Source organism: Elgaria multicarinata, chromosome 18 (assembly GCF_023053635.1).
Source record: "Elgaria multicarinata webbii isolate HBS135686 ecotype San Diego chromosome 18, rElgMul1.1.pri, whole genome shotgun sequence".
NCBI classification, from domain to species: Eukaryota; Metazoa; Chordata; class Lepidosauria; order Squamata; family Anguidae; genus Elgaria; species Elgaria multicarinata.
The window spans coordinates 17,892,155-18,014,050 of NC_086188.1; the positions used below are offsets into that span (position 1 = coordinate 17,892,155).

Genomic DNA, 121,896 nt, shown 5'->3' on the forward strand with positions numbered 1-121,896 from the left:
GTCAGAAAAGGGGAGCAAATGTGGTAGTTATTTGATTTACTACTGCTGGATTTTTAGTGCCAAGAAGCAGGATTTGCCTACTTTGTGGATTTTATTTTTTCCCCTCAGGTGCTAAAATAACTTGGTTGAACTTATCAGGCCTGTTGTCAGGGTTGGGCGGGGTTGCTTTCTTCCCTCAGGTGGGGATGACTGAGGCAAATGCCAGCCTGTTGCTCTCTTCAGAACAAAAGAGCAGCTTTGCATTTAGGCGGGAAAGAGAGGGATTCTATTAACCTGAGGAGAAATGCTCTGAGGGAAACTCAGACCAAAGGAGGAAGCCTCGAGGCGACCTTTCATGACTCTGTGGTCCCCCCTAATTCCGCCCTTGCACCCCCTTTTCCCACCTTATCCTCCTGCGGCCCCACAGAGTGTCCTCCTTCCCCTCAGCCCTCGCCTCAGCCTTTCCTCCTCTTCCAGCATTTTCATGAGGAAAATCACTGGGGAAAATCCACATATTTTATATGTCCAGATACATATTTGGCAACAAAGACTCCCCTTTAAATAGTAATATAATCCAGCTCACTATAGAGGGCAAGACTGTGACCAGGCGGCCTGCTGCTCAGTCTGTCCTTCAAGTGCTGCTAGCTGTTGATGGGCAACTTCAAATAAATAAATAAATAACTTCCAAGCCCCTTGGGCTGCCTTTTTAGGATTTCTTATTTTTCTGTCAGATATGAACCAGACAACCTTTCAAATACAGGACTCCTCCAGGAGAGAGGACTGTGCCCTGACAATAGTTCAAAGAGAGGACTGTCCTCTGTAAACTAAGACACATGGCCACCCTAAGGGGCCACCAAATGAAGATCTGGATTTGGAGCTCTAGTCTTTCTCCCTCTTATTTGTGAGCTTCCTTGTCCAGCAGTTCATTTCATTTGTGTATTGTGTTCGTAGACCTATTAAAATTGTAACTGATTGTATATTTTAATAGAAATTAAGATGGATGGCTGGGATCACACATATGAGTACATCTCCCAAGTCAGGACATCATCTGGAATCACTTTCCAGATGGTTACCTCAGTAGAGAAGGGAAATATCAATATCACATAATAAATAAAATATGATTGTACACCAGGATGGTTTATTTATTGGGAAAATGTAGTTAATTGGAAGTGTGAATTGCATTCTGTCCTCCCTTCTAAGGCTATACATAGGGTGACCATATGAAAAGGAGGACAGGGCTCCTGTATCTTTAACAGTTGTATTGAAAAAGGAATTTCTGCAGGTGTCATTTGTATATATGGAGAACCTGGTGAAATTCCCTCTTCATCACAACAGTTAAAGCTGCAGGAGCTAGACTAGAGTAGGGCAGGGCACCTGCAGCTTTAACTGTTGTGATGAAGAGGACATTTCACCAGGTTCCCCATATATACAAATGACACCTGCTGAAATTCCCTTTTCTAAGCAACTGTTAAATATACAGCCCTATCCTCCTGTTCATATGGTCACCCTATCTAAGGCTATACATGTAATTCCTTTGCACTTCTGTATTTGATTTGATTATTTTCTTCTTTTCTTCCCACCACTAAGATTGCTGAAAAGTTATGTGAGTATACAAATAAGCTTGCAATTTTCTAATTTTCTGAGATTACATAGAAAATGTGATAAAGGTTTATCCTGCATACAGTGAAAAAATCCTCACTAGAAAAACGCTTTTCAGTTTTCACTCCAATGTCCAGAGTTTCCATTGGAAAATAATTCTCCCCTAATTATTATTTTTTTAGCTTTTTCTGATTTTACACACATATACACTTTTCATTTCAGGCTCTTTCCCAGTTTAAGATTGACTGCCCTTTAAAAGTTGTCAACCTCGTGATATCAACAACCTGCTATTTAGGTTTGTTCTCTCCTACTGAACTTTCCTCCATATCGGTCGCAGCAGGAAGGTTTCAGTCTGTTATTTTTCCTTTGAACTGCTTAGGTAGACTTTTGTGCACTCGTCTAGCTCGAATTCTTATAAGTTGAAACCATCAAATTTGGTATTGAGCTTTTATTTGGGCGTTATTATTATTATTTTTAAAAAGTGGGATCAGTAAACTGAGTCCATGGCTAAGCAGTCCTTCAACCATCCGGGAGTGCCTTTTGCCAGGATAGGAACAGAGATCTTTTGTCAAGAACAGCCCCGGATTGGAAATCCATACCTGGAAGACGCTTTTCTTCAGGGCTACCTGAAATCACATCTGCCTGCTAAGGTCTGTCTTCTGTATATTAAACTGGAATAATGGTATCTACTTGGATTTGTGAAATATCAGAGGGCATGTAATGATAGTTTGGATATTGTTATGACCCATAAGAGGTTGTTTGAATTTACTGTGTTGCCTTTTGGGGTCAAGAATGGGCCTGCCACGCTCATGAGGCTAATGGATGGACTTTTGGATGAGTTAGGGGACTTTGCTTGTGCTTATCTGGGTCCAGTTGTGAGAGAGGGGACGAAGCCCTCTCTAAGAAGCGAGGGTCGTCAAGAGCCAGGCTGAGTTAGGGGTTGGTTCAGCGAGGTCATGGGACCCTACATCCAAAAGGGGATAAAAAGGGTATCTTGCTTGGGAGGAGTGTCTTCTGTTCTGGTTTTGGAGGAAGAACATCAAAAGCAGCCTAGGATGGTTGCTTGGAGTAAGCTAGGGCCTTTGTTTATTTTAAATGTCTGGTTTTCCTGAGACAAGGCTAGCCGCTTTTATGGCTAGGGGTGGGTTGCGTGTTTGCAGGTTTTAGATCAGTGGTTTCCAAAGTGGGCGGTATTGCCCCCATGGGGGCGGTGGGATTGCATAGGGGGGTGTTAAGAGGCAAAGGGAAGGCAGGGGGGCGCTAACAGGCAAAGGGGCGGCAGGGGGGCGCTCGAGGTGGTCTCTCTAGAAGGTCCTAAAACCTAGGGACCGAGCAGGAAAGAGCGGCAAATTCAGCCGCTCTCCCCACACCGCTCCTGCTCAGGAAGGACTGTCTCACCCCCGCAGCCGCTCTCTCCTCCACAGCGGCCCCACCAGAAGTAGGGGGTGGGGGAAGCGCCCACAGGAGGCAGCAGAGCAGGAAACAGCGGCGAATTCAGCTGCTCTGCCCACTCTTCTCCTGCCTAGGAGGGCCCAGGGCTTCTTTGCTGCTGGAGCCACCACCGCCTGCTCGCTTGCTCGCTCCCTCGGCCAGAGATGCTCCCTCCTACAAGCTGCCCCAGCAGACCTCTCGTGATAGTTGCTGCACAAGGTGGGAGCAGCAGCCATGTGGCTCCTCTGAACACGCTCCAGCTTGTCTGCATCCTTCTTGAACTGTGGAGCCCAGAACTGGACACAATACTCTAGATGAGGCCTAACCAGGGCCAAATAGAGAGGAACCAGTACCTCACGTGATTTGGAAGCTATACTTCTATTAATGCAGCCCAAAATAGCATTTGCCTTTCTTGCAGCCATATCGCACTGTTGGCTCATATTCAGCTTGTGATCTACAACAATTCCAAGATCTTTCTCGTTTGTAGTATTGCTGAGCCAAGTGTCCCCCATCTTGTAACTGTGCATTTGGTTTCTATTCCCTAAATGTAGAACTTGGCATTTATCCCTATTAAATTTCATTCTGTTGTTTTCAGCCCAGCACTCCAGCCTATCAAGATCACTTTGAAGTTTGTTTCTGTCTTCCAGGGTATTAGCTATCCCACCCAATTTTGTGTCATCTGCAAATTTGATCAGCGTTCCCTGCACCTCCTCGTCCAAATCATTAATAAAAATGTTGAAGAGCACTGGGCCCAGGACTGAGCCCTGCGGCACCCCACTCGTTGCCTCTCCCCAGTTTGAGAAGGTTCCATTGATAAGTACTCTTTGAGTCCGATTCTGTAGCCAACTGTGAATCCACCTAATAGTTGTTCCATCTAGCCCACTTTTAGCTAGTTTGTTCATCAGAATGTCATGTGGTACTTTGTCAAAAGTCAAGATATATGATGTCCACAGCATTCCCACAGTCCACAAGGGAGGTCCTGGGTTTCCTTGAGGCTTCTCTTCTTCCCCTTTCCTTGGTCTCCTCTTCCCCTACACTCCCCCTGTCAAACTCCTGTTTGCTCTTCCTAATTCACTTGGGAGAAGTGAATTATTTGCTGGAGGATCCTGGGACCCAGCGACAACCGAAGGTGTTCCATGTAAATATGTTAAAGCTTTATGTTAATAGACAAGATTTTGTTTTTGGATTACAGCTGGGGAGGGGGGAGCCCACGGACATGTTGGGAGAATGTCAACAGGCTGAAGGGGTGGAGTGCGTAGTATTGCCTCTTTCTCTTTCTCAGCTACAGCAGGCAGAGTTACGGCGGGTGTTAGAGGAATTTAACCCTATCTTTTCCAATCGCCCAGGAAGGACTTCCTTGGCTAAGCATTCAATTCATACAGGAGAGCATCGGCCTATCCGCTCCTTGCCCTATCGGGCTATGGGCCAGCATGCCCTGGGTATTGAGTGGGAGTTGCAAGAGATGCTAGCCTTGGGGGTGATTAGGCCCTCTCAAAGCCCTTGGTCTTCCCCAGTAGTCCTGGTTCCGAAACCTCAGGGGGGTTGTTTCTGCGTGGATTACACACGGATCAACTCCTTGACCCAATTGGATCTGTACCCCATGCCTCGTTCTGATGTCCTAATTGAGCAATTAGGGGGTGCTCGATTTATTACCACCTTGGACCTGACAAAAGGGTATTGGCAAGTGCCTTTGGATCAAGAGGCTGCAGAGAAATCTGCGTTTGTGACCCATAACGGGTTGTTTCAATTTACTGTGTTGCCTTTTGGGGTCAAGAATGACAGATTTATGGCCAGTTATCAGCAGGAGATTTATGGCCATTCCTTGAAAGTCAGCATTGGTCAGCCGGCAAAGCCTGACAGAGAAACAGTGACAAGTTGGAACAGCGGTGTGGGATTCTGTTTTGCTTGGGATAGATTTTCCCTGGGGTCAGTGAAGGAACGAAGCCCTCCGTACTTTTTGTTCCTGTCCACCTTTCCCCGCTTCCTCCTTTTTGTACAGACAAGCAGAACCTGGATATCTGTAGAAACTCAAGAGTTGGGATATCTTCATTTTTACATAACACAGATGGTGCTACTGTGCTAGACTCTACAATTCTCTGCTCTCCACTGATTTACAAGTCTAAAGAGTTTTTAAAATTTTATTTATAACATTTATAGACTGCTCCACATCTAAATAGATTTCAGAGCAGTGAACAATAAACGTTAAAAAGAAACAAAAATCATTTGTTTTTTAAAAAAAGAGTACCAATAAAAACCATGGCTGGTCAATGAAGGGAAGTTCCTTGAAATAAAGATGTTTTCAGGAGGCACTGAAAACAGCATGATGTTGGCACCTGCCTGACCTCCAAAGGCAGTGAGTTTTATTATATATATATATATATATATATATATATATATATATATATATATCTTCTTAGTTCCTGTGACGAACTGCTGCATCTGTAACTCCAACCCTCCAAAATAGGACAGGCTGCAAAATACCCCTTTGCCAGGCGCTTACATTGCACTCCTTACAGCACCAGGTGAAGGCCTTTTTATTTCCCCAGCATTTTAGCATCCTAGTCTTTTAACTCTGCTGTTTGAATCTGTATTTTAAACCTCTGCATTGCTGCTAGGTTTTATTCTGGTTGTTCTTTTATATTGTGGTTTTTAACCTTCCATGTTTTATATGTTATGCTGTAACTTATGGCTTTAATTTCTCGAACTAGCACCAGAGGGTAGCGAGATCACACATTTATAACTTTATTAAAAACAGGTTATGAATATGGCAAGAGAAACCAATTTCGGACCCATGCACCTTCTGAAAGCAGGAAAGGTCTTCAAATCCTAACAAGAACTAGGACTAAGCAGATGTGTGCCTGTTTGCATTCTCCTTCCCTCTTTATTGTTTACTACAACTTATTAGATTGTAAGCCTATGCGGCAGGGTCTTGCTATTTACTGTGTTATCTGTACAGCACCATGTACATTGATAGTGCTATATAAATAAATAATAATAATAATAATAATAATAGCAGACAAGGGAGAATTCCATAGCCCCGTGAACATAGCTCTCTTTGTCACTGCCAAATAAGAGTTCCTGGTTCCTGCCTCTGCTTCTTATCCCTACATTGGACATAAAGCTGATTAGCAGGAGATTGAGGACAAATAAGTACATCATTAAACTACAGAATTTGCTCCCACAGTATATGGTGACAGTCACCAATTTCTATGGCTTTAGAAAGAGATTAGTCAAATACTACAGGTAGCTGGTTGGCCACTGTGTGATCAGAATGCTGGACTAGATGGACTCTTGTTCTGATCCAGCAGGGCTCTTCTCACGTTCTTAACATTTGTTCTCCTTCATTGTAGGTGTTTGCTGAGGTGAGTGTGGATCTTGAGAGGTTTGGAGCTCGTGTGAAGGGTGAAATTGACTTCTTGGGGCGTGAGTGTGAGTTAAACCCTCCCAAGCTACAACAGTTTGATGGTTGGGGATGGCGTGTGGACCAAATCATCACCTGCCCAGCCTGGAAGAGGATGAAGGAAATCTCAGCTGAAGAGGGGATGGTTGCTGAGGCTTATGAGCGGAGATACTCCAGCTGGAGGTAAATACATTAATTCTGATGTTATCTGCAGCCTCCCATTTAGCCAGACATCAGAGCAAGTAACCCTGGACTTGTCCTTATATCTGCAATACAATTCAAAATCAGATGTCCCTCCAGTGACTTTGCCATTTTTCGCGCTGTATTCTTGCTGACGTCTCTCTTCAGCAAAGATCTTATTCTTTGGTATGATTAAATTTAGCAAGGCATTGTGCATTTCTCCTCCCACAGCCGTGTTCACCAGTTTGCCAAACTGTACCTGTATGCACCCTCCTCTGGTATGTTCACATGTCCTTTGGCCATGACTGACGGAGCAGCAAAAGTCATTGAGGTGAGACTCCATTACTCCCTAGGTAGGCTGCTGCACTGCAGCACTCGTGAATTAAAATCTCCTAGTCTGAGACAAAGGCTCAGTTAGGAACATAGGAAGCTCCATTGTACTGAGTCAGGCCCTTGGTCCAACTAGCCCAGTATTGTCAAGACTGCCTAGCAGCGGCTCCCTAAAGCATTGGCGGAAGTCTTGATTTGCGTTTTCTTAAAGAACCATGCTAGAGACAATTCTTTAATCATAGAGAACAAAAAAATATGAATTTGTTTATTCTTAGAACCAATAATGAAACATTAATAGATAGACTAGGAGTGGAGAGATAAACTAATGTTATCAAGACTTCTTGGAGACGTCTTACTAACTGTCCTTAGAAAACATAACTGTCACACAGAGAGCAATTAGAACCAGGAAGGAAGCCTGAGAATTGCATGATGAGACTCACATAGAATCTTCAGTTAAAGAGATACTAACTAGTCAAAATAAACAACATAGTCCAAACATGTCTATAATTGATTAACTCTCTGATTCTCTGCTGCACTCCTCCATTATGACAGGCTGAGTTTCTTGCACACTCTGTGTTGATCACATCTAACACAAAGAACATAAGAAGAGCCATGCTGGATCAGAGCAAAGGTCCATGTACTCCAGCACTCTGATCACACGGTGGCCAACCAGCTGCTGATCAGTGACCCACAAGCAGGACACAAATGCAATAGCACACTCCCACCTGTGTACCCCAGCAACTGGTGTACATAGGCTTACTGCCTCTGATACTGGAGGTAGCACACAGCTATCAGGACTAGTAGCCGTTGACAGCCTTCTCCAGGGATTTATCTAAACCCCTTTTAAAGCCATCCAAATTGGTGGCCATCACTACATCTTGTGGTAGCGAATTCCAGTTTCAGGCTGGGGTCATTCCTAGTCGCATCTGGAGATGCAGGGGATTGAACCTGGGACCTTCTGTACGACCCCAGTTTTGAATGGACAAAAAGGTATTCTTAATGTTTCCTTATAAGGTATTCTCAAAAAGGCACTTGTGAAAATCATGAATCATTTCAATCATCTCTATCCAGCTCACTGCCTTTACCATCTTCTAACTGAAGAATTTGCGGGCCATTTGAGCCTTCTCTTCATTGCAAACCTAGATCTGTTTTATGCCAGTTTAACTGCCATAGCTTCCCCCTTCCAAAGAAACCTGGGAATTGTAGTTTGATGAGGTGGTGAGAATTCCTCCACAGATCAACAATAGCTTCCCTGGAGAAAGGAAACTGTTATGAAACCTGTTTGTAGTGTGGATATGCCCTCAACGCTGTTCTTTGAACAACCAGTTGATCAGCCTTGTGTCAGGATCTGCTGGTGCCTGGATCCTGAATCCCATGAGACCTCCACTGAAGAAGAAAAAGTCCCTACTGTGCCATTTCATCCAGGCAGGGGCCACAGAGACTCTCTGATGGACAGCTGGAGTTTGCCACCTCCTGGATGATCACGTGCTCAAGGAGGCTGCAATGTCAAAGGGTTCACTGCCCTCTCTTGGTACTCTACCACAACTTGTGGGCCACCTCTTGCCTCTCATAGAACCTCAGGAGCTGTGATGGTGATAGGCCTGCACCAAAGGCCAGAACTGGCAATGCAGCCCAAGGCCTTCCCTCAATAAGCCCTGATCCGGAAAAGGCAAACACAGTTGCATGCTCTGTATCAGGGTTCTGCTGACATCCTACAAGGGGCAGAGCAGCCAACTCTCCTATGAAACCCTTCAGTGCCTACTTGAGAGTTGCTAGTGCAATAATTGTGGGAAAACTCCCTTGTCCTTCCAGCCCAAGTACCTGTACCAAGACTCTGCTGGATAGCTCCCCTGTTGGTCCAAGTTTCCTGGTCAAGACCCTTCTCTTGCTGCCCAAATTCTGCCCACCATTTCCCAGGCTGATCTTGGTCTCCATGCTGGATCAGATGGAAAAAGCCAAGCTGAATCAGATGAAGGGTCCATCCAGTCCAGCATTCTGTTCATGCAGTGGCCAACCAGCTGCCTGTGAGAAGACCATACGGAGGACATGAGTGCAACAGCACCCTCCCACCCTTCCCCTGATGGTGTTCATAGGCATACTGCCTCTGACACTGGAGGTAGCACATAGCCATCAGGACTAGTATCCGTTGAGATAGCCTCCTCTTCCATGAATTGGTCTAAGCCCGCTTTAGAGCCATCCAAATTGGTGGCCATTGCTACATCTTGTGTGGTAGCGAAATCCATATTTTAACTACGTGCCGAGTGAAGAAGTCCTTCCTTTGACCTGTCCAGACTTTCTGCTACTTGTGTCATCCCACATCACCCAGCCCTCGGGAGGAGCCATCCCATTTTGTGTTTTCAAGTTGTTGGGTTTTTTTTGGATATTTTCTACTTCTAAGAAAACCTCTTTTTTTCCCTTCTTCTTCTCCTGTCACTTTCCTGCAACTTCCATAGTCCCTGGGTTTCCCCAAGCCTTTGGAGGAAGCCTATGCTCACTTGATATCACGTGACCCCAGAACGTTCTGGACCTCTGGCCAGTGGATGACTGAACGCAAAGGGGGCTCTGATGTTGGTAAGTTGAAAGAGTGGACCTCTTCTCTCCGCTCTTCCCAAAATACAAAGTCTCTCAACAAGAAAGCCAGTGTGGAGTAGTGGTTAGAGTGTTGGGCCGGGAGTCAGGGGATCTGGGTACTAGTCCCCACTCGGCCACGGAAACCTGCCAAAGGAAGTGAGGCAGGTGGCTACTAGGAGGAGGGCCTTCTCCGCTGTGGCACCCGGCTGTGGAATGAGCTCCCCAGAGAGGTCCGCCTGGCGCCTACACTGTATTCCTTCCGTCGCCAGCTGAAGACCTTTTTAACTTAAATTTAATTTTTTACTGTTCTAACTCTGTATTTTAATCTTATATCAAATTTTGCTGCATGGTTTTATCCTGGTTGTGCTTTTTATACTGTATTTTGTATTTGTGTTTTTAAACTGTTGGTTGTTATATTATGGTTTTAATTTTTGTGAACCATCCAGAGAGCTTCACCTATTGGGCAGTATAAAAATGTGATAAATAAATAAATAAACCCACTGTGGGTGACTTTGGGCCAGTCACAAGGCTCTAAGCCCAACCTTCCTCACAGGGTTGTTGTTATGAGGCTAAAATGGAGGGAAAAGAAGGCAGGTTATAGATGTAATAACTAACTAACTAACGAGTTGGGTGGGTCATTATTTATTCTACCATCTGCCTTCATAGATTGTAACATTGTCTTTTATGTGGCTTTTTCCATACTTCATTTCTTCATTTCTACTTTTGGCTGTTTTTCTATTTGTATATGGATCTTTGTATATACATTTATCAATGAATAAGAAATGCATAAATAAATTATTTTTATTTATTGCTTTTTCTAGACCATTCCATAGCCAAAGCTTTCTGGGCGGTTTACAGAGATTAAAAATATTAAAAAACGATGTACAAAGTTTTAAAACCATGTGCCTAAAACCCACAAACAAACACTATACATAGAAACAACATATATCTAAAAACAACTTTGAGCAGTCAACCATAAACTGTTGTTTAAAATGGATACTGTTTTATACTGTTGTTTTTATGTTTTTGATGGTTTTAAATTTCGTATGCTTTTTAATGTTCACTGTTTTTCACTTTTGTAAACTGCCCAGAGAGCTTCAGCTATGGGGCAGTATATAAATTTAATAAATAAATAAATAAGACAGATCCAAATAGAAGAAGTGGTGAGGGAGACAGGAGCAGGCAAAGGGAACATTGCAGCCTGCTCCACTTGGACTACACTGGAGACATGAGTGCACTCTTCAAATGCTTGAAAGGTTGTCACACAGAGGAGGGACAGGATCTCTTCTCCATCATCCCAGATTGCAGGCCATGGAATAACGGGCTCAAGTTACAGTAAGGCAGATTCCGGCTGGACATCAGAAAAACTTCCTGACTGTTAGAGCAGTATGACAATGGAACTAGTTACCTAGGGAGGTTGTGGGCTCTCCCACACTAGAGGCCTTCAAGAGGCAGCTGGACAGCCATCAGTCAGAGATGCTTTAAGGTGGATTCCTGCATTCAGCAGAGGGTTGGGACGTGATGGACTTCTAGGCCTCTTTCAACTCTACTATTCTATGATTCTACAAACACACACCCTAGCCTGCCACATCGACTGCCCTGCAGGAAAGGAAGATCAGATCCTGGCTCCAAGTTTCTGTTCAATGGACCAGACAGCCTCTGGCTCCTCTGCAGCCATCATGGCAACATAAATGCTGGTGTGGATGCAGCCAGTCTTTTGGATTGCACACATTCTAGCTGCTACATTTTCTCCATGTTTTGTACACTGGCACCACCCTGGTTTCTCCCCATAGCTAGCATTGCTTCTTCAGTTTGGAGCCAGTTCTGCTCCCTTATGAAGGAAGACCATGTTCTTCCCTTGCAGCTAGTGGCACAGAGACAGTGGCTCAGGAGCAACCTGATGGCACCTACCGTCTCCATGGATTGAAATGGTTCACGTCAGCCACTGATTCGGATGTATCTCTGACACTGGCGAGGATCGTGGCCGCTGACGGGCAGACAGAACAGGTCAGTTTCCCAGCAGAGCCAACGGGAGAGGAAGGAGCCGGGTGTAAGCATCCTCCTTGCGGTGGTGATTAGCAGCCAGTGTTTCTTATGCGAGCATCCTTTTGGCTGCAGGCCTCCAAAGGCCTGTCTCTGTTCTACCTGGAAGTGCGGGATCAAGAAGGGAAGCTGAATGGGATTGAGATACAGCGGCTGAAGGAGAAGCTGGGCACAAGGCAGCTGCCAACTTCTGAGCTGCTCCTAGCAGGAGCCAGGGCACACCGGGTAAGTGAAATGAAAAGCATTGAGCAAGAGCCAAGGGGGCTTACTGGCAAGACTGTTGGCTGGGACTGGGGAGAACCAAGTTCTAGTCCCCACTCAGCTATCAGAACATCAGAAGAGCCCTGCTGGATCAGATCGAGTGTCCATCTAGTCCAGCTGTCAACCAGGGACCAACAAAGCAGGACATGAGTGCAACAGCAACCTCCTGCCCATGTTCCCCAGCAACTGGAGCACACAGGCTTCCTGCTTCTGATGCTGGAAGTAGCACATAGCTATCAGGGCTAGTCGCCATTGACAGCCTTCAACTCCAGGAACTTATCCAACCCTCTTTTAAAGCCATCCAAATTGTGGCCATCACTGCATTTTGTGGTAGTGAATCCCATAATTTAACTCTGCACTGTGTGAAGAAGTCCTTCCTTTCCTCTGTCCTGAATCTCCCACCAATCACTTTCAAGGGATGACCCCACTGGGTTCTAGTATTATGAGAGAGGCTATGAAGCTCCATGGGTGACTTTGGGCCAGCTATGGAGCAGGCCTCTTGGGTGTGTTGTGATGATGGGCTGTGGCTTCAGCATCCCTCACAGCTGCTTAGAGTTTACCCCATGGCTTGTGGTCAGTAGGCCCTGAAGTATCTTCCATCCACTCTTCAATCTTCATATCCTTCCTGCTTCTGATACACATCTGCTAAAGTTCCCCCCACCTTCAACAGTTTATTGTATTTCATAATAATTCATCACTATCAGATTTATCATACGTAATCCTTAGCAGCAATTGTATAGTCCCATCTTCCAGCTTTACAAGCCACGAGTCCAATGGCAATAGCCAATGCTGGTAATGGGCCGGCTCAAAATACGTTGCACTCCCCGGAAACTAGCGCTTGCTAGCACAACTCAGGAAACTAGCAAAAAGTACCACTTCTGGAATGGGAAAAGTCAGCGGCGCACCCCATTCTAGTGCAGCACACAGCAGATGTTTTGGACTACATGTCCCAGCATTCCTTATCCTTGGCCATGCAGGCTGGGACTAATGGGAATTGAAGACCTAAACATCTGGTTGGTGAAAGGTGCCCCTGAGAGGAGACTTAATTACATTTTCAGTCCGTCCAATAGCAAATGTTCTCTGGGAAGATTACAGGATACAATACAATCCGCATTCGAGTTTTCAGATTTCTCCATCGCTTCTCAACACTTCTAGATCTCTCCCGTGGGCCGGGGCGTGGCTTCCATTGCCAACATGTTGACCATCACTAGGATCCACAATGTCATTGCATCAGTTGCGGACATGAGAAGGTGATTCCCAACCCCCTTTCATGAGACATACTGGGCAGGATCCAAGGGGGCGCTTGAGCATTATAGTCATTTCAGTAATGTTGTTATGTGAGGGAGTTTTAAGCAAAATGAAGTTAGCTTTGAAGAGGGGATTATTACAGGGCAGCTCCTCTGGCTTCAAAGCAATGAAGTTACACAACTGCTTGTTTAAAATGAAGGTGCGAGGATGTTTCTAGTACATCAAGTACGTGAGCGGAGTGATCCCTCTGTCATAGGACATTGGAGGTCAACTCCTAGGACAGTCAGCCAAGAGCGTGATTTATGTGTGACTAAAGCACAACACGGGAGCACAGAAAGCATGTTCTGGCGCACTGAGCAGCTCAAAACACTAACCCTTGTGGACCGATTTGGCTTCCATTCCCAGAGTGATCAGCCTGGCACGGGATTATGCGACCAAGAGGGAGGCCTTTGGCAAAACTCTTAAGGACCACCCATTGCATATGCAGACTTTGGCACGGATGGAGGTGAGTATGGTCAAGCCTAGCCCTGGCAAAGAAGGGGGAGTTGTCTGGCGAAGATCCCAGCACTTCTCCCAGTGTTGTTAGGAATCAGAACTCTGTGGTGTATTTCTTATTTATTTGCATTGTACCTTGCCTTTCTACCAAGAAAACGGCACTCAAGGCAGCCAGAAAGGCAAGTCAGAGTATAGTCAAAATGGAGTATGCTTGGGGAATCAAACTAGCCTGTTTGGTAGGGACCAACTATCACATGGCAAGGTCCATCTTCAACAGTGGATGAGCTACTTTGCAGATGAAACCAAGACAACTGAGAGCCTCGTGGTGCCTTAAAGACGAGCCCGTTTACAATGGCATAAGCTTGCGTGGAGAAGAGCCCCCTTCATCAGTGAAATGAGAGAAATTAAACCAGCCCCTTTTGTGAGTCTTCTGCTTATGAGGAACAGCCCATGATCCACATTTCCTTTGGTTCCTATGGAGCTCCGGCAGTAGGAAGCGCCGTGTAAATAGCTGTCGGAAAGTTGGACTCAGCAAGCCAGTGCAGCTTTTCACACTGTTGTTTTCCCCCAGCTGCCTTGGTGTGAAAGAGTATCCATGTGGAACTGGAGTACAAACCTACGTACACTTCGGTTCCAAATGTTCATCTTCCACAAGGTAGTAGTAAAAAGTCACCTCCCTGTAGGAGAGCCTCCTGGGACTTCCGCCTTTTGGAATACAGCCAAAGTGCCTCCTATGAAACGGATCACAGCCATTTGGTTGGTAGCGGGTGGTAGCGAAGACTGTGAGATCTGTGATCTCCCATGAACACACAAAAGGGCTGTCTCTCTCAGCCTCAAACTTCCTGACTGTCAGCCTCAAACTTCCTGACTGTTAGAGCAGTGCGACAGTGGAACCAGTGACCTTGGGAGGTTGTGAGCTCTCCCACACTAGAGGCATTCCGGAGACAGCTGGCCAGCCATCTGTCAGGGATGCTTTAAGGTGAATTTCCTGCCTTGAGCAGGGGGTTGGACTTCATGGCCTTATAGGCCCCTTCCAACTCTACTATTCTATGATTCTATCATGTGTGCCCCTGCCCTCCACAAAACAGCTCTCTCATACTGGCGTAATCTACAGGGCTGTTGCAAGAAGCATGAAGCACTCTGAACACTCAGAACCTTTTATGTAAATAACATGGTGTACAGCAAGGGTGGGGGAGCATGACGAGGACTGGATTCCATTTCATCTGGATTCCAGTGAAGCCAAGAGCTGAGAGATGAGCCAAAAATACCAAAAATAAAGAAAAATGCCAGTGTATATTGAAAGAACGTATTCTCCCTTATGAGCCTGCCCGTGCTTTAAGATCTTCTGGAGAAGCCCTTCTTTCAGTCCCACCATCTTCACAGGCGCGCTTGGTGGGAACATGGAAGAGGGCCTTCTCGGTGGCTGCTCCAGTGCTCTGGAACTCTCCTCCCGGGGAAGCTAGCCTGGCTCCCTCCTTGATGGGCTTTCGGAAGCAGGCTAAAACTTGTTTGTTCCAGCAGGCCTTTGGAAAATAATCTGGCCCTCCATCTATGTTAATATCTTATAATTTTGTTGTGTATTTTAAACATTTATGGTTTTGTTCCCCCCCCCCCAATGTATGTTTTAAACTTTGTAAGGCCGCCTTGAGGCCCAGCATTGGGCAAAAGGCGGGATACAAATAAATATAATAATAATAATAATAATAATAATAATAATAATAATAATAATAATAATAGCTTAGTGCTCTTCCTGCCAGTAACAAATCCCTTGGAGTGGAACTTCAACCTTTCAGAATGAGGGAGAAACTGCACAAACCCATAAAACGATCCATTCTTGGAGGAAGAGGGCGGGGCCATCTGGGGAATCCCCGAGGGCCTTATTGGCCCCTGGGCCTGAGGCTCCCTACATCTGGTTTACAGGACTTTTGAGTGTGGCCGGTAGCCACACTGAAAAACAGAACAATTCAGAATGATCGAGAGAAAAAGTTGGGCTCTCTTTTGAAGAAATGCAATGGACAAATCATACTTGTAGTTTCTCTCCTTCGCTAGTTTGACCACCCCTCACACTCAGAAAGGCATTTCTGAGAGCTAAGTTTAATGTTTTAGCATCTGCATTGCTGGAAGGTAGATCCAAAAAGATCCCTTATAGAGAACAGATCTGCCCCTGCGTGGTGAGAGAAGTAGAGACTGTGGGAGATGCCCTACTTTACTGCCCCTTTTATCAAGACCTGAGCTCCTCTCTTAAAACCCTGCTTATACAAAAAATCCCAGGTAGGCCGGATGAATGCTCCCTAGAGTATCTTTTGTTGGGTTTCAATTCTGATAAATCGACATCGTTGAAGGTTCTAGAGCTGGGTCTTCCTTTTCTTTTATTGGCGCTCGTATAGTCCCACTTTTAATCTCTCATTTTAAACTGTATGTTATTGTTTTAATATGCTGGCTATTTACCGTAATAAACGGACTGACTGAGCTTTGGGATTGCTTCGATGGGAGCTGTCGTAATTCTTCTTCGTGGTCTCTGTGCATCACACATATGGGGCTCTGCGCCTGCGCAGGGCCAGCTCCGGAAACTTCACTAGCTGAAAACATTTTTAGGTGGGAACCCCTGCCCCACCGTCCACTGAGCATGCTCAGGAGTTCCCGCCCTATCTCCTCAGTTGTCTTCAACCGCCTGTGGGTCAACAGCTTTCTTGGAGACTTCTAGGTTAGGTTTTTACCTTTTCACTGAAAACTGTTGTTTTTTCTTCCTTTTTCTTCTTCTCCAGTTTTTCTAACTTTTCTATATATAAATTTTTCTTAAAAAATCCCCCCTCATATTTCTTTATTAGTAGTTAGGTGCCTATGGCACAAACAGGACTCTTCAAAAAGTGTTCATCCTGTGGACAAAAGATCTCCCAGACAGATGGACATTCGTTGTGTTTATTGTGCTTGGGGGAAGCACACGTAGTTGAATCCTGCGTGTTTGCTTAAAATTCTCGAGGCAAGCGAGAAAAAACCGCTCAGACCGCCTTCGGGCAATTCTCTGGGAAAGGGCCTTGGTGGCAGTAGATAAACCGAGACCGGCTCGAGTTTCTACTTCTCCTAACAAAATGTAGTCAATGCCCCAACCTCCTACTCGGAGTGAAGCCCTTTTGGTTCCCCCTACCTCCTCTCATTCCGCTTCTAAAAAAGTAGCGAAGAAAATCTCTAAGAGAGCGAGAGAGCACAATGGGGCAGAAGAACCCCAAAAGAAAAAGAGCAAGCTGAAGGCTAAATATGCAAAGACAAAATTAGCCAATCCAGCTTCGTCGATACCGAAGAGTCTCCTACAGTACCGAGGAGCTCGATACCGAGATCATCACTACAAAGGTCCCCTCCGATACCGAGGAGCCCGATACCGAGGCTTTCGCTACCGAAGTCCTATTCGATACCGAGATGGGCAACACCGTTGTCACCGCCGGTATTGACCTCGCCAACACCGCAAGCTGAGGAAGCTCTGGACTCCCCAGTACCATCACCCTTCCAAATAGTTACAGTACCGGTGGAGGACCCCGCCTTAACGGCATCTGTTTCAGAGGGTGAAATAAGAGACTCCTCTTTGGACTATGCAATGGCAAACTGGGCCCCCGCTTCCCTTCGATACCGAGAGGAGCCGCCTCCGCCAGTCGGTACCGACAGACATCGGTACCGATCGATGTCTCCATACCGACATGCCCGGGATCGCTCACCAATGTCTTAATTTATTATTGCTATTTCACCCTCCAGCGATCTGGGATCGCATCAGGGAGGGCTTGCATGGCTGTTAAGGCCTTTTTTGCTGAAGATGTGTCAGCAAGCTTCCCCAACAGACAGATATTCTCTCGATTTGTTTGGGAGAGGCTCGCATCATCGAGACCTGTCGCTTAAGCCTTCTGAGGGCTAAACGCATAATGGCGATTCTGAGGAAAAATGCTCTAGAAGCCACGGATTCTCCAAAGCGATCAATGCAGCCACTCATTGCGGAGACTCCTCAACCTATGTCCCCTCAGCGTCCTCGGACCCTGACTCTAACCATGGGTCATTCCGATCTTCAAATACTGGACGCTCTCTAGCTGTATCAGCAGCAAAAGAGATATCTAGGAAGGCCAGGTCACTTAAGCCTTTGGGACATACAACAACAACAACAACAAAAGCCTCATTCCAAGGCTGTATGGAAGCCAGATCTAACCACTACTGTTAGAGTCCCCATGGATGGCCTCCTCGGTAGCAATAATATAACTAGTTTCTTCAGTACACTGAAACTCTCGATACCGAGACTGGCAACAACATAACTGGCTTCTTCAGTATCGAGCCTGGAACTCTGGGTACTGACACTGCTCTCAATACCGAGACTGGCAACAATATAACTAGCTTCTTCGGTACCGAGTGAATCTCTCAATACCGAGACTGGCAACAATATATCTAGCTTCTTCGGTACACAGACTGCCAAGAGTGGCAATAACATAACTAGCATCTTCAGTAGAGACGCTGGAATTCTCAATACTGAGATTGGCAATAACATAATTGGCTTCTTCGGTACCAAGACTGGAATTTTTGGTACTGAGAATGACAATAACATAACTGGTTTCTTTGGTACCAAGACTGGAATTTTTGGTACTGAGAATGACAATAACATAACTGGTTATTGTCATTCTCACACATAACTCTCATAACATAACTCTCCCACATTAGAGGCCTTCAAGAGGCAGCTGGACAAGCATCTGTTGGGGATGCTTTAGGGTGGATTCCTGCATTGAGCAGGGGGTTGGACTCGATGGCCTTGTCTATGATTCTATGGTTTCTTCGGTACCAAGGCTGGAACCCTTGATACCGAGATTGGCAATAACATTAATAGCTTCTTTGGTACAAACGCTGAGACTCTTGATACCAAGAGGGGCATCTCGCATGCAGCTTCAATGTCAGAGGGTGAGATGTGATCTCTGTCCCCTCCAAAGCCAATGGACATCTGTCCACCACATCAGGCAGTATATCCCTTGCAGGCTAACCACCAATTTCAGGGTCTCCCTCCAGATTCTCTACGCTCTGAGTGCTTTGCTTTCAATGGAGAGTGTTTTATTACTATGATGTCATCATTTTTGCCCCCCCCCCTTGTGAGAGGAGGGGACACAATGTCAAATAGGCCACGTCTCCTGAGAATACCATACAAGCATGGATACTGGCATCAGTACCGTGAAGGGGACACGTACAACTGAGATCACTGTCATTGTGACTGGTATACACAGGGCTCAGCTGTTACAGCCACAATGCGTCAGTACAATTACTTAGCTCTTCCCCATTCCACACCCATTCTGTGGGGCATCAGGAGATCAACTTGGGGAAGAGGAGTTGGAGCATAAGAATAGACCTGATTCCCCTCAATCCTTTGAGGACTATCACTCGTCTCAACATTGCTCTCGTCTGCATCACCTCATGATGTAGTGCCTACACAGGGCAGAACCTCCTTCGGAGGACTTATACCACTTCCCGATCATTGAGGATGACTTGGAATTGAGACACATAACTCTGTAAATAAATCTCACACTGAGAGGCCAACTCCAATGTCAATATTTTTTCCTTCCAACACCGCTTCTGACAGTTAAAAATTCCTGGAAGGCCCCTTCTTTGATGGCTCTGACATTGGAAAGGGCAAAATCTTTACATAAGGTCCAGTAATGGACACTGGGGTTTTTCTTTACGCACCCATGTTCCAATTCTATATTAGTTCAGTTATTCCCAAGGGGAGTTTTCGGAACATATAGGTTGGACCTACCAGGCCACAGAACATATTCATCTGTTTTGGGCCCCAGAGTTATACAATATCTAGTTATAATGTCCAGATAACAACTTCTCCGCTCGTCAGCAACTTAACATGACCTGTTGCCTCACCAACTGTGAGTTGAGAGCAGTGGTGCGCGCTCTGGCATTTCTCATGCATACCTATGATTAGCAGGTCTCACTCTGTAAACTGGATTGAGGACCTGCCATTCGACGGTGAAGGGTTGTTCAATCTCATCGCTCATCTTATTTCCTGCGTCAGAACCAGCAAATTACAGATGACACACTGTCCTTAATGCTGCTCCTCAGAAGGGAGCATGTTTTGCTCCCACACACTTAAAAGTATGCATACTTCCATATTGCCATTCAGAACACTCACCAGAGGTACCTTGGGTTTATCATAGATACCGATATGTTCCAGTTTGGGTGCTTCCATTGGACCTAAGCACAGCCCACCGAATGTTTGCAAAATATATGGCAGTTCATTTGCCTACGCAGGGTGAAAGTCTACCTATATTTAGACAACTGGCTTCTAGTAGCATCTTAGAAGAGGATGCTATCGAAGGCAGTGGGACTAATCCTCAATTTATTGAGCTCCCTGGACCTCATAGTAGAAACCACAATGTTAGACTGTCAATCCTTACCCCTGATATATGGGACATAATCCTAGCAGCTAGGAAACCAGCGACAAGAAAGTCATATGCTACCAAATGGGAAGCTTTCTCCTCCTTTGCACTAAGCAGGAATGAGAACCCCCTTTCAGCGCCTATTTCCACCATCCTCACTTTCCTTTTTTCCTTGTTTAAAAGAGGCCTTAAGTTTTCCCCACTTAGAGTTTATCTGGCAGCCATTTCTGCCTCAGATTTATGGATTCAGGGCTGTTCGGTCTTCACTCATCCACTGGTTAAGCGCTTTATGAAAGGGATGAAAGATACAGTTCCACCCCTTCGTTCCTTTGTTCCGCAATGGAGCCTTCTGTAGTGCTCAAGGCATTGTCTGGCAAGCCTTTTTCAACTGTTGGGAACTACGGACCTTCGTTTACTAACTTTCAAGGTTGTTTTTTCTAGTTGCCATTACGTCTGCTAGACGTTCATCAGAGCTAGCAGCACTCCGCATAGACCCACCTTATACAGTTTTCCACGCTGACAAGGTGGTCCTTAGACCTGACCCAGCCTTCCTCCCAAAGGTTGCATCATCGTTTCATGTTGGTCAGAATATCATTTTGCCAAGTTTTTTTTCCTGCGCTGACGCCGCCACTTGAGTCAACCCTTCACACATTGGACATTAGAAGAGCCCTTGCTTTCTATCAGTCCAGAACTGCTATTTTCTGGAGATCTCAAAGATTTTTCGTTTGTTACGGGGGCAAACAGAAAGGACTTCAAGTATCTTCGCAGAGAATATCTGCTTGGGTCGTACAGACCATTAAATTAGTCTATGAACTTGCTGGCCTCCCGTTGGAGGGTAGAGTGCGTTCTCACTCCACGAGAGGAGTTGCCACCTCTACGGCATTCGAAAGAGGAATTGCTTTATCAGACCTCTGTAAAGTGGCCACCTGGTCAACACCTCTGACTTTCGCCAGTCACTATCGCCTGGACATCAGAGCACGTAGGGACTGTGCTTTGGGCGTGCCGTCTTATCGGCAATACTTTGAGTTACTTTTACCACCTGACACCACCCGCCTCCGGGAAGTCAGCTTGTTATTCGCCCATATGTGTGATGCACAGAGACCACGAAGAAGAAAGACAGGTTGCTTACCTGTAACTGTAGTTCTTCAAGTGGTCATCTGTGCAGTCACACAACCCTCCCACCGTCCCCACTATGAGGTCATTATAGATTACCTGGTGGTTCACCTCAGTGAGACTGTTTAGGCGGTTTCAAGAACTGAGGGGATTAGGCGGGAACCCCTGAGCATGCTCAGTGGACGGTGGGGGAGGGGTTCCCGCCTAAAAATGTTTTCAGCTAGTGAAGTTTCCAGAGCTGGCCCTGCACAGGTGCAGAGCCCCATATGTGTGACTGCACAGATGACCACTCGAAGAACTACAGTTACAGGTAAGCAACCTGTCTTTATTGTAAAACACACACACACACACCTATCACAGGCTGTCATGTTTGCACAGGTGCACACTCGAGGAGCATTCCTGCTGATGATGGAGATGGGGAGGCTGCTTGGACTGGAGGAAACCAAGATGGCCACCGAGCAGGACCAGCACATGCTGAGGCTGCTGACCCCTGTTGTGAAACTGTACACTGGGAAACAGGTAGTGTTCCAAGGCCTAGGATGGCCTTCTCCACCTGGGCCCTCCAGGTACGTTGGGCCCATCATTACGAGCCAGCAGTCCAACACATCTAGAATTTGGTTTCATACCATGGGTTACTTACTCAGTGCAGAAGGTAGATCTCCACGTTTGGGACTTCACAAGAACATAAGAAGAGCCCTGCTGGATCAGCCCAACAGTCCATCTAGTCCAGCACTCTGTTCACACAGGGGCCAACCAGCTCTCAACCAGGGACTTACAACAGGACACAGGTGCAACAGCAGCTTTCCACCCATGTTCCCCAGCAACTGGTGTATACAGGCTTACTGCCTCTGGTATTGGAGCTAGCGTATCGCCATCAGGGCTAGTAGCCATGCACAGCCTTCTCCTGGAATTTATCCAACTCCCCTTTAAAGCCATCTAAATTGCTGGCTGTCATTCGATCTTGTGGTAGCAAATTCCAGAGTTTAACTATGCATTGTGTGAAGAAGTCTTTCCTTTTATCTGAATCTCTCACCAATCAGATCCATGGGATGACCCCATTGGGTTCAAGTATTATGGGAGAGGGAGAAAAATATCTCCCTGTCTACATTCTCCAACTGCAAGAGCTATATGAGAGTGACCAGATACAAAAGAGGGCAGGGCCCCTGCATTTTTAACTGTTGTGATGAAGAGGGAATTTCACCAGGTGCTGCATTCATAATGACACCTGCTGAAATTCTCTTTTTGACACAACTGTTCAAGATACAGAAACCCTATCCTCCCTTCTACATGGTCACCCTATGTGTGTGTGTGAACCAGGCTTAGAGCAGAGAGAGAAGCGGGCAGGGATTTGAGCTATTAAGCCTGTGTCCGCCAGTTGCTGGGGAACACGGGTGGGAGGGTGCTGTTGCACCATGTCCTGCTTTGTTGGTCCCTAGTTGACAGCTGGTTGGCCACTGTGTGAACAGAGTGCTGAATCAATGGACCCTTGGTTTGATCCAGCAAGGTTCTCTTAATGTTCTCAGAGATGAGCACGATGGGTGGATATTCACAGTTCATGGCAGTGTACACACAACATAGTTGTCTGTTGCAGGCAGTTGCTGTTGCCTCAGAAGGGTTGGAGTGTTTCGGAGGGCAGGGCTACATGGAGGACACAGGTCTGGGATACCTCCTACGGGATGTCCAGGTAAGGAAGCACCAAAGCAATCCTGCCTTTCTGTTGTGCCCATTGCCTTTCACCAGCCTATAACAATGCTATGCTACTGGGTCTGCATTGGTGTTCCATAATTCTCACTCTTTCTTGCTACCATTACTTTGAATCCTGTTTCCCAGAGTGCTAAAACTGCAGTGCAAGGAGACCAGCTCTCGGAATCTGCTGTCTTTAATAGATTCCAGAAGGCTAATTGTGTCGGGGCGCGATCCTATGCAAGTTTAAATGGAGAAAAAGTCAGACAGCTCCCAGCATAACCGAGCCATCCATGCTGGGGCCTGTCGGACATGCTTAATAGACTTTGAGGACTAAGACTTACAATAAATAACATTGGCGTTGCAGGGTTGTACCGGACTCATGCCTAACACCTGGAGTAAAACAGTTCCAGATATTTTGAGAGTGAATCCAGTTACAAGAAACAATTTGGCCCTGCCGTTTTTAAGGAGTCCTATGCTGACAGCAGTTACATGGTTAATTCTGGTGAGGGAAAGAGAAGATCTATACAATTCATCCATCCCTATCTCTGACCAGTGTCTGTGGAGGAGTATTTGGATTGCAGAGCTTTTATCAGGCAAAAGGCTGACGTTACAAAGAGCGATATCTGGGGGTAATTGCGTGTGCATGGTACACATCTGTTCACAAATCAGGTAGAAACCACACGAGGAGCAGACGGCAGGTTGTACTTGACTTGAATTTATCTGGCTCTGTACCTCTTTCCCAACCAGGTGCTACCAATCTGGGAAGGGACAACGAATATCCTGGCCTTGGATGTTCTGCGCTCCCTTGTCAAGAGCCAAGGCAAAGTGCTGGAAGCATTTTTCTCCACTGCCCAGGTGAGCTCCCTACAAGCACATATTGCTCCTTGGTTTGTTTCCTTTGGGAGGTCCAGGGGCCATTCTTATGCCCTGGACAACCCTCCTCGTCCACTGAGGGGTGGAAGGGGGAGGTGTTTGCCTCAAAATGCAGTGTCAAACCACTCCGTAGCACTGAAAGGCTTAGCTTATTCTCAAGTTAAATGTAACCCTTTCGCCCTCCGAAATGCTAAAACATGTCATTTCAAAAATGAATGTTTGGACACAGAGTATTGGACCAACGAGAGTTTTGATCTGATACAGCAGAGACAGGAAGATGATCAGAACTTCTCTGTAGTCAGAGCCACAATTTACCTGGCTACATGATGTATGGTATACTCAAGGCAAAAGTCTGAGCTTGTTTTGGTAGGCATATATATTGCTTTTAAGAAGATTATATTAGCACGCTGTGAGGATGGAGGCTCCTTTGGTTTTTATCTTGGCAAATAGACGGCCCCAGTTTAAAGATGTTTTGGTATTGAGACTGCACTTGCTGTGCCTGTAATTGTTTTCCTGAATTGCACTGCCAGGTACATAGAATAGCACCAATCCAAGCTCCCCTGGGGATTAATATGTGTCTTTTGCAAGGGTAGCAGAGCTTACGAAAGACCCAATGCATTTGACAGCAGTAGCAGCGCTGGAGATTTGAAAGACTATTCTAGGCTCCAATCCTACAGCTGGTCACAGGCGAGTCGAAGAAGCTTGGGGGAACCTAATTCTTAGGAAGTGCTGCTGTGCCAGCGGAAAGGTAGGTAGGTGGGTGAGACGACACCTACGCTAGCGCTGCCGCTCCACCAGTGTCGGTGGCATTCCACGAGCGGTGGGTGGGAGCAAAACAGGACCCAAAGCGCCTCTTCCCATGCACAAAAGTGAGTGAGTGGGAGAAAAAGGAAATGGGATATTCTGTCCCCTCCTGACTCTCTGTTTGCTCTACGGCGGGCTTTCTTGCAGGCCAAGTTGGAGGCGGCTCTCAGCTTCTCTGAATTGGGGCCTTCTGCGCAAAGGGTTCACGATGCTCTCCGCAAGCTCAGGCACTTCACTGACGAAATGGGCTTAAAGGGGGAAGCCGGGATGCAGCTGGCTGCAAGAGACTTTGCCTACAGTCTAGCACGGATCTACGGAGGTAACAGAAACGCTGTTCAGGAAGAATCCCTTTGCCACGTGGTTATTACAAAAATCGATTATTGATTGCAGTAAGACGCCTAGAAACTGATCCGCTCTGAGTGTGGAACGATGATCTCCTGATCCAACCCTGCACTAGGGAGTCTGATGATTAAAAGGTGGCCAATTTTTGACTCAACACACAGCCACGTTGCAAGGTGTAGAAATGCCCCCGGGGCAAAAGAAGCAAAGAATGGAGTTTGCGGTGGAGAGTGTGGGGAGAAAAGAACGCCTACACCTAGAAATGGATATTTCCAATGCATACTGCTTAGGTCAAAAGAAGTCAATAGGCACAAAAGGTTTCCAATGCAAATGCAGCCTTTCTCAGAGGCTGTGACTGCACCGATTTATGTACAACATTTATACACTGCTCCGCATATAGACAGATTCCAGAGCAGCGACAAAGGCATGAGCATGGAGCAGGGCTGCCCCATCCCTGAGGTCAAATTGGCCAGATGCCTGCAGGTTATGCTGCTTCGCATGTCCAGCTGTTCGTACGAAGGCTTCCCTGCGACCTGGAGCCCTTGACCGAGCAGGGCTCCAGATCACATGGAAAACGTCACACATACAATTATATACACGCAAAGCCCACCTCCCTGGTGTATACATTTACGCTGCTCCGTAAGTGATATAAATATACTTTAGATAAATTAAACTTTTCAGGCATGCTCCTGGAATTGAGTTTGGAAGAGACAAAAGAGCAAGTCGGAGACCCGTCCTGTAAGGGAACGAGTACCAGGGTTTTGGAGTGTTGCTACTTCAGTGCACGGATGGGATGAACATTCACAAACTAGTCCCTGCATCCCAAAAGCCCCCATGTGCCAGCACAATTGAAGTGCAACTGGCAGATCATTCCACCGGAATAACACGAGGATAAATCAGAAATGTTCATGACTTATGTATTTGCTTTATGCAGGAGTTCTCCTACTAGAACACGCTGTCAGGCGCAATGCATCACCCACAGACATCTCTGCTGCTCAGAGGTATTTAACAAGCCAAGTCCTGTGCCCCCAACGCAAGGAAGAGATGCAGAGAAGTCACTGGATATTCTAACACTTCCGCTGCTTGGAGGGACAGCCCTAGAGTATTGGAAGTGTAGCTGCTGTAAAGGGTGGCGAAAAGCAGTGGGGTTGTAACAAACACAATTCTCTCACAAGGTCTACAAACTGCAGGGGAGAAAGGAGACCAAAGACAGGAAAATAGCAACTGGCCGCCACCTAGCAAGAGGACAGGGCTGCATGTCACTGCTGGGCAGGAGGTGCACTGAGCAGAAGACAGCTGAATCTCACCCAGCAGTTAGAAATAATCAGACGAATCTTGGGTAATTGGTCATCCTGTAGTACCCGGTTTCCTAGAGAGACCACGCAGAATTGTGTCGTTAGGCTCCAAAGCAGACGTTAATTATGGCAGAGGATGGCTTTGGTCATCAAGTTGCACTAGTTCATAAGAAATATTCCTTTAAATCAGGGGGTGGGGGACCTTTTGGGGGGCCTGGGGGACACATTGGCCCCAGGCAAGCATGTTGGAGGTCCCGCGTGAACAATGGGCAGTCACCACCTGATGCGTTTGCCTGGAGACACACACATGCATACAACCGCTAAATGCTTTAAATGCCGACGGCTTTAAGTATTGCCTGCAGTGAGAGAAAAAATGGAAGGGTGTGATGTTTAAGTAGGATTTCCGGTTTTAGTTTAAAATTACGTGCATAAAAGAAGCCTTTGTTGCATCTCCTGCAGGTGGTGTCACCAAGACCTCTGCCCCATAGCCAGAGAAGAACAAGCTGACTCTTACAGTAACGGAGCAGTTTCCCTGGATTCTTCTTTGGTTTATGATGGACATCCAGTTCTGGGAGGAAAACTGTAACAAGCAACCAAGAAAGCAAAAGAGGTGCTATTCACTATGCCGGAATAACTAAGTCAGTGAAGCAGAAGCAATGCTTAGTGTACTGTATAATAACGGTCCTGCTTAACGTGAAAGGAAGTAATAAAGTTTCTTCCGCACTTCAAACCCGATCGTATCCCTCTCTTGCCATTGTCTGGATTGGAATATGTTGGAAAGTAGCCGCCTTCAGTGACATTTTAGTGTAAAAGGAGGATATACATTCAATTAATAATAATTTAAAACGTCTGCTGTGGTGAGCGGGCTAGTTCTCTAGCTGACATGGGCCTGAAATTCTCTTTTCCAAGCAAGTGGTGGTTCTTGACAACACCAGTCACACAAAAAGTTGCCTACTTTCTGAGACAACCCACAAATCAAACTCTGAAGGTACAGCATGCTCCGCACCACACCTTGAATGTTCAAGTTACAAGTATAGAAGATCTGGCAATGAATCAGTAAATATTGTACTGCAACGAGCACTGTGATTCATATCATTGGAGAGAAACTTGGTTTTGTAATGATGGAGTATCTGAGAATACAAAGGACTCCACTGGCTTAGGGCAGTGGCAAACACAGTAAACCTTCTCCTGGCCTTCCACGCCCAACCCACACCCAATTTTTAGGAGCACCAACTCACAAATGAATTATGACGTGGAACCGCTCTCGTCACAAGTTGGGAGCTGTGATAAGCCAAGAGTACTTGAAGAAGAGCCCAATCTGTAGTAAGAGCATGCTAGTGATGCTGTTCCCAGTATGAAAATGGTGGTTTTGAAAACAATCCAGTTCCCAGCTTCAAGTTCCCACATAGCAAATGTTTGCCAATGGAAATCCCATAAGGCCAAAATTGCATCAGCCCTTTGTGCCTTCCTCGTCCAAGAGTTGAGACACCTCTCTTGGCTTTTATAGGAGATTGCACTATCCTAGTATGGTGATTGCACAACATTACGATGAACCCTAGAAGGCCAAAAGACAATCCCAACTTCTCTTGTGCAGCCAGAAATCATCCAAAGAGCATGGCGATATGCAAACAAAAATTCACATCTCAGCAGGGCCATGGTCCACGCAACAGTTCCTGGTGGACCACCTAGTGTTAGCTTGTTGCTGAGACTCTTGCAGAAGATGTAGCAAAGCACAACTTATGAAAAGTGTAAATTGGAAGCAGGTCTCGAACTCAAGGGCTTCCTTCCCTGGGACCATCACCACGAGTAGAAGTGAATGACTAGAAGGGGATTACATAGATAAAATTCATGGAAGATAAAGCTTTCAGTGGCTGTTAGTCATGATGGTTATATGCCTCCTCCAAATTCAGAGGTATTAAGTCGCTAAGTATCAGCTGCTGGGGAGCAAAAACAGACGCGTACTATTGCCTTCATGCTGTGTTTATGGGCTTCTCAAAAGAATCTGGATGCTCAGTACTGGAAATAGGATACTGTACTACATTGACCACTGGTCTGAACCAACAGACAGGGCAGAAGTAGAATCCTGAGGTATTTTTGAGGAAGGACATTGTCTCAGCAGGCTAAAGTATGCATTGAATTACAAAGCACAGTGTGTCAGTACAAGCATGCAAGAATGCATCCCAACTTGTTCATTCTGAAGGCTGAGCCTTTGCCTACACCCCTGCTGCAAAGAGAAGGAGCAATTACAACTTTTGTAACGTTACTGATTTGCAAGCCCTGGGTTTCAACTACCAAAGCCAGAGCCTGTAGATGTTCTTACAGACATCTACAATGACTCACTATGTGAAAAGCGAGCTCAGATGGGGTTGAAAAGGCATAGGAAGGTCCAAAGCAAACAAAATATGGGCATTAAAAAAAAAAAAACAGGAAGAAAAGGGATTAAACCAAAAGAGAGTAGAGGGGTAGAAATCAGTAAAAGCTTTACATTTACCTCTCCATCGTGCCTGTGTTTAGATACACCTGACCCCCCTCTCTTCTGCTACCAGCTGTCACTGCTGAGACCACCAGAGGGAGAGCTTCCCTTCCACTGCTTCCAGGACCTGATGAACCTTGAAAGTAAGAATCCAGTGCCCCAATTTACATTTTCCTCCTCCCTCCCAACCCTCTTTCCTTTTGTGCTGTGCCTTTTAGATTGCAAGCCTGCGAACTGGGGAGCAGCCTTAGAGAACCACCACCAAGGCAAAAAAGGCTGCCATGCAACCCCTGTCCCCTGCTTTTCCTGGGCAGTGGGAAGACTTAACCCATTTGTTGGATGCCTCCTCACGAAGAGCTGGGAATGGACTTGCTTCCATAGGGCTGTTTGGGAGGACAAACACATTCAGACCAGCTTTCAAATGCAGCAATCACTAAATAAAGGGAATTCTGAAGATCTGAAAGGTGGTGTGATCGTTCTTTCCCAGTAGCAAAGAAAAGCATCAACAGTAGGACTTCTCATGCCAATAAAACTATAAGAGGCTGTTTTACTTTTTAAAGCCTGCAAGGCCCTGTGCAACCAACCCCCTCCCCGCAAGACCAGGGATCAGAAAGCGGGGTGGGGTGGGGGTGGAGCAGGACTACGTTTCGTCACGAAAGGCCTGGTGGTTTTCCTGGACCGACCATCTGTAAAGGATGGGGGCAGATAAAAAGGAGGAAGTAGATGAGAATGGCTCCCATGCAAAACTCTAAACTTTATTTCGCTTTTATTTATATATTGAACCATTTCTAAAGTATTTACGTCTCGCTTTGACAAAAGAAAAAAGAAAAAGGAAATGAAAAATATAAAAGGAGCAACTTTGCCCCTCTTTAGGAAGAGAAGGGTTATTTATACACGGCTATGTGGAGAGAGTTTCCTGCTTTACATACAAAGAAAAAATAATATTAATAAAAAAGTGCTTCATTGATCAAAAAAGACTCAGAGCTGCAAGCGTTTATTCACACTGTACATCACAGACCCCCCGAAACCCGTATCAGTTCCCATTGGCACCTGTCGTTACAAACTGCAGAATATTAGACCTTGTTTTCACCATCTATTTGTACCATAAAACCACACTGGCACCGTGCGTAACTCAAGACCTTTTTCCTTCCAAAACCACGTCTCTACTCACCCGCTTTAATGGAAAAGCACAGATCCGCTCTGTATGTGTGCTTCCATTTCTGCTCTACTATACCTGGAACTGTAACCTCTATGGAAGTACTATTTATTCATCTTTGCTGCCTACTCCCCACAAAACCATTTCATTTCATATTAAAAAGAATGAGTTTGTGGGGTTTTTTTTTTGCATTGCTTCTCCCTGTTGGTAGAAAATGAGGAGTGCCAAGAAATCATACCCCTGGCTGCTTTAAAGGTTCGAAGGGTCTTCCTACATACACCTCTTGGATCCTGGGTTTTCATTCTCAAATGCTTTCTTTGTATTGTTGTATTTGAAGCAATACATGCACCTTTCACAAAGAACACGGAAAAATCAGACATGAAGAATTAAATATGCTGATGCGTCTTTCCTCTATGGCTCTATCAGGTATTCCGAGACACTCAAAGCTTTATAAACTTTGCTTCAGAAGGCATTGCCTTTATATACCCTATCTGAGAATGGGTTCATTGCAACGTTGCAGTTTCTTTTTAAAAGACTGGTTCACTTATTTCGCTGTTGCTGCTCGACACCATCTCAGCGTAATGCCTCTACCTCCACGCTGCTCCGATTAACGTGTAGCTTCACTCTCTGTGTGGCTAGGAGAATTCTCATGCTGGTGCTGCACATTCATGGCCATCTCTGGCTCTACTGTGGAAGCTACCCACGCAATGCATGAGAACAGCATGGAGGGCGGCACTGCGTACTAACTGGAGAAGACATCATCTGGTGGCAATTTCAAGTGGTGGTGGGTGATGGTAGTCTAAGAAAGGAAACATCTTCTCCAGGAGAAGATGGAGACCCATCACTACTAGAGGGAATCCTAGACAATGACATTGTGTAAAAAAAAAAGGGGGGTATTATAACTCCTTCCCCCTCCAACTTTAAGCAGAACATGTTTTAAAAGGGGAGGAGAGAGAATAAAAGCTAAAAAAAAAAACAAAATTAGGACTCACACCTGTACAGGCCGACATTTAAAAAACGATTTTAATATAAGGGAAACATTTTGAGTTTGTCGTGACTGAGTCATATTCTTACAGAAGAGATTTCTGTCTAAGGGAGGGGAGTTGCCCCTGCTTTTGAGCATCAGCAAACTAACCCTCACTGACGAGCGGACTCCCCTTCTTTGCAGGAAAAAGAAATCTACCCATCAAAACATCCCCACACTTGCTTTGGGTCTTTCTCGTGAAAGGGAGACCCTGGCCAAAAGCATCCTGGTCATCTGACTTTGCACACAGCCTGCCAAATGCATTGAAGCAGCTCTGCCTTCTGGGTAAACTATTCTTTAAAATGGGACAACACTAGACATTTTAAAAGAGCTACTAACAAGCTCAGATACCAGTTCCTTTATGACAAGCTGCACATATTAAAATCTTACATTGAGGTGCCAGTTTAAAAACAACCCTGAACGGGCAGCCTGTCTAACCCCTTCCCCGCTCACGTCCCTCGAACAAACAAGCATATACTTTCTTGAGCCCAACTGGTCCAGGCCGTTCCCACTCCAAGCCACAAAAGTTGGCCAACACTGGCAGAGAACTGCCCAGTGTGGAGATCTGCAACCAATCCGCCCCATTCGTGCAGCAAGAAAAACTAAGCCCACTCTAAGAACAGAGAGGGAGAGAGAAAAAGAGAGAGAGTTCTTTTGAGAAGGCAGCTTCCATTTCTTCTAGCAGCAACAACTTCCTGAGCAGCCATTTGCTGTCAGGAAGTATCAGGAGTGACTGAAAGCACTAGCACTGATGCTACAGGTATTCGCAGTGTCCCTGGACCAATGACTCCTGTGCCGCCTGTCCTCCCAGCAAGGTAGAATCCTGTGTTTGCAGCACAGTTTGACAGCAGGGCAGCTAAAACGCCTGTAGGAAAAGAGATCCCGCCCCACCCACCCACCCACCCCCACTTTTCACAGTCTTCCAGCAAAATCCACACAAAATTTACACAAGGATGAAAAAGGAAACGGGAAGCAACAGCTGGGAAGAAAAGGGTTTCCGCCTCCACCGGCACAAGCCCGGCATCCCGTCCCGCTGAGCGGCCGCCCGTGCTCTCCACTCCAAAGACTCCAAAGGCAGCGGCTTCTCCTGCCCTACCAGCTGCAGCCCGCCGAGAATGTGCGTGTCTGCTTAAGGGAGAGATGCAGCCTGGTCTCTTCTCCGCTTTCCTTCCAGGCTGGAGCCTCAGTTTGAAGTGGCAGCAATGGGTTTGTCCAGTTCAAGGTCGAGGCTGGAGCTACTGGGATGCAAGCTGCTATAGCAGGATTTGCAGACTCGGCTGGGTTCGAAGAGCTGCTGGCTGGGGACCGGGACCTTCTGGTTACAGCAGCTGGAGCAAAACACATTCCCACAATTCCTTCAGTCAGGAACAGGAAGAGAAGAAAGTAAAGTAAGTTTGCAGAATACAGTTCCCACCACGAGAGTACACAACGTCATTTAGTGGTCGCAGAAAGAGGTAACCCTTCGGGCTGGTTGCGTAGTGAGGGTGACGTTGCTGTGAGGCCCATCCAAACCAGGAACGGCAACCGTGGAGGGGTGAAGAAAGGGCTCTATTCCTTAAATCTCTTTGAGCCACAAATTCCTTTTGTTCCAGGAGTTGGGACCACAGAGCACTTTTGCTATGCCTCTGACGTATCCTGGCAATGGCTTCTCAATGGTTAAGCAGGAGAGGTACGCAACAAATCAAACCTGAAAGACTGGCGCGCCAATCTCCCCTCAAATAAATAAATAAATTTTTAAAAATGACAGAAGCCAGGCATAGCCCAGTGGGGCTACAGTGGCACTCTCCTTCAGCCAAAGAATATGTGCGTCAAAAGGGACCATGCAAAGCCACACCGTGAGCCAGCCAGAGAAGATGCAGCCCACATGCTGCGAGTGATTCAGCAGCCGACACGTTTGTCAGGTGTCAGTCAGCAGGGGCGTATTAGCGCATGCACCTTGGGCAAAGAGAGAGAGAGAGCTGTGTGTGTGTGTGCGCGCACGCGCGCATCACGAGGAACCACACGCCCATACTTTTGCTCTCACACTTGCTTTCCCAAATTGAGCTCCGATCAGCTTAAGCTGACAAGGTGCCCAGCTCATAATCCTGGTCCTCCAAAACTAGGCAGACATTTTAGTACTTTTTCAGCTTGCTTCAGGCATACTGAGCTCTGGAAATGTTTTGCCTGGTGAAACCTGGCTTAGGAGATGCAAGGCAGCGAGCCAGACAGAAAAATCTCATGGGACATGTCACAGCCTTGCTGTAAAGATTCAATGCCAGGATGTAGTTTTTCTTTACGATTATCAATGCAATCGCAAGCAGAGGAAACCCTCATTTTTCAACTTATAGACTTGGTTTTTCCAGCTTGGCAAAGCAACCTCTACATATCAAGCTCTAACCTTTGCACTAGGAAACTCACTCAGGCTAGACTTGGGTAGAGATTTGGAAGGCTTCTTAGGGACTCCAATAGAAACTGCTATCAGAAAAAAACAGCCAAAGTGAAAAGTTTAATGCAGTGAGGAAAGAAAGCTCTACGGAAACGCCGTTCAAATGCCCGCCGTGGCTCTGGTTGTGGAAGACCTTGCTGCCAACACAAGACTAATATTTCTTTCTGAGAGCACCACCTCCGTATTTTGAAAAGTAGAGGCTACTTGTGGGATTTTCAGCCCGGGTACAACTCTTCAAATCTCACGCAAATGAATCGCTTTGTCCCCAAACGGGCTCTTTCATCTATCTTGGGGTGTTGCTGTTGTTTGCCAGAATCCTGGCGCTTCCTATCAAAGCCATACTCCTTCCCATGGTTCCACCTGGCTAGCAGAGATCTTACGGCCCATTTCACCTTGCTCCAAGTTCACTGTTTTTTTCTTTCACGCATGCTTTGTGCCTTGAATGAAAGCTTGCTTTGCCCATTTACCTTTTCCCGAGGTTGCTGGTCAGATTCCCTTGGCACACAGCTCAAGAACTCCCTGCCTCCATCTGCACTCCCTCATTTCAATTTAAAAACAGAAAAACGGCTAAAATAATTTGAAGAGTACTAATACAAAGTAAAGGACTGTTATTACAACTGCAACACTCCTCAGGTAAGCTGCTGATGGCTTAACCAATGTAGCGGTATGGAACATGAAGCCAAAAAGGATGGGTTCTAAATGCTGCATTAGAAGAGATGCCCACCGATTTTAACATCCTCTAGGATTTTGTCATTCACCTCAGGCTTAACCATCTCTGAGCCAGGAGAGCACAGGGAAAGGAGTCAAAAGTTAGTTTGGAGAGGTTATCGGAGAAATGCAGACAACAGAGGCTGTTGCAAATGCTCACCAAGTCTGATCAACACGTTCAGGGTCCCTGCAAGGAGGGGAGAGAAAGCTCAGAGGACAGACTAAATCAGAGAAGCTTAAGAAAATGACAAGATGGGACGAATGGCTTTCCCCTCTAGCCAAAAAGAGGGTAAGGTACAGCTACAGCTCAGCCATTTCCAAACTGTGTGTCACAGGAAAACGGTTAGGGTGTCACGGGAAAATACATTAAAAGGCTCATGTGAGCCTTCATTACCCATCCACAATGGAGGCTGCCTGTTGCCTCTCTGCAGGATTGACCGCTCTGGGCTCACCCTCTTTCCAGGCAGGAGTTATGCCAAGAACAGTGACTGGCACAGGAACATGGGCTCCACTGAGAATGGTTGATTCTTATTCTATTCCTATACACTCTAGGAAGGAAATTGTTTTGGGGAAATAAGAGACAGGTATGCCTCCAGTTTTCATATAAGGAAAATGTGCCTCAGGTATCAAAGACTGGAAAATGCTACTTCAGTACTCAGTGATATTAGCCTCAGGTAGGGATGTCGGAGACATTCATTTGGGGGTGGAGTTTGACAGGTTTTCCTAGGTTCAGCTCCCTAGACTTTGCTCCAGTTTCTGCTGCAGACCCTGACTTGGTCTGTAGCGAGTCAGGCTAGCTTGTGGATTTTCCAGGCATTTTGCACATTTTTGCAGGTTCTGCAATTTGTGCAAATTTCTGAGCAATTTGCCCTAATTAAACCAAATTTCCACAAAATTCTGAGCAATTTGCAGAAATTTGGCTGTAATACCTAAAGTACTAATTTGCGCAAATTCGGTTATAATTTACACAAATTGCAGAACCTGTGGGGAAAAAATGAGCAGAAAAAGTTCCTGGAGTTTGGGGAAAAGCCCACAGCTCGGCTTACAAAAATACATGCCGCAGAACTCTGTTGTGCGGAAAAAAACCCACCAGGTTTTCCAGTGACAAACATCCCCATTCATGCCAACAGAGCCTTGCATAGGAGAACTTCCCAGTGGGTTGTGCTCCACATTAATTGGAGAGGCAATGCTGTTTGGATTTTCTGCCTCGGGCAACCACAGGCCTGGAGCTGAGAGGATGACAGGAAAGGGGCCGTGTCACTCTCCCGAGGTCACCTTGTTGGCACCAGGTTCCAACTGGAACTAAGCCTTTGTGGCAGGGTAGGATTCACACTCACGACCTGATGTAAAGCCACCAGAAAGCCTGGAACAGACAACAGATGGTGGGACCGCTAGATGCAAAAGGTTTGGCCAAAGGCTACCCAAACAAATGGGGAGCTCGATCCATCGTCTAGGACAGCCTTCCTCAACCTGGGGCGCTCCAGATGTGTTGGACTACAACTCCCAGAATGCCCCAGCCAGCTGGGGCATTCTGGGAGATGCAGTCCAACACATCTGGAGCGCCCCAGGTTGAGGAAGGCTGGTCTAGGAGTTTAAAAAGACAGATGGAGGACCCGTAGCTCAGTGACGGAGCACCTGATTTGCATGCAGACGGTCCCAGCATCTCCAGGTAGGATAGGAAAGAATCCTGCTTGAAATCCTGGAGAGATGCGGCCAGACACTGTTGGCAATATTGGGCTAGATGGACCAATGCTCTGATTCGGTATATGTCAGCTTCCTATGCTCCTACTTTAAAAAGTGGGCCAAAAGAGAAGTGATGTAATGTAGAGGCTTCGTCCTATAGATGTATACTCAGAAGTATCTGTCCCCCTATGTTCAATCGAACTTATTCTTAGGTGTGCACTCTGGCAGCCTTCCCCAATCTGGTGCCCTCCAGACATTTGGGATTACAACTCCCAGAATTCCTGACCACTAACCATGCCGACTGGGGCTGATGGGAGTTGAAGTCCAAACCATCTGGTGGGCACCACAGCCTCCAAGAACCCTCCAGTTCAAATCTTGCCTTTGGGATGAACTCACTAGACGGCCTCAGGCAAGTCACTCTCAACCTCTGCCCCACACATGCAAGATAGGAATCGGAATACAGACTTACAGAACCTCAGGGCTCGTGAAAAGATGACTTGATATCATCTCTATGGAGTACTTTGAAGCCTTGCAAGTATGCTCTCTAAATTGAAGGTTTTAGAGGGTGGATATTGTTTCATTTGCGTGTTGGAAGTGCTGAAAAGAAGACTAGGCTGTCGGGAGACGTTTAAACTTGCGGCAGGCAAGCTTTTTAGGACCTGGGCGCACTTGGCAATTCGAGAAGCCATCTTAGCCCCCCCCCCCTGCAAAGTGGCTGCCATGGAATGCATTTCACAAAGGACATGCCACCTGCCCCAAAGACTGAGTACAAGGGCAGAAGTGAGGTCTGAGCCCCAAAGCACGGAACAACTCCTTTGAACCCACAGTTGTCAGCACCAATAGAAGCTTATCTGGTAGCAATCCCAACTGCCGGAAAGAAAATGCGTTAATTTTTTCCTTTTGTTTTTAAGTGGGAGGTGGGTAGGGCTCTTTAGCGGGCACCAAGAAAAGTGTCCAGGAGCACATTGGTAAACTTACTCCTGGTTTAAACCCTCTGGCAAGACCTAAGCCCCTCTGTCACAGCCCAGGAAGAGGCGGACTTTGCATGAAAAGAGAGATGGAGCAGATGTGAAGAATGTAAAAAGAAGATGTTAAATATGGACGTTCCAGCTGCTCTGCTTTTCCCACGTGATGTTTACAGCAACATCACTAACATCTAAGTTCCTCCTCCGGGTGCCTACTCCGAGGGAAGCTCGGAGAGGGCCTTTTCAGTGGTGCCCTCCCCCCCATTATGGAAAATGCAATTATCTCCCCGACAAGGCTCACCTGGCACCAACATTGTTTTTTTCTGGCACCAGGTCAAGACTTTTCTCCCAGGCATTTAACAGCAAATGTTGAGTTTCTAACTGACCCAGAATAGTTATTTTAAATGGACATTGTAGCTAAACTGTTTTTACGCTTTAAAATTTTGTATATCGTTTTTTAACATTCAGTGTTTTAATCTTTGTAAACCGAGATCTTCAGCTATAGGGCGATATATAAATGATGATGAGGAGGAGGAGGAGGAGGAGGATGGAACGCTCTTCCAGAACATTTGAGAACTACAAGTTCAATTGCAGCTTTTAAAGCTCAGCTAAAAACTTTTCTTTTTTCTAAAGCTTTTAAAACTTGATTTTGCTCTGACTTTTATACTGTTAGTTTTACTCTCCCCTGTGCCTGTTTGGTGCATTCTCTTCCCCTTCTTATTGTTTTATTATGATTTTATTAGAATGTAAGCCTATGCGGCAGGGTTTTGCTATTTTATTGTTTTACTCTGTACAGCACCATGTACACTGATGGTGCTATATTAATAATAATAATAATAATAATAATAATAATAATAATAATAATAATAATAATAATAGACTTGCTGGAGCACCAGAGTCTGTGGCTGAATGTCTTGGCTGGAGGGCGGCTCAACCAGGGGAAAATGCTAGCCGAAGGGCCAGGAGCCGCTCCCAGACATGACTACAGCAGAGCACATCTGCAGCCCTTCCCATTTCTCTGCCCAGGACGTACGTTACCTGCAGTGGTGTTTCCTGCTAACAAGCCAAAACACACTGTCACAGCCATAACAATGTGCAGCCAGATGATCTGGAAGCCACCGGGTCACCTAAGAACCAAGGAAGACAAAAGAGAGCTTTAAAACACACTATTGCCAAAAGGCTTTGCAAAAAGGCTGGGAGGGGACGGGGAGAAGTAAATAGCAACAGAGGAAGAAGAGACGCCTCGTGATTTATAGCCAGCATTAAGTCCGGTTCCCCCCCCCCCCCGGCCCCCCAACGATGCCAAAGAACAGAGATGCTTCTTGCAGAGTAATCTAAAAGCCAAGTTTTCACAGCCTCAGAGAAAACCACAGCAAAGTTTGGCAACTTCTTTGTACACTTATAGAGCCAAATACGTTGAAACCGCTTGCGTTAGTTTAGGAAGTGCTTTCGTTGTGTCTTAGCGAGTCCGCAGACAGACAACTGATGGCAGGGGGCTCTTTGGCACAAGCAGAGGTATTTAAAGTGTTAGAGACAAACAGGGATAAGAGGGAAGGTAGCCTATGCGGCAGGGTCTTGTTATTTACTGTGTTATCTGTACAGCACCATGTACATTGATGGTGCTATATAAATAAATAATAATAATAATAATAATAATAATAGTGTTAGAACCAGAGGGGTATATAGCAGAGCTGTATTATTAGTATCACGTGCTGATGTCAGGAAAGGGAGAGGAAGGCCACGGAGATGGATGTTGCCTGTACCTCTGTGTCCTGTTTATCCACCTGCTCCCAGCTGGCTTCAGAGAAAATCTCTGTACTGCAGCGAGACAAACAGTTCTGATCCAGATTGCTTTCCAAGTCAGGTATTGAAGTCTGTTGGCAAACAAACACAGCTGAAGAGAACCTACTCCCAATTCCACCGAACATGGGTTAGACAGCTGAGAACAAGGGATCCTGTGGATCTCCTGCTCAAAGAGATCAGATTATAGGTTTGGGGCGGGGGGGGGGGGGTGTCAGGGCAGAGAGGCTGGTTCTATGATTTCTCACAAGTTCTGCAAAACGAAAAACCCAAATGCAACGCTAAAATTAAAATTTGCAGGTAAGTATGGCAACTGTGGCCACAAGAGTCCTTGGTGAAAATATTTTCCAGGCCTGTATGTTTTGGCAATGATTGGGAGCGATGAGGCTAAGAGGCACCTGTGATATCTACATGTAACGGGCTCAAGTTAAAGGAAGCCAGATTCCAGCTGGACATCAGGAAAAACTTCCTGACTGTTAGAGCAGTACGACAGTGGAATCAGTTGCCTGGTGAGGTTGTGGCCTCTCCCACACTAGAGGCCTTCAAGAGGCAGATGGACAACCATCTGTCAGGGATGCTTTCGGGTGGATTCCTGCATTGAGCAGGGGGTTGGACTCGATGGCCTTGTAGGCCCCTTCCAACTCTGGTATTCTATGATTCTATGTACAGAGAGGGGTGCATGGTGCAATAGGACAGAGCGAAGCGGCAAACGGGACTTCAAAAACTCCAGCAGTAAACACTGGAACCCCCAAAAGGGACCCCCTGCTTTCCATTTCCTTCAACAAACTGCAAACCATTAACAGCGCCAAAGAGTCTCCCAACTATCAACTTTATTCCCTTGTAGTGGATTGATTTATTTAAAGCCCTGCCGCAGTAGTAACGGGACGAAGGGAAATGGCACAAGGACGAAGAATCTTGATAAGTCTTTACGGAACTCGGGGAAGGCAACAGTGGTTCGATGGTGGTCACAGTGAACAGCAGCTATCCCTTTTGGGTGAAAAATGTGAAGACAGCCGTGGAGGACAGTGTCAGAGCGCCTTGTTTGCAGGTCACGTCCTCCGTTTGAGCCAGCTTCCTCAGTTGCTGCTGCTTCCAGTTTTTCCACTAGAACTGGTTATTTCACGGTTGGACTACTGCAACCTTCTTCTCTCTGGCCTTCCTTCTTCTCACATCAGTCCGTTGGTTTCTGTTCACCACTCTGCCGCAAAGATCATCTTCTTGGCTCGCCGCTCTGACCATGTTACTCCGCTTCTGAAATCTCTTCATTGGCTTCCAATTCACTTCAGAATCCAATATAAACTTCTCCTGTTAACCTTCAAAGCTTTTCACGGTCTAGCTCCTTCCTATCTCTCCTCTCTCATCTCACACTATTGCCCCGCTCGTGCTCTTCGCTCCTCTGATGCCATGTTTCTCGCCTGCCCAAGGGCCTCTCCTTCCCTTGCTCGGCTTCGTCCATTTTCTTCTGCTGCCCCTTACGCCTGGAACGCTCTTCCAGAACATTTGAGAACTACAAGTTCAATCGCAGCTTTTAAAGCTCAACTAAAAACTTTTCTTTTTCCTAAAGCTTTTAAAACTTGATGTTGTGCGGACTTTATACTGTTAGTTTTACCCTACCCTGTGCCTGCTTACCCTACCCTGTGCCTGTTGGCATTCTCTTCCCCTCCTTATTGTTTTACTATGATTTTATTAGATTGTAAGCCTATGCGGCAGGGTCTTGCTATTTACTGTTTTACTCTGTACAGCACCATGTACATTGATGGTGCTATATAAATAAATAAATAAATAAATAAATAAATAAATAATAATAATAGAGGCAGCTGCAGCCTTTTTCCTGGAGCAACCGCACTGTCCTCTATGGCAGCTGCTCTGCCGGAGACATGCACAGAAAACAACGTCTTGTGTCTCTTCAGTGTCTGTAGCTCTAGGCCAACATCTCTGCCACGTGCCTCATCATATGTTTCTAGGTGGAAGAAGCAGGAAGGTGTCCACCTACCTGGTAAGCTACTGGTGTCTTGTTTTATGGCATAACCTTAAAAACAAATGTAGCACTTTTGAACTTCACTATTCTCCTAACGGTTCCCATCAAGCTGGTTTCCCCGAACTCGTGTCTCGAGGTCATTAACTTGACCCAGTAAGCATGCCCTGCAACTCCCTTAAGCCGGTTACATCCAGGACTAGTGGAAGAAATTTAACACTTTCAGTCCTTGGACTGAGAATTCTTTTTCCCAAAAAACTTAAAATGGCACCTGGCACAGACTTGTTTAAACTGACGTTTAGCCAGAAGGCCACAATATGCGCTGGTTCCCAGCTGTGGCTAAATCTGATAAGACGTCACCCCTACTGAGCCCAGCAAGAGAAATAAATAGGAAATCTTTTCATGGAAACACAAGCCGACACATTTCCAAGTGAAACCCAAACATTTACCAAGAAGGTCAGCAGCACCTGCATATGGGAAGCTAGGATCAGGGATACAGCAGGTGCGGTGTTGCTGGCAGGCCGCTACTTTCACCAGCACACTGGTCCGGAGGACCAACAACCTCTTGTCCTGTCCCAAACTCACCTGCCATCAAGCCCAGGCTGAAGCTGACGGGGCAGGAAGAGCAGCAGAGGCGATGTTCACCTCCCCATACCCTGTCTGCGGTGATTTTCGCTAGACAGCCTTTTCAGCCTGTCTAGTGAGGGCACTTTGGAGCAGAAGGCTCAGGGTATCTCGTATCCTGGCATCTCTAGTCTCCTCCTCTCCCCACCCACCAGAACGCCCCTTCTTCCCCCTCTGAGGTCATTTTTCCTTCTTAGTGAGGCAGCCGGCACGGTTCTCTCTGTGCCATCTGTGAGGGAGGGGAGGTCTGGGGTCGGATCTTTAACTCCCCCTTCTGAGGTCAGAGCACAGCCTCCGATCTGGGTTTTCTGAGCCATCCTAGGGTCGTCTGGGAGGCTCGCTCGGGGACCACAGGATTGCTCTCTTATTCTCCCACCCAGGCAGCACTGGGAAGAAAAGGGAACCTGTGCCTGGCTGGCTGTTCACCTCCTCAACCGCCCACTCCCCTTAGACTAGGCAGCACACCATCACGGACCTGGCTTGGGACTCTTCAGCAACCAGTGTCAATTGCCCAGCAGTAACGAGCAGAACAGGACCGAGGTTTGGCCCAAGGGCTGCCAGTTGCTGGCCACCCTTAGAGAATCTCTGTCACCATGCAGTCATCTCTGTGTGAACACGGCCAGCCAGGGTGGTGCAGTGGTTAAGAGAGCTGGACTGGGACCTGGCAGACCCGCGCTCTTCTAGTCCCCACTCAGCCGTGAAGCTCACTGGGTGACTTTGGGCCGGTCACTGACTCTCAGCCTAACCCACCTCACAGGGTTGTTGTGAGAATAAAACGGAGAGGAGGAGGAGGGCTATGTAAATCACCTCAGGCTCCTTTCAAGAGGAAAAAGAGGGGTATAAATGTAATCATCGTCACCTGTTCTACCACTGACCTTTGTTTTCATGCTTTTTCCTAGATGTGCATTTTCCACAGGTTGGGAATATGTGGCCCTCCAGACGTTGGGCTACAGTTCCCATCATCCCAGACTATTAGCCGTGCTGGCTGAGGCTGATGGAAGCTGGAGTCCAACACCATATAAGGGCCACAAGCTCTCACCCCTGTTGTAAACACCGAAGCAGCTTTCAGCATCCATAAACACACTCTCTCGCCCTAGCCGATAGCCGGTTAAAACCAGCGTGAGGTTAGAACACGAAGGCGCAGAGACGGCTCTTCCAAAGGCGGACTTGTGGGCACATATAGAAAACACAGCCATCTTCAGATCTGTACAGAGAGTGGGAGCCATCCAACAGGCCCAACCGGTGTATAACTGCCAGGTAGCTCAGTGGGTTTGGGCAGGGCATGGAATGTATTGGCTTCGCAGCAGCAGCAGCAGCAGCAGCGCTTTGACGTCTTCTGCTCATAAATGCAACAGAAGTTCTTTTACAGGTTTTAAAGGCGATTACCCTCCCCAACCAAATGAAGCATGGTTTTGCAACTTTCGCTGATTAAAATCATGGGGACAAAAAAAACGCCCCCCCCCCCACACTCCTCCCAAAAGCATGAGTTGGCCTTGTAAACATCTGCTCATGCAGCTGCCTGCGACGAATAAAAATCACCAAGCAGGAAAGGATTTGTGAATCTGGAGGGAGCTGGTTCCTTTTGCTGTCTCCACCCCGTCTCTTTTTTAGGCAATCAGAAAGTCGTAAGTGGCTAGCTGTGTAGGCAAGCGGGCTAGCTGTTTTTGTGGACTTATTTGGAAACCTGTTAGGGCAGGTGTGTCGAACCTCTTTCAGACGAGGGCCGAATTCTCTTTGGGGACCGTATTTCAGTGGACGGTGGGGCCGAAGGCAAAGGGAGGGAAGAAAGGCAGAACTAAAATATCAAAAACACTAGCTGAAACTTCAGCTTACAGCTCTTGCTGCCAACAGCAACTAAGCCTGAGGAGAGGGATTTCAACCTTTTAGCATAGGGGAAAACTGCACCCAGACCAGGAAGGCACCAAAGACCTGGCAGCCAGGGAGGGAAAGATCAGCCCAGGGGAAAGGGCTGTGGCCCTTTGGCCACCGGGACCCCAGACAGGTTGGCTTTGGCACCTGTACCTGAGGCTCTGCACCCCTCTGGTAGGAAGGGTCCATTTCCCCTGCCCAGCGCTGTGGACATCACCCCACAGCAGAGGCCCTTCTACTTACTACTTCGTCCCCGTAATCCCCGTTGAAACGCAGCGAGCTGTTCAAGTACTGGCTCTCCAAGCGGCTCTTCAGCTCCTGCACCTGCTTCTTTAAGGTCTCCACCTCCTGCTGGTGCCCGCTTTCAATCTGACGGAGGCGCTGCTGAATGACGTCGGCATAGATCGGCATCCCGTCGTCGTCCAGGTGACTCCGGGCAGGCTGATCCGGGCTGTTGGCCGCCTGCTGCCGGCCCGGGATGGCGTGAACCCACTTGTGGTGCAGGCTGCGGAGGTGCAACGGGGCGGAACTGCAGCTGGCCGTGGAGACCTGCCGGCTGAGGGGAGCCTTTGTCCTGCCTTCCTCTCCGTTCACGCAATGTCCGTTGGGGGTGGGATATTTCTGGGGAACGCCGAACCCTGCTGGATTCTCCGCCACCTTGTTCTCCGGCTCCGGCTCCCCGTTACACACAATCTCTTTATAGTCCGCTAAAGGCAAGGCACAAGGTGAAGGCATTGGGTCGGGTCGGTTGCTGCTCCTAGGAGTCCTGTTTAGGTTCACGGCCAGCTTGTGCAGCTCTATCGAGTCCTCCTGCTCAGGCCTCCTTTCAACCATTTGGGAGAGTCCGTCGGCGTTGTTATCCAGGGGTTGGAGCCAATGGATCAGTTCCGTAATGGCTCCGGTCTCCGTTAAGGTTTCAGTAGAGCTCTCCATGTTTGATGTCCCTGCCTCATGCAGGACGGGCGACGGTGGCCTGGGCTGGGGGGTACTGTGGGAGCTTTTGACTTCTACAGGAAGTCTACTAACACCGTCCTCCTCTACCCTTTGAATGCTGCTGTTTACAGCATTGTCCAAAATGCCGGGCCGCAGGTCCGTCACCTGAGATGGCTTCTGGACAGCGGACTGGAGAGCCGGATGTTCATCCTGTTGCCCTCGCAGCTGGCAAGCACCCTGTAAATCCGCCTCTTGGTTGGAAACTGGATTGTCTCGTACGGTGTCTGTATCCAGCTCGGACTTTCTGTACAGATTCTCAGCAGAGCCACTCAGGCTTTCAGTCCGGTCTCCCTTATCCAGGGCAACCTCCTCCTCTTCCCCTTCTTTACCTGCTGCTTCCTGAGAACACCTCACACTCTCCTCCAGGCCTCCTTCCTCCTTGGTGGCCTCTTGCAAGATGTTCTCCATCTGCCCCTCGGCCACGGCTACTGAAAGCTCTGCTCCAACCAGAGTCCTGCCTGGCCTGCCCAGGCTTTCCCCCTCAAAGGGGTCGTCCCCGGGGTTCCCGAGGCTGCTGAGCTCCAGGGAGCGGCGATGTTCCTGCCATTTCTCGTTGAGGCTGGGATCGCTGCTGCGGCGGTTGGTCGTCGGCACGCTGCTGTCGCAGGCCGTCGTTAGATTGTCGAACGACCTTGTCTTTGGTAGCCTAGAAGAGAAAGGAATAAAATGTAAAGAATAGCATTAAATCATTAGTTGCATTTTCTCTCAATAGCAACAACCAATCACTACCCAAACACTACAATCAACATCTGCCCCCCCCTCCCCGAAGTACCTCCTCCAAGGGAGGCTCGGAGGGGGGGTGACAAGAGTAGAGATGTAAAATTTCCAGAAATTTTGAAGCCATGGAAAAAAACTGGTTTTTTTCTGTTTTTTTGGGGGGGAAACGGAAATTTTTGGAAAAATTGAAATAATGCAATATTAGCACTTTTTACAGATTGAAAGTCACTTTGTTACTTTAGGAACATAAAATGTAATTATGTCCAAGTTGGTTTGGCATAAAATTATTACATTTGGTATAGTAAAAGTAGTGTATTCAAACAATTATTACAAATTGAATTTACTTTTTTTAAAAAAAAAATTGGTAACAAATGGAGCTACAAGCTCTTGAACTGTTAGGAACACCTGATCTGTAAGGAACCTCTTTGGTTCTGCCAGTTTATGAGGAGCAGGCAAAAAACAATTTTAAAAAACTACAACTGAAGAAACCATCAACATTAGTAACAAAGAAAATTATTTATGTCTCCGCTAGACCTCCAGTGTCAAGACATAAAGCCCCCATTCCCATAAAAAGAACTGAGAAAAATGGGGGGGGGGGTGTCACACACCAAGATTCAATGAATATGCATGAAATTTAATCACTCATTTTCTGACCTATAGCGACCACTATTAGTTTCAGTCTCTGCTTCCATGGAAGTGCTGCCCCCTAGAGGCAGAAATGCATCTTCCTCTTGCATTTGAGAGTTGTAGTCTCAGTTTGCAACCTAGGACTTGCTTGTCCTTGGTGCACAGACATTGTAATAATCTGATACTGTACAGTTTTTAGAAACCATTTGGAGAAGTAAATATCTGAACACCTTGTTTTAAACATTCATCATGTTAAAATAAAACATCCCGTAATCCATTTTTTCTTCATTTTTTTCAATTTTTCCAATTTTTCAGAAAAAACCCAAAAAAGGCGTTGGAAACAAATGGGGAAAAACCGTTTCCCCACCCCCCTATTTTTTCCGGTTTTTTCCCAGGCTTTCACATCTCTAGACAAGAGAAAGGGCCTTGTCAGTGGTGGTCCCGACTATGAAATGAGTTCCCCACTCAGATCCGCCTGGCGCCCCCACTGTCAACTTTTCGCCACCAGGTTAAGACCGCCTTCTACTTCCCTTGGCATTAGTTTGGCATTCATGCCAGCCATTTATTTGAAACTATTTGTCTGAATTGTTTTAACTTTTGTACATGTATTTTTTTATGCTGTATTTTATTATTTTATGGATTGTTGTGATCTGCCCAGAAAGGTTCGGCTATTGGGCGGTACAGAAATGAAATAAATAAATAATACAAACGATTATATATTACAGGCTGGTATACTTACCCCAAAACTTATGAAATCAGTGCTTGTTAATCATGTGGACGGTGACTGAGGTGCCTCCCGCACATGCTAAACATCTGCTTATCTTACATTACATCACCTGGACGCTGAGCTCACCTGCCCAGAGGCTGATCTTCAGGGCTGGAACCAGGGACTGGGTAAGGAGCACAGGTGTCGTCCGCAGGAGTGGATGGGGAAGAACATGGCAAGTAAACAGCACTCCAGAGCATTAAGTTTCGCACGTGGCACACAGGATACAGCACCTACGAGAAAAACGCAGCGGTTGAAACTGACCTGCATTGAAATTTAATTTGCAGTTGCAATCTAGTACTAAAGATATTCAAGAGCAGGGCTTTGAATCTCACGCCTACCCAACACATCCTGAACAATATCTTTGCTTGTCCGTTCCCTCAAATCGAGGCAGTATTCCTGCCAGCTTATGCGCCCAATCGCAGAACTTCACTAATTTAGAAAGGAGACGATTTCGAAAGAGGATGGATTGTTCCAAAGATTGGGAAATCAAGCAAACATTCAATTCCAAGTAAGCGACATATGATTTAACAACAAATGAACAGCTAGATGGACAATTTAGTATAACTCAAATTGGTTTTGTTTTATTTATGACACATATACCTTTCTCTTGTCTTGGACAATCTCAGAGTGGCATATTTGTTCCCAAGTGGTTTCCTTTAGTCTTACTATTTCAGTTATTATTGGGCTCCTTGACATACTTTACTAACCTGTCCTCTACAAGTAGGTGACATTGGCTGCATTCATGTAATGATGGTGAGAGGATGAATGCAGGTGTGAATGGGAGGGAAAGAAGCACCAATGAACAGGTGTGGGTGTTACAGCAACAGGCTCTGGTGCTGTAAGATTTGTAGAAAGCTTTTATTGGTGTCCAAGAAGCTCAACGTTTCGGATTGTTAAATCCTTCGTCAGGAGCTGGAATCAGTTGGTAAGCTGTCCAAGGCTGCTGTTATATATGTAGATTTCGAAGTTTCTTGCCAGCATTCTGCATTGGAGCTGAGTTGGTCCTTAACGATTTGTCTGTGCTAGCAGTTCAAATCCCCAGTCACAGCACAGGTTAGGCATCTTATTCCAGGACAGCCTTTTCTTAAGTACAACTTCTGTTCTAGTACTGGCCTAAAGGAAGGGACTCTGCCATAGCTTTTTGCTTAGTCCCTCTCCCATAGTTCAAGCTAACCTTGGGAGGAGGCTGCCAGCTCTTTCTCCGAGAGTTTCCGCCAGCAGCCAACCTGTCTCCAATTGCCACTGCTGCCTCCATTTTCACTGGGCTAGCTTTAAAGGGGCTTCCTCTTGATCTTCTGGCAGTGAAGTTAGGTTCCCCGGGGTGTGTGTGTCATTTGCTCTCCCCCTCTGCAGGACAAGTTAGTAAGACAGTTCCTTGGACCCGGAGAAGTTTGCCTATCGTGCGCTCTGACCTGCCAAGACTCTCCCAGCTGTGACCAGTCAGTGTGGGGGTTCCAGGGTGTCTCAGGAGGAGGTTTTCCTGTCCCAAACCCTGTGTCAGTTAAATTTCTTCAGGTTCCTCTGGAGTCGATTAAGACCACAGTCAAAATCCTCCCTCCTGTCTCTGCCAACTCCACCTTCCCAGCAGCTTGGCTGTCTCTCTTCCCCACCTCTGTTCCTTCATGCACCTCCTCCTCCTCCTCCCTTGCTTCCTCCATGCCCCTCTGTCCACAGTTCTTCCTCACTGTTCATTTCCAGCCCACTCTCCCTCTCTGCCCTCCTTTCTCCCACTCTCTGCTCTTTAATGGGCTGCTCGCACTTGTCTGTGTCCACTCCCCCCACCCCCCCAGCCACAGCTGATCGATCCAGGAGCTTGGGCAAGTCAATGTGGGGGACAGGGATGGTCACCTGTGACATCAGATCAGGAAACTGCCCGCCGCTGCCCCAGCTCGCTCTCAGTCACCAGATGGGGCACTGACTGGTGCAGCAATCCCCCGGTCGTCATCCTAATATCCTTTTTTATGCAAATCCAAAAGGTTTTGCTGCTCTCAACCCACAGGGCCAGACCTGCTTATCTTCAACAGTACAACTGAACCACGAGCCTTCGGACTGTTCTCACGGTGCACCACTTTCTCGTCTCAGGGGGACATGAAGAGAAGAGCTTCCTGCCTGCGCCTTTAAGGCTCCAAGCCTCAATAAACCAGGTAAATCTCAGAGTGCTGTAGCACCGTGTGTCTCTTTTTGGAATCAAGGAAGCTTGTGTATTTGTTTATTTAAAACTTTTCTTGTCCGCCTGTCAGGGCAGAAGCCCGCACAAGGCGGCTTACAGCAATAAAATACATAAAACCAGTTAAAATATTAAAAGCAATAAAAACATGTACACAATAAAATAGCAATTAAAAACAATAAAAGCGAACAACAAAATCAGCAAAAGCAATAGCAACAGCAGCAACAGCAACTCTCATATCAAGAGAAGGCCACAGTAAAATATGTTTTCAAGGCCTTCTTTAAAGCCTGCAAGGACGGGGCACGGCGGAACTCCGATGGGAGCTTGTTCCAAAGGTGTGGGGCCACGGCAGAGTAGGCCCTCTCACGTGTGATCCCCCACTTAACTGCTCTCACAGACAGGCAAATGAGAAGGACCTCTCCTCCTGATCTTGAAGTGTGGGCCAGGCTGATATGGGTGAAGGCGGCCCTTCAAGTCACTTGGTCCCAAAGCGTTCTAAATGTCAAAACCAGTACTTTGAATTGGGCTCAGAAACACACCAGTAACCAGTGCAGTATAGGCATTACGTGATCAGATCACCTCGCCCCCACCAATACTTGGCCGGCTGCATTCTGTGCGGGAAGATACTGCCAGAGGTGAGTCAAAGTTTCGCCCAGTGCAGTGCTCTACATTCTCTCAAGAGGCAGGATCTCTGACCCTGTTTTAGGTGCAAACTCAGAGTTCAGTGCGGGACGACTGACATGCCTCACTTCTGCTCAGGATTTGAGGGGCAAGAAACAAAACAACGAAAGGGATGTAGTGACTGGAGTTTCAGACTAGGACTGGGGGAGACCCAGGTTCAAGTCCCCACTCGGTCATGAAGCTCATTGGGTGAACTTGGGCCAGTCATGACTTAAGAACATCAGAAGAGCCCTGATGCTGGATCAGACCAAGGGTCCATCTAGTCCAGCACTCTGCTCACACAGTGGCGGACCAGCCGTCGACCAGGGACGAACAAGCAGGACATGATGCAACAGCACCCTCCCACCCATGTTCCCCAGCAACTGGTGCACACAGGCTTACTGCCTCGGATACTGGAGATAGCACACAACCATCAGGGCCAGTAGCCGTGGATAGCCTTCTCCTCCAGGAATTTATCCAACCCCCTTTTAAAGCCATCCAAATTGGTGCCCCTCACTACATCTTGTGGTAGTGAGTTCCATAATTTAACTCTGCGCTGTGTGAAGAAGTCCTTCCCTTTTATTTGTCCTGAATCTCCCACCACTCAGCTTCATGGGATGACCCCACTGTGTTCTAGTATTATGGGAGAGGGAGAAAAATGTCTCCCATTTTGTACACCTCTATCATGTCTCCCCTTAGCCTCCTTCCCAGCCTAACCTACCTCACTGGAGGTCGTGGGGAACTAAAAACAAAAAAACAAAAATGAGGTGGAAAGAACCACATATGCCGTCTTGAGCTCTTTGGAGGAAAGGGGAGTCAGAAAAACGCAATCAATCAATAAAATAATAAATAAATACATACAGATTCTGATTGGGAGGAGTAAAGCAGATTTTTGAAGGCTTTGTTTCCTGCTCGAAGTAGAGACCAAACTGAACAGGTCCTTTCTTGGGTGTGCTTTTCACCCCTCTCCTTCGCATTGTTGCACAGGAATGTACCAAAGAGGCAAGAGTAGGTGTGCTGCACCAACTTGACCTACACAAAAACGATACAGCTGAAGTCACTGCTGGCACATAAGGCTGAAAACTAGGCTCACCCACCCACCCCTGAAGAGAAAATATATCCACTCATTCATCTGATGTTCCGGCTGGACATCAGGAAAAACTTCCTGACTGTTAGAGCAGTACGACAATGGAACCAGTGAGCTAGGGAGGTTGTGGGCTCTCCCACACTGGAGGCCTTCAAGAGGCAGCTGGACAGCCCTCTGTCAGGGATGCTTTAGGGTGGATTCCTGCACTGAGTGGGGGGTTGGACTCGATGGCCTTATACTATTCTATGATTCTATGTTCTTAGTAGTTGTTGTGGTTATTATTATTATTATTATTATTAATTAATTAATTAATAATATGCAATAGGACACGGAATAATGGGCTCAAGTTACAGGAAGTTAGATTCTGGCTGGACATCAGGAAAAACTTCCTCACTGTTAGAGCAGTACAACAGTGGAACCAGTTACCTAGGGAGTTTGTGGGCTCTCCCACACTAGAGGCCTTCAAGAGGCAGCTGGACAATCATCTGTCAGAGATGCTTTAGGGTGGATTCCTGCACTGAGCAGGGGGTTAGACTCAATGGCTTTATAGGCCCCTTCCAACTCTACTATTCTATGGTTCTATGATTCTATGATCTGAGACTTTCGGAGAAAAACATTGTGTTTCCCCATTTAGCACATATTCCAAGAAAATTACTCAAGGGGGCTGGTTTACACATGCAGGATGGCCGCACATTTTCTTCACGAGTCCAACATATCTACAGGATCACATGGAGAAACTCTGGCAGGACCAGACTGTACATGGAAACAGCAGCAGTGACTAGAAGCCATTTCTAGGATTACCGATGGAAACGTTTATTCTTATGGCAAATGGTTACTGATTTTCTCCAAGGTAACAAGGAGCGTGGAGAGAACAGTTTATAAAGGCACAATCCTACACTTGCTAACACTGAACTGCATGTGCCATTTGGGTGCCCTTTCTCCCAGTTTGGAGAGATCCTTTCAGAGTTCCTCACAATCCCTTTGTGTTTTAACCACCCTAAATAATTTGAGGTCATCAGCAAACGGGGCTAATCTCTACCTATAAAGCGGAAAGTATGTGTGTGTTACATACGTCCGGAAATGTTTACCCACTTCCAGATGAGTTAGAAACTTGAAATTTGGCATGATTAAGTCTGGTTCCAGTATACACCTGTCCAGGTCATCTTCAGAGACCCTCCTCTGGGTCCCCCACCAAATGAGGTGAGAGGGGTGGCCACTAAGGAGAGAGCCTTTTCAGTGGTGGCAACCTTGTTGAGGAACGCCCTCGCCAGAGAGGCTCAACGGGTGTCTACATTGTTGTCTTTTCGGTGCTTTCTATTCTCCCAGGATTTTTAGTATTCTCACATGTATTTTTTTCAAGTTGTATTTAAGATCTTTACTGCACTTTTAACTTCAGTTTTATTCTGTTTTAAACTGTAAAAAGATTTTATGTTATGCTTTCTCATGTTATGCTTTCTTATGTATTTTATGGCTAAGTTTCATGAACCACCTGGAGAGCTTCAGCTCTTGGGCAGTATAGAAACGTTATTGTACTCTGGTGTGTGTGTGTGTGTGTGTGAACAAGGTCTCACAATTGGAGAACAGCAATATGGAACTACGAACATACCTTATTCCAAGTCAACCCCCTGGTACATCTAGTCCAGTCATGGTAGTTCTGACTGGCAGCAAGTCCCTAAGGCCTCAGGCAGGGGCATCCCTTAGACTTCCTATCAGAGTTCTTCCAACTGGAGGTGCCAGAGACTGAACCCAGGATCTTCTAAAAGCAAAGCAAACGCTCTGCAGGACAGGCAAAACTACACCCCTCAGCATTAGTGTCTTAATAGCTCTTAGGCTGCAAGTCTCCTTACAGGAACCCATGTACCCTCGATCCCCTGTGCAATGTCCCAGTCAAAACCTCTTAATGGGATAGAACACCCTACCGCAAAGCCCACAATATGCAAGACCTCTAGAGGCTGTCTCAGCAGATTCATACGGTATGAGAGACCAAGTGGAGGGCAGGCTGTTCCTGCAGTGCGGAGTCAAAGGCAAAAGACATAGCCTGGCTGAAGAAGCAGCACTCTTGCTAACTGCGCCACAGTTGGACTGATACGTCAGGCAGAAATATTCCACTTGAATGACAATCCCTGATGGGATTCATTCAAAGCGTAAGCAATGCTACAGAACCAACCATGTCCGCATGGCACATATCTGGAAGATTCAATACTCGGAAATGAAAACTAAGCCGTGGAGGTACATAGGAAAGTGTTTGGCTTCTTAGAGCTGTTGAGTTAGAAGCAGCGTGAAAAGGCGCTCAACTCACAAGGAATGCTTCGTTGAACTCGAAAGAGCAGGGGAACTGCCTCTGGAGCTGATGCACGCAGTCGAGCCACTGCAAGAACACGGGGCAGCGTTCATTCAGGTCATCCGAATTCTCACCGTGGCCACAGCGGTCAGCAAACTTATGGCCAAAATCCAGCCACTCCATCTCCGCTAACACCTGGAAACCCTGAGGGAAGCACAGTGCAGGCAATGAAATTCACACGGGCAATTCCTTTTCTACTGCCCGGGGCCAACCGAAAGACATCTTGGGACATGAGAAGGCAAACTCCAGTGGTTCTACCCTTAACAATTAACATGGAGGAGGGGGGTGGCCACATCCACTTAGGAAGGTCTCTTGCACAAGCTTCAGTGGAACAAGTAAGAGCTGCTTCCACTAATATCTACAAGGCTTGTGGAGAAGAACATCACTTGGGTGGCATTCCAAGGGCATGTCTTGCTGGGCCAACCTTAACAGCACCCCAAATCTCAGGCTGCAGTCGGGGAGGGGGGAGACACAAACTCACTTTACTCACGGGCACCCTAAAAAATCTCGTTCGGCATGAAATCCATTTTCTTTTAAACTAGTTCTGCACTTTGCTCCGCAGGGAGGGAGAAACCCACATGAATGTTTTCCTTTAAAAGAGCCCTCACCATAAATCCCTCCACATTAGATTTAGAGGCACCCTGAATTTGCAATTCCCCCCTGCCCTCCGCCACAAACCTCTATGGTCCTGTAATACGGATCCAGCAGCAACTTAGCCAGAGCCACTATCTGCGGGGTTCGGTCCCAGCCATCTGAGCAATGCACCAGGACAGGTCGCTGGTCTCTGTCCACCGCATGAACCACCAGCAGGGCCGATTTCAGAAGCACAGACAAATGTTGCAGCCATCTTGTGCTTTCCAGAGCCGACAGCCAGCTGCAGATCAACAACCAAGAATAGTTTGACCTCTTTTGTTCCCAGTAAAGTGAAGTTTGTAGGTTGAGCAAATTAAATTCTTGTTACAGTAGCAATTGCAGGAGATCTGTTTTTCACCTGCATTGAAAAGCAGGGTGGTCTAATGCAGCGGCTTTTCAAATTCTATTTTTAGGAATCCTAGGGCATCTCAAAGGTTTATCAAAGATTCCTTAACAAGGCGATCAAACATAATGCATAAACGTCTTCAAAATATAGCTCACCAACCCTTACTGTCTGTGTCCTACAATGTACAGTGCATGGAAGTGTGAGCAGACTTTTAGGGTAAACTCTTGCTTTGTGCGGGAAACAGGCCCAGCAGGCGCTACTTATGAAATGAACAAACATTCTGGATGTTCATGGAAGAACATCCAATATAGCAGGGGTGGGGAACCTCAGGCCCGTGGGCCAAATCTGGCCCTTTGAGGTCCCCAGGTGGCCCCGCCCACTCCCCATAGCCCCAGCCGCTTCCCCCCGCCTGCTGTTTGGTGATTTGCAGGCTCTCGCGCTGTTCTTTTCCCACCGCAAAAGGTTGAACTTCCTCTCCTGAGGCTATGCTACAGGCAGCAAGAGCTTGAAGCTAAAACACGCTGGTGTCTTTGGTCCCACCCACCAGTGGAATGTGGCCCTCGAAAGCTTCTCCAAAGTTGAATTTGGCCCCCAGGCTGAAAGCGATTTCTGACTCCTGCAATATGGGAAGGGTGCCCCGAGCTGTATTAGCCTGAAAGCCACTGGTCTAGTGCACAGAGTGTTGGATTTGGACCAAGGTAACATGGCTGACTTTGTGGTAGCCATTCTCTCCCAAGCGCAGGATTGTTGAGAGTGGGGAAACCCCCAATGTAAATAACTTGGGATTAGAATGGGGAGACCCCTAATGTAAACAACTTAGGACCAGTATACCTAGCAGACCGCCTTCCCTTACATACACCCAGATATGATCTTCAGAGGAGGGCCTGCCAAGCCATTCTAACACGAACGGAATGTCGCTACGAAGAACCTCGATGGAGGGCCTTCTCTGTAGTGGCACCCACCCTCTAGAAAACCTTCCCTCATGCGACACAAAATGTAACATCCTTTAAACGCCTCCTGAAAACGTACCTCTTCACGCAGGCTTTCCCGGGGCTGTAATTTTTCTGATTTTATACTGCATTCTTAAACTTCTAACTTTTAAAATGTATTGTATACTTATTGTATTTTATGGTTTTAATTGTGCACTGCCCAGAGAGCCTCGGCTATTGGGCAGTATAACAATGTAACAAATAAATAAATAAATAGAGGAAATGTATACAAAATGGAGAAAGAGAGAGAGAATAGTACTGTTTCATGTCAGGCCTGCTGCTCATGCTGTCGCAAATCAAGTGGATCTACTGCTTTATAAAAGGCAGGTGCTGATCTACAACACTGCAGTGTTCCAAGAGCGGATTCCATCAGCCCTCTCTTTGGGTCACTGGAACCAGCTCGGTTATGCTGGCAAGCAGGCTGCAGGTCCAGGTGTTTTATGAGGAATCAAATAAGTGACTTTGAAAGAAAGTCAGAACTAGGGAACTTCTGGACAGAAGAAAGCACCTGTAGAAAGCTCAAGAACAAGATCGATACAGATTTTCGTACCAAAACACAGAATCCAATTTTTCCCCCTTTGGTCACAAATTTCAGAACGAAATGAATTTGGCACCCTTTGACATCTAGACCTGTGTAATAGAAATGTACTTGTATAAAATAGCTGAGAAGGCGCAAATGCTTGCCTTATTACGAAAGGAGGACTGAAGATTAGGTTTTTAAACCCAACAATATCCGTTGTCTACTGATGCAAGGGGGAACAGGAGAGAGGGGAGTGTGCATGTGTAACTTACTTTCCTGGGTCCGGCATTTGTGTGCAAAGCAAACGCAGCGACTGAAAGCTCTTTCGAATAGAATGGATGTTTGCCATTCCCATGAACACAACTTCACAGTTTGGATAATACTCTGTTAAAAAAGCAGATGAGAAGACACTTCAAACAAGGCAGAAACTAAATGAATGGGAGAAGCTTTCCTGTGAAAACAAGCTGGGGGCAGCTATGGCCTGAGCTAAGCATCACAATCCCATCAGCCTCCTCTGGCCTTTAGAGGGTTCTCAGGCACTCCAAACATTAACACAAAGGGCGATTGTTATGTCAGAAGAGAGGGAGTTATTCTAACACAGTCTAAAGAAAACAAATGAACTGATTTATCCACTAGACTGGTACTGGGAACAATGGGTTCTATCTGTAAAAGAAGATTTCAATTCAGTTTTATCACTAGCAAACATAACTTTGACTCCCCCCGCCCTCCGTAGTTGGCAACACAGACATGACAGTGGGAGAGTTGGAAAAACAAGAGTGGGGTGGAGTGTCAGCATGTCTAGGGCCGTTTCTACACCTGCCTTTTTTCCAGGGATCGTCCCGGGATCATCCCTGTGCATCCAAATAACACACAGGGGATCCCGGGAGCAGGCAGGGACGACCCTCCATTTTCCTGGGATAATCCTTTAAGTGTAGAAAGGGCCTAGGCCTTTTTAGGATATGGTCCCCACTCCTGCCCTGTCCGGTAGCAATTTGTGCATGAGTGGTTTTGAGCTGCTACTCCTGCGTGCCACGGCAGAGCGGTGGCACCTGTAATGGTGAACGTCCCAGTTGACCTGCATCCTCAGGCTGCTCTTTATAGAGGAATTTCAAGTATCCAAAGCAGCCATAAGAATTCTGATCATTCTTTGGTACACGTGGAATACTTCCATAGAACTTTATAGACATGTTGGTACAATTATGATGCTGTGTCCTAGGGCGGAGAAGGAGGGCTGTTTAGATTGGGCTGTAGTTTTGCAGCCACTTGCAATTGTTTGAGCAGTGAGGATTGTTAGGGCTTCACGAATTAAGAGTGCAGCGTTAAACTACGGAATTCGCTACCACAAGGTGGCTTTCAAAGGGGATTAGACAGACTCATGGAAGAGAAGGCAATCAATGGCTACTAATTTGACGGCTAGATAGTATCTCCGGTATTGTAGGCAGTATGCCGGAGTACACCACTTGCTGGGGAACATGGGCGGGAGGGTGCTGTGGCACTCATGTCCTACGTGTGGGTTTTTCACAGGCAGCTGTTTGACTACCATATGAACAGAATGCTGGACCTTGATCCGATGCAGCAGGGCTCTTATGGTTTTATGAATATGGTGCACATGGAACAGCTCGATACATCAGTATACTGCTGGGAAGACTATGCCATTTCTCACAGATCGGGTGGCGCAGAGCGGTAAAGCAGCAGTTTCTGGAGCTGAAACTCTCCCCACGGCCTGAGCTCGATCCCAGCGGAAGCTGGTTTCAAGCAGCCGGCTCAGGTCGACTCAGCCTTCCATCCTCCCGAGGTCAGTAAAATGAGTACCCAGCTAGCTGGAGGAAAGGTAATCACGGCCAGGGAAGGCAACAGCAAACCACCCCGCTATTAAGGCCTGCCAAGAAAACGTCAGCGAAAGCTGCCGTCCCTCCAGGAGTCAGTAACGACTCAGTGCTTGCACGAGAGGTTCCTTTCCTTTTCCTTGGTGTATTGGTGGACTAAAGGAAATATAACAAGGACTCTTATGGCACTTTAGAGCCTAACACATTTGCTATGGCATAAACTTTGGTGGGCTTTTAATCTTGTTTCTGTGACAGGCTTTGAATTAGGGAGAGAAATCATTGCAATGCTTAGGAACATAGGAAGCTGCCTTAAACGGTGAGACCATTCGCCCAGGTAGCTCAGTATCCATCTGGCTCCGACCGGCCGCAGATCTTCCAGAGTTTCAACCAGGGCTCTTTCCCTTCTCCTTCACACAAGGGGAGGGAGTTTAGAGCTTCTCGTTTGTGATCTGGGACAAATCAGGCTTTCCCCCTTTCAGATGAAACAGGAAGCTGTAGTTTGTAACCAACTGCAAACAGGAACAGGGAAATGCATGAGCCCAAGGCTGGTTGTGGCTCGTGAACGTAAAGCTAAACCGTGGTTGGCCATGGAGCCTCAGCGCTTCTCTTCCTTACAACAAAGCAGCAGATGTTCCTTTTTTTAAAAAAAATCATACTTCCGATTAAAACCTGAGGGTTAACCGCGCTAACATTATAAAGCCCTGAGGAAGAACGCAACCGCGTTCGAAACGCGTAGGCGCCTGGCACTTTAATAAACCTTTCACTAATAATATTATTGTAGAAGATGACTCGGTTCCGCCCTTGCCTTTGGCTATTTTTTACTCCCCTATGGGGTTTTCCTTGCTTTCGCCTTTCTACATTTGGGGGCACATCCCCACTCCTTTCGCTAATGGTCGTTACTACGATAGCCCTGATCTGAGCAGGCGGATCCAGTTTAGCCAAGGTGTCTTCCCACTCACCCCTCTTGCGTGCCTGTAAACGCATTAGCACAAAAGCCCAGGGCGCAGGGCGCTACGACTTACCTGGGCATTCACAGCCTCCCCCTTTGGCCCTGTTGGCTACTGCGGCTGTATAAGAGCGCGCGTCTAAGATCAGAAGCTTCTGCGGCTGGATGGCTAAACTTTCTGCTCCTGAAGCATTGGAGATGGAGGAATCTCAGGAAGAAAAGGGGAAAACAGGTACATTATTATGCAGCGGGCATCCAAAAAAGCACTGTTTATTCCAGGGCTGCACAACCTTTTCAGCCCTGAGTGGCGCACCTGGTGGCTCACGTCTGCGCAGAAGAGGTTAACTGGGGGCGTCCGCCCCACTCCAGCAGCCCTGACAGCTGCCTTCCCACAGTTAGGCAGAGGAAACATCAGGGAGTCAAACACCAGTTTGACTCCACCCCCACCCACCCCGGCCAGGGCGAACTGACATCGTGACCCTGTGGCGAAGAAGAAAGAGCAAGGAGGACAGGAGCAGGTGGAGGAAACGTCAGGGCCTACTCCAGTTTTACTCCCCTCCTTTGGGAGCAAGACAATCCCATCAGCTCTGTTGCCGGTCTACTTAATCTCTCTCTCTCTCTCTCTCTCTCACACACACACACACACTTTTCCCTCTTCCTTCCTGAACTCCTTTTCCTTGTGTGTCGTGTCTTTTTTAGATTGTAACCCTGAGGGCAGGGACTGTCTTCTTTGCTAATTGATTGTAAGCAGCACCAAGAGCCTTTTTTGGCTGAGGAGCAGGGTATAAATATGATAAAGAAAGAAATAATTAGTGATGTTAAAGCAGTGATCCCAGCAGCTTCAGGATTGCTGGGGGAAGGGAGTAGGCTACCCCAGTGACCCCAACCACTGCCAAAACAGTCATCTTTCCCTCCGCTACCCAGCTGGGAAAAATCGTTAGGGGACCTGGAGACTCAGCGGTCCCCAGAGAGCGACAGAGGATCATGTGCACCCACAGGTGGTGCACATCTGGTTTATACAAAGTCACGGACAAGTCAATGATTACAAGACATAAATATGTATGTGTGTGTGTGTGTACACACACATACACATAAATTCTAATATAACAAAATATAATATATTAAATATTTGTATATGTTAGAGAATGGGGGAGTAGGGTTGAAAGGACCATTTTTTCTTAAATGTCCAGTTCCACCATCAGTAGTAGCTGATTCCACCCAGTTACAGCGGAGAGAGAGTTTTTACAGATTTTGTAAAATCAATTCCATCCACGTTTCGTGGATCGTCATATACCTTTCATTCTGCTGCCTTTCATATGCCTTTCATTGTTTTTTTCAAATTCCCAAATTTGCGCAAATTTGCATTTGCAAAAAAACCAAACCCATACGCTTTAGCGTATGGGAAAAATGCATATTTTTGGCCGGTGTCTTTTTTTAATGTAAGTATTTTTCTATAATTAAATTTGCGTAGAATTCTGGAAAGTAAAACAAAAAACAAAAAAACGGTCCACCAGTCTGCGGAATCCATGCGACTTGGGAAAAGCCGGTCCGCTGCGGAATCCACAGATTGGATCCATAGAAATCTGAACTCATTTGATTGATTCCATTGCATATTTCTTCCGCATCCCTAGAGGTGAGACAGTAAGTCCCTCTCCAACAGATTGCCAGGAACCAACCTGCATTTGGCTCCTCCCATCCCAAAATTATCTCCTGCAGCAATTATTCCACTTGGTCATTATATAAGAATATGAAACAGGGAGTATCTGAATTTGCTTCATTTCCTCTTCCCTTCCATATCATATCTTCCAATTGTAAGTCATTTTTATAAAACGACTTACAATTGAACGCCTTGAATGCTTTGGCAGAAAAGGGGTATATAAATTCAACATATTGAATTCCACATATGGGCTCCGCATCTGCAGACATAGGCTGCTTAAATCTGACTGATGTCACTCCCACCCTAGAGGCCTTCAAGAGGCAGCTGGACAACCATCTGTCAGGGATGCTTTAGGGTGGATTCCTGCATTGAGCAGGGGGTTGGACTCGATGGCCTTGTAGGCCCCTTCCAACTCTACATGTAGCGGGCTCAAGTTAAAGGAAGCCAGATTCCAGCTGGACATCAGGAAAAACTTCCTGACTGTTAGAGCAGTACGACAGTGGAATCAGTTGCCTGGTGAGGTTGTGGCCTCTCCCACACTAGAGGCCTTCAAGAGGCAGATGGAAAACCATCTGTCAGGGATGCTTTAGGGTGGATTCCTGCATTGAGCAGGGGGTTGGACTCGATGGCCTTGTAGGCCCCTTCCAACTCTGCTGTTCTATGATTCTATGATTCTAACCATCTAATTGTGTGCAGGCCTGCAGCGCATGGCATTGGTGTCCATGCATCACTCACACACAACAAGCACAACAAATCAGAGGCAAAAGGTTGAAACCCTGGACTGCTAAATATCTGTGGAAGCTTGCCATTTGAATTCCATGAGGAATTAGGCATGCAGCATTTCAAAAGCTGAAGGGTTACGGAGCTTACCAAATTCCACATCAGAGAAGTCTCCTCCATTGGAGAAGTCCCTCGAACAGTTTCCATTTACTAGCTTACTGGTGTTAGACTTAGAATCTGAGGCACAGGCTTTGGCCACGGACTGGACAAGATGTTCATCATCGGCGTTTCTCCAGCCCCACCAGCTGACCTCAGGCTGCCCACAACGGGAAATGACTGCCCCATTACTCTGGTGCCTACACAGGAAACAGAAACAGCCAACGGTAACCATCACAACAGGAGCCTAACAGCAGGTAACGCTAGAACGGAAGCATTTAACAACTAGAACAACTTGGGACCAGGATACCTGAGAGCGCCTTCTCCCTTACCAACCTGCCGATCACTGAGGTCATCAGAGGGCACGCTCCTGGTGGTTACACATGGGCCTAAGACCTGATTAGAATCCACCAGAAGTAGAGCCTTTAGTGCAGTGGCCCCTTTTCTGTGGAACTCCCTGCCCCTGGAGCTCAGGCAGGCGACAACACTAGGCTGCTTCCAGCGCCTCCTGAAAACAAATCTGTTTCAAGAAGCCCTCCTCAACTGTTTTTCTGCTTCCCTTGTTTTCAATTGAACGATTTTAATTTGCTTTTTTAATCTTCTTTCTTTTTATTGTTTATACCTATGTTTACCGCTTTGGAAGCTGTTTTAGATATTGAGTGTTACATAAATATTGTAAACAAATAAAATAGTAATAAATCATTTAGCGCTATAGGAATTGCTGGCTCCCTGGAGAATTCCATAAGTGGTTCAACTTTCTAGTATCTGTATCCCCCATGGAACAATATTTAACACTTGCTATTGCTGTAATGGAAGTACAGTAAAAATAATGGAAGTTTTATTTATTTTTATTTATTTATTACATTTCTATACCATCCAATATCCGAAGTTCAGATTTGTGTGGGACTCCTCACGAAGCAAGTTTCAAAATACCTGAACTAATGGATGTATGACCACTTATACCAGGTCAGGATTGAATCCACTTTTGTTGACACATGCAAAATGCCTGTAATACCGAGATGTCTAGAACTGGAAGGCTACTAGTTTATTCCTAAATAGAGATCAGCAGCTTCAGTATTTACAACATGCCTTTTGTTTAGAGCAGCGGTTCTCAACCTGTGGGTCGGGACCCCTTTGGGGGTCGAACGACCCTTTCACAGGGGTCGCCTAAGACCATTGGAAAACACATATTTCCGATGGTTTAGGAAACTGTATTGACTGAACTATGTCATGTATCATCTTTTGTATTATTAAAGCTATTGTTATGTATTATTTTCATTAGCAAACCATCCCATGACAATGAATCATGTAGAGAAGAACGAAAATATTTCTATGGTTGGGGGTCACCACAACATGAGGAACTGTATTAAAGGGTCGCAGCATTAGGAAGGTTGAGAACCACTGGTTTAGAGAGAGGCAATCAGGAAGCACGGTTATAGTTTTACATAACGTGTGTGTGTGTGTGTCCAAAGCCAAGTCCAACAGAGCAACTGAGACACTGCACGTTTATAAAGACTGTTGGCATACTCTGCAGGAGTGTTCTTTCCAACATGCAGCGGGAATCAGCAATGGATATTCATCAGTTTCCTTATTTAGTAATACCCATTTGAGCCCAAGTACATGTTTCCTAAAGTGGGAGTTGGCAGTGGGGGTGCTCAATGAAGGACAAGAACACTCAGTTATTCCTTGAAAGGGTGGAAATTCTTCATCCAGAAGCATGAACTAACTTATGCTACATTTCCTGACTGTTTACATGAGAAAACAATTACTGTCATAAATTTTACTAAGAAAACTGAAGGCCTACAAGTTTAGTCTTTCAAGTAAAGAAATTCTTTCAGTGATTTTTCACTTTTGCAACATCTAGGAAAGGGGGTGAGGAGCCGTTCAGTCTTGGGGGGGGGCGGATTCCCGTGTGGCCCAAACCTTAAGGGGACAGATGATGTCAGAGAACAAACCCTCCCACTTAAGCCACACTCTCTGACATCACAGGGGAGTTTCTCCATGCAAGGAGTGTGTCGTGTTTCTCAAGACCTCCCACCTTCTTGGGAGACAATAACGAGGCCTGCTAAGTAATCCACAAAGCTTTATTCAAGCAATAAACATCTCTTCCCACCTGAAGAGAGTCTAATCTCTTGGAACCTTCCCCCTAGGCAAAACTATGCAAACTGAGCGAGACAATTGTCCTTTCAAGAAGAATGGAAAGCCTTTTCCCAAGATGCGTCAATTTCAGAGAGACTAGTTCTGAGGCAGCTTCTAACAGGATGCCAGCCGGGCAGACTTTCTCTCGCCTTTCGCTCCTCCTGTTTTAGTCTGTGGCGCACTCTAGGATCAGCTAACCTGTCGGCGCTCTCTCCTTCGGAAGAATGTTGGCTTCCCACTGACTGTGTATTGTTTGCCTTTGAGGAGATAAGCTCTGGAGAGGGTTCCCTCCTAGCCGGTGAAGAGCCCGTGAGAGCTTTCTCCCCCACTGGTACAGGCTGGCCTGCTTCTGGCACCGACTCCTCTACTTCAGAGTCTGATTCTGATTGATTACCTGAAACACCTTCTTCCAAAACAGGGGGAGCAGGGCTAGACATGACACACAGAGAGAGAGATTCATAGAACGAATGCTCGATGCATCTCTCTGCATGGAGAAACTTGTTTCTCCATGCAGAGGAACAGGAACGCTTCTCCGTACCTCCTTCTGCATGGAGAATTTAAACTCTGTGCAGACAGGCAGGAGCCAGCTGCTGCCTCTCTCTACAGGGGCCTGCTTTGGTCCTCCCTCACGTGCCCTGCATGATGAACACGGAGGAGGAGAAAAGCTGAGACCACTCAGCCCCATCTTTTCTCCACTGCCTTCAAATGGAGAAGCAAAGGAGACTGAGATGCAACCGGACGTTCCGCATCCCTGATCCAGAACATACGTTTATTTAGTCCTCAGCAATCTTGTATCTACCTTAAAGTCTAACAAAAGGGCAACCAGTAACATCAACAACAAAAGAAAGAAAGGAAAAAAGCAGCAGCTTTGGACATGTAATCTATGTCAAAGGCCAATATCAAAGCCGAAAAAGAAGAGAACCACCTAGCGTGATGTCAAGGCCTCCTGCAACCAAAAAAAACAAACAAAATTGAAAGGATTACCAGCTACATCTGGAGCAGCCTTCCCCAACCTGGTGCCCTCCAGATGTGTTGGACTGCATCTCCCATCGTTCCCAGCCGCCATGGCAAGTTAGGGGCAGGCTGATCGACAGTCTCACTTAAAGTAGCAACTTTCTTACACGGCAATCAGAAAACTATTCCCGAAGCTTAAATAATTTGCACACTGTTACAGACCTGATATTTCCGGGAAATATTAAATTATGGGGAAACCTAATAACAGAACCTGCAGTGCATTTCACGTTACATCAAATTCAGTGTCCCAAATTTTGTATATTGGAGGACAGGCTTCCCATATTATATGTGACACACCCCAAACCATAATAGTCAAGGAGGAATGGCCAGGTCCCAGTTGGCTAAGTTGGGTTGGCTCCTTTGTTTACCTAAGAAACCTAACCGCGGCTGCAAACACATGCATGTCAGCCTGGCTTTTGGACACCCTGTCTAGGTTTACACTGCTGAGGTCTAAATTGTACACTGTGGCAGAAGTGGGTTGCATTGGATTGCACAGATGTAACCAGCTTGGCAGTGGAAATTTATGGAGAAAACATAAAGGGACCCCATTGGCAAGGCTAAGGCATAGTAACAAGAATGATCAGGGATAAAAGAACGGACATAGAGAACGGCACCAGAGGACAAGAGAACATCTTTGTTTGGGGGCTAAACAATCTAAAATCCAGTTAGGCAATATCTCTATTAGGACTGACCAAAATGCTACAAAGGTGCATGGAAGCTTTTGAGTTCTCCAGAACAACCCATCAACCTACAAAGAGTAGGCCAGATGTTGCGGCTGTGAGGTCTGCAACTTCAATTCAATCTCAGACTGTGGCTGCCTCCATATGGAGACTGAGTCAAAGGAGCAGACCTCATGGCCACAACATCTGGCTTAATCTTTGTTCTTGTTCGTCTCTCCACCCCACACCCTGTTTCTCGTACCATCGACCCTGATGAAGAGTTCTGGAGAACGAGAACGCTTACGTGCTTTTCTGTGGCATTTCGGTCGGTTCTAATAAAGGCATTGCCGAACTAATAAAGGCATTGCCGAACTAATAAAGGCATTGCCGAACAGTGGGTTTTGATTTCTTTTTTTATGGGACTGTATGGGGTACAGTCTCATGTGGCCTCGTGTGGTGCAAAGCGGTAAAGCAGCAGTTCTTGCAGCTGAAACTCTCCCCACGGTCGACTCAGCCTTTCATCCTCCCGAGGTCGGTAAAATGAGTACCCAGCTAGCTGGGGGAAAGGTAATCACGGCCGGGGAAGGCAACGGCAAACCACCCCGCTATAAGGCCTGCCAAGAAAACGTCAGCGAAAACTGCCGTTCCTCCAAGAGTCAGTAATGACTCAGTGCTTGCACGAGAGGTGCCTTTCCTTTCATGGGGTACCTTTGCTTTTTATATACCGACTAGACTTCTAGTCTAGCAGTACCTTATGATCATTTTTATTTCATGTTGCCATATGTTTGTTCCCCATCCTTTGGTTATCCAATGTAATCGTTTTCTTTCCACAAACTGTTCCTATGATTCGCTATTATTAGGCACAGGGTTTCATGGAAGTATGGGTGTGGGTGTGTGGAATTGAGGCGAGGTTCTCCTTCTTGACAAAAACAGCGACCCTTTTCCAAGTTGATCAGGCTCACATATTCTGGAGGTGCTCTGGCTTTGCATGGCTGGGATTTCTCAGGGAATGAAGCCCTGGCCCAGCTTGGCTCGCAGATGAGCACCCGCGGCCAGTGCTCTGCTGCCCAACGGCAAGCGAAGGGAAAGTTCACTAGTGCCCGTTTTGAGATCATCATTGCTCTCCTGGACCTGCAGTACTGAATAAACATGTGGCACTACGGTTATTGGTGTGCGTTTTTAAAAGAAGAAACCTTAGCAGTCATTTTGGTGACGGGCAGTTGTTTTAGTGGAGGCCTTACCTATAGACCACAGCAGGGATGCGTTTCCAAGATCGGAAACCTGCCACGCTCTCCAGCTCTTTGTCGGTGATCCACGCAGGAACTAGGAGTTCTTGAGGGTAGCTACTGCAGAGCCTGTGTGGAAGCAGAAGCGTATTAGGTTTAAGTGCTGGTATTAACATTTAAAGCCCTAAACGGCTTGGGGCCAGGCTATCTGAAGGAACGCCTCCTCCCATATGTACCTGCCCGGACCCTAAGGTCATCCTCAGGGGTCCTTCTCCGCGAGCCCCTGCCAAAGGAAGTGAGGCAGGTGGCTACCAGGAGGAGGGCCTTCTCTGCTGTGGCACCCCGGCTGTGGAATGAGCTCCCTAAGGAGGTTCGCTTGGCACCTACATTATATGCTTTTAAACGCCAGGTGAAGACCTTTTTATTCTCCCAACATTTTAACAATCTATAAATACATTTTAACATGGTGTTTTAAATTTGTACTTTTGCATTGCTGCTCTTTTTATCTGGTTGAGCTTTTATATTGTATTTTATATTATGGTTTCATACTGTTGGTTTATACTTTGAATGTTTTTAATTTTTGTGAACCGCCCAGACAGCTCCGGCTATTGGGCGGTATAGAAATGTAATAAATAAATAAATAAATTAGCAGACAAAGATTCTGGAGAAACGAACCACGCCATCTCTGGCCTCATCCTACGCTTGCCTCCACGCCGTTGGGTACGGCGGGCCGGTTCGCGTGACTGCAGCGCGGGAAATAAGCCTCGGTGGCCGATTTCCCCTCTGCACGTGCCGATCTCATCCCAGCCAGATTCCGCTCGTTGCCTCGCTGGTGTGGCCCGCCATGTCATCCGAACCCGGGCGGCATGGCTTGTTTGTGGGGAGGTGGGCGGGCAGCCGCCCTCAAATAACCCAACGGCAGCCCATGGACGACGTGGCGAGCGGCGCCAGCGAGGGTAATTAGGGACATCCAACCAGCACATGCCGCGGGGCGAACAAGGCACAATGACTTGGAACGGCCCTGCTTCTCCTCTGATGTCTTGGAAGTGGGGGGCAGTCAAATTAGAGCAGGCCCCGAGGTTCCCTTTGCCTGCTTCTGCCCCCCACGGTTCCGTTTCTCTCTTACAGGGCAGCTGACGTCACGTAGCCTCTGCCTCACTCCGTCTTCCCCACAGGCACACGTGAAATTGGCCACTATGTATCAGTCTACAAACGGTGTGTAAATTGTGAAAAACTGTGCTGCGCTAGTAATCCCTACCTTGCCCTCTTCTATTCCACATTCCTTTGTCATCACCACCTTCTCAGTACTCTGTTAATTTAGTGTTAGGAACACAGCAACGTCGGAAGCTGCCTTATACGGAGTCAAATCATTGGTCCATCTAGCCCAGTATTATCAACGCTGACTGGCAGCAGCTCTTCAAGGTTTCAGACAGAATTATTTTCCTTGCCCTACCTGGACAAGCCAGGGATCGAACCGGGGACTTTCTGCATGCAAAGCGCATGCTCTATCACACTGAGCGTTAACCCTGCTGCTGCGCATTACTGGATGCTCCTGGCTCTTTAAGGTCAGGATAGAACGGGCAACAAGATCAGAGATGAGTACACAGCTGGTACCGGACGTTGCAGTAGCCCTTTGAGGCTAGATGGCAGAGAGCCAAGTATGAAACCATTACTGCACTGCCCCGTTTATAAACGCCAATGAACAGGACAGCACAATGGAAGCAGCATGCACGGTGACATCACTCTAGCTTCCAGATCTTTAAAGGCTATTAAGAACCCCTACCCTCTCGGTTCCAAAGAGTGCCAGGATCTCTACCAGGGTCTGAACCATCTGCTTCAGTATGTCAGGTTCAACAAAAGCTAGCCACTTATGGCCAGCGGTCTGTCTGCAAACATCCACAGAACTTACTTGTACTTCTCGTTGATATTGGAGATCCTCCAGGCGTTGTTCATATCAAAACCCATCCGCTCAACCTCATTTTTAAACCTTGACGTCACATGCTCTCCTAGGAATCAAATGACAATAGGAGGAGAATGAGACGCACAGAGGTCCCGACTTAAGGTGTCCATTTTGTACAGTTTATTTTCTCATCCTCAATGACTTAGGAAGAAAAACAGTGGCAAATCCGTTTTACTCATTCCCATCATGAAGAAGTCATTAGATAGTGCTTCTCTTGATAGCCTATGACCAAAGGAAAGGTATTAGCCATGATAGCCATGGGTAGTGAGTAGCTTTCACCAAAACACACTTTGTCAATGTAAATAAACAGCCAAAGATACATAGTTTGTGGCCAAACGCTTCACAATTTTTGGGCAATTAGGGCCCAAAGAGGTTCAAAGACTGGAAAAGATTCATAATGTATTGAAATAACTTGGGGGAATAATTTTGCTAGGGTTATAGGCTATCAGAAGAAGGCTACTTAATTTAAATCACTTCAGATGGTAGTGACCACCCTTTCTGACCCATAGAATATTACTTACGCAGGGTGCAATCCCATCCGGAGGCTGATGGGCATCCTATGCAGAGTGGGAGGAGTGTGGAGATGGTCATTGCCTCTGCGCTTCTCCTGATCTGCATTTTTGCTAGGCTGCAAGGTGCCTTGGGAGGGCTTTTGCCCTGAAAGGCAGCCAGGGCATTTTTATATATATATATATATATATACATGGGCATGTTTGCCTGCCTAGCCAGGGCTCTGCAGAAGTGGAGGGAAGGAGGCCGGGGAAGGCTGGAAGCTCATAACTCCTTTCCCTCCTCTCTGAGGTTGCATTTGCGAGCTTGGAGAGGCAACCGCTGTGGTTCTCTCTGTCTCCGACCTCGGATCCAAGAATCCGGACTATCCTATGGCCCCCTAGACGCCTTCCAGGGGGCATAGGATTGCGCTCTTACACTATTTATATCCCCCCTTCAAACAGATGGTTCTAATGATGGCTAACAAGCATCCCCTGAGTGGTACCAGAGCATCCTTTCGTTCTGTTCTCCAGTCCCGGGGCAACTGGTAGCTGGAATCAGGTGCTCTTTCTGGCAGGGAGTTGGGAAGTAAAGTTACTGCAGTTGCTCCTTCTCTAGACAGTGGATAGAGCCAACCTGGACTTGCCCTTGTATATGGTGAAAACCCTTTGACTGTGGGTCAAGTTCAGAGTTTTCACTGTTTGCTGTATGGCAGCAAAGTCCTATCAGTTCAAGCCTTGCACTGTACAAAGGAGGAGATATGCAAGGTGCATTTGATCTGCTATTTCTTTTCCCCTCCAGTCATCATCTGAAATATTACTTGTACGGGTTCTTGACATGGACATGAACATACAAGCATCTCTTCCTGGCAGCATGACTCAAGTTTTCATCCACTCTTTACAGTTTGGACTACATAATAGATCCCTTCAAATCAGTTTTATGAACAGAAACTCGGCACCCATTGTAAATAGAGCTTAATCTCTGAATTACTATGTGACTAGCGCCTGACTGCCCGGTTCCATAGCTCTCATCCAGGAGGAGAGACACAGGCCGTTTCTACACCTGCCTTTTTCCCCGGGATCATCCCTGTGCATCCAAATGACACATAGGGGAGCAGCAGGCAGGGACGAGCCCTCCATTTTCCTGGGATAATCCTTAGGTGTAGACCTTTTTATTATCTCAGTATTTTAACACTTAATTTTAACTTAAATTTAAATTTTACTGTTCTAACTCTGTATTTTAATCTTATTTATTTATTTATTTATTTTATTTATTACATTTTTATACCGCCCAATAGCCGAAGCTCTCTGGGCGGTTCACAAAAATTAAAATCATCATAAAACAACCAACAAGTTAAAAATACAAATACAAAATACAATATAAAAAGCACAACCAGGATAAAACCACGCAGCAAAATTGATATAAGGTTAAAATACAGAGTTAAAACAGTATAATTTAAATTTAAGTTAAAATTCAGTGTTAAAATACTGAGTGAATAAAAAGGTCTTCAGCTGGCGACGAAAGGAGTATAGTGTAGGCGCCAGGCGGACCTCTCTGGGGAGCTCATTCCACAACCGGGGTGCCACAGCGGAGAAAGCCCTTATATCAATTTTGCTGCGTGGTTTTATCCTGGTTGTGCTTTTTATACTGTATTTTGTAATTGTGCTTTTAACATGTTATGGTTTTAATTTTTGTGAACCGACCAGAGACTATTGGGCGATATAAAAATGTAATAAATAAATAATATAAATAAAATGTAGAAAGGGCCACAGTTGTCCTCATGAAGTTCCAGAGGATTTAGTGGAGTAATTCACAGACACAGATACAGTCCATCCAAACAGACAACTTCAAGACGTTAAAGGATCTCTCTTGCCAAGCCTTGATATCACAGAATCATAGCATAGCAGAGCTGGAAGGGGCCTACAAGGCCATCGAGTCCAACCCCCAGCTCCATGCAGGAATCCACCCTAAAGCATCCCTGACAGATGCTTGTCCAGCTGCCTCTTGAAGGCCTCTAGTGTGGGAGAGCCCACAACCTCCCTAGGTAACTGATCCATTGTTGTACTGCTTCAACAGTCAGGAAGGTTTTCCTGATGTCCAGCCAGAATCTGGCTTCCTGTAACTTGAGCCCGTTATTCCGTGTCCTGCACTCTGGGAGGATCGAGAAGAGATCCTGGCCCTCCTCTGTGTGACAACCTTTTAAGTATTTGAAGAGTGCTATCATGTCTCCCCTCAATCTTCACTTCTCCAGGCTAAACATGCCCAGTTCTTTCAGTCTCTCTTTATAGGGCTTTGTTTCCAGACCCCTGATCATCCTCGTCGACCTAAAATGAAGTGATCCCTTTACTGTTTTTCTTTCTTTTTAAACTTCAACTTTAAAGCAGTTGCAGAGAGGACGGATGCTTAACTTCCACCTCTGCCTGTCGTTTACAAAGCTACTAGCAAAGCTAGGCCTCTTCTTCCCCCAGACAGGGGAAAACTTAAGTCTTAGTTCCACAGCTCTGGAACACAGATTTTTCACAACCACCTTTCAGGATGGTTCAGCTGCTGCTGCTGTTCCTCCTGAGCTCCTCCCCACGTGTCTCCCCAGCCCCAGGTGTCTGAGGTGAACCGCCTCTCCCTTATTGCCAAATGCCAGCCAGCGTCAGCCAACAGTTGCACCAGCTTGCCCATACTCCAAGCGTCCTGTTCTCTTCCTCATTTCCAGATTGGCCCGTCATCTCACAACATCCACCAGTAACACTACTTCTACATACTGCAGCCTTGCAGAGTACCAACAGCAGAGCAGCTGTAGCAGGAGGAGCCGAGTCGCATTCACAGTAGCTACAGATTACGATTAGGGCGCCATCGAATTCTCATCTGTGATTAATCTAAACCTCTTGGGAGCACACGGGGAAAAAATTGCGTCAGCTCTTTTCATCACTGTTTCATTTTCGTAAACGTCCAATTGAGAAGTTGAGCGTGAATTCAAGATGCTACTCTGCTAAATGAACCGCCAGGGTCAATTTCAATTTGCAATTGTAAGAACAGGTAAAATGCCATTTGCATTATGATTGTGGCCTTTGATATGAAGCTAACATTAGATATGAACATTAGATGTGAAGATACACATTTGCACGCAGGTGAACAGTGGGGCTAAGGCAAATGGAGGGGGCAGGGACCTTGCCCTCCAATTCACTGGTTGTTCAGAGATGATCTGGAAGATGAGATAAAAAATATTCATCCATTAAAAATGAGGGCAGAACACATTGCCCTCACTCTGATTTGGCTTTGTGATACTACATGGCTAAACCTAATTGGCTGCGTGCAGGGCCGGTGCAAGACTATTTTGCACCCTAGGCAACGTGAGCTACTTTCACCCCTCCCCCCAAATACCAACTTTGATTTTTAAGCAGCTCTGGGAGGGTGGCTTCCGGGCGGAAGTCCGAACGTGGAGCCGCCCCCCCACCCCAGCGTCCCTGGCTTTGCTTTGGCTGGGTGGGCGTGGGGCGCCAACTTGCCCACCCAGCTGAATCCTCGGGCCGGGCCAGCTCACAGCCAACGCGCATGAGTGCTGCGCTGTGCCCGGCACCCCTCTTAGCTGGCTGCGTGATGACATGATATCGTCAGGCTGCTTATTTAAGAAGCGATTGGTTTGAATTGCCTAATGAAGAAGTTCATATTTTTTTTTTAAAAAAAAAAATGACAGTGAAGCTGCAGATTGGGGAAAGGAGCTGCCAATAGAGCACACCAAGAAAAGGATAAGCAGGTAGTGGTCGTTGTGAAACCTCGTCACCATCCACAGAAGCTTTTCCTTTGCTCTGAAAGTTTTCACCGGCAAAATGTCACCAGTCCAGATCGTACCTGGCCGGCACAAATCGCCGTGCTGTTCCTTTTCACTCGCGTACACCTCCATACACCAGGCATGGTAAGCAAATGAAAAGAGGTCCTCGATCTTCGAAGGTGGGCGGATGGCATTGTTCAGCCGCTTCAGCCACTCTTGACACTGCTCAAAGGTAGAGAACTGACACCTGTGAAGACACAAACAAGTCCCACATCAGATGAGAGTCCGTTAGCCTCCACTGACAAAGATCCAAGTCCCAAATTCAATGCAAGGCTAGCTTCAAAGCAGACCGGAGAAGAGAAAGCCTGGCGCCTACACTGTACTGCTTTCGTCGCCAGCTGAAGACCTTTTTATTCTCTCAGTAATTTAACACTTAATTTTAACTTAAATTTTACTGTTCTAACTCTGTATTTTAATCTTATATCCATTTTTGCTGCATAGTTTTATCCTGGTGGTGCTTTTTATACTGTATTTTGTATTTGTGCTTTTAGCCTGTTGGTTGTTTTATGATGGTTTTAATTTTTGTGAACCGCCCAGAGAGCTTCGGCTATTGGGCAGTATAGAAATGTAATAAATAAATAAATAAATAAATAAGCAGTGGCATTTAGCTTCAAAAGCTGCAACACACTTTATTTTGGACAAATGAACCATATACAAAATGAACCATATACAAATGAACCATATACAAAATGTGCAAAAGTGCAAAGTAATATCGCTACCCTGAGTACAGCCGTTTTTAAAACCTTGGGTGGTTGTTTTTTTTGCATAAACCTTCATATAACCTATGCCAATGGTTATCAGAGGGTGTGTGTTTTCTAAAAAAAAGACGGGCCACCACCATCTTCTGCATCAAGGGCCAATCATGCAAAGGGATAGATTGGTATAAGTAGTATACATGTGTATTATAAATGTTGCGTGAACTAGTAAGTGCAGGCACGGGGTGGGGGTGTATTTTCCCTTCTCTATCCTACCTTAAACAGCCTTTACACACATCTAGGCCTGAAATATAGCATTTTAAAATGAGGTTCATTTGCTCATGCCATCACGATTTTGCTTGAGTGTTCGAGATGTTATCGCATTAGATGTAGCATTGCAACATCAACATTGCTACTAACTGTCTCTACAGAGGCCACCAGTGAGGGAGGAAGCAGCAGCCAGGCACCTCTCCACCGTGCCTGGGTCCAGCTCCAGCTGAGAGCCCCCTCCCTCCTGCTACCAACTGTCTCTGCAGAGGCCACCAGTGAGGGAGGAAGCAGCAGCCAGGCACCTCTCCACCGTGCCTGGGTCCAGCTCCAGCTGAGAGCCCCCTCCCTCCTGCTACCAACTGTCTCCGGAGAGGCCACCAGTGAGGGAGGAAGCAGCAGCCAGGCACCTCTCCACCGTGCCTGGGTCCAGCTCCAGCTGAGAGCCCCCTCCCTCCTGCTGTCACCTGTAACTGCTGAACTTTGCAACTAAGATTGTAGTGCCTGAATTTGCTTTCCTTTTCCCCCTCCTCCTCCTCCTCCCTCCCAATCCCCTTTCCTTTTGTGTCATGTCTTTTAGATTGTAAGCCTGTGGGCAGGGACTGTCAAGAAATACTTTTGTAAGCCGCCGTGAGAGCCTTTTTTGGCGGAATGGCGGCATAAAAATCCTTAAATAAATAAATAAAAATAAAACATGCGGGTTTGCCACAGACAAATAGGATTTAACAGCTGTGTGGGCAAATGTCAGCATGATGGCAAAGAAGAAAAAGAGAAACGGGGCGAATAACAGCCGCACTGAAAATAACATAAATGGGAGCCACTTTTTGCTGTTCATGAGAACAACCGCAAAACTCGAGGAAGCCCTTTAATTTCAGCCCAAATACGCCAGAATATTGTTAAGAGACAACATATAATCCTTCAACCTGCATTTGGATGTCTTCATCTGAGATATGAAAACCATTGGGATTGATTGCCAATGTTTTCTTTGTACAATAGGGTGAAGTTGTCCTATTAAATGTGATCCGTAATTATTAAAGAGGGCACTGCTATTCATCTTTGGTGTGGGTGTGTCATGCGTGCTTTCAAAATGCAATGTGCCTGACTCACAAGATAAATGATACACACTTACCTGATAACTTTGCAGTCTTTACAAGTCAAGTGAAGCTGAAATATATCTCGGCATTCAACACTTTCTATAAGCTGCAACGGAACCTATGATTAAAAAGATTAGATGACCTTACTCAAGGCGGCTGACACACAGTTTTTCAATATTTATCATAAGGATTTATTAGATCATTCAGAATCTGAAATATATTACTCATAGTAACTATTATCCCTTCTTACCAAAGGAACAGGCACTCTGCGTCAAACATAAACAGAATCCTCCAGTTTTGATCTAAAAATCCTCCTCCCACTTTGGTGAAACAACGTAATTTTAGATAGCCATGTTCATCTGTTGCAGCCAAAACAAAGGGTCTTGGAGCCACCTTAAAAGACTTAACAAATTTATTATGACAAATTTATTAAGATTTGTGGACTGGGATCGACCTCATCAGGATGCATGAAGCGTTACAAAAACGTGCGAGAGAAACATTTACCTTAACAGGTTAAAAATGTGTTTTATGTTTACAACATTCGCACCTGAACTTTAGGTAATTACTCAGGTTCCATGCTTGAAGCAGCGAAGTTTTTACAGGAACAGAGAGCTATATTACACACGCACACAGCCCTCCAGCTTTTGTGATTTTATCATGCAAGGCTCCTTCCTGCCTGCTAAGCGTAAGGAACAATCATGTCCCTGTTTTACTTTGTTCTATATTTGCCCATTGACTCCTATGGGAAGGAAGTTCCCTCTTAACAAATGCTGTTGAGAGGAGGGGAAAATCCGCCCTTAACAACCTCTGATACTGGCATCCCCAGTGCCTCCAATTGACCGGTATCCCAAAATGCAGCAGTGCTTCTTGCTCTCTTCGTTTAGAGATTGCAACCTTTAACTTGCAAACCCTAAGCAAAGCGCCGCACCTATGGATACGTTGGAATGATCAAACCCAACCTTGGCCCAGCATCTGCTGCTGGCAGGCACCATATGGAGGGAACAATGTCATCTGCACTACAGCCATCAAGCCTAGCCGGCTAGATCACATCACGCCAGTCCTTTTACAACTTCATTGGCTGCCAGTCCAGGTCCGGGCCCGATTCAAAGTGCTGGTACTAACATACAAAGCCCTAAACGGCTTGGGGCCAGGCTATCTGAAGGAACGCCTCCTCCCATATGTACCTGCCTGGACCTTAAGGGGCCCTTCTCCGTAAGCCCCTGCCAAAGGAAGTGAGGCAGGTGGCTACTAGGAGCAGGGCTTTCTCCGCTGTGGCACCCCGGCTGTGGAACGAGCTTCCCAGAGAGGTCCGCCTGGCGCCTACACTGTATTCTTTTCGTCGCCAGCTGAAGACCTTTTTATTTTCTCAGTATTTTAACATCTAAATTTAAACATTGCTGTTTTAATTCTGTATTTTAATCCTATATCAATTTCTGCTGTGTGGTTTTATCCTGGTTGTGCTTTTTATATTGTAATTTGTATTTGGGTTTTTAGCTTGTTGGATGTTTTATTATGTTCCTAATGGTTTTAATTTTTGTGAACCGCCCAGAGAGCTTCGGCTATTGGGCGGTATAAAAATGTAATAAATAAATAAAAATAAATAAAATATATGGACCCGTGTATCATAAGGGTGGGCATTTTGTTACCAAGAGGCGGAACTATGAAAATTGTGTAACGCTGAGCTACTGGCGGGGTGGAAGGTGCACTCCCTATCCAACAGGAAGAAGCAGTGAAACTGAGCAACACTGACACCGTGTTGCCTCTAGTGTCTCTATCACACAAACCACCCGTGCAAGGAAAGAGCAAGGCCATATCAGGAGGTAGGCTGGCATCAACTCTGCAACAGGCAGAAAAGGGTGGTGGTGAAGAAAACGATGCATCCGTTTAGTTAACAGTTAACAGGCATCACACTAGGAAAGGGAAAAAGAAGAGAAAATGGGCACTAGGGAATTAACAAAGGATGTGAGGATTCCCCCTGAAAAGCCAAGTAACTGAACTCATTGATCTCGCCTTCAGGTCTGAGGCTTCCTTCGTGCCCTTGTCCTCCTGTGAGACCTGGACAACAGAACCATGTTATAGGCCTGTTCCTTAGAGACCTTCTTGGTTTCATGCAGGTAACAAGCGACTCCGTCAGCTGTCATCCGGTTGAGAGGATGCCTTGCTGACAAAACAACCGGCTATCTCTTGCAAAGGAAGTCTTGCTTAACAAGCCTTAAAAAGCACGTGGGTGCAGGTGACCTGACAGATAGGTACACTTGGGTTTTACAAAGGCTTTCGCAAAAACTCCCTCAGCAACGGCTCTGAAGAACACATGACTGCCTGAAGGATTTAAACTGCATCTCAGCCTCTTTCTGTGCATGCTCTTCCTTACCTTATACCTTACCAAAATCTAATTTGTGCAGGTGAAGCTTCCTTACCCTGCCCCTCATTTTAAAAGCCTCCTCCTTTTCAGCTCTTATTAGCTCACGCACACGTTTCCTTACTACCCCCCTCATTTTTCTCCTTGCCTCCATCTGTTCCACTTTCGTTCCTTCTGGAAAATCCTCCTCTATTAAATATAGCCCTTCCCCACTGTTCTCTATGAAGAGTGGCCTATTTACTTCCCAGAAAAGAAAGATGGTCACGCTCAGTTATGTCTGCCTTTTCCTCTAGCATCCTGCCTCACTGTGCCTTGTACATGTTACCCTTTCAGCCCTCATTTCAACCAAACGTCTTTCTCCATTAAATATATATATATATATATATATATATATATATATATATATATATGTTTCCCCTTGACAATGTCCATGCTTAAGAAACACCACAAATCAAGACACACCATGCAATTAGCCTGCCCTCCAAACAGCTCTCTGATGCATCTGACAGCAGGGCACTAATAAGGCAATGATAAACCCACCATTTTGCTTGATTTTTGTGAGCATGCAAAGCTATTCAAACCCCCCCACCCCACCCCGGTGTCATTTTACAGAGGGCAATCTGTAACCACCTCAATTACTTTCAGTTAAATAAACAATTTGTCCTAGATATTAGAGTCTTGCTAAGTTTCTGAATTTGCCACAGACCGTAGGTGATAAGAGCTACTTTTGATGAAAGGGGGTGAAAATCCAAAACATGGAATGAACCAAACAGGGAGAGGCTTTTTGTGTCATTAAACTTCTCTCATCTGACCCTTTAAATCAGCCTTCCTCAACCTGGGGCGCTCCAGATGTGTTGGACTGCATCTCCCAGAATGCCCCAGCCAGCGGCTGGGGCATTCTGGGAGTTGTAGTCCAACACATCTGGAGCGCCCCAGGTTGAGGAAGGCTGCTTTAAATCTTCATGTTCTGTATCCAAGACTGATTTACAAGAAGACCCAGTTCAAACCTGTGGCTTTTGAAGCCACCTGGGAATGTTGTTCTCATAATTTCCCAAATTTGATCACTTAGCTGGAGCCAACCAACAGATCAGCCTGGGCATTCTGGTTCAGATGTGCACAGAAGGGAGCACTGTTGAATTTACAAAGGACCCCATGGATGGATGTGTCAACACTTCTCAAAAGTCACTATTCCATCGGCTTATGGCTCGGTCTACTGAGTCTTTTGTTTTTCCAAAGGGAACATCAAGTTCCTATTGCTACGTGATCCATGAAATTATCTATTCAGTCAAAAGGCCTCATGCATTATAGCTCCAGCCTATGTTGCAAGGTGAGCTACAGACAGCGCAAGTTATTCTGTTCCAAGCAAAGGTGCAGCATTAAAAATGTTAAATAGCAACACCATTCTACTTACTGAGATCTCACAAGCAGCACATTTATAGACATTCTATTGAATTGTAAACAAAGAACAAAATTAGGATAAAACCAGACTTTGTAAACTCTCAACTGGGTTTCATCCTACTCTACCTAGCTATTCGCATACCAAACATGAACACGGGGGACCACAGGTTGCTACTGTCTATGTGAAACATGAAGTGACTTCAGGAACATTTTTTTCTGCTTGTTTAAGAGGCACAGAATCAAAATATCAGGATTTCACATCATCTAGGATTACAAGGAATCCATTCAACTTTCCAATTGGATATTAATTTTCACAGACCCAACAGTGTAAAATTTAACTAGGAAGGCTAAATTAGCAAATATTTCACTACCTTCGTTTAGCTCCACTGATAAACACACTTAAAGGATAAAGATTCATAGCACCTCAGAACACTGAGAATTTCAGCATCTAGTGAAAACTGTTTTCTAGTGAAAAGTGAAGCATTTGTTCTTCCGGACCACCATCTTACGTCCTGTGAGTCTGTGGCTTCTCAATGTAACGTAGTAGGTTTTGTTTGCACTGATATCATAGCATTAACACACAAGTCCAGATTTTGTTACAGGAGTAACAAGACGTATTCTAATTCTACGTCATCTCACCAACATAGCTTCCACTTGAGACACGTCAGGTGATGAGCTACGAAGCTGAACAAATGTTACTTGAGATAACAGGTGAGGTCTGCAGCTTCGACTAAGACAGCTGTTTTAACTTGCCAACTAACCAAACGACACAGAAGCTACTTAAGCATGAATGTATCAAAATTTAAAAGTTTGGCAGAAGCACTTCTAGTCCTCATCAACCATTTTATTTTACAAATCGGCAACACCGCTTTAAAATTCAGACTGCCCAACCGTGTTAGTGCATACACAGCAAGGAGTCACGAGGGAATCTCTCTCATGGATTCTCTTTTGAATAGTAGAACAATAGATGCACAGCACTCGTGAATGAGGCTCACAGCATGCAGCATGGGAGGAGGGAGAGAGATGCTTCTGGAGCAGCAGAAAATCACGGGGGGGGGGGGGGACTCAGAGGGGCTCTCAATTATTTATTAGGGCACTAGGTATCCTAAAAGTTTTGAGTTGGCTGCTCTTCATCAGGGGCAGTATTTATATGGATGTCTCTACTTCTCTGTGTTTTAAAAAAGAGAGTGGTGAAAAGGAACTAGTTCCAACAACAGCGTGATTCATTGCATGTAGCAGCCACTATACAAGGAGCACTGTTATGTCCCACGGCAGCCTCTTCTAATTCCCAAGTAACGCCATACATTTTCCACTATCTGGGTTGAAGTGTGTGGACCACAACCTGAGGAATGCTGATCACGGACAACGAGCTTTGCTCTCTACAAGCGGGTCTAGGTATTCACACTAGAGGGAGACTGAATACGACTACTCTATTACCTGTTGACATTTGGTGCCCAAGGCTGAAAAGACTTTCATATGGAGCCGCCAATATCAAATATCCTTGGCAGCAGCCATCTTATTCAAAGCTGCAACTCACTTCTCCCAAACCAGAACAAGAGTGACAATATACAACTACCAAATAGAGAAGCAGGCTGCAGAGACCAGAGACCCATTGTTCTCCACCACCTGAGGTATAACTACAGGAAGCAGGTCCAGAAAGTTGGTGCATCAAGGATGCCAATACAACCAAGATGAGTGTGTTGAGGGAAAGCTGGGATGAGGAAAGGGAGAAGTATACATTCATTCTTGAGCACTGGCACAGGGAGATCGACATAGTTCTCAATTCCAGATCCTTGTTTGCTTCGTAACTTGCTACATCTAACATTAAAAAAAAAAAACACGACAGGAGCCCTACTATATAAAGAGAGGCGCTTCCCCCACCTACATAATCAGCAAGGTCTGGTTTTCTTAACAGAGAAGGCATAAGTCAAGACTTACATTCACGATCGATTCCTTAAATTTGATGTGAAGTCTGTAGTTGGACAGAGCAATGATGGCATCCTCCGCTCGGCCTACATACTCTGTGCTCTCGCCATGAAGTTCAGGGAAAGGGACCTGCAGAATGGGTGGAGAGATCAATTTTATTTAAAAGCAGATGGCAGCATCTAGTTGTTGGGGAACATGGGTGGGCGGGTGCTCTTGCACCCATGTCCTGCTTGCGGGTCCCTGCTCGACAGCTGACTGGCTACTGTGTGAACAGAGTGCTGGACTAGAGGGACCCTTGGTCTGATCCAGCATCAGGGCTCTTCTGATGTTTTTATGTTCTTAACATCTCAAGTTCAAGAACTCACACCTCGAATGCTAGCAGATGGATCTTGAAGAAACATGCCACGGCAAGCATGTAGTAGCAAAACCCACAGAAAGCTTTGCGGAAGTCCTTGCTAGAACAGGTCTTCAAGGCTGTGTGTCACAGAAAGTGAACACACAAAAGAGGGGGGATTATTTTGGTGGAGGTTGTTTCTGCTGGATGTGGCCACAGCAATATAAATCTTACTGAAGCAACATCAGTATAGCACGCAGTTGCAATTAAAGGGCTCTTTCAGGATACCATTTAAATAAGTGAAGCAAATGGTCTCCACCTTCCACATTAAACAGGGGCACCCATGGGAATTGAGGTCTGTCCAAAACAACTAGAAATCCAACTGTAGGCAGAAGAGCTCAGGTTGGAAATTTCAGCTCAGTCTGATATCAAACTGAGGGAATGAAAAACTTTGGCGCTATTTGAAAGGGCATTTCCCTCTAAATTATAAGCAATTCCAAAGAGTTGATACAAACAAAGACACCCAACATTTTCATATACTTTGTCCCACTGATGAATTAGTTCTAGTAAGGTGGGGGGGGGGAGATGGTGCTATATTATTATTATTAATAATAATAATAATAATAATAATAATAATAGAGATAAAAGTCTTCAAAAGTAAGTGATTAAGCCAAGTGAGAGCATGAACGGTTTGCAGTACAACTTCCAATAAAGGCTCTCACTGCTAAATATAATTTTCAGAACAAGTTCACAAGTAGAGCAACAGAGTTTGAATTAAACTTCCACAGATTAAGCTAAATCAAGAACATTTAGTTTCTGCTGCCTGATCTTGGCTAGAAGCAAGGTAATCAGGACGGCCCATGTGTCACTGCTAAGAGGGGAAAGAAGAGTCAGGTGACCACCTGGAGATTTTCATCTTCACGGATCAGCTGCTTCCTGGGGAAGATCTGATTAGCTTGGATGCATTCAAGGCTGTGTTGAGTCTCTTCATCCTGAGAAACAGATCGACTAGTTGATTTCAGCAAACTTATACACCCAACATACTGAAACTTTCCAGTGATTGAGAAGTTTGAAAGATTCATTTTCAAGGAACCAATGAGACTCTTAGTTTTTACAAGCTACTTCAGTTGCATCCCCTTTTAAGAAATCAGGACGTTAAACAAATGATTTGTTCAAGTGCAAAATTTTAAATTATCCTGGAATCAGGGTGCAATCCTATGGGTTACGTTCCTGATAGACAGAAGACACCGAGTTCAGAGTCCTTTGTCTACCTTGTGCCCTGCTGGCAAGAGCCGGGCAGGAGGAACACAGAAGCGGTTTCACTTCCATTCCTCCGTTTAAAATCCAAAAAGCAGATAGATGGGTCTCTGAGCCGATCTAGCTGACTTACCTTTCACTGGGTGGGGAGGGGACTGGAGAGACATGGTGGCCGGGATCCCCCCCTCCCCTCCTCTCCCCGCCCATCAGCACGCCCCCTTTTCTCCCTCTCCGACTTCTCTTACAAAGCCACAGTTGCAACCTTGTAAAAGAAGCTTTCCGTGGTGGCGAAGAGGAGAGGGAAGATCCACGAAAGGATGTCGTCCTCTGCGCTTATCGCTCTGATGGGTGCAGAGGACGCGATCCGCAGCTTCCTATAGTGCTTCAGATGCTGTCTCGGGGCCATAGGATTTCTCTCCCCAGGATATTATGATGAGGATTAGAGTGGTAGACCATGAAAGGAGGGAGGCATGGACTTTGGAGGCAGCAGGATCAGGGGAATTCGAACACAGGAAGGAGAGCTGCAAGACTCAAGCCACTAGCCCATATCCTTCAGTTCTCATGCTACCAGGTGACACCAGATATGCTGTTTTTCAGAAGCCACGAAGGCTATAGAGCAGCCTTCCTCAACCTGGGGCACTCCAGATGTGTTGGACTACAACTCCCAGAATGCCCCAGCCAGCTGGCTGGGGCATTCTGGGAGATGCAGTCCAACACATCTGGAGCGCCCCAGGTTGAGGAAGGCTGCTATAGAGTATAGCAGAAGCCCTAGTATCGAAGACAATCCCCTCTAAGATAAATTTCAAAGTGATGTCAAATGGAATTTAAACCCCGTTATTATTAAATACACAGTTGAATTATGGCGCAGAATGTGCCAATAGGGCGTTTTAAGTGTGTTGAGTGATGCAATTTAGGCATCCCAAACTCTGAAAGTCGCCTGTTGCACCAAAGCCCCTTTCTTCCCTCGGGACTAGGAAGCAAAGGCTTGGTGTCATTTTGTCCCTGCTCAGATTGCAGGATGGAAATGAAAGATGGATGGTAGCAGTTTGTTCTGGCAGTAGTTTTCAGGGAGACATGCATGATAGCCACTACTCTAAGTAACCTGAATCCCCAACTCAGTTCTGTGGCTGGAACAGGCAGCTGTATATTACTGCACTCAATAGGGCAGAATGGAGCTTTACCAATCCTTGCCTTATCAAACAGCTTCATCTTCTGAAGAAAATTTAATCCGTTCACTGAGCTTTAAAAACTGCTGCATGTATTGAACAGCTGCCACTCCCTGTTCTCTCAAGCTTCAACCTGCTTTATCTTTGTCAATCCTGAAAGAATTTGCGTGCTTACCATGGCAGAGCCAGGTCAAGAGGCAAGGTTCTCGCCCTTGCTTTCAATACTCTGTAGCGCTGTATATTATGTGAAGATCTGGAAAGGAAAATTAGAAGGTAGATAAACAGGACAACATATTTACTGTTAGCGGAGAAGTCGCATTAACATGGACTATCTAAAGACCAGAAGTGTAGATTTAGGAAAACAGATTTCAGACAGCGAAATATAGGTACAGACATTATTAATCCCATTTGCGGTTTTTTAAAAGCATGCCTTGTTGCCGGGTGACTTTAGAATACCAGTTCTAATGCAATCAACTGGGACTGGGACTTGATTTTCTGCAACACCTGCCTATGCCACAAAGCAAACCACTTTTGAAACCTGGGGGAGTTTGAAAAGAAGTCAATTTATTTAATACTACATTTATATCCAGCCTTTTTACCTCTTGGAAGGAACGCAAGGCAGCTTACATGGTCCTCTTTCTCTCCAGTTTATCCTCACAACAACGCTGTGAAGTAGGTTAGAAGGCCCGAAGTCACCAAGTGAGCATCATGGCTGAGGAGGGATTAGAACCCAAATCTCAGGTGTCCCAGTGCAACACTTTTACCACTACACTACACTGGCTCTCATATGGAATCTGAGTCTGCTGTTCAAAGAATAAACATTGGGGGAAAAGACCTGCATATAACCCCCGAAATGGTCCTTTGAATTCTGACTAATACATTTATTAATCCAATTCATTAATCCAAGCAACACCCAAAGGCAAGGAATCTTGTAAACTGCCATTTAGAAGTTCTAAGGCACAGATCTGCTGTATGTTGTACTAGCTGCAATAACACTGTGGAATAGAGACTCAGGCCTTAGCTAGACCTAAGGTTTATCCTGGGGTCGTCCCTGCCTGCTCCCGGGATATCCCGTGTGTCATTTACATGAACAGGGATGACCCTGGGACGATACCGGGATAAACCTTAGGTCTAGCTAAGGCCTGACTTGTACAACTTAAGCTCTCATTAACATTTCTTTTGTTTGTTTTTTGAGATTTACACCCTACCCTTCAAACAGCTTACAATACCATTCCTGTTAATGTTTATAATGGTGTAAAGAGATTTAGGAACAGAACTCAACTCAAACACTGTAGTTTAACAAGTGTTGCTTATAGCAGGGCAGAGTGGTTATTTCCAATATAACCTCTTTTATGAAGTCTTTGCTGGTTTTATCTTAACACTTATTTAATAATCTTTATGAATGACTTACACTGAAATAAATTTCTAAGTGATATACAAAACAATACTGTAGAGAGTAATAATAGACAGAAAACAAGATTACCTTCCTGGGAATGAATGTTGGGGGGGGGGGGGGATATTTTCAGTAGATATTGGAAACCCAGAAAGTAGCTTCCTAATTTATAGAGGTAGGAAGACCCAGAGAGAGAGGTCACTATGATACAAAAGGCCCTATTCCCAACTATTGTGGACTAGAACTCCGAAATCTTGGGCACCACCTGGAGGTTATGTCCTGGCTGAGTGCAGCAACCGAAGAGATAGGTGGGGGTCAGTTGGTCTCTTTAAATATCCCGGCCTTGAACTATTTAGGGCTTTGTAACGAGTACCAACACCTTAAACCTGGCCAAGTAGCATATGGGTAGCCAGTGCAGTTCTTTCAGGATAGGTGTAATATGCTGGTGACAAGCCAATGTTACCAACTCGGCTGCAACGTTCTGTACTAACTGCAGCTTCTGGACCAACCTCAAGGGCAGCCCCATGTAAAGGGCATTGCAATAATCTAATTTTATTTCGTAACATTGGTGTTGAAAAGGCAGCCTGATTCTTATAACTAGCAAGAAGCGTCTGAGCCCCCAAGTACTGGGAAATAGCGCTTCAAAGACTGGTGTGGCTCAGATATACAGCTTAGGATGCGTCTCATCTGCCTGTGTTGTGGCTCTCCCCAACGTGCAGCTCATGCACTGCTGGAGGAGTCTATTGACAGAAGGGTGGGGGGCTAACCCTGGCCAGGGCTCTCAAATTCCATTCACACTCTATGATGCATTGCACAGACATTGATTGCCACTGTACTAGCAAGTGAAATACTATGACAGACATTGTTATCATGATTGACGCGTGACAATCCATACTTCATGATGTATTCCAAGACAACAACAAAATGAGATTAGCATCACCAAACAGACAGTTATTTTTCAAAACTGCCCCATATATACAATCTACATCAGTCTTCTCTAATCAGAGATTGAATGGAGTCAAGGGTTCCGGGCTGAAGAAGTTAACAACGGTAAATCTTTTTGGTTCACACAGCTGACTCAGTTGGCAGCATAATGAATAGTTCTGTAAAATGTTTTCCATCAGATGAATCAAAATCACTGCTCCTCCCTATTTTTGCCTTCATAATCGCAGGGAAAGGTATCTCCTGCACAGAAATATACATTGAAAGGATTGGGGGGGGGGAATACATATCCTTCTGTCATTAATTAATCAACCCAATGTTGTCGAGAGAAGGTTTGCTGAAGGATATTCACATTTCTTAGACCTGATTTGCATGTCACGACCAATTCCTGGATTATTTAACCCAGGAATTGGCAAGGAGGAGGCGAGAGCAAGTGACCGAGCTGCAAATCTGCTTGCTACTTCCACTTCCAATTAACAACCCAGGAACACCTTGTTCCACCTTGCACCTTGTGCAAACCTGTAAGTTCTGGGTTGTTTGTGGACTAAACAACCCAGAGTTAACCCAACAACAAACCATGAGTGATTGTTTGATTAATTCTAGATTGTTTAATGGGCATGCTCACAAACACCCCATGGTTTGTTAAGCATGGGTTGTTTGATTGTACAGACCAGGTCACATTCTTCAGATATAAACCACCAGAAGTTTCAACACAATTGCTTAAGAGGCTAATCTTACTTTTACGCTAGTTTTTTATTTGTTTATTTTATTACAAAATTTGTATACTATCCCAGTGTGGCTCAGAATAAAACAAACAAACAAAAATGTGAACTCACCAAATAAATTAAAATAAAAGTAATAAATAGCATAAAAGAGTCAGATGGATGAAAATTGCACCTAAAAGGCTCAAGAAAATTAAAAGGTCTTTGCGTGGCATTAGGCATCTATTAACTTACCAGCTACCAATAGAATCTTTTTTCCAATAAATTTCAGGTGCTGTTCAGGTGTTCTGCTATTTCAGATCGACAGCTGAAAGAAGAGAAGGTCATACTGTAATCAAACTGTATTAATGGTTGATTGATGTACACCTGATGAAGCAGCCCCGAGTTACAAAAGTTGAAATAAAATAAGAGAGCAATCCTATGGTCCTTGGACTGTGTCCCAGGGACCATAGGATTCGAGTCCCCCCTCCCATGAGGCCGAAGACACTGCTATGGACTCAGAAGAGGGTCACCAGAATCCAATCCTTCCCCGCCTGCTCCTGCTCCATTGCTGCAGGAAAAACCCACAGCACCTGCATTACGAGGTTGCAAAGCAGCCTTGGAAGACCTCAGAAATGTCTAAAAGGGGCCGCTGTGATGGGTTGGGAGGGAAGGAGAGGCCAAGATACGAGAAATCCTATGGCATCTCCAGTCCCAGCTCGGCCCCATGAGCCACCTCCACGGCTGATCAGAGGTCTGGCTAGATTCTAGAGGGGGGAAACAAAGACAAAGATTGTAGAGGTGAAAATCACCTCCATTGCTCCTTCTTCTCTACTGGCAGTATCCCAGCAACACAATGGATACCTGTTCTGAGAAGTTTTCATCCAATGAGGGCGCAACTTGTAGGATTGCACCCTAAAGCAATAAAAGAGCCTTTGTCCTAAAATAGTACATAAGCAGCAATGTCTAACTCTTCAGTTCATCCATTTTCCTAATCCTGGCACTGGCCATGTTAACATGCAACAGTAACCCAGAATTCTGGATAATCCTAGCTTACAGTTCACAGGCTGTGTGGTGGTGGAAGCAGCCTGATATCACCCACTGAGCTCCTTCCACCAGCAGAAGCAGCTAAACTAACCAGGCATTCAAAGCTTAGTGTGTCCTCCACACCAGGGCTCCCAAAACAAGACAGGAATCATAAACCTGGACCAAACATTGCTTGAAACTCTGGCTTGTGAGGGATGCAACAAACCAGGAGCTCTGGTATAAATGACACATTAACTCTGAATTTCTGGTTTAGCTGCTCCTGCTGATAGGAGGAGCCCAGCGGGAGTGAACAAGCAGTGTGCACCAGCATACAGCTTGTGAGCTGTAAACCAGGATTCTACAGAATTCTTGCTTACCAGTACCTTAGCTCTAAAATATATTCTTCAGGAGCCTAAATCTGCATGGAACTCACTATTCCCTGTCCCCAAACAAGTCTGACAGCATAAATGCATAATCAAGGATACTGGAATATCTGGATAGCCATAATCTCAGTTGTGCTTGGAATACAGAGACTATAGGGTTTACTCAAAGTACAGAGAAATCAGGAGTATCTGGAACTCCGAAAACATGGGGAATATATTTATTTATTTATTGCTAAAACCAAGGGAGACAGACTAAACATGGTCTGGGTTGGGGTCACTGTGGTCAGGTAGTGAGATTTAGCACGTGACAAGACGCTCACCATGGCCTTTACCCATATATTTTCTTTCTCCTGCAGTATTTTTTTTATCTACACATTCCTCCACAAATTCCAGCTCTTATCCTCCAGGGGGTGGGGTGGGAGAAAAAAAATGAAATAAATAAACAGTGCTAAAACTCCAAAGATGGGGACAGAAAGAAGGGGGCTGTCTAAATACGACATTAGACTTAGCTCCTCAACAGTAAAATGACAGTGGGTTATGGCACATGGTTGTTATAAATTAATTACAACAAGAATTATATAACACCATATACAAATGCAAACAAAATGAACACCTTCACTATTTATTCTTTGGCATCATTTTGGTAGTATGTACAATGCAACTAGACAACGCCCAGATTCCCAATCCAGTTCACTTCTCAAAACACCTGCTATTCTTTAGGTTGTTTCTTCTTTGTTTGCACAGTCACGATTCCCACATCAGAAAACACGTTTGTAAGCACTAGCTGCTTAGAAATATGACTCCAACTGTTGTTCAAGCTACTCTTCTAAAGCCACAGCCCATGCACTTACCTAACCGAAATGCTCACTGAACACTGCAGGTCTTACTTCTGAAAAAATATGTAGAGGATTGCGCTCTACATTTGCCACAAACCTGAGTGATATCTCAAGCAAACAGATGCATGTGATCATGACATATGCTGAAAAACTGCAAAGCGGTTTGCTGATAGCACTTTAAAAACTAGGAGGACCGATGTTTAAATGTTCTTCCCTTCTGTACAAATGTCCCTTCCATGCCACCACCACCCCCAGCACTTGTTCAGATGGGTTTTTAAAAGATTCGTGAATATCCGGTACCTTTGCTCTGACTTAACTTAGCTCTTCCCTGCTATACAATTTTCTTTGATGCTTAAGCTCAGCAACCTACACTTGAGATAAATGCCTTGTTGAAGGGTCTAGACTGAGAATGGTGCGCAGTACTAGCCATAAAATTTACTGAATGCAAGCAATATGCAAATGCACAAAATTAAGCAGCCATCTATCCATAACCCCTTGTAGTCCTTTGCAACAGTATAAATGTTTAGATCAAAAAAGTTTACACAACTGATAACAATGGTTTGTTTTAAGAGTGAAACCTAGAAGTAGTTTTAAATAAAGTAAGTCTCCTAAAGGCAGTCAACAATTCTTTTAGAAAGGATCCTTTGGCTTCAAAAATGCCACTTGAAGTGGAACTAAACAGCCAAGAATACAAATCTAACGAGTTCACAATGTTGGATTTTTGTTCCTGAACTCAAAGTATAAATGTGAACTATTTGAAGCGTAAAGCATACTCTGCTTGGGTGCAAACACTGAATCAATACAAGTTTCAAATGCAAGTTCGTAGTATTTTCAACATCTAGGAATTTGTTATGCTATATTAATCTTTATTTCATGCAAGAGATTTACATTTTGAAATGTGTTTGTGTTAAATACTCTTTTTGGAAGTCTGCATTGATAAATGGGAACACTGAGCCATCACTGTACCTGTTTGTCCAGGGGCCCATTTCTAGCACTCCTGCCGCAGCTGCACTGCTGATCTTCAGGAAACAAGTACAGCAGCGGTGGCTCACGTGAGCAGTCTGCCCAGGGTGTGTGTGTGTGTGTGTGTGTGTGTGTCTGTGTGTGCCCTGCCACCACAAGTGCCTCCTGCTCTTGCTGCCACCCCTGCCACACAGCAACTAAAGACTCCAAAGGGGTGTTTAGCTTGAAAACAAGCTAAATTTGAGACTTCTGAGTCTCTGTAATGGTTTGCTGCCAAAATCTTGCCACTACAGCTGCTAAATTTTGGTGGGGGCAGCATTCAGCCTATGGAGAGGGGCACATGCAAGCATAGCCCATCCCTGCTTTACAGAGTGACATAAGCAATAGAGGAAGCAATCCTATGCCCCCTAGACATTGTCTGAGGGGCCATAGGATACTGGGGATTCCCCCCTCCAAGGTCAGAGTCAATGCTCCAACCTTGGGAGAGTTGGAGATCTGACCTTCCACCCTTGGCCCCCTCGCAGCTGGCGCAGAAAGAACCGTGCCAGCTGCTCTAGAAGGTCAGAAAAGTGACCTTGGAGGGGGGAGGGGGCGTGTCGGTGGGCAGGGAGGGGAGGAGACTAGAGAGGACAGGATACAAGCTATCCTGAGGCTTCTCTAGCCTCCTTCCCTTGTCCTCCAATGCACCCAGGGGCAAAAAAGCCTATATAATGAAAAATGCAAGGCAGGAAAACAGGGAGGCAAAGATCGCCTCTGCAGCTCCTCTCGCCCTGCATTGGTTGATTGGAAGCTCAGTGGGGGTTCAATAGACAGGACTGTGCCTTATGCCCCTTACTAAAGAGAAGCATACCAACAAAATTTCAATAGCAGAAGGACACAACATAGTAAGGGGAGGATAACTTATTTGTTAAGATTTTCAAGAGTAGCTGAAAGAACAAGGATTTGAATAAGCTCCTTCTAAAACAGTTGGTCCAATGTTTGCCATTCGAGTGACAGAATATAAAAAAAACAAAGGCAGCACACAAAGAAGGTATTAAAAATAACATACATTAATTTTGCCTTCCTTTTAAAGGTGCATTGCTAGGTTTTAAAATGACAGAGCACTGGCTGTCACTAGCAAGGGACACTCCACAATAAAACTGTGGGGAAAACAGTGCCTGGTAGATTATTTTCCATTGTCTAAAAGAATGAGCCATATAAACAGGTTGGCTAAAAATTGATGATTTAAAGCTAAATATTGTTTGAAGTCAGTAATAAATCCAGCCAATGTAGTGTAGTCATTAGAGTGTTGGACGGAAACTCAGGAGATCTGGGTTCTAGTCCCCACTCAGCCATGAAGCGCTTTCCTTTTATTCTTTTTTTTAATAGCCTGGTTAAAATTAAATCCAAATTTAAGCATGTTAAACCTTTTACACAGGCTTGCTTTAGATTTAGGACAAATCCATGGTTTAGAGTTACAAGCTCAGGCTTGCACACACCTCTCCAACTCCTGCACATCCTCTTTCTCTGCAAACCATAGATTGCCATTATATCCAATCCAGGCTGTGTTACATTTCAATGAAACCATTGAGTTAAAGGATGTTCTTCCATGTAAATATAGAATCATGGGGAAATGTTTTTGAGGTCAAACATTATAAATATTGCATAATAGCCCATGTTATATTGGACTTGATGCTGGATGCTAAGAACTGTCAGTCATCACAGGCACTGGGGCCCAACCTAGCAGAAGCCATTCTATAAAGAAAGCTATTCTTTGGGCCTAGATGAGTGGTTTTCTATGTTCAATCTACATGAGCTCTACAAAGTCCTCTGCTCTCAAATTATGAACACTTACAAACAAGGATATTTCCATTTCAATGTATGAAATTTAACTGCTTTGCCCAGTAACTAATTACAAGCTATTGCTTCTGGGAAGTTCTGGGCTTATCTTTAAAGAAAGATATGTAAGCTGAAGTGAGCAAAAGTTTTAGGTTGTTCCAAGGCAAGGGAATTATGCAATTTGGAACAAAAGCATCATGGAAAGTAAGCTTAGGCCTCTAAGATAGTGTAGATGCTCTGTTTAGTAGCTATATGTTTTAGCAGTTAAAATTAAACACTTCCATCCCGATCCTTTAAATTGCAAGGGGCGTGGTGTCACAAAAAAGACTAGGAGGGGGAGAACTGTTATCTTTTTCTTCTGATCAGCCCATTGTCACAAAGGAAGAACTGCATCACTATTTAGGTTAGGAGGTGCAGGGATAAAGAGGCCTGGGGAGGAGTTATGATTTCAAATAAAAGGGAGAAGGGGACATTCCTGATGGAAGAGACAAAGGCCAGCAATGCAAGGAATGCCTGCTTTGCTCCAATGAATGCTTTCTGGTACAGAATGGCTTTGCATGAAATTACTTAACTTTTATGTTCAGTACAGAACCTTACTCTTTGGTGGCACTAGAGAGATGTGCAGAAATAGTAAAGGTAAGGTTCCCCCTACTCCACCCCGAACCTTATGATCAGACAAATTACAAAGAAACCTTGAAAAACAAAGAGTGTATTTCTATATAGTGCCCCTTCTCATGAATATTAGCATTCTGTTCAACCTCTTAAATAAAATAATGCACATCCTGCCTTTGGGCTCTAACTTTTCGGGATCATTTTAAAATTTACTTAACTCAGAGTGTTATTAATGTTTTATTAAAATGAAGCAAAGTTTTAGAGAGAGGCCTTGGGGATGGCTTGGAGGAAGCCTCTTTATTCACCAGTAAAATGATTCTCAACATTTCAAGAGCGGTTATGATTGTTATACTAAGTAGGAAGAGTCTATAGCTCAGTGGTAGAACATATGGTTAGGATGTAGGAGGTCCCAGGTTTAATCCCATGCATTACCAGTTAGAAGTGTCTCGGGTAACTGCTAAGAAAGGAACCTGGCCCAAGCCCTTGGAGAAGAACTTCAAGGAGGAGTAGACAATACTGGACAAGATGGACCAATGGTCCAACTTGATGTAAGTGAGCTTCATACGTTCATACATTCAACTTAGACACAGATTTTATTTTATTTATTTATTTTATTTATTTATTTATTTATTTATTTATTAAACTTATATACCGCTCCCATAGCCAGGGCTCTCTGGGCGGTTTACAGAAATTCTAAAATTGAGGTAAAAACAAGTATACAAAATTTAAAACTCTAAAACACAGAACATACACACATAAAGCATTAAAAACCGATTAAAAACTAAACATGTGGGTAATTAGGATGTGCCACCATATGCCTGGGCAAAGAGGAAAGTCTTAACCTGGCGCCGAAAGGATAGCAGCGTTGGCGCCAGGCAAGCCTCGTCAGGGAGATCATTCCACAGTCTGGGGGCCACCACCGAAAAGGCCCTGTCCCTCGTTGCCACACTCTCGGAGTAGGCACCCGGAGGAGGACCTTAGATGTTGAACGTAGTGACCGGGTATATTCACGTCGGGAGAGGCGTTCCGTCAGGTATTGTGGTCCCAAGCCGTGTAAGGCTTTATAGGTAAAAACCATCACCTTGAATTGGGCTCGGAAACATACAGGCTGCCAGTGCAAGCGGACCAGAGCAGGTGTTATATGGTCAAACCTTCTGGTTCCCAAAATCAATCTGGCCGCTGCATTTTGCACGAGCTGCAGCTTCCGAACCGTCTTCAAAGGCAGCCCTACATAGAGTGCATTGCAGTAATCTAACTTGGAGGTTACCAGAGCATGGACAACTGAAGCCAGGTTATCCCTGTCTAGATAGGGGCGTAGCTGGGCCACCAACCGGAGTTTGTAGAAGGCACTCCGTGCCACTGAGGTCACCTGAGCCTCAAGTGACAATGAAGATAAAAACCTTCAACCTCTCATTCATTCTTTTCCTTCCTTTTGATTCCTGAAAAGGCATTTTATTCCTTCTCCACTCTTAAAAAAATGCCATTGAAGCAGATTTGTCCCTTCCATCACAGCAGTGCAAGAGGCTTTCACTCGAGTACTTCAGAAAGGCAGTTAAATTTTTTTGAGCAGGAGTAAGTTCCTACTTGGCAGACATTCAAATCTGACATCACACCCAAGAATGAGATGGCTCCTTTCCATTTGCGGGTATAACAAAACAATAGTTATTGCATATTTCATTACCTTGCATTTCATTTGGGAGTTAAAGATATCTTAATGCGACACTTTAGGAAGATGAATTTAGGATTCATTTATTTTTACAGTCTTCCCAAGATAAACAAGGATTAGAACCCAACATAATTGTGGCAACTGCAATTTGTACTAGCCACTTACTATGGAAATACATACCAGAAACCTTACAGCATGTCATTGAAAGTGAAATTTACATTTAACAAAAGGCCTCTTTAAAAAAAAAAGGCTCCTAAGACATTGATGGTCAATTTCTTTTGGCAAGTGTGCCACATGTTTTGTCCTCCTTATAAGTCAGTGACACTCAAATCTAGCCCATTTCACATGCACAGCTCAATCAGTTTAGAACTATGTTAAGGAGAAACAGCAACTCATACCACCTCCCCTATCACAGACATGAGAAGGACATTTCAGTAGCTTTTAAACTAAGTAGAATTCCCCATTATGTCCAAACTCAGAGAGCTGGTTAAGTTAAACTATTGCTTGTCAACAAGCCAACATCATAAAATATGGTTTGATCCTAACCAGAGCTCCCCGCCACCCACAGCCCCAGACATAATAGGGAACTGTGATAAGTTTACAGGCAGGATCACCTTCTCCCGTACAATCTGCCCCACATACTCAGGTCCTCGTCAGCCACAACTAGGCTGACAACAGTTACCCAGAGGACCTTTTCTTCCACCGCCCCGACTGTGGAATGGCCTGCCAGAGGAGATTCATCGCCTTAACACTCCGTCCGAGTTTAAGACAGCCATAAAGACTAGTCTCTTCCAGGCCTACCCAGATGAATTTTAAACTTAAGAATTTTAATATGTTGTGATTGTTATTTTAATATTGTATTGGTTTTATCTGCTCTTTTAACTAGTTTTATGTATTATATTGTATTTAATGTTGTTCCCCGCCTCAATCCAGAGGGAGAGGTGGGTAAGAAATAAATATATTATTATTATTACATAGGTGAAAGCTTCTGATTTCCTCCTTGCGGCCAACGTAGGAGAGGAGAACATGCAAGTCCAAGGCTTGCTGCTCAAGCACAAAGCATTAAACAATATTTTAGTATTATCATGGGAAACAAGTCTGTGAGTGCTAATGTCCCTATGTGACACGGAGGGATCTTATCTCTAGTCTATTGAGCAGGAGAGGCAAGCCTGACTAGACCATAGTCATTTATTTATTTATTACATTTCTATACCGCCCAATAGCCGGAGCTCTCTGGGCGGTTCATGGGCCCTCCTGCTCCTGCCTAGGCATGCCACAAACTTCTGTGCTGCATGTGACATTTGTGGTGCCTCTGCCACAAGTCAGCCACCAGGTGCTAAAGTATTTCAGCTTTTTTTCTACCCTGAAAAGATAGCAGACAGCACAAATTCATTTGTGGAATGTTATTCATAGCATGTTTTGTAGTACCGGGTAAAGAAACCCAAGATCGGTAGCTATTAAATGGCAGTTGCTGTACATCCAGGACAAACGATATCACGCTAAGCTTTCAATGGCCAGAAAAACATACTCATCAACCACGGAAGCAAACATTTGAATTCACCTATGAAGCCACCCAAGGAAGCCTAAGTAGTTGTGGTTTTTAGTCTTTTTTAAAAAAATCAGTTTCATATTTTAGTATATCTAGATTGGTTTTTTGATTGGTTTTTACTAATGGTTTGTTTGTTTTTACTAACTGTTATATTTTTACAGTGCAAGTTTGGTTTTAGGCAGAATGACGGAGCACAAATTGAACAAAACTCCAAGTGTCTGAGGGATGGGAATGCAAAATCCACTCTGAAGCTTAGCCTATACAGGTCAAGCAGGTGTCCCAACACCAGCAAATAATGGACAACTCATAGTTGGGGGGGGGGGAGCTTCTACCAGCTTCAATTGCTGAAGCTATCACTGGAAGAAGAAGCTTTTCCACTGTGTTTACATCCAACTCCATAACCTGCTAAACACTGCAACTAAGCATCTTGTGCCTGAATTTACATTTGTTTTCCTCCTCCATCTCAAACCCTTTTCCTTTCGTGTTGTGTCTCTTGGGATTCATTGTGAACTGCCCAGAGAGCTCCGGCTATTGGGCGGTATAGAAATGTAATAAATAAATAAATAAATAAATAAACCTGCAGGCACGGACTGCCTTATTTCAGATTTTTGTAAACCACTCTGACAGAGTTGGACAAAGAGCACAATAAAAAAAATCCACCTTTGAATAAGTGACAAACACTGTTGCCACTCCCCACTGAATTAAGCATGGATGAAGAATAGAACGTGGCTTCTACAGATGTAGATGTAGAAGAGATTAATGGGACTGTTTCCTAGGGATTTCCTAAGAATTCTTAAATGAAAGCAAACTAGGAAGATTGCCTGTTTTCTCAGATGTACTCTATAATTATCAACAGCTCAGGTGAAACTTTAGCCACAAATATACAGCAATTTAGTGGATTAGGAGGGAAGCTTCCTGGACAGAGATGAAGAGTAGCTGACAACTAAGTCTGTGCTCTGGAAAGAATTAGATTTCTTATGCCGGACACCAGCAGAATTTTTTCTGTTCACAGAGATGTGAGTGCGTGCGTTACAGTGTTGTGAGTTATACATCCATACATAAAACAAAAAGAGACACAACATGGGCTTTTGGGGAATACTTTCAAAAGTATGTGTGGAGGGGGCGGAATAAGCACTTTTGACCTCTAATTGCCTTTCCAAAATAAACAAGAACTAAAGATGAGAGAATTATAAAAGGGATCAAAATCTAGTTCTGAGAGCTTCCCTTTGGACTGAAAACGGTCTGTTTATTCTTCTCTGGACAGAGGTCACTTTCTACAGAAAAGCTAACCTTCTTCTTGGTCTCCATGCAGTTACACATGTAGGATCTCTGTGCCTCTGCGAAACAGCATTTTGGAAGTGAATAGCTACTGTTTTGACCACCTTTAGAACACACTAGGAACTTTATGCTTCCAATTTCATATCATATCAGATTGACGCGATTCGCACGTAATGACAAATTGCTTTGCATCCGGTTTAGCAAATAACTCAGGAACGCCCCCATTCCTTGGTTGTTTGCTGCAACATCTGAACTGAAAACTCCGGGTTGTTGAGGAAGAAACAACCCAGAGTTCTAAATCATGACTTGTCGTTGGGTTAAAACTCTCGGTTGTTTCTCCCTCAATAACCCAGAGAGCTGGGTTCGGACACCTCAGCAAACAACCCAGGAACAGAACATTCCTGGGTTGTTCGCAAAACCAGATGCAAAGTGGAAGCAGTTAGGAGGCAGAGCACTCACTAGTGCACGGCCCTAACCAACCAATTAACCCACGATTGGACGTTATGTATGAACCAGGTCATTTACCTGCACTGAATGAACTCAGAACTGTTACTCAAATTAGACTCAGCAGTCAGTTCAAAAACACGTGGAATGACTGCCTGAAGAATGATTATATGATCCCATGTATTAATTAAGAGCAGAGACAAACGGCACACATTTTATTGACTGGTAGTCATTTCTCCCCCAAGGTCAGCCAGATTCTAGAGCAGAAACCTATCAAATATTTCTCAAGCAAGATGACAAGACCTTCAGATAAGAATATAAGAAGTGCCCTGATGCTGGATCAAACCAGGGTCCATCTAGTCCAGCACTCTGTTCACACAGTGGGCAACTAGCCATCGACCAGGGATGAACAATCAGGACATGGAGCAACAGCACCCTCCCACCCACGTTCCCCAGCAACTGGTGCACACAGGCTTACTGCCTCGAATACTGGAGACAGCACACAACCATCAGGGCTACTAGCCATTGATAGCCAGGAATTTATCCAACCCCCTTTTAAAGCCATCCAAATTGGTGGCAATTTGGTATTGGAGCATGGAGGAGGAAGGAGAAATCTGCAGCAATGCAGTCCCAAGCAGCAGATGTTTACTGCACTCCTGGATGGAGGCATGGGAACCCATAGAATACGACAGGACCTCCATTCCCGCCTGCTTCTCCAGTTTTGCAGTACAGCTTGATCTGTAGATGAGAGACAAAACAAGGTCCTGGGAGCCTCTCTACGATATAACCAGATTTAAGCTTTGGCAAACTTTCCAGAAAGTTTGCCACCACTGTATTAAATATGAAAACCAAAGTTTAATTAAACAAATAATCCTGAGAAGTGGTGGGGTGTTTTTTCTCATATTCATGAAGTCTCGGAGCTTCAGAAAAGGAGAGCATAAATTTGAGAGCAACCCAAATTTCTATTTCTATTTACAGAGCTCAAGATCTGCACATTTCAATGACTTTACATCTGATTTGGTAAATCACAGAACTAGGGAGATATCCAGCAAATCTATGTGCATCAGAGTATTTCCAAAACACATTTGAGACAGTAAAGATTGAACCAAGATTCCAAGTCAAAGTTTGGGCAGGGCAGAGCAATCTATATTTAAACTATAATACAACCCAAATCCTAGAAGAATGTCTGTAGCGGGCAAATCATTAGATCACAAAAAATGATTACTTAGCAAAAAATTAAATTAAATATGGGCAGTACCAGAACGCTTTCCAACATGAAAAGGTGCATTATCTTCCTGTGGGAGCTTGTCTAATAAAGAAAAAAGGTTCACTGCATATAGACAAAAGAGCATAATTTGATTATAAGGAGTACCCAGCCAGAAGATAATGCCCCTGTTCACAGCAAATTCTTGTAACCAACAGTATGAACAACAGTGAAGACAGAGGTATTTGAGTTTCCCCCAAATGTGCTATTTGCTTACAAAATTGCATGTAACAGGTCCTTATTTCACTGCAAATTGGAAGTCCAGAACTATTAGCTCTCTGTTTGTAATGAACAATCCCTCTATTACCAAATATTCATCTAGATTTCATGCATTTGGTATATAAATGCAATGAATAAAAAATGAAATAAATGGAATGAAATAAATACAATATAAAATGTTGCCATAAACTCCCAGGGAACCAAATATGGTCTATAGTTATAACTCAATATATTTCTCCAGTTGCATTTAACAAAGGCAGGATTATCCTTCTCCTGATGTGAGAGATAGCTGATTTAAATTGAACTAGCAGCTACGCAATTAACTATTTTGCATCTAGTTGGTCCTCAAGTTAGACATACACCTTTCAGCCCATGAACAGTAGCCCCGAATGGAAACTGATCAGTGGTAGGTAGGGACTAATTCTAGCCAAACTTCTCCAAAAATATTATCACTTTTCCCACAGATATATTATCCAGTATGACTTCATACCGGATAACATACGACAATGGAAGTACAACAATGGAATCAGTTACCTAGGGAGGTTGTGGGCTCTCCCACACTAGAGGCCTTCAAGAGGCAGCTGGGCAACCATCTGTCGGGGATGCTTTAGGGTGGATTCCTGCATTGAGCAGGGGGTTGGACTCGATGGCCTTGTAGGACCCTTCCAACTCTGCTATTCTATGATTCTCAAAGCTCCTGCCTATCTGATAGGAATGTTCTCTCTTACATTACTGCTTCCAAGATACTAGCATTGACTAGTTTCCACAGCAATTATTGCAAGATGCTGCTCCTGTGAAAACCATGCTAACTTTTAACACATGGCATGGAAAAGAAGACTTGATACAAATTATCGGCTTTCCCCCCCATTTTGTCTGCTTACAATGCCTTTGCCAAGATGTTGCCTGTGCGTACCAATACATGCTAACTTCTGACAGCCTCCTGGAGCATGCAAAAAGCCAGATTTTTGCACCATCATCTTTAACCAATTGATGCATCTCTTAAGCTTCTGCTTTGATCAAGGCACCTTGAGTCACCTAATTAGCCAAGTGGGCCCCCACCCCAGCCTGAAAGCCCGGGTTTTATTGGCACCGCAGTCCTGGTTGGCATCTCTAGACAGACACCCGTGATCACACAAGATTCATCCAACTATATGAGCAAGATGTTCACTGGTGACTGTGAAAGCCTCATGCTTTTCACACAGGCTTTCCCTGGGCTGTAACTTATTTTGGTTTTATGTGGCATTTTTTTTAACTTTTAAAGCTTTATATTATGTTCTGACTTGATGTAAATGGTTTTAATTTTGAACTGCCCAGAGAATCTTGGCTATTGGGCAGTATAAAAATGTAATAAATAAATAAATAAATATAATTAATAAATAAATAGCATACACAGCCCTGAGCGACAGGCAGCTCAGAGAAGGTGGGGCAACACTCACCAGTCTTTCTGGTGGCCCATGATGGCTTCTGGACTCTCATGCCAGCTTGAGGCAGCTTATCTGGAAGTTGGGCACAGATCCATAGAGTAGCCTTCCCCAACCTGGTGCCCTCCAGATAAGACTGCCATAGAGGGACAAACCCAGGCGTGGGGAGCTCTCCCACTAACAAATCTCAAAGGATTTGTAGACAGTAGGCTCACAGACTATGTTCTCCCTCTGAAATACCCACCCAGGCTAGAGAGAGAGAGGTCAAGCTCAAATGAAGAAAAATATTTTAAAAAATGAAACTAAAATCTAAAATGAAAGTAAAAATGCAAACAAAATCTTTTCACTATAGAAGTTACAGAGCCAGGCTGTAACACGACTCCTTGACTGCGAGACGGGATCGGTCTTGTGGAACAGTAAGAACCATTCCCTAAAAGAACAAGATTTTTAGCTGGCTCTAATTCCTGCCTGGAAGGTAAGGGATATCCCAAAGGATACTCACTTTCCTCTTTCCTTCCTTCCTTCCTCAGAGAATATTAAAAACCTAACCTTTCATTAACACACACACACACACACACAGAGAGAGAGAGAGAGAGAGAGAGAGAGAGCAGCAGCAGCAGTTTCTAAACTTAATGACAGCAGAGAAAAAACTCAGAAAGGATCTGGTTAGTTTCTAATAACTGTTTATAAATCAGAGGTTATATAGGAGTATTCTTCACTCCCCAAAGGTCCCAGTACCTGTATATAGTCCACATAGAGAGGGCCATGAACAGAGAACAAAGCCAAAACACCATTTTCTAAAGTGAAACACCTCAAACTATCCTCTCTAGCAATGCGAAGGACAAGAGAGAACATGAATGAGTAAAGGGATGGAAAGATATTTCAAATTCCTAGAAACCGTATCAGGTGTGTGTTTTTCAGGCAGTAGCTTTTCAAAAGAATGACTCAATATTTTAAATTCCAAGATACGAACATATCAAATTTCCAGGGACTCAAACGATGACACACCTGTGCCCCCACCCTCCAAAACCTGGGACAAGGAATGGTTCAAACCCGAAGATGAGGAAGCCTGTGTAAATGACTAAGACTGTTAAATTCTTCTGTTAGCTTGACAATAGGAATCTGTGATTCCAGGCTGGCCAATATTTAGCTCAAGTTAAAGACTTTTGTTCCTTACATCCTAAAGAAGTAGAGTTGTATCACAAGTTGTATATACGTCATGCTGAGTTGACAGACTGTGATGTTAATCTGATGATACTATAAAAGTATTAATCGAAACCTATTTCACAATTTATATATGTATCATAAATCAGCCTTGTAAAAATAAGCCCACAAAAGTAGCTAGCCTTAAAAAAAATGCTTGCCCACTGGGAGCTGCCAGAACACATGTGGACAGCCAGAGTCAATACTTGGCATCCCTTAGGCAGCTGCCAGGCACCCTGGCAGGACCCACAACTGATGTTTGTCCTGGACACCCTTTTTTCACCAACCTTGCAGCCCAAACAGCACAGGATGGCTGGGTCCAGACCTATTTTAATTTCCCACAACACACCCACCTAGTGCCACTCTGGAGCTTTGTAGGAACTAAAAATGGAACCCCTGGGCCACCAACTTCTACTGCTGCCTACCAAGATGCCAGCCAGGGCTCATTATTATTTATTATTATTATTATTATTATTATTATTATTACTACTACTACTACTACTTATTACATTTGTATACCACCCCATAGCCAAAGCTCTCTGGGCAGTTTACAAAGATTAAAAGACTGGACATTAAAAATCAATACACAAACATTAAAAACATAAAAACAGCTAATATTTAAAACAATTGGCAGACGAGGCAGCCCACTTTGGCCAGAATCTCTTCAGACATAGAGCCGGCCTTGCAGAGAGCACCTTCTTCTGCCTACATGCAGTTCCTAGTCAACTCCGACTGCCAAGTTAGTGCTTCCAATACAAGGCTGGTCTACATAATCCTGTACATTATTAGTCCTATTCATGTTATCAGGCAATCAATATCATAAATAATTCAATATAAATATATAAACCAAAGAAATTCTACAATGTGCTGATTTCCACCTTGAACAAGCCCACGCTATAGAACTGTAACAATGAAAGTATTGTGCAATTTACCCTGAGCACTTTTAAATTGCACGTCTGTTCTAAAAAAAGTACTTAGTACTGGATTCGTTGGTTTTCCCCCACATACACAACTTAGTTCTTCTCTAGAAAGCTGGAGAAGCCAACTTCAACACTGCTGTTTTAAAAAGCTCTGGGTTTTCTGTAGTGCTCTGAAGTAGAGGTATACAGTATATTATGCCGAAATTCCCTTTCTCACTGGCTGTGTCCACGCACCAAGCTAACCAACGTTTTAGCTCAAAATGGAGCGCTATAGTGAACTCCGAGCTTACGTGTTCCCCCCATCCACTTGCCTCCTCCTGTGCAGTCAAGACTAATTTGGAAGTTTTCACTTGCAATTAGAGCCATCTGGACCTAGACTTATAGTTAAACTAACTTTAAATTAACTTTGGCCATTTCTACACCTGCCTTTTCCCCCAGGATCATCCCTGGATCGTTCCTATGCATCTAAATGACACACAGGGGATCCCGGCAGCAGGCAGGGATGATCCCTCCATTTTCCTGGGATAACCCTTAGGTGTAGAAAGGGCCTTTGTTTCATTTCAACAAACTTCATAACGCATGGTTTGGCATGGCTAACCAGAAACACAAAGAAGAGAAGGAGCATGCAGACCTGAGGCTTGCTGAGGCTCATTCCTGCTTATGGAAATAGCACTAAAGCATGGTTTAGCATGCCTTGTGAATGCAATCACTGATGAAAGCAAAACTGATTTATTGGGGGCAAGGGCTGGTAGTTAATAACTATGGTAGTTATTAGCACCATGGAAAGAACTTTCCTGTCAAAATGCATGTCAACATTAACAAGGGGTATGTAACTAGTAACTTTAAGTCAGATGCCTGCAGTTGACCAAATTCTACTATGAAGATTTTATTTATTTATTTATTTATTTATTTATTACATTTCTATACCGCCCAATAGCCGTAGCTCTCTGGGCGGTTCACAAAAATTAAAACCATTCAAAGTATAAAACAACAGTATAAAACCATCATATAAAATACAATATAAAAGCTCAACCAGATAAAAAGAGCAGCAATGCAAAATTACAAATTTAAAACCATGTTATTTAAAATTTATAGAAACATTAAATTTAATGTATAATAAAATTGCAAGGTTAAAGTTACTAGTAGATTATAAATACGCATACCCCTGTTGTAGTCAGTACCAACTGTACCAAATTGCCACAAGGTGACAGCACATTTCAGGAAGTAAATCCAAGACAGATTATTTTGGAGATTGCAACCAATATTGCTACTATTAGAAATAGCTGTTTAGCTTCTTCTTCAAAACACCAAACTTTTAAAGTTAAATAAAGCTCATTCTTGGCTCATACCCTTCAAAGGAGATGAAACATACTCTATCAAATGATTAGGCTGCCCAGCAAGTCCAAACTACATGCATCAAATTTTACTATCCTTAGTCCGGCCCCAGATCAAAGATTCTGGGTAGTATTCAACGCGTCTGTTCAGACAATATGCTAAGCCATGGTTAGGATGCTAACCCTTTTGCAGCAAACAGTTAGTGGGCATGTTTAAACCATGGTTATGTAGCCACCATGGTTAAGAATGGTTCACACGACATGCTAAGCCATAATGTTTAGCTCAAAATGCTTAACCACTGTGGCTTAGCGTGTCATCGTTAGTCCTATGTAGAGTAGACCCATAACGAACTTAAGTCCCATTCATTTCAATAGGTCTACTCTACATAGGACTAACATTGGATTTTAAGCAATGGTTCGTTTTCCTGACTCCTGTCTTCATTCCACCCACCCCATCCTCTTTTCGGCTCCTTTTCCCTTCCCCTCTCAAACATGGTTCTCTACCTCTGTCTGTTCTCTTCAGTCATCGATTTTCCTTGTGTGCTAATTTAATGAATTGTATGACATAAACAAATCTTTCAGTGAAACACTTTAAAAGACATGCTCCTCTAAACACACCAGAAGCAGGTACATAAACTGCTGCTTCTATGCACAGTTGCAAGTATTCTTGCATATGCTCAAACATAGGGTGACCATATGTAAAGGAGGACAGGGCTCCTGTATCTTTAACTGTTGCACAGAAAAGGGAATTTCAGCAGGTGTCATTTGTATATATGGAGAACCTGGTGAAATTCCCTCTTCATCACAACAGTTAAAGCTGTAGGAGCTATACTAGAGTGACCAGATTTAAAAGAGGGCAGGGCAATGCAGCTTTAACTGTTGTGATGAAGATGGAATTTCACCAGGTTCCCCATATATACAAATGACAACTGCTGAAATTCCCTTTTCTATGCAACAGTTAAAGATACAGGAGCCCTGTCCTCCTTTACATATGGTCACCCTACTCAAACAGCCCATCCACTCCTTTTCTTTCTCCAATCACTTTGTTGGGATTGGGACAGAAGACCCACAAGACTACTTCCACTGGCAATTAGATGCATGTATCCTGGTTTTCCGACAGCAGCACCGAAGTTGTGGAATGCCTTCCTCAAGGAAGACCTTTTGCGCACACACCTCACTGCTCACCTTTGCAAAAAAATTTTAAAAAGCCCTGTGGGTAACATAACTGCTGCTGAGTAGCGCATTGTTTTTTATTCACTGTTTTAAAATGTTTAAATATTTTACGTCTCCTTGTAACAACAGGCAGAGTATAAAATAATTTAATCGCAATATATATTAAAAATAACGCATTGCCTTATCTTGGAAGGCCCATCCCGGTCCCCCACAACACACAGGCACAACACATCTGACTGCCACCACCCATTGAAATGGGGCTGGACTCAGATCACAGTTTGTGGATAATCACTGAGGGCCACAAGGAAAGGAAGAGGGGCACTTTGCGCCTCATGTTACCCACTCTTGTAAAATCGACCCATATAGAGATGAGGTAGTATATAAGGGAGCAACACTGAAAGCAGGTTGAAGATTGGTTTTAAATTATCTTGTGTAGAGACACCCCATGAGTCACGCCTGGTTTCCTGCCAATCGCTCTGTGCTACACAGCCACTTGGCTCAACAGACGAAGTCAAACTACATCACGGTACTGGTAGACCACATATGTACTGAAGCACACACTAGGATGGCACACACACTCTTGCTTTTGATCAGTTGCACACTTGCTAAAAATGTTGGCCATCAGCAATACAACGATCCCAATTCAAACAGAAATATCATCTCAAAAGGTAGCGAATTTGCTCCCCGGAAGAGTAGAACACTGAAAACCTGTTTGATTTTTTTAAAATTAAAGTAAACCTATCTACGGAATTGAAACTGAAAGGGACACAAGATCATCATCTCAAGTTTGTAAAATCCACATTCCATTAAGCAGCTTATTACTACATTGCTATTCTATCTAATCTACCTCCCTCCCTCCTTGACTCCTTTTCCTTGTGTGTCATGTCTTTATTAGATTGTAAGCCTGAGGGCAGGGACTGTCTTTTTTGCTAAGTGTAAGCTGCTCCGAGAGCCTTTTTTCGAGGAGCAGGGTATAAGTATGATAAATAAATAAAATAAATAAATAAAAATCTAAAATTATTTTGAGGCCATCTTTAAGGGTAGAGCCTTCTCAAGGCAGCATACAAGAAAAAAAAATCACACGAGTGTCAGTTATAGCTATTATAGCTATGAAGTTTTTCTCCTAATGTTTAATCTAGCTTCCTGTAGTTTAAGCCCCCTACTTCTTAACCTATCTTCAGTGGATCATTTGAACAGTTTTTTCTCTTTCCTTTCTGGTACCTTTTATACATTTGAGAACAGCCAGCATTGTAATAGACTTGCAAACAAGCTCACAAAAGTTAGAGAAATAGTCTTTCTTGGGCTATATAAACCCAACTATTCCTTCAGGTTTTCTTCCTATTTCTTTTAGATTCCTTCAACTAGAGATGTGAAGACCTGGGGGGAAAATCGGGGGGAAACATTCCCCCCTGGTTTTTTCTAAAAGCTTTTTTGGTTTTTTCTGAAAAATTGAAAAAAAATGAAGAAAAAATGGATTATGGAATGTTTTATTTTAGCATGATGAGTAAAATGTTTAAGACAAGGTGTTCATATATTTACTTCTCCAAATGATTTCCAAAAGCTATGTACAGTATCAGATTATTACGATTTCTGTGCACCGAGGACAAGCAAGTCCTAGGTTGCAAACTGAGACTACAACTCTCAAATGCAAAAGCAAGATGCATTTCTGCCTCTAGGGGGCACTGCCATTGAAGCTGAAACCAATAGTGATCGCTATAGCTCAGAAAATGAGTCTGATTAAATTTCATGCATATTGAGTCTTGGTCCCCCTTTTTCCTCTGTTCTTTTTATGGGAATGTGTGCTTGACACTGGAGGACTAGCGGAGACATAAATAATTTCCTTTGTTATTAATGTTGATGAGTTCTTCTTCTGTTGTTTTTTAATTGTTTTTTGCCTGCTCCTCATAAACCGGCAAAACCAAAGAGGTTCCTTACAGTTCAGGTGTTTCTTACAGTTCAGGAGATTGTAGCTCCATTTGTTACCAAAAAAATAATAATTAAAAATTAAAAACGAAATTCAATTTGTAATAATTGTTTGAATACAATGTACTTTTAATATACCAAATGTGATAAATTTATTCCAAACCAGCTTGTACATAATTACATTTTATGTTCCTAAAGTAGCAAAGTGACTTTCAATCTGTAAAAAGTGTTAATATGGCATTTTTTTCAATTTTTCCCAAAATTTTCATTTCCCCCCACCCCAAAAAAAATGGGAAAAAACATTTTTTCAATGGCTTCAAAATTTCTGGAAATTTTGCATCTCTACCTTCAACACCCTCAGAGTTCTTTTCTTAGTCTGAGCAATTAGTTACAATGATCTATTAATTTATTAACAGGAACACAACAAAACAGCAGGTTTCATAAACTAGAATTGAGAAGACACACTGTTTACAATTGCACATGGTGTTTATGTTTAAAGCACACAAGGCAGACCACTTTAAAGTCTGACAAAGTAACGGGGGGGGGGGAGTCTGAAAAGCAGACTGACATGGAAATAAGAAACCCAAAGATTGGAATTTGATGCTTTCTTCCATGATGCTTTCATCTAACAATAATATAGGGCTGGTGACTGTCCTAGTTCTGAAGGAGGAAGGGGCTTCAATTATTTGCAAGCTTTTGTAAGCTCAATCAAGTTTTGTAAGCCCATTCTCATCCATTTTTTTAAACTCTAAAAATTGCTTGCTTGATTTTCTTCCTCACTGCAAAGAAGTAGACAAGTGGCTATTTACAAAATTATAATAGCCACCTATTTAATCTTCGGAACGCCTAATCTTGCATTTTCTGCCCTGCCTCACTCTTTAATTTTCTCTAAAACATACCAATCGCTATGCGTTGTGCATTCAGAACTGCTCACTGCTGTTTTGAAACTTCCACAAAAAAGGACAGAATATTCCAACTAATCCCATATGTGTTAATGCCTTGCAAACCTGCATTTGTATTTTCTGTGTTTAGTATCACAATGGTTTCATTGACCTGGTACACACATAATGACAATTCATGGGTTGTTTTGCAGTTCATCCCGGTTTTGTATCATCCGCAAATCTAACGCCTTGCTCCCACAGAGGTGGTTAGACTGCAGGTGAGGATCACATGATAGGATGCTTCCCTTGGACATAACTAGCAAATTAGGGAGAATGGCAGGCTAGAACCTGTCTCCCTGGTTTTTAATGTGCAACAAACTTTTTCCTGTTGAGGAGCATTTCATTATGTGAGCCCCACTTGCAGAATGAAGAGGCGGTACAGCCCAGGTTACCCATTCGGTGGGAGGCAACCCTATGTTACCCACTTGATTCCATTCATTTAAGCCACACACAACAAAATTGACTCAAGCAAGATCCCTGTAGAACCTTCTTCTAGTCTGTCTGGAAATATCAACCAACCTTATTAGCACCTTCTAAAGTATATTTCTCCAATTTATTTATTTACCGTTCATGTGAACTCCACATGAAATATAAATGTGTTTCAATCCAATGCATTATCCTCCACCAAACAGTTTGCCCTACCAATGGAGGATTAAGGTGACATGATTTCCTCTAAATGAAGTAAGTCACTGCAATTTCTTTGCCCCATTTCTTTAGATGATTAAGTTGCTGTTTTTTGTTCTAGCAGCCAGGCTTAATCTTTATTTTGTGAACCGCCCAGAGAGCTCCGGCTATTGGGCGGTATAGAAATGTAATAAATAAATAAATAAATAAAACTCTTGGAAGCATACAGGCAACAGAACCATGGCTCCTCCTTTTTTAAAGATAATGGGGCTGTTCATATTTAATGGTGGCATTCAGTAACAGTTTAATTAATCCACAATTTGGGGAGATATGTGCTGTGAACAAACCACTTCCATTTTGCATCAACAACCTATGAACGCACGATTCATAGGTTGTTAAATGACATATGAACCCAGATAGTTTGGGTTATTCATGGATTAAACAACTCAAATAAAATCTAAGAACAAACCATGGGTTAAATTGGGGTTGTTTAACCTATGAATAACCCAAAGTGTCTGGGTTCAGACATCACACTAACCTATGAATTGGGCATTTGTCTGATAAGGGGTCTGAGAGAAGAGACAACTCTCAATTCACTGTCATTTGGAAGCTTAGGAAATTTAGCTCCCAAAGCTTCCCAGCATCAATGAAGAGCATCCCGAGAGCTGGAGAATAACAGACATTTCATTTCCCATGTTTCCCAATTTAAGGCTAGGCCTTAAATTTGAGTCCTTCACTGCCATCACCCACTCTATTTCTATTGCCAACCCCAATCAAGAGTAACTTTGGGGAAAGGGTATGGTATACAGGAAATAGAGGCTGCAGATGAAGCAACGAGGCCCTGTTCAAATAGGGTTCAAGCTTCCCAGATCACATGGGATGGCAACTCAGTTGGGGGCTGTATGGCTTCAAGCTAACCAGGGCTCAGGCTTAAGTGAGTTTATTCAGGCTTGTGATATGCTTATGAGAGTGCAAGTGGATATATATGTTGGGGGGGGGTAACATACCTATATTGGAACAATTACTACACTTACATATTTATCCCACTTCCATTTCCCTTCCTTGGTTGTCTCTTGTGTCTAGTTTTTTTTTTTTTTTAATTAAGTCCCTTGAAGCAGCAACTTCCCTCTCATTCTATATACACAGATGGTGCTACATTCATGTTTCTGTGTGTAACCTACTGGCCAACTTTTAAACTGCTAGCGTGGTTCCCAGACCAAACAAAACATAGTTTAAACAAACCAGTATGTAGAACAGAACAAAAATGAGACTAAAAGGACAAAACTAGAGTACAATCCAATTCATTTTGATAACCATCTTGACTCCCCAGCCAGATAACTACCAACATGATCTTCCTCTCATTATAGCAGCTCCACTTGGAATGCATACGAATATAGGAAATTTCTTTGCACACCAATTCAAACCACCAGTACATATAATTTAGTGTTATCTTCACTGACTGGCAACGGCTCTCCAGTTCAACAGGGGTTTTCCCAGCCCTAACTGGACAGACTGGGGAATTCAAGGCTTGAAAAACAGCAGAACTATACCTGCTACAGAACTATACTTGCTATGGAACTATACCTGTCTAGAACAAGCAGAAAGGTGCACATGCAGCCAACTATTGAGGCTATTCCCAGAGTCTGAAAAAAAGGCATATAGAACATCAGATTGTCGTTTTAAAACAGATGATGTCACAATGCATAGAACAAGCACTTTACAGAACAGTGAGAATTATATACTGTGCTCATGGGAATAAAGTCACATTCATGGACCCTTTTGTGGATTTGATTACATTCCTAATTAAAGTATCCCAATAGGGATGTGATTTACTTAAATAACCAGGCATGAACCAGGAAATAATCAGGGAATGAATAACCAAGGAATGAAGTAATCTGAAAATAATAAATGATCAGGATCTCATCCTGCTCGTCGTTCCTGGTAACTAACCTGAAGCACAATACTCCAGTCAGTCTGAACATATCAGCCACAGAAGAAGCAACACTCTTTTCTAAGGAATTAACTCTCAACTTCAACAGATATATTCAGTTCAGATGTCACAGAAAACCATAGTTAAGGAACTTTAACTATAGGTTTGACATGAACTGTATTAACAAACCATAGTTACAGGCATGGCTTCAGTGGTAGCACCAAGGAGATAGGAGTGAACTTATGAAATGAAGTGCTGGAAAGACTGAAAATGAAAGGTATAAATCCACGTTGCCTGTTCTATCTTTGGAAGCTCAAACGATGGTTTCTGTACTATGGCTGGTCACAACCAAGATTTCACATGCACTGAGTCAGATAGGAGGGAAGAAAAAAGTGTCTCCATAACACTGGAGAGTACTTCAGAAAATAATTGCAGCCCGGGCAGAGGAGTCTCCCTTTTCCCACCTTATGTGTTGGCGTCCCAAGTTTGGAACTGTGATAACAGTCTCAGGTTTCTGTAAATACACTGAAGGAGTGATTGTTAAATTGGAATCAGCCTGAAGAAACCTCTGAAGTAATCTTAAAATCTCTGATAGAATAAATTAAGTCATGTATGATCTAAGGGAGCAGTATGCCTTCGTTCTTTAATTCACTGTCAGTCCTCTCCTCCCTTAATGAGGAACTACAGTACCAAGTGATGTGCCATATAGCATGGCATACATGCCACCTCTAAGGTGCTTAGGAGTATTTATTATTTATTACATTTTTATACTGCCCAAAAGCCCCTCTCTGGTCAGTTTACAGTTAAAACTATAATATACAAAAGTCAATATTTAAACTTATAAAAATGTTAAAATATCATAGAATCATAGAATAGCAGAGTTGGAAGGGGCCTACAAGGCCATCGAGTCCAACCCCCTGCTCAATGCAGGAATCCACCCGAAAGCATCCCTGACAGATGGTTGTCCAGCTGCCTCCTGAAGGCCTCTAGTGTGGGAGAGGTCACCACCTCACCAGGCAACTGATTCCATTGTCGTACTGCTCTAACAGTCAGGACGTTTTTCCTGATATCCAGCCGGAATCTGGCTTCCTGTCACTTGAGCCTGTTATTCCGTGTCCTGCGCTCTGGGATTATCGAGAAGAGATCCTGGCCCTCCTCTGTGTGACAACTTTTTAAGTATTTGAAGAGTGCTCTCATGTCTCCCCACAGTCTTCTCTTCTCCAGGCTAAACATGCCCAGTTCTTTCAGTCTCTCTTCATAGGGCTTTGTTTCCAGTCCCCTGATCATCCTGGTTGCCCTCTTCTGAACACATAATAAAACCAGAAAATCATATAAAACCAGAATACGTTATAGTTCAGGGAAAGGTGGTCTAAAAAGATATGTTTTGGGAAGGCATTTGAAGGATGTTACATTTTCCGCCTCCCAAACTTATATGGAAATAGATATGGAACTTATATGGAAATAGATATGGAATAATATTATGGGGAAAGCCTTTGTTCAGCAGAGTACATGCTCCAAGTCCAAAAGGTCCAAGTCAATCCCTGTTATCTCCAGGTAGAGCTGGAGAAGACCCTTCTCCAAAACCTGGAGACCACTGGCTGTCAGTGCAATCTTGAACTAGATGGACAAATGGTCCGACTTGGTATAAGACAGGTTTCTATGTTCTAGAACAATCGTGTGTGTGTGTGTGTATACACATTTACTAAGATTTTAAACTTTTTTACCCCTTAAAAAGCACTTCATTGCATGATCAGAGTCAGCTGGAATCACTCTTCAACAAGCTGCAAAATTTACATAAAATATCAAAGGTGGAGGGCCTTCCTTCCTCATACCTGATTATGTATTCCCTTACGCCTAACAGCAACCTGCAATTTTGCCCTTGAACAATAACTATCCCTTCTGCATTCATCTTAGCTCCCCTCCATCCCTCACTTTCTTTTAACACCTCTGCAGTTATACAACATCAATACACAGCTCAACATGGCACCATGCACTCCCTCACTGCCACATGAAATGACACAGCAGACAGCAATTCCAACCTTCGACTAACCAAGCAGTATTCAACCGTTTGAAGCTATGTAAATTACCCCCATCCACAACAGTCACCTCACAAATCTCTCTATATTGTTACTTCTCCATCCACCACCCTCTCACACATGGAAACTTGACAGACCTTCTCATGTAGCATTTGCCCATTTAATCACTTTTCTCTATACATCTGAAATACCCTGCTGTTTTCAAACACCTACTAGTATCTAAACTTCAAGTACTGATATTTCCAGTTCTGGGTTTTTAAAGCAGTAAGATGAAGAAAAGAAGCACCAGTGGTAATCCACCATGTCATAATGAATAGAAATCTGAAGATATGGAAACCATATTGAATATTTAAGCAGTCAGCATTTGCTGAGACTTTCCTGTCAGCTGAGAGGAAGCAGCAGTTCCACGCTCTACAAATGATATTCAAGGAGGAACTTATGCACTCCTGATGGGCATTCACATGGTTTCTGAAAATATAGAGTACAAGGAGCTTTGAGCATGTGTTAGTGGATCTGGGGTTGAATTTTGTACACATCAATTAAAAGGCCAGACCCAAGACACGCATTCCAATCCCATGCATGTTTATGTGGAAGTATGTTGTGCTGTGTTCAAATAGGCCTACTCCCAGATAAATGTGCATAGGACTGCAGCCTTAGGAATGCAACTGGAAATTTCTGTTTAGAAGTGATATTTTAGTAACAGCATCTGTTACCAACAGCATTTTGGTAACAGCATCACTTCAACTCCCATGCAATTATACACAAAGAAACATTTTAACGAACCATTTTCTAAAATACCTACTTTGCAGATAGGTACTTACAGTTAAACATGCATAGGGTCGGAATGTGTGTCTGAGTCTGGCCTTTTAATTGATGTGTACAAAATTCAACTCCAGATCTACTAACACATGCTCAAAGCTTCTTCTGGAAAATACTATGAAGCTCATAGTACTGAGTACAGAACTAAATTCCCTTCAAAAACAAGAAAGTTCAGCAATATTAAATGCAAGAAAATCTGAACCTACCACATGCTGCTAGTTTTCAAGACAAACTTGAAGAGCTTCTTTAAATCTAAAATAAAAGGGAATCTCACCTGAACACTTTAAATTAATCTGTCTCATACCAGTATCTTCTCTACGTAGCATGTCACACTGCACCCCACATCCAATACAATATAAATGAAGTATGTGTCTCCAGCATAACTTACATAACAAAAGAGCAAAAATAGAGCCCCATGATTTGAAGTTCCCATTCTGACGTTTACTAATCACACACTTGCAGTTGTAGAATCCAGCCTCCCCACACAAAATAATCCTTGTCATCCCAAAGAATGGGTTCCAGTCACTTTTCTAGGCTCTATGTCACTACTATCTATTGACAAAATCTAACATGCCACATAAGAATAGGAAGTCAGAAAAATTAACATCTACATTAGAGAACACTGTGCACCTACATAGGGGTCATGTGGTCCTTTTGTAAACTGGGAGGTGTGAGGGCAGGGAGGCCATGGGGGTAGGTGGTTAAGTTAGGCTCCCTCAGAAGAAAGTCTTAACTCTTTTCATATGCAGGTATCCAGCACAACGCAGGTCATAATCTATACAAAAGTCACCTTCGTACAACCGGTAGCATCTTTGCAAAGAGTTGTGCAGAAAAAGGAGGATTCTAACATTACAAGCCTATAGGCACATTTTTAGATCACTTAATAGACATTAGTTATCCTTTATCATCCTTTAATGCAGACTTGCACATAAATATCCAAAACTTAGTAGTCATCAAAAATATGTACTAGCCAGCGTGTCCATATATACTCATGTTTAGTCATTTGTGGCTTGTAAGACATTAAGAGCAGACTTTTTGTTATACTCCCTTCCTAGCCATCTGGGATTATTTATACTTGCCACAGGCAACCTGGAGAGTGGTGATTTAGAAGCCGGCTTCAATCACAGCATAGATTACAGAGACACAAAGAGTGGATTTTTCCCCCACACCCTTTTCAGTGTGCTGTAAATACTACACGGGTGATGGCAAGTAGTGAAGCACAAGATGGGAGTTGCTCTGGATTAATTACTATGGAGCACAAAGGCGACTTATTGACAGTGATAACAACACTGACTTGGAGGATGGTCAAGAAGATTAAAAAGACAAACTCCTAGCTCTGGGGATGAAAAAGAGGGGAGAAACACACTTCGTGAGAGAAAGCGAAAAAGTCTTCTGCCGTACAAAGAATCAGTCACAGGCCTAAAATGTGGATGCGCTCAGCCAAGTACACCTCGTATTTATTTATTTACACACATTTATGCGTTATACATACATTCCATCATGGTTATGACACTGAAGTTGTGATCCTGTGCACCCTTAACTCAAAACTAAGCCCCACTGAGTTCAGCAAGCCTCACCTTTGACTAAGGCCGTAGCTAGACCTAAGGTCTATCCCAGGATTGTCCTGGGGTCAAACCTGTTCATCTAAGTGCCACACAGGGCATCCAGCGCTCAGGCAGGGGCGAACCCGGGATGATCCGGGGATAAACCTTAGGTCTAGCTACGGCCTAAATAACATCTCGGATTGGGCTGCAAGGTGCACTCATTGAATTCACTGGGGTTTGACTTCTGAACAAAGCCACAGAGGACCAGGCTACACTCTAAGCAGGCAATCCCCGACTCCACCCCAAACACAAACCCACTGGGTGGGCGGCCTGAAGTGGGGCGACTATACTCTCAGCCCCACTCGCCACCTCACAACACCCCTGACCTAGGCGACAGGGTTGCTACCCTCATATGACAACTCGCGCGAGGCTGAGAGAGGCAGGATCTTGATCCAGACACCTCAATTTAAGACACCTTCCTAGTTGGCCGTCTGAGGCTGCAATCCTACACACACTTCCCTGGGAGTGGTTCCCACTGAACTAAATGGGGGCTCACTTCTGAGCACTGCGCGGTCCAGGGTCGCCGCTGTCCGCAGCTCCCGAATGCATTTGACAACTCTTAACCCAGCGAGGTGTCCATGCAAAGCAGCAGGAATGGGGCCAGGCTTGCCCCCTCCCCCTATTATTTACGAAGGCAACCACAACCACAACAACAACAGGCAATAATCACCACCACCACAACTGACAACAGAGCAAGACACCACCCTCCTTCCTGCCTCTGACAGGGGAAAGACTTTTATAAAGGGCAGGAGTGGTGGTGGGGGGCTGCCGGGGAAGCAGGAATCCCACAGAAGCGGCGGCGGCGGCCCTGAAGGCCACTCAAAGGCCCCGTTGGCCCGGGCGGGCCCAGCTGGGTCTCCGCCTGCCCCGCTGACAGCCCGGGGTGGCTCGGCAATGCCAGGCCCGGGCCCCGCTCCTCCGCCCGTCCTTCCCCACTCGGGCTCCTCGGCGGCCGCCGCCTCCTCCTCCTCCTCCTCGTCGTCCTCCTTACCCGGCGGCGTCGGCGGCGTCCGGCCATGGCGCGGGTCCCTCCCCACCCCCCAACGGGGCGCGGCGGCGGCAGCGGCGGCTCGGAGGGGGGTGGTCGCTCGGCTTCCCCTCGTCGTCGCTTCTGCTTGGTGGCTCTGCCTCCGCCTCCCTCCTCACAACCACAACAACATGGCGGCCGGGGCCACACACCGAAGGCGGGGAGAGGAGGAGGAGGAGGAGCAGCAATGGAGGGCGGGAAGAGCGCCAGGGCCTCCCTTCGCTCAAGCCCGCCTGAGGGAACCGAAGGGCGGGTCGGGGGCGCGTCTCCTTCCAGCCCAGCTTTCGGCAGGTTTCTCCAGCTGCCTGAAGAGCCGCGGGTGGCGGCGGCGGCGGCGTTTCCTTCACTTCCTCCCCATTATGACTAAGCCGCTGGCTCCAACCCACAGAGCCATCTCCTCCTCCTTCTCCTCACAGCTGACAGAAGTCGCCTCGGCCGAGGGAAGAAGTCTCCCCTCACGCAGAACTGAGGGGAAACGTGGTTCAGAAGGCGAAGAGGTGAATTCGGTTTCATCGCCCATCCGGTCGTCGGACCTCCGCCTCCGTTTAACACACCGAAATAAAGTTCCAGAGCATAGCTCAAAATAATGGGCTCATAGTCCACTATGAAAGTGGTATATAAAAGGCAGGAGCCACACTACTGCTCTATAGTGGTATGGAAGTGCAGTGGCAACTGTTGTGAGCCATGACACAAACCGCTTTCATAGTGTTATATTAGGGTGACCATATGAAAAGGAGGAGGACAGGGCTCCTGTATCTTTAACAGTTGTATTGAAAAGGGAATTTCAGCAGGTGTCATTTGTATATATGGAGAACCTGGTGAAATTCCCTCTTCATCACAACAGTTAAAGCTGCAGGTGCCCTGCCCTCTTTTAAATCTGGTCACTCTAGTATAGCTCCTGCACTTTAACTGTTGTGATGAAGAGGAAATTTCACCAGGTTCTCCATGTATACAAATGACACCTGCTGAAATTCCCTTTTCTATGCAACTGTTAAAGATACAGGAGCCCTGTCCTCCTTTTCATATGGTCACCCTAGTTATATCCTGCTTGGTGTAGACGTGTCAATGGGCCCCAACAGCTGTCAGTGCACTTCATGACCACTATAAAGCAGTAGTGTGGCTCCTTCTTTTTATATACCGCTTTCATAGTGGAATATCCTGCTTGGTGTAGATGAGCCCTTACTCTCTTTTTACAATTCAGCATCTCCTTAAATACATTTGTTAATTCCAAATGACCTTCTCCCCATTTAACTTTCCTTTCCTCCCTGATGTGTCTCGTTTGGATTCTTAGACTGCATATCTGCAGGCATGTCCTGAGTATACCGTATTTCTTTGATTCTAAGACACACTTTTTTCCCATATAAACATCTCTAAAAACGGGGTGCATCTTCGAATCGCGGGTGCGTTTATTATTTCTTAGAATCAAAGCTTTTTTTCTGTTGGTGGTACTGAAATTAGTGTGCGTCTTACAATCGATGGCGTCTTAGAATCGAAGAAATACGGTAATTAGGAATGTTTGTTCAATGTAATGAAAACAACAGTTTTGTAACCAAACATACATCAGCTATTATGAGAATTGTACTGATATCGAGTGCCTTATATTCAAGAACACAGAGCATGTGTGTTATTGGTGATTTGTCAAGGGAAGAGATGCCCTCCCCTAATCTTTAGCTTGATGGCTTGCTTAATGGCCTTGAAATGCTATAAGGGCCCCCCGGGAAGTGCATATAAAGTTCTCATGTGTGTGTTTTTAATTTTGAAAAGAAAAAGACTTTTTACCTGCTCTCTTTCGATCCAAATATAAACCATTTTTGCAGTCTGAATCTGCATTCCCTTCATGCATCTTGTTTTTATCCAACTTAATGCCAGCAGCCTGAAGGTTGCTCTGTAAAACAGAATGATGAAACAGAAAGCCCACATTAGTTTTGTTTTTGTTCTGGGTTTTGTTTTTTTAGTGATTTTCAATATTGAAATAACTTCACAAACAATTTTAACACAACTTCATTTAATGGGATAACATTTACGTTGTATCTTCAATGTGTTTGGCAAAATTAAAAAAAAAATAGCTGTGGCTTCGAAAAGGTTGTGGAACAAGCTTTGAGAGGTGATGGTGGTGTCTTTTCATCAGAGGCATGTGTCAGAATAAAGCCAAAAGACAGATAAGATATTGTTTTAGTTATTTTCATTTCATTTCTATGCTGCCTCAGAGCCAAAGCTCTTTGGGTGGTTCACAAAAATTGCAAACCACAAACATAAGATAATAAAAGCCTACGGTGAAATCTTTGATAGATAGTTTATCTATAATAAAGGTAACCATTTTCAGAGGGGTAATAGTGTTAATGAGCTGCAGCAAAACCAGCAAAGCATCTTAATGCCCCCTCAGATGTGTTGGTCTTTAAGGTGTCACAATTGTGGAAGTTTTCTTACTGTCCAAACAGCTGCATTTCCGTTTTGTACGCATGTGTTCTCCCACACAAATACAGGAAAAAAGAGGCACAGCTTGTGCCATGGTCTTTGAATCCCATGCACCCCTTTTCTTTTTACAACCCTGTAACTTTTATTTATTTGAGACCTGCCTGTCCAGTTCTTCAAGTTCCAAGGGTGTAATGTCCCTTCATGTAACTTCATGCATTGATGAAATGGGCAACTCTATAAGAGTCCATGAAAATATAAGAAGGGTATTACTGGATTAATCCAAAGGCCCGTTTGGTCTGGCATCTTGCCACCCAGATCAGACAGACAGCCACCTTGGCTGGCTAAATGCTTCCAGAAAAGCCCTCAATCATGATTCTCTCTGGTTATGTTGCTTCCAGGGAGCTGCGATTCAGTGGGATGCTGTGGCCACAGCTAGACCTAAGGTTTATCCTGGGATCATCCAGGGTTCACCCCTGCCTGAGCACTGGATCCCCTAGATCAGAGCTTTCCAAACTTTTCATGTTGGTGACACACTTTTTAGACATGCATCATTTCGCGACACAGTAATTCAGTTTTACTAGCAAACCGAAGGTTAAACTAACCCCTTATAAGAGATACGGACACATACATAAATTGTAATAACGAAATGTATGGGGACACAACATACATATAAATGAAAACTTTTCATTTATATTTTTTAAAATATATGATTTGCAAGATAATAACATACATTCCCAAGACTTTTCACATTGAACCAATTTTGTCGAGCTGCGATCGAGCGGCGGTTCTATCAAAAAACTGCACCCATGGAATTTCTCAAATGCGTCACTTCAGGTGCAGCCGCGTCACTGGAAGTGACGTGGAATCAGCTGTTTCGACCCAATTATGCGTACTGCACATGCGCAGTACCTGTATGATCCCTTGACCGTGGTGTGCATACACGGATACGACAGAAGGGGAATATACTAGTGCACCATACTAATCGGCACCTTTGCTGCATAAAAATGCATGCAAGTTGGTATTGCTTATTTCACATAGACTCAGAGGTTTCTCATTACGTTCGTGTGACACACCTATACACTGCAGCTGACACACTAACGTGTCACGACACACATTTTGGAAAGCTCTGACCTAGGCCGTAGACCTAAGGTTTATCCCAGGATCATCCCGGGTTCGTCCCTGCCTGAGTGCTGGATGCCCTGTGTGGCACTTAGATGAACAGGTTTGACCCCAGGACAATCCTGGGATAAACCTTTGGTCTAGCTATAGCCCTAGATGAACAGGTTTGACCCCTGGACGATCCAGGGATAAACCTTAGGTCTAGCTATGGCCTGTGTCTGAACATGGAGGTTAAATGTGGCCATCTTGCTAGATCTTGATAAACAAGAATTTAGCTAAATACACTACATCTTGTGACAGCAAACCTCATATCTTAATTGCATGATGGGCGAAAGAGCCCTTCTTTTTGTCTGTCTTGAATCTCCTTGCATGGCTAGACGGATTTCATGATACTTTACTGCATTTCAAAATTTACCACTGCGCCAGTGAAGAAAGAGATTATGGGCTAATTTTCACCTACAGCCCTTTCACAATAGAGGAGGGATAATTGCAATGGTTCCCAGCTTCCGTGACCGGCTTTCACGGGCCACATGCCACCAATGTTTCCCGCAAGTAAAAGAGAGCAGGAGAACGCGCGCCCGTGATGGCGACTCCGAATGTGTATCAGCAGAAGTGGGCAGGACTAGGCAGATGGGTATGGAGCATGGATTTTTTTTTAATAATTCCTGAGAGATGCGCACCAGCACAGACATGCAGCAACACAAGGGGGATAGGTACTATGTCAAAAATGCGCTGCTGCACAGAGAGATATTTGTTTTTTTAAAAAACACCACTTGACGATGAAACACACCAGTGCCCATGAACCCACCCCTGAGAGCAGGTTAGTTGTCAACTGAGCCAGGCGCTTGCGACGAATAGCAACAGCTTCACGAAGCACACCAGCCACAGACTTCGGGATTGTAGCGAGAGAGCCAAAAAAGTGACAAAAGCAGTCAGTGATATTCCTGAATAACTGAGGAGTCAACCCAAGATCACAACGGGATCAGCTGTTCATCATGTGGTCTGGTAGGGATGACTTCGATATTATCCTGGAATAAATGGCTGGTGTAGACACGCCTATATTGTTTGAGACCAGTTTAAAGATGATGCAAGGTTTAGGCGGTCACCAAACTCTTAATCAAGAGGGGGAAAAGTATTTGGAACATAAAAGTGGCTTCAGGCTCTTCACAAATAGTTACCACCAGCATGAGGACCATGTCACTGTGGATAATTTGTAGAAACAAGATTTGTGTTGGACATATTGGCTGTGACTGTTTATATTTTAAACACATTTCTATATAGAATGCATGCTAATTTGTAGTTCAGTCCTATGGTTTCAGGCAGCCGGCTCGGGTCGACTCAGCCTTCCATCCTCCCGAGGTTGGTAAAATGAGTACCCAGCTAGCTGGGGGAAAGGTAATAATGGCCGGGGAAGGCAACGGCAAACCACCCCGCTATAAGGCCTGTCAAGAAAACATCAGTGAAAGCTGGCGTCCCTCCAAGAGTCAGTAATGATTCAGTGCTTGCACGAGAGGTTCCTTTCCTTTCCTTACTGAATATAGTGGGACTTACTTGTGCTGCATAAAGTACATTAGTTAGGATGGCTCAAAATGGAAAGGTAATCAAAGAAATGGCTGCAGAACTATGCAATTTTTTGCATCTAGAAACTGAAATTTGGTAGTATATATATACTCTACAGCCATTCCATCAGCTGCAACAGAGGGAGAGATAGGGAGCAGGGCAACTTAGCTGAGAGACCAGCAATTTTTGGGTCTTCCTCTTTTTGAAAGTGTAGACTAGGAGTGACAGACAATTTGATGTCTCCAGATGTTTTGGCTTACAATCCACATCAGCCCCAGTCAGCATGGTGATTGGCCTGGCTGCCTGGGAGTTGTACTCCGACACATCTGTACCAATTTGGGGGATGCTGGTATAGACAGTAACAAGCCTATGCGGCAGGGTCTTGCTATTTACTGTGTAATCTGTACAGCACCATGTACATTGATGGTGCTATATAAATAAATAATAATAATAATAATAATTATAGTATTGCTAATAGCCATTCACAAAAGAGCTGTGCTTTTTAAGCTAATAAACACATGTAGGGCAAATCTACACCAAGCAGGATATTGCACTATGAAAACGGTATGAATGCAGTATATAAGAGGCAGGAGCCACACGACTGCTTTATAGCGGTATTGAAGTGCACTGACCACTGTTGGGGCCCATGACACATACTGTATACTGCTTTCATACTGCTTTCATAGTGCTATATCCTGCTCGGTGTAGATCTGGCCATAGTCTGCATGAAAAAAACTTTATTTTATTTATTTATTTATTTATTTATTTATTTATTACATTTCTATACCACCCAATAGCTGGAGCTCTCTGGGCGGTTCACAAAAATTAAGAACATTCAAAGTATAAAACAACAATATAAAACCATAATATAAAATACAATATAAAAGCTCAACCAGATAAAAACAGCAGCAATGCAAAATTATGAATTTAAAACTCCAAGTTAAAATTTATTTATAGACTGTTAAAATGCTGGGAGAATAAAAAGGCCGTCACCTGGCGTCTAAAAGCATATAATGTAGGTGCCAAGCGAACCTCCTTAGGGAGCTCATTCCACGGCCGGGGTGCCACAGCAGAGAAGGCCCTCCTCCTGGTAGCCACCTGCCTCACTTCTTTTGGCAGGGGCTCATGGAGAAGGACCCCTGAGGATGATCTTAAGGTCCGGGCAGGCACTTATGGGAGGAGGCGTTCCTTCAAATTACCTGGCCCCAACTTTATCCCAGACGTGATACAATTTAATGTCTTGATGTATTGTAATTCAGTGTTTGACACTGCAGTCTCCCTTTGAATATCCTTTGTTCAAGAATGGACACTTTATAGCCTGTTACAGAGCGTCCTATGCAGTTGAAATGCTTCGCCACTGATTTGTGAACATTGTTAGATTTGTGTTGCTTTATTTTTGAGTGTGTAGAGACTGCTCTGTTTGTTTTATTTATTTATTCATTCATTGAACTTCTGAGTCGCCCTATACCCACGGTTAGGACATCTGCTTCTTTATCTGTGACCTGTTGGCAAGTGGAGATGAGCATTTGACTTTGCTGTTGCTTAATTTTATGCACTGACTGCTAGTTTTGGTTATTTGTGTAATTCGCTACTGCTTTTAGCTTGTTGGTGTGTTTTAATTGTTCATTATTGTTTTTATGCTTTTATACTTTGTAAGCTGCTTTGATCAACTTCTTTCCTGGAGAGGAAAAGTGGGGTAAACGTCGTCGTCATAATAATAATAATAGCAATAATTGCTGCAAGAACTATGGAGGAAGGTAGCTTTGTTGGTGATCACTACTTTTTTATTTGTACAAGAGCCTCTCCCCTGTCTAAGTGGTAACACATCGGAATGTGCTGAGCTACTAAAGATTAGGAAAAGGATTAGCCAATGACATGAGTTCTTGTACCTGTCAAACATGACTCTCACAATAGCAATGAAACAATGACTGGGAGAAAAATAACACATTTAACCAGTGACAATAGATTGCAGGTTCATGACACTGTAGTGCTATTTGAGGTGGAAAGAACTTCTAGACAGCTGCTAGTATGATGGCTATTTGTCAAATGCCAAAAAGAGGACATGCATCACCAAAAAAAGAGGACACAATTATTTTCATTAGATTTGCATATGCCAATTTATACATACAGCTGAAATTTTAGAAACAGTTTAATAATTTAAATAGAAGTACAGTAAATCTCGCCCTATTGGGGAAAACTGTCCAAGTGACTTGTGTGCCTTATTCTGTCTCTGTCCAGATGCTGATGATGGGCGGCTTCAAGGTCCAGTTCTTCCTTCTGGTGGTTCTTTATGCTTTCAAAATAGAGGACAATCCTCCAGCAGCACTTCAAATACATTCGTTAGTCTGCTGCAGAAGCACCAACCATGAGCATGCTGTATGAACTTAAAAATTAACATCATCCCCTGTGTTGGAAGGGCTACTTTAAGAAAGAGTTTCATATAACAGAGAAATGGCTGTACAACTTTTTGCACTAAAAAAATAATTCTTTGGAAAGATCCTGAAAGCTAGCAGTGTGTTGTGACGAGGGCCATAGCTAGACCTAAGATTTATCCCTGGATCATCCAGGGGTCAAACCTGTTCATCTAGGTGACACACAGGGGATCCAGTGCTCAGGCAGGGGCGAACCCTAGATGATCCCAGGATAAACCTTAGGTCTAGCTGTGGCCGAGGGCCACATGTATAACTATCTGCCTAGTGGACACAGGCAAAGGATGCATACGTATGGGATACGCTAAGACAAGGTGGGCGGAAGATAGATTGGGATCTACTGGTAGATCTCTGGGTGATTTGGTCAGGGTCTCCAACTCCCGACTGTTTAACAATAGCTATTTTAAGATCTAAATTAGGTTGTTAGGATCCTTGATCTGTAATAACTCAGTTGTAGATTTGTGTATGCAGGTCATCCCGGTGTAGGACTCATGCACTGTCAGTCTTGGAGGGCCCTTGGTCAGGGCACCCTCAATGGGGCCCTCCTCAGTGGATCTACCTTCTCACCACATTATCACCAGCTGCTATTGACCCTCCTCCTCTTTCCCATCATTGGT

General features: G+C 44.8%; 2 protein-coding genes across 8 annotated transcripts; one reads left to right on the forward strand and one right to left on the reverse strand.

Moving 5' to 3' along the window:
• Window positions 1-1,919: 1,919 nt before the first annotated feature.
• LOC134410734 (acyl-CoA dehydrogenase family member 11-like) lies at window positions 1,920-26,775 on the forward strand. Its single transcript, XM_063144212.1, has 14 exons — window positions 1,920-2,228; window positions 6,360-6,592; window positions 6,821-6,920; window positions 9,373-9,490; window positions 11,355-11,497; window positions 11,609-11,758; window positions 12,950-13,044; window positions 13,448-13,547; window positions 21,427-21,567; window positions 22,640-22,732; window positions 23,482-23,589; window positions 24,559-24,730; window positions 25,685-25,751; window positions 26,505-26,775. Exons 1-14 carry the CDS (start codon window positions 2,082-2,084, stop codon window positions 26,629-26,631), a joined length of 1,794 nt encoding a protein of 597 aa, XP_063000282.1. The 5' UTR covers window positions 1,920-2,081; the 3' UTR covers window positions 26,632-26,775.
• Window positions 26,776-31,602: 4,827 nt separating this feature from the next.
• Window positions 31,603-113,881, reverse strand: MTMR3 (myotubularin related protein 3). 7 transcript variants are annotated; one of them, XM_063144200.1, is made up of 22 exons: window positions 113,721-113,881; window positions 84,999-85,071; window positions 81,883-81,960; window positions 80,187-80,276; window positions 78,963-79,079; window positions 77,038-77,070; window positions 73,303-73,385; window positions 71,232-71,398; window positions 66,849-66,945; window positions 64,955-65,068; window positions 59,896-60,101; window positions 57,445-57,576; window positions 54,869-54,980; window positions 52,787-52,982; window positions 52,067-52,252; window positions 49,542-49,712; window positions 45,938-46,083; window positions 42,991-44,386; window positions 38,243-38,353; window positions 37,518-37,606; window positions 33,992-34,018; window positions 31,603-32,053 (listed from the first exon to the last, which is right to left on the reverse strand). In XM_063144200.1, exons 3-22 carry the CDS (start codon window positions 81,883-81,885, stop codon window positions 31,882-31,884), a joined length of 3,648 nt encoding a protein of 1,215 aa, XP_063000270.1. In that variant the 5' UTR covers window positions 81,886-81,960; window positions 84,999-85,071; window positions 113,721-113,881; the 3' UTR covers window positions 31,603-31,881. The 7 variants fall into 7 exon arrangements, with proteins under 7 accessions (XP_063000270.1, XP_063000272.1, XP_063000271.1 ...); XM_063144202.1 differs by lacking the exon at window positions 113,721-113,881 and adding an exon at window positions 87,955-87,973; XM_063144201.1 differs by lacking the exon at window positions 113,721-113,881 and adding an exon at window positions 87,004-87,051.
• Between the last annotated feature and the right edge of the window lie 8,015 nt (window positions 113,882-121,896).

Coding starts and splice junctions, on each gene's coding strand:
- LOC134410734 (XM_063144212.1), top strand. CDS start 2,082: ATGGCTAAGCAGTCCTTCAACCATCCGGGAGTGCCTTTTGCCAGGATA. Junction 2,229..6,359: donor AATCACATCTGCCTGCTAAG/GTCTGTCTTCTG, acceptor CCTTCATTGTAG/GTGTTTGCTGAGGTGAGTGT. Junction 25,752..26,504: donor GACATCTCTGCTGCTCAGAG/GTATTTAACAAG, acceptor CATCTCCTGCAG/GTGGTGTCACCAAGACCTCT.
- MTMR3 (XM_063144200.1), bottom strand. Junction 38,354..42,990: donor GGGATTACGGGGACGAAGTA/GTAAGTAGAAGG, acceptor GTTTGCCAACAG/ACTTCAATACCTGACTTGGA. Junction 32,054..33,991: donor GAACGTGTTGATCAGACTTG/GTGAGCATTTGC, acceptor TCCTGACTGAAG/GAATTGTGGGAATGTGTTTT.